The following is a 144,179-nucleotide window of genomic DNA, read 5'->3' as shown; positions in this document are numbered from 1 at the left end:
ACATAACGTCACATTGCATTGGGACTTTTTTATCAAGGTATTGCTAAAGTACTTGGTTACGGTAACGGTCAGAGGATAGAGCTAAGAACTAAAAATTATGTTTAGTTTAGACAAGGACAAATCTTTAACCAAACTTAAGGCTTTAGTCAAAACAATGGATTTGTTAAGGTTTTGTAGTGATCAAGCAGTGTTACGTTTTTCAAAATTGCTAAGCGAGAGGATAGAGTAATTGTGTAGTTATACGGTTTTGCCACCTTCTTATTAGACGAAGCAAGATCTGTTCTGACGGTCAATGGTTTGCACAAAAGTAAACAAATTCTTTTTATTTTCCAGTTTAAGTATTTGAGAAATAATAATAATAATTAAGTGACTATTAATTAACTTATAATTTGATTTTTTAATTAAACTTTAATAAAATTTTGCTATTTCAATTAATCTATTAATTAATTTAATTAAGCAAAATTATTGACGTTTAACGGAATTCACCAGTATTGAATTTCCACTAATATTGGCTTACTGCCCGCCAGGATCAACTCGTACATGCTGCTTTGCAGTGGCAGTCTTGGTCTGACTACAACCTACAGTAGGTGACTCAAACTTCCAACAGAAAATGAGAAACTGTTGATGCATGGAATAGGTTATTGACCAGCATCTTTAAATGGAAACATGAAACAAATCAAAAACTCATACCTATGATGAATCAAAATAAGAACAGAAACACTAAAGAAGTGAATGGTAGACATGACCCAGCTATGGATGCCTCGCCAGGCAGGTGTCCTGTGGAAAGTGCTGGCACAGACCAGACAGAGACAGATCGTCATCAAAATACTAGCCAGGACGCAGGATCAGCGAATCAGCAAATTGAATACACAAGGCAGGATAATATCCAGGTGATGGAATATTACTGCGCTAAATAGCCTAGGAGAAAAGGATACATGAAGTAAATAGGTCAACTGTGGGGAGGTAATTATAACAGATGATTATAACAGATGAGAAAGTGGCAGACCACGCAAGGGCTATCATCGAGCAACAATGGCTAACAGATATTGAATGACTGGAGCTTGAGGAGAGGGTAAAACAAAGAGAGTTAGACAAATGTAAAACTGGAGAGAGAGATACAGAAGAAAGAATGGAGACAGCCATATTTCAGAGGGGATCTTGAGTGAAGAACATCGTAAATCAAGCACCTTAGATGGATTGACAGAGGAGCAGAAGAAATTGGGGATGACAATTCGAGCTATGAAAAAGAAGCTTGCAGAGAAATAAGAAACGATAACACCACAGCAAAGTGTTCCCAAGAAGAAGTTGCAGGCAGAGATAGACAACACCAATAGCATCATTGAGTATTGAGAGACACATGCTATGTGAGTACACAGAAGTTTGTGACACAGAAGTTTGAGCAAAAGTGTGAAAATGGTCAAGAACTGGAATGACGAATCAGATTATCAAAGAGAGTGAAAAAGCTAAGGCGTGACTTGAGCGAATTGCAACAAGCGAGACAGAGAAATTTTAATGATGAATGCAGAAATGAAGTCGAATATAAACAACTACATAAAGAAAAAATGATACAATCTAGTTATGGAGAAAACAAAACAACAACTGCAAGTAACCATACCTAAGATCAGGAGATATGATGACAGAGTCAATAACATCAGCGCAACAGGTTATTTGAAAGCAATCAGAAGAAGTTTTATCAAGATATACAAGGATAACCCATAGATATAGTAAACCCTAGATATGCGAATAATCAAAGCAAGTGAGGCCTATAATTAGCATGACGCAACGTCGTGGTGATGTGCAAAGCGAATCAGCTGATTTATTAACTCCTATTGACTTAGCACTAAAGACTGCTCAATTTTTCCATTGTTTGTGCATCTGAGACTGCATATTTTATTGAAAATATGTAAAACTTATATACAGTAATACTTCAACTTGCGAGTGCCCTAACGTACGAGAAACTTGAGGTACGAGCCAGCTTTTAAGCAAGTTTTAGCACTAACATACGAGCCATGTTTGAGATACGAGCACATAAGTCAGTTGCCAAGTATGTCGGAGGTGTTTTATGAGAACAGCATCACTCTGTATTTTTCAACTGCTCAGATTATACTTTTGTAGCATGTTTTTGTGCTCGATTTTCAGTGTAGAATAATGTGAATTAAAAGTACCGTGCGTAGACCGAAAGTTTGCCAGTAAAAGGATATATAATGCAAAGAAAAAGGGAATGATAACAATTTATATTAAACGGAAAATTATTGAAAAATATGCAAAATATGTATGCGTGATTGAGCTAGCTCAGCAATATGACAGAAATACATCCACAATTATCAAACAGAAAGATTATATCCAGGGCATTTAGTTTGCAAAAGGACTAACCATAGTTTCTAAACGACGCAGCGATCTTCACGACCACTGATGGAGAGACTGCTCAGGCTTTGGATAAAAGACTAACAATTGGCCGGTGACTGCGTAACTGAAACGATGCTACGTAAAAAGGCCGGCGCTATCTATCAAGACTATGAAAAATAGCCATTTGGACAAGTTGGCTAGTGGTCGTGCATTAACCCTTGGTGACGACACCTGTGTTCGTCCTGATCGCAACATGTGGAAAGGGCGACAAAGGCAAACGTCATTAGATAGGTTTCTCTTAAAACGGCGGGCTGGTCGTGAGAGCGAAACAAAAGAAAAATTAGCTAACCAGCAAGAAACTTAAAACTATGAACGGCCGAAGAAATTTTAATTACGTTAATTTAAAGATTTAAAGTTTGCTTTTAGGTTTGCTTTTAAGTTTGTCTTTTAAGACTTGGATAAAATCCAAATTTATCAAAGTAAACTGTTGTAATGAAGGATAACTTATCTCTCCCTCTCTGGCAAATGCTAGCGTTAGCTGCTATTGTATGTATTTAATTTTACATTTTAATTAATCACATTTCCTTGCATTATTTTTTATTTGTTGCTTTTTGAAAACGTAGTAAGTTAGGACAATAACCAACATGTTCTTTCTGTTACAATATCTTGTTTTGAGTGTTTTGTTTGCATTTTTTTAGAGTATGAAAACCAATCAATATATATTTAATTGTTCAATATATAAATAAATTGCACCAACATGCAAGTAAATTGACATACGAGCTCAGTCTCTGAACACATTAAGCTCGTAAGTCGAAGTATGACTGTAATGACTTTGGATGAGAAAGGCAAGAATCTTACACACATGGTAATGGATAATACCAATAATTTAGAAGCTTCTATATCATTGATAATACAAAGAGTGACCAAATAGAAATTAAACTAATAACAAACTAATGAATCAAATGAGATTTAGAAGCAGTTACTCTGGACCACTGTATTAAACACCCATTAGACATGACTGAAAATAATTAGACGAGATAGTTTTTGTCCAAGGTTGGTTGAACTAGATTCCTGCTTTGAAGCGGCATAGTTTATTCTGATTTTAGTATAGCGATTTAGTATAGTTTTGAGTAGACTGTTGGCATGCACTGTACATGTAAAACCTTGATTGAGGTTATGTAATAAGACATATATGTTATTGTCTGTGATGTTACTTGTTTAAAAGCTCTCTGTGTAATACCATAGCTCTCCATGTGTCAGCGTAGGCACCTGTCTGCAGCAATACATATTCGGCCTATCAATCTGGTCACCAATCCTCCTCTGTTTTTAACTGAGATTAGGGTTATGTCATCACTACTGCTACTTCCCACTACTTCTACATCGGTCAAGAACTTGATACAGTCATCACATTTGAGTTAGAAAAAATTCCTCATCACCGAACTCCTCATCTTCACCTTCGTCAGCTTTTGTCTCTTCCTTCTTCTTTCTAGCCAGAGAATGTAGCATGAGTTGGCCACTTTTTTCAGCCCTGCTCACATCCAGATCAATACAGATAACATTGGGACTTGGTGTGATATCTGCTTTTATGAGCAGTGCTCGAAGTGCAGATCTAAAGCACTGCACATCCGGGTTATTGTTATAGCCACCCTTATATCGTATTGTGGATAACAGAATCTCAATGTGATCCTGGTTGATCTTAAAGGTTAGGAAGTTGTTGATGTAAGGGTAGTTGCTGAAAAGATATTGAGCAATGCCATGTACAGATTTGGCTGCTGACTCAAAACCAATGATGAAATGATGATGATTTTCCTATTATTTTCCACTAGCAGCTTTCAGCTTGGTGTCTTTAATCGGCATAGATAGCTTATGATATTGTTGAGAACTTCTTGTTTTGAGTTGAAGTTCTGTCTTGTTAAGGGCAATTCAGGATATACCTAGGGTGTTGTGGTCTCTTCTGATGACATATTTCACTAAGAATTCGGTCTTATTGTTACGTTTATGACTTAAAAACTAGCATGCCAAGCGTGCTTCCACTACTAAACTTATTGCTCAATTGAAGGCTTTGATGCTGTGATGCACATCACTACGACGTAACGTCGTGAAAACAACAGCCAATTATAGGCCTCACTTTTGCTCCATTGTAATGATAGCTATTCGCCAATCTAAGGTTTACTATATCTATGGGATAACCGAAACAAACTGAACACCTAACAGTGAAGAAGCTTAAGATTACTGGAAAGGAATTTAGGGGCAAGCCACAGCTCATAATAAGAAAGCCCCTAGGCTAGAAAAGAGGGGTGGAGCAAGAGGGGGGGAAAGAGCACAAGAAAGAAAAAGAGGGAAAGAAGCTTAAATAAAGAAAGAAAAAATATGTCTGCTACAGCATAATATAGTATAATGTAATAATATAATATAGTCATTGTATATAATACGATGGTAAACCATATGCAGTTGATGGAAAGAAGGTATAGGCTACACTAAAGAAGTGATACAAATATGAATTTCAGCAAACTCTATTGCTATAGCTTTTATGATTGATTGTAGCATATACTGAATGCTACTGAAACTAGCACTAAGCAGATTATCAAATATATTCATTCCTACCTTTTCCACGTTTTGATTGTTTTTTGCACTGATTTCCAAAAAAGGAATATTCTTTAGTGCAGCAAAATGGTTGGCCACAGAAGTTTTAACTTTTTTCTGTTGTATATCATCAACCTTGTTTCCCACTAAAATGAGAAAAGAGTAGTTTAGATTATTTTACCCCATTGTCATACCACTTCACTTCTACTGTGGTATACATTACACACTAAGTACACGAGTAACTACTACTACTACTAACTAATACTACTACTAGTAACAACAGGACTAACTAGTACCAATTATATAAATTAAAGTGCATTATTTTTTACATGATTGGGTATCTAACACTTGTTTTAGTTTAGCAAACTTTTATAACTACTGTCTAGGATTTTAGTTGGTCATATACTTTAGCGTTTCAATTGAGCATCAAATTTGTTACATAATGTTCAAGAAGTGCTATGACTCATATTTTGGAATTCTTAATATTTTTTTAATCTGTCGTATCAGCCGCATCAGCCGCATCAGCCGCATCAGTCGTATCAGCCGCATCAGCCGCATCAGCCGCATCAGTCGTATCAGCCGTATCAGCCGTATTAGCTGTATTAGCCATATCAGCCGTATCGAATGTATCGGCCGTATCAGCCGTATCAGTCGTATCAGCCGTACCGGCCGTATCAGCCGTATCGGTCGCATCACTGGTATCAGCTGTATCAGCCGTATCAGCCGTATCAGCCGTATCAGCCGTATCAGCCGTATCAGCCGTATCAGCCGTATCAGCCGTATCAGCCGTATCAGCCGTATCAGCCGTATCAGCCGTATCAGCCGTATCAGCCGTATCAGCCGTATCAGCCGTATCAGCCGTATCAGCCGTATCAGCCGTATCAGCCGTATCAGCCGTATCAGCCGTATCAGCCGTATCAGCCGTATCAGCCGTATCAGCCGTATCAGCCGTATCAGCCGTATCAGCCGTATCAGCCGTATCAGCCGTATCAGCCGTATCAGCCGTATCAGCCGTATCAGCCGTATCAGCCGTATCAGCCGTATCAGCCGTATCAGCCGTATCAGCCGTATCAGCCGTATCAGCCGTATCAGCCGTATCAGCCGTATCAGCCGTATCAGCCGTATCAGCCGTATCAGCCGTATCAGCCGTATCAGCCGTATCAGCCGTATCAGCCGTATCAGCCGTATCAGCCGTATCAGCCGTATCAGCCGTATCAGCCGTATCAGCCGTATCAGCCGTATCAGCCGTATCAGCCGTATCAGCCGTATCAGCCGTATCAGCCGTATCAGCCGTATCAGCCGTATCAGCCGTATCAGCCGTATCAGCCGTATCAGCCGTATCAGCCGTATCAGCCGTATCAGCCGTATCAGCCGTATCAGCCGTATCAGCCGTATCAGCCGTATCAGCCGTATCAGCCGTATCAGCCGTATCAGCCGTATCAGCCGTATCAGCCGTATCAGCCGTATCAGCCGTATCAGCCGTATCAGCCGTATCAGCCGTATCAGCCGTATCAGCCGTATCAGCCGTATCAGCCGTATCAGCCGTATCAGCCGTATCAGCCGTATCAGCCGTATCAGCCGTATCAGCCGTATCAGCCGTATCAGCCGTATCAGCCGTATCAGCCGTATCAGCCGTATCAGCCGTATCAGCCGTATCAGCCGTATCAGCCGTATCAGCCGTATCAGCCGTATCAGCCGTATCAGCCGTATCAGCCGTATCAGCCGTATCAGCCGTATCAGCCGTATCAGCCGTATCAGCCGTATCAGCCGTATCAGCCGTATCAGCCGTATCAGCCGTATCAGCCGTATCAGCCGTATCAGCCGTATCAGCCGTATCAGCCGTATCAGCCGTATCAGCCGTATCAGCCGTATCAGCCGTATCAGCCGTATCAGCCGTATCAGCCGTATCAGCCGTATCAGCCGTATCAGCCGTATCAGCCGTATCAGCCGTATCAGCCGTATCAGCCGTATCAGCCGTATCAGCCGTATCAGCCGTATCAGCCGTATCAGCCGTATCAGCCGTATCAGCCGTATCAGCCGTATCAGCCGTATCAGCCGTATCAGCCGTATCAGCCGTATCAGCCGTATCAGCCGTATCAGCCGTATCAGCCGTATCAGCCGTATCAGCCGTATCAGCCGTATCAGCCGTATCAGCCGTATCAGCCGTATCAGCCGTATCAGCCGTATCAGCCGTATCAGCCGTATCAGCCGTATCAGCCGTATCAGCCGTATCAGCCGTATCAGCCGTATCAGCCGTATCAGTCGTATCAGCCGTATCAGCCGTATCAGCCGTATCAGCCGCATCAGTCGTATCAGTCGTATCCGCTGTATCAGTCGTATCAGTTGTATCAGTCGTATCAGCCGTATCAGTCGTATCAGTCGCATCAGTCGTATCAGCCGTATCAGCCGTATCAGCCGTATCAGCCGTATCAGTCGTATCAGCCGTATCAGTCGTATCAGCCGTATCAGCCGTATCAGCCGTATCAGCTGCATCAGTCGTATCAGTCGTATCCGCTGTATCAGTCGTATCAGTTGTATCAGTCGTATCAGCCGTATCAGTCGTATCAGTCGCATCAGTCGTATCAGCCGTATCAGACGTATCAGCTGTATCAGCCGTGTCAGCCATATCAGTCATATCAGTCAAATCAGCTGTATCAGCCGCATCAGTCGTATCAGTCGTATCAGCCGTATCAGATGTATCGGCCGTATCGGCCGCATCACTCGTATCAGCCTTATCAGCCGTATCAGCCGTATCAGCCGTATCAGCCGTATCAGCCGTATCAGCCGTATCAGCCGTATCATTCGTGTCAGCCGTATCAGTCGTATCATTCGTGTCAGCCGCATCAGTCATATCAGTCGTATCAGTCGTATCAGCCGTATCAGACGTATCAGCTGTATCAGCCGTGTCAGCGGTATCAGTCATATCAGCTGTATCAGTCGTATCAGTCGTATCAGCCGTATTAGCCGTATCAGTCGTATCAGTCGTGTCAGATATATCAGTCGTATCATTTGTGTCAGCCGCATCAGTCGTATCAGTCGTATCAGTCGTATCAGCCGTATTAGACGTATCAGCTGTATCAGCCGTGTCAGCCGTATCAGTCATATCAGCCGTATCAGTTGTATCAGCCGTATCAGCCGTATTAGCCGTATCAGTCGTATCAGTCGTGCAGAGTGCAGCGTATGAAAAACTGAGCAGCACCTGGCCATAACATGATCCAAGCCTTCTGGTTGAGGAAATTGACATCACTTCACACTAGAATGGCTAAGCAGATGGAATGCCTAATAGAAGAAGACGGCCATCCAGAATGGCTGACCAAAGGACGAACTGTACTTCTGATAAAAGATCCAAAACAGGGGCCGATTCCCAAGAACTATCGACCAATAACGTGCTTGCCCACCACCTGGAAACTGCGCTCAAGAATAGTTAGAGACAAACTGGAAGAGCACATGAGTCACTATATGATCAGTGCTCAGAAAGGAATTGGGCGCAACACCCAAGGAGCCAAACATCAGTTACTGGTAGATCAGACGGTCTGTCAAGACAGCAGGAGAAGGCATACCAATCTTGCCATGGCTTGGATTGACTACAAAAAGGCCTATGACTCAATTCCCCATAATTGGATAATTGAGTGCCTCAGTATATACAATGTTCACCCTGCTCTTGTGGCATTAATCAAGATGTCAATGACCAAATGGAAGACGGAACTGGAGGCTAATGGCAAAAAGCTGGCGAGTGTAAAAATTAAGCGAGGCATCTATCAAGGTGACTCCTTATCACCGCTGCTCTTCTGCATATGCTTAAACCCTCTAAGCAATATGCTGGTGAAAACTCACTATGGGTACCAGTTTAAGAGTGGCACCAAAATAAACCACCTCTTCTACATGGATGACATCAAGATGTACGTTAACAAAGAAAGGGACATTGATTCGCTAATACACCTCACTCAGGTATACAGCAAGGACATTGGAATGACCTTCGGTATTGAGAAATGTGGAAGGCTAATTTTTAAGAAAAACCATTCTATGCTCACAGATGGCCTAAGAATGCCAAATGGTACCATCAGAGATATAGAAGAAGGGTACAAGTACTTAGGAATTATGCAAAGCAACATCAACCACGAAGCTGAGGTATGTCACAAAGCCATTACTGAATACAAGAAACGCCTTCGGCAGGTTCTACGGAGCCAGCTCAATGCCAAGAACCAAGTCATGGCAATAAATGCCTATGCACTGCCAGTAATAAGATAACCAGCAGGCATAATAAAGCGGACTGAGGAAGCCATCAAGGAAACAGATATAGCAACTCGTAAACTGCTGACCATGCATGGAGCACTCCATCCAAAATCTGATACTACTAGATTGTATCTCGATAGGAAAGATGGCAGTAGGGGACTCAAAAGTGTACAGCAGACAGTGAAGGAGGAAGAGCAAAGCATCAAAGCCTATGCAGCCTCCATGGCCACTTCAGATAAGTTGCTAGCTGAATTTCGATCGGCTGCTCTTACAATGGACATTCGCCCTGATGATGAGGAAATTGACTGGCACACGAAACCTCTTCATGGTGCTTTCCACCGACAAATATCTAAGGTTGGCGATCTTCACCAGTAATATATGTGGCTGAACAAAGGAAATCTAACGGCCAATACAGAGTCGCTAATCATGGCAGCACAGGAGAAAGTGCGCCCAACAAGGCAACTTCAAACAAAAATCTATCACAATAGAGACGATTCTAGATGCAGACTGTGCAAAGATGCACCTGAGACCATCCAACACATCATCAGTGGTTGCAAGCAGCTAGCAAGAAATGCATACATTGAGCGGCATAATCATGTCGCAGGTGTTGTGTATAGAAGTCTATGTGACGAGTATGGCCTTAATAAACCACAACACTGGTGGGAAACTCCTGGTAAGGTCAATGAAAATGACCGCGCTAAGATCCTCTGGGACTTCTACATCCGGACTGACAAGCATGTCTTAGCAAACCAACCAGATATAGTGGTGGTGGACAAGGAGAACTAGAGGGCTACTATAATAGATATAGCAGTACCCAATGACTACAATTATATAGACAGCAAAGAAAAAGAAAAGGTAGAGAAGTATCTCCCTCTTGGAGAAGAGATTGAAAAATGCTGAGATGTAAGAACAACTGTAATCCCAGTAGTCATTGGGGCACTGGGCTCAATAACACCGGCGCATAAAATGTGGCTTGTCCAAATACCAACAGCAATCAACTCAGGTGAGTTGCAGAAAAGTGCGCCACTGGGAACAGCTAAGATCTTGAGGCGAGTGCGCAAACTCCCAGGTCTCTGGTAGGAGACCCGAGTTAGAGCAGAAACTACCACCCATACGGGTTAACTGAGGTGAGGAAACAATTTATATATATATATATATATATATATATATATATATATATATATATATATATATATATACATAATTGAAGTATTTGTCAAATCTCCAGTTAATAGTGATTGGGTAAAATAAGCACGCTTGCAGTCTAGTGCCCTGTAAAGAATCATCATGTGTATTGATTATATGCACATGATTATAATTTATGTGCATATTCTGAGGCGTGGCAAAGTAGCTGCATGGTTTATGGTAAGGCACTTTGGTTTCACATCTGTGCATCCAAATGTATCAGTTTGATTCCTGCGCAGTGCAATTTCTTTCCCAATGATCTTAACTAGCTTTGGAGAGACACCGTTCTTATTATAGTAAAGATTGAAATATTAGCTTAAGTTATTAGCTTAAGTTACTCAAATTCATAGGGTAAAGAAACTTAGCCAATGGCAACTACATCACCCGCCACTGTTTATAAGCTGTTTTAAATCTTGAGCGAGTGTGTAGTATAAGAAGTAAGAAATGTTTTTTAACAATATGTTTTGGTTATACCTCAAGCTTTTGAATATTTGAATTATGCATTGACACACACAGAAATAAACAAATACTTTTATTTACAAGCTAGAATGGTAAACGTTGTATGTTTTTCATAAGAATTTTTTTTATATTTGTGTAACGCCAGGCATTCAGCTAGTATAAATATAACCATAGCTCCAGCACCCTTTTATTACAATATATTAAACTGAATGCTAAAACAACAAACTAACCTAATAGTATTGGTATGTTGCCACAACGTTGGTTGATTTCCTCAAGCCAGTTTTCGACGTTCGTAAAACTAGTCTGTTGACATGTGTCATACACTAATATCACTCCATGAGCTCCTCGAAATAGCCTGACAGCACAGAAATATGCATCAATCATTTGAAGAAAGGGATGACTTTTATTTTGGTCTCTGTTGCTTACTTTGACTTGCTGCATACTCAATTATTGTGAAGGAGTTCAGGTTGGTTGATACGCAATGTAAATAGCTGTACACAAGAACTTGTATTAATTTTTTTTGGCAGTGGTGTTTGCAAAATTTAATCAGCTTAGACATGTATATAAATTATATAAAAAAATTGTTTGTTTTTAATATTATACATATCTTACTGCTGAGAGTAATCTTGGTAAACTCAAATCAAATGATCCCAAAGGATGTCTTAAATAGGAATCAAGGAATATCAAGGAAAACCAAGGAATAACGAGGGAAGGTGATTTGTTGGGTGGCTTTGAAGGAGTTGGGTTAAAAGATGGGGTTGAGGATGTTAGTTTGAGGATGAGTTTGAGAGTTAGGAAAGGGTTTGATGGGTAGGATTAGAAGAGTTGGGAGTTTGAGGAGGTGGCTGAGGGAAGTTTTTTGAGGCTTAATGAGAAATAAACTTTTTCTGATGAAGCAATTGAATATTTTAACATTCGTCGGTACTAATCTGAGAGAATAACAACTTAATGAGGTAAATTTTCACTTTGTTACAAACTCTTTACAAGAAAGAGAAACTTGATTAGATGTATATGTATGTTCAATCAGGTGCATAATTATGGTATGCTGCAGTTTAATTTTTACACTAATTTGAGATGTTCAACTTTTGCTATTTGAATCTGAACAGCAAAATTTGCTTTGTAGCAATGATTTTTTGGAGCAAAATTTTCTACTTTAGTTTGACAATATTTTAGCTCTATTTAACTTGTTTCAAATGATTCAAGTTATGCCTATATGCATACGCAGTATGGTCAACCTTAGTTGTGCGAACTCTGCCGACTTTACTTATTTCACTAATAAATACATACATATCTGAGAGCGCTTTGTATCTCTCTGTCCCTGCTGTGTCCCAGATATGTAGTTCGCACTGTTCATCATCCACGGTTACTATTTTGCTTTGTAAGAAATTTCCAATGGTGGCCTTATGGGTATCTGCAACATTAAATTAGTCATAAATAAAACTTCTGTATATAGTTTTACAGGTTTTTGTACTTGATTGAAAAAAATTGTAGAGTTTGGGCTTCCATAATAATTATATGTTGTATGCTAATATACTAATATAATATACAGACGTACGTAAGTATGCACACATACGTACGTACTTTCGTGCATGTACTGTATGTATATATACACTGTATGTATGTGTAAGCTGTCACTTCTCAGCTGCTAGCAACATAGTAAAATCATTTGGTACGTGACAAAATGGTACTTACCCGGAACTTTGTCTTCTGTAAAGCGGTAGGCCAAGCTGGTTTTCCCAACAGCTACCAATATAAAAAAAAATTTCCATGTTCCATGAATCAGTTTGGCTATACCTGTGCGCTACGATTTTCATGTTATAGGAGAAGACAACTTTTTATATCAATCCTCCTATCAGTGACTAGCTGTGCACAAACAATATCAACAAAACTTCATATTTAAAACTAGCTATTTTTAAATATTGTGCATTTTCTGTAGTCTGCATATGTAGGCATACAAAAACCAGTTCTCTGACATGATCTAGAAAATTGAATACGGTTGACAAGCCCATAATCCAAACTGCTTCTCTTATTTCTCATTTCTCATCTTTCCTTTTTTGTTTCTTACATGTATCTCTTATCCTTCATCTGTCAACTCTCGTTTCTTGTCTCTTGTCTCACAACCAGTGTCTCTCATCTCACGCCCACTGTCTCTCGTCTCACACTCAGTGTCTCTCATCTCACACCCACTGTTTCTCATCTCACACTCAGGGTCTCTCATCTCACACCCACTGTCTCTCATCTTACACCCACTGTCTCTCGTCTCACACCCACTGTCTCTCATCTCACACCCATGCACTGTCTCTCGTCTCACACCCACTGTCTCTCATCTCACACCCACTGTCTCTCGTTTCACACCCACTGTCTCTCGTCTCAAACCCACTGTCTCTCATCTCACACCCACTGTCTCTTGTCTCACACCCACTGTCTCTCATCTCAAACCCACTGTCTCTCATCTCACACCCACTGTCTCTCATCTCACACCCACTGTCTCTCATCTCGCACCCACTGTCTCTCATCTCACACCCACTGTCTCTCGTCTCACACCCACTGTCTCTCATCTCACACCTACTGTCTCTCATCTCACACTCCCTGTTTCTCGTCTCACACCCACTGTCTCTCATCACATCGTTTTAAGCTCTCTTCTTGTATCTCACATCTCGATGCTGAAAATTGTTGAGTAAATGTGATTTCTTAAGCAACTTGGTGCCTTAGTACATTTATTACAACTGCCGCATTACCAAAATGTTTTTGACAGTGTAAATGTGCTTGTAAGCGACCATTTCAAAAAAATTGATCATCAACATTGCTGAATTCAGCAATATAAGGACTATACTTACCATGAAAACTAATCAGGTGATACAATGATACTTTTTGCACTACCGAACAGTTTACAAAGGCGCATCAGTGATTATCCCACGACCAAACACAAGCAAAGCGATTGTTTGGGAGATTTATGATAAATGCATATGTGCACACAACTCATGAAAATTATTCATCAACGGCCGTCGCAAACCCTTGTACCAAAATCTCATTAACAAATTTAACCATTTTTCAATGGAGTTGTTTAAGTATAATAACGATACAAAACACATATAAACCTATTTAAATATGTTACCAAGGCTTTATTATTTGTAGAAAATTTCCTAAACCTTACCCATCTGATCGGATTATACATAAATAGACAAATTAATTCGGTCGAAAATCGCTGCAAAACACTTGAAAAGCTTGTTTTAATCATAATTAAGACTGGCCTACGATACGCCAATAAATTTATAGTAAAATGATTTTGAAAACTTTTCAATCTAATGATAGTTTGACTACTTTCAGATTAGCATATAGAGTTCAACGATGAATGGCTGTTACCACATAGTCACATGAAGGTTAATATCTCTGTTTCCTTTCATGGAATTAAGCTTGATCAGTGATTTGAGAAAAGCGAGCAAACGCTAACATTTAAACTAGAAAAATAAATGTTGCAAAAATAGAGATGCCCTGATGGATTGATAGTGGTTTTCATGGTTTCAACCCCTGTAGCATCAGTAACAATTTGGATTACAGAGGATAAATCGCCAAGTATAGAAATATTTTAAATTAAAAAATTATCTATGTATCTTAGTTTGATTTCAAAATGAATTGTCTGGTTAGCTATAGTGAATTGGAGTTACTTCTTTTATCACTGTTTAAATCATTTGCAAAAATATGCCATTTTTCCTTGAAAAAGTTAAATCATTATTATTAAACAACAAGTAGCCATGATACAGCATAGCACCAAAAAGTAAAAAAATTTTGGCTACGGTCATACATGACAACATCAGCGCACTTACTGACTTACCAAACTTGAAACATTCGAAGCGTTATTATATGACAACAACTATCATTGTTATAACAATACCGGAGATTAATGCAATAAAATTTAACCCCAATTTTAATGATCTCATGCACACTTACTGATTTGGCACTCTAGAAATACTAACCACCGTCGCCAAGCAGCAGCAACTTGAAGGCGTGATCAGGTTTTCCTACAGTTGCCATAGCTGTTGTAGATCTTACTTGAGCCAAAATACTTCAGAGCAGTACAACCCACAACTAACTGATTCATAGATGGTTTATAACAGTTTACAGATGGAGCTGATAAGTTATCAAATAAAACAATTAAAAGGATCACAGTCTAAAGATGGGGCTGATAAGTTATCAAATAAAACAATTAAAAGGATCACAGTCTAAAGATGGGGCTGATAAGTTATCAAATAAAACAATTAAAAGGATCACAGTCTACAGATGGGGCTGATGAGTTATCAAATAAAACAATTGAAAGGTTGTGCAGATATAGAAATAGAAAGATAAAACTATAACAATAGCTAGCACCGGTTAGATAGGCTCAGGATGACAAATCTAAGAGCTCTAAAGGGGCCATTCATTCACTACGGTAAATCCAATATTTTAATTTGAAAGGATGCTGGTTTCTAGCCTTCTAGACGGAACCAGTAAGAAATTGAAAGCAGTATAGTAGCTGTATGTCAACCAGTTTTAATAAAAACTGTCTAACCAAGCAAGCCGCGAAAATCTGTGAAATCAAAGCAAGCTGTGAAATAAAAATAAAAAACTCGTATTTAGTCTGAAAGATGAAGTAGTACAATGCCAATCTCCTTAATTCGGTAAGATGTGACTACAATAGTTGAACCTTTGGGTTGAGCATTTTAATTGAGATGGCTTGAAATTTTATAATGCTGAGAATTAGTGTTAGAACTTTTAAAATTTGCTACTTTTGTGATAGATAAGTTGATTTTAACTTTATTTACATTGGTCATTACCATTTAGAGCAAAGTAGACCATAAGACAAAAGCAACAAAAAATAGTAAAGTGAAGTAAATTATGTGAATTGAAAGAAAAAGCTCTTTTTGTCTAATGCTGTTCTATAATGTAAATTGGCAAGATTTTGGTGTTTGGAACGGAGTATAGTATAGATTTTTTGAGAAGCAAGAAATATGATTCTACCAAAAATGATTTTTAAATGATTTTAACCGCAAAAAAATATGTTGACAAAAATTGAACTTAAAAGAATACAGGAGTTATATCTTTAAAAACACTTTGCTATTTATTCCTACAACTTCATAATATTCTTGTTTTATGAATTTTTACATTTGCAGTGAAGCCATTCTTATGCGAAATACTATTAAATTTGCAGATGAACTATAGGGAGCAGCTGAAGCAACCAAGCAAAGCTAAAGAAAGTAGTTAAAAGCAACTAGGTATAGCCTTAAAGAGTAGTTAGCAACAACCTGACATAGAGAGTAGTTATTAAAGGTTGACTTGCAACAAAATTCACATTACAGTTATTTGGTATCAAAAAATTCACCATGTCTTACTCTGTTGTGTTGTAGGTGCCAAATGTGTGGAAAAGTGATTACAAGCTCTTAAAAGCTCAAAAACGAAAAGCCGCCGTAGATTGGAATATCTTTATTTCTCTGACGTAGCCATGAAATTTATTTATTGTCTTGTCACGAATGTTCTCATGTGAATTGAAAGGCCAATAAAAAGCTCAATATAATTTTCCCGATGATATTATGCACTAGCCCTCTATTTTTATTGTGATGCTGAGGAGCACGACTGAGGCTAATTAATTTCAAGCATTGCATGATCTCGCGAGAATGCAATTTACATATAGTCCTAGGGTCACGCCACTGCAGGTCACAATTTGATCGGTGTGATTTCATTACCTTTATCAACAACAGTATATTTATTGAAGCATTGCATCTTGCAGCTCTTGCATTGTAAGCAGCTCGGGGTTGATTTCCTTTGCATTTCTGTATGAAAAAAAACAATGCCATCATATAAAACGATGTGATAATAATTACTATAAATTTTTACAATGAACGAAAGGATGAAAAAAGCAAACTCTAACAAACACCCAAAATTTATTAACCCAGAATATGTGTTTGTATTGGTCGGGCGTTAGCACGATACCCGGGCATTGTTGATTATCTAAAATGCTAGTTTTTTATTAGCACTCTTTGAGTTTAAGAGCACCGATTGTCATAGAAAAGCGCAGCCTCAATAGCCAGCGAAAGGGATCGATGACCTAAGGCTAAATGCTAATTATGACATCACATTGTGGGAACCACAACCAAGATTTTTTATTGCAAGACATACTTTTATTGAAATACATTGTAATGATAAATTATCAAAATTAAATTAAATTAGAAAAATCAATAAAATTATTATGCTACTATTATGCTACAGAAGCAAATGTCAAAGTAGCGGTGGTTGAAGATAACTAAAAGGTTGATCCTATGTGTAGATTGAAATGCTGTAGCTGACAGCAATGATAACAATAGTTATAATTATTGTAAATCGGAAATATCTAGTGCTAGCTCTAGAATAATTTCAAAATATAATTAACAATTTAGGCCAACATTGTGGAAACAGGCATTGCTGGTAAAGTGCAGAAGCACATTTCTCTAAGCTCTTGCAAGAAGCCTGCAATAACCTAGATATTGTACATGCCAAACTGAACAAAGTTGCCTGCGAAGGTAAAAATAGCATGGTTATTAATTGATTCTTCTTTGGTAGACCTAAGGGATAGTTCATATTCAGCTAACATATTCACTACTTAAAAAACTTGAGAAACTAGCTCAAAGTTTGAAAAACCTAAAAACCCTGCTATGAGAGTATGTAAGGAAGATACAGAATTAATCTAACTAGTACATATACTAATCTTTTTGGAGCATCAGGCATGAGATGTTTCACAATTACATGTGTAATAATTACATAATCACTGTTTAGCTGGTTACATGAAAGGTTAAAGGTGAACTAGGTGATGAACTAAATGATGAGCTTTATAGAAAAATGCTCACCGTATATGAAAGGTTCTTGATATGCTTTACTATATAAAGCGCTCAGTTTTGTTAGGAAAAGACAACTCATATATCCACATTTATTCGGCTCACACTTTTTGTAATTGGAGGTCCAATTACAAAAAGCGAAACAGAATTAGAAACAATTTAGAAACAGTATTCACATGTACCTAGAAGAACTACATCTTCATGGTCATTACACCTAGCAATTTTACACATACAAAGACATAACCGGTAACGGAATAAAAGCAGAGTAGATTGTCAGCTGGATTAAAAGTTCTAGATCCCGTTATGCCTCCTAGTGTCAAGGGTATATAGGAAGCTATGTAAAAGCAGCAACAGGATTTTTGGCAACAATTTGTGAACCAACTCGTAGCTCAGTCTAATTACAGTACAGTGCAGCAAGCGCAAATGGCGACTACCATATGATAGTTTGACCCATTTGACATAGAAAAAGAAAAATGGTAGCACTATACTTGCAGTTTCAATAAACTTTTCAATGTGTACAAAGCATCGGCCACCATGCCAAAGTCTGCTGGCTTTTGGTCATGGTTAGTCTTAGACTTCTAATTTGCTCTCAAACTTATTTAGATCAGAGGAGATAACCACTAAATCATTTGATGAGTTGACTGAGAACCTAACAACATGCTTTGCTGAGTCAAACATCTGACTATCTGACACATGATATCACTCTGATGCATCCAAGCAGCAAAGTATTAATTCTGTCAATGCGAAATGGAGCCTGGGCTGTCGTATGCAGACTGGACAGCACATCTTCATGGTCTGACTATAAACCTCAGCTTTGTGTGCAAAGAAAACTGGCAAACAGAGTTATGTTGATGATCTGATACATGACATCCATCATCACAGAAATGTTATCTCACACGCGAATCTGCATCATCAGTGTCCGCTGGATGCTAACTCTATACTTGATGTTATTCTTATAAAGATGATATTCTCACTTTCGAACAAACTATGGAGGCGGACAAAGTACCCAAAGGTAAAGCTTTGACGCAATCACAAGATGTCGAGACACCACCGACAAACGTACACAAAGAACCTAAATTTGAAACTAAACTTACCCATTCAACTACTGTACCAGGCAAGTACAAGTTTTTTCCTTATTGCTATTGTTCTATTGTTCTATTGCGCATGAAGGAAAAGATTGATCATGTAAAAACAAAATATGTCACAAATGCGACAAGCAAGGAGACATTTCAACAGTTTGCCAAACTAAAATACATAGCTAGAATAAGTCTTTCTACAACCAACAATCTGCAAAGGCAGTAGATGCATTAGTAAGCACTGTATTTTTCAAATTCGAGCCACGCAAGCCTGGAACCAAAAAATCTGTAGTTTTTAAAGTGTTTTACGGACAATTCCGGATACAAATTGAGATCAACTGCATCCAAACAAAAGTCTAACGGCGCACTGGCTCAACATGTTTTATGGTAGGACTCAATCAATAGTTACAAAAAACTTTGTTCATTTCCTGAGACACCTACACACTTACACCTCTCTTAAAATTGGGGACAGAAGAAATTACTAGTTAAAATAACTACTAGTACAGTCACTGTGAAAATTAGAGACCAATTAGATTCCAATCTGCAGCTCTTCAACTTCAACTCTACAAACAGTGCAAATCTAATTGAACTAGACGGGAGTGACACATTTGTACTATCATAGCATAGACTGAGAGCATTGTAATCGGGAGAGTGAAGAGTGGACGAGTGCCATGTCTAACAGTACCTGGATAATTTTGGCATCACAAACAAGCTACACTTACTCACTGATATTTAACCACATAAGTATCATCAAAAGCCAACATAACTAAAACAAGAATCAGGCATACACTCAGTACGAAATGTATGCCGAGCTTGTTGAGACATTACTGAAATGGCAGAGTTTTTTTCGTACCTAAGCCTATCACGCACTCCTATCAAATGTTTCTCTGTCTACCTAGTCTATTGATGTACATGTATGTCCTTTTAGTAAGTGTGGCCTTGCAGCAATGTTATGGGTGGTCCAGCTAGTGTCATTTTTATGACTCATCAGTACGAAGCAAGTAAGTGAGCTAGGCAGTCGCCTCACCTTATATTTATCAATACACTCATACAATAAATAACCTGGTGAAAACTCCACATTCTAACATGTATTTACATAATGGCTGGCTACATAACAGCCTAAAAGGGTGTTTTAGCAAATGTCAGAAGAAATCCTAGGCCTCTCACCCCTTCCTTCCCTTTAGATTATAAGACTACAATTTTATTTTGCGCTCACAAGCAGTGTTTCGGCTATGTACACGTAGAACTGGCAGACCTGAGACATACATGTAAGTACATCTAGGTGTGCATCAGATTCAAATCATATTAGTAATTGTCATTACACAATGGATCCAAGTGAGAGCAACTCCTGTAATAACTATGACAACTCAATGCTAAAATGGCACACTTTTAGCACTAACTATTGCTTAAAACGCATGTTTGACCATTTTTCTGAAAATTTTATAGTGTAAAAAGGCAGTTTTTAATTCGAAAAAGTCAAAAATTAGCTTTGTAGGTGAAAAAGTCAAAGTTCTTTCTCTTAACATTAGTGGTTCAGAATCAATAGGAAAAATATTTTGCTGCTTTTGAGTGATGCTGCAAAATATATGACTGCTGCCAAACCATCTTTGAAAGACCATCATGTTTCACAATACCTGCATCGGCCATCTATTGCATAAGGCAGCTGAAACTGTGAATGCAAACTGTCCTGGTGTTAATAAATCAATTTCGCCAGCGATGCCGGCAGCAGCCACAAATCATGAAGGCTGCATTTTGATACCAAAGTAACTGCTCTTGTACTAATCATTACTCTATGGGAATCGGAGACCAAAACTTCTCTATAGTGTGCTGAAAGTGTGTCTGTTGTCTGCCTGCTGTCAAGGCCATTTTTGAAGATATTGGAGATAACAAAGTAATTGTTTTAAATGTGAGGAATGTTTGAAGTCGATACAAAAGGTTGTCATCTCTAACAACTCAGATGGGAGGATAGATTTCATAATTCAACATGTTTTTGCAACAAAAAATGAAAACTTAGATTTTGGAAATTATGACTGCAAAGTACTTCAATACCTCCAGAACAGGATCCAGAAAAATAACATTCTTCTTAAAGAAATGAATAATGAGATTTTGAGTCCCGATGGACCTACACGCAGTTGATAAAATGCCTACCATCACCTGTATCAGTGTAAAGAAGTTTTTCGATGCTAAATGCAATGGTGACTAAAACAGGAATTGCTCAGATCAGAATGTTGATAAATATATTTGTGAGATATATAATGCCTCAATGTTACAAATTTTGATAGATATCTATTTGCTAGTGACTTTTTAGATATGGTCAAAATTAGCAATTTTCACGTCAAAACTTCAATTTTTTTAGCTTTAAATCAACAAGCTTTTAGGTCAAAATCTGAGTTGCCTTTATAATAACCATTTAATTTCGACTCACCCAATAAAAATTAACCTTTTTCAAACTTTTTCATACTTATACAACTACAGTACAACTTCTATTTAATATGGGTAACATTTAATACAGCTTACATTTGTATCGTAATAATATATCTCCTGCACAATTATGGCTGGCGATTTTGTAATGATTTTGCAATAATAATTATGTGTTCATTATCTTCGCATCTGATGACCTGTTGAACTCAAAAACTATTTGATTTCTCCACTGGTTTAGATTCAAACTTCAGTCAAGCATCCTGTTATTTTGCCCTGCTGAACTTTAACCTAAGGTGACCTAAAACATGTATAAGTTTCATTGTGGTACCTGCAGTAGCATTGCATAACCTTGAGTCTTCCTTAGTTCTAATAACAGCACCTTCCACTTACTTTTCTCAATCAGGTAGCTGACTGTTTAGTATCTCTAATAGAAATGTTCAAAAGGCCTAAATTTTCAGCAGAACATTTGAAATTGTGTTCACTTGTGCGAATAATGGTTTATAACAGCCATGACTTGTTTTGAGCAGTTTTGTACTTAGTGCTGAGTCAGTGAAACCTTCCCAGCTAAAACGTCATCTGCAAACTAACCATCCTTAACCTAGGAAAAATAACTTAGAATATTTTAAGCACCTTGAAGTAGGCCTCAAGAGTCCAAGATTTGATCATTCTGGAAGTTTGAAACAACAAAGCTTAGCAATCATGCAAGTTTCTTAAGTTTTTAGTTTTTGTAGAATTGTGTCTAAGTTTGAAATTTAGCAAAGTTCATATAAACAAGCTCAACCTAAAATTTCAAAAAAAAGACACAAATTATCCTAGAGATAAGCTACAAGCATTCACCGCCAAACTAGAAAACTGGAACAGAAGAGTACAAATTAAAAATGTTTCAATGTTTTAGAAGTTCTGTGATGTGTTTGAACCTGAATCAGAAGGCGCTGGAATGGCATTACAGGAAGAAATTGCCACAGACCTGACCACTTTAAAACAAGACTTTCAACGATACTTCCCAAGTTGACTAAAAAAAAGAAGCTGTAGCACGAAATCAATTTTCAAGTGCAGCAAATGTGTCTAGAATTCCAAATGAAATTCCAGAGAAATACTTGGAGCTAATAGCTGGCTGATCTGTTCATAATCATTTATTCAATGTGTCTTCAAACCAGTTACTGAGCTCCATTTAGAAATCATGACTAAGTGTGTTGATTCCACTTGCCTCTACTCACATGATTAAAACTAGATCTTTTGCCTTACTTCATCATGAATTTAAGGCACCGAATAGACTGGTAAGAAATAGACTGGTAACTGTCAAAAACAACGGTTAACAATTTTTACAAGACCACTAAGAATTCTTCACATAATAAAATAGCTGCAGCTATCATATTGACCATACTGAAGAACAATATTGTACTTACTATTCATTGCTGACTATGAACAAAAACTATTAATAATTTTTATTGAATAATGTTAGTAATTCAAAATAAAATTGAACAAGTAATTGTTCATAATGATTTATTGATTGTTACTGATAAGCAAAAAAGTTCACTTTACAAATTGAGTAAATGAGTTGGGTCTCAGGTGTATTTTAAACCCATAAGTAAAACTTTAAAACAACTGTTCAAAAACTTGTTTTTTATGTATGGTAGTCTCGTCAGAATTAAATTTTTAATAAAGGTAACAAGGTTTATGATGTGGCAGTATATAGGTTTTATTTTTTCTATTTTAAGCACAGATGGTTAGTTTGTTTTAAAAGTATTGAAAATAATAAATGTTCAAAATTTTATCCTACTCTCAACGTAGGCACCTTACATAAGTGGTAACAGCATGTCAGTGGATTTGTGCAGTAGCTCAATTAAAGTTATTGCAGTTCAGAGCTCACCTTACTACTATCTGAAAGTTAATAGCTCTGAAGAAGCTGTTCATTGAGAACAATTACTTGTCAACTTTCGGTGCATCAGTTGGAAGCTGTTAGAATAGACATGTCAAAATTAATTTACTAGTTTGGTTGTTTATATTTAGCAGAGTTAATTTGCTATTGTAGCTTCCACTTTCTATGCCTACAATTCTCTATTGAAAATCATAAGTCTTCTCAGACCATCTCATATTCTCATTTTCCTTTAGCAATGATGTTACTGAATCTTTACTTATCCCTTTTGTAACAGCAATGTTGGTGCTTGTTGCTTGTATAGATACTGTTCAGGTTTTCTATGTTTAACAGATATACCAAACTATTTGCTTTATCATGCTAAAAAGCTAAAATTAATCACAATTAATAGTCTGTTTGTACATATTTGATTCACATATTTTCTTCTAAGTTAAAGTGATAATGCTTCAAACAGCAAAATTTTCAAATTTTGATGACATTTAGTTTTCAGCTGTTTTCAACTTTTTTGTATCATTTTTTAGCATAGTAAAAAAAATCGGATTGGATTCTGGTAAATTACTCCTGTACTGAGAGAACAGTTTACCTGCGCAGACAATAAATCAGACTACAAGATCGATGTCGGGCTGAGTGAACTGATTCAACAGATATGTTCAGACTCATTTGATAGATCGCTCAGCAGCTCGCAGCAGCATGTTTGAAAGCTGTTCTACTACCATATAACATCAAAGAAATTAATATCCTGCTAAAAGGCGTCTTATGACTCTTAAATATAGCAACGAATTTCCTGCTATTGAAAAAAGGCCACTTGTATAAAATGGTCGCCATAGCACTATAACACTCTAAAATAAAATCTATATTTTAATCTATACTCCATCTGCCAATGATGCTGCAGAAAAAAGTGCTGCCACACTTTAACCAGAAAGCGCTAAAGAGCAGCACAAACATGAAGATTCACAGAAGTTTACTAGTAGCAATGCTATTGCTGCCTGTTGGTATATGTATGTATAGAAGTTATGTATTATTATAGCTTGCAGTTTATCTTCTAGTAAATCAGACGGAAATTTATTAAAAAAATATGGGTTAAAGCTAATTATTTGAAAGTAAGAATATTATACATACCTTTTGATTAAAATAGCATGAAGTGCTGAATAGTATGATAGAAAAGTAGCAGCAAAATATATAGCAATGTAACAGTTCAGCTATAACTTGAAAAGTTAAACGCTCAACAAACTTCTGGCAATGACATGGCGTACTCAGACTTGAAAAACTCAAACTTGTTGGTGTTTTACTGTCAACTGTAATATTTCTTCTGTTTTCAGTGCTGATGTCCAGCAATGCATATGGTCAGTACTATACTCTGTATAATCCTGAACCAGCAATTGAAAACTACTATGTGTCTGATATTCCACTCACCCTGCCTGCTCATGATGTAACAGTTTGCTTCTGGTGGAAGTCTATCAAGGAAAGAAAAGAGGTTCCTTGTTGGATGAGCATCACTACCATGGGTATACATAATTATATAATTATTTTGTAGCATTCAGAGTAACAGTAAAGAAATATGACTGTACTTACTGTATAAATGGAGTTGTGTGCTCACACTTGTGAGCTTAACTAGATAAGACTCTAGCACCACACATGTTTTGTTATCTATCAAGCACTTTCAAATTAAAGCACATGCTTCAAGGTCTTTTCTCTTTTCAGTGATTGTTGGTTTATGCTGATTACTGTTGAACAATCAGCAACTTTTACAAGTTGCTGTTGTTCTACAGCTATTAATTTATCTAGCGAATATGCAAATCCTATACTATTATTTACGCTTACATTTGTAAGTTTTTTTTTTGTTTTTTTAGTAAATTCTATGCATTGTGTTTTTCTCTTTTTGGCTGTATGTATAACAATAACCCTTTACCCAGTATCGTAAAATTTATTTGTAATAGTTGGATAAAAAACTTTTGTGTGACCGTTTCTACACTTTATAGTACAGTCATACCTTGACATACAAGCTTAATGTGTTCTGGGACTAAACTCGTATGTCAATTTATTCGTGTCTCAAGGCACTATTTTCTATATAAAATTAATCTGTTACCATCTTCTAAAAAGCCCACTTAAAAACAGGAAATTACATGTACAATGGAGAAAATGTGTTTTTATTGTTCTAATTCAATACCTATGCTAACAAAGTATGTCATATCTAGTGGTTATAGTCTACTTATCTAGTGGTTATAGTCTACTTATCTAGTGGTTATAGTCTACTTATCTAGTGGTTATAGTCTACTTATCTAGTGGTTATAGTCTACTTATCTAGTGGTTATAGTCTACTTATCTAGTGGTTATAGTCCACTTATCTAGTGGTTATAGTCTACATATCTAGTAGTTATAGTCTACTTATCTAGTGGTTATAGTCTACTTATCTAGTGGTTATAGTCTACTTATCTAGTGGTTATAGTCTACTTATCTAGTGGTTATAGTCTACTTATCTAGTGGTTATAGTCTACTTATCTAGTGGTTATAGTCTACTTATCTAGTGGTTATAGTCTACTTATCTAGTGGTTATAGTCTACTTATCTAGTGGTTATAGTCTACTTATCTAGTGGTTATAATCTACTTATCTAGTGGTTATAGTCTACTTATCTAGTGGTTATAGTCTACTTATCTAGTGGTTATAGTCTACTTATCTAGTGGTTATAGTCTACTTATCTAGTGGTTATAGTCTACTTATCTAGTGGTTATAGTCTACTTATCTAGTGGTTATAGTCTACTTATCTAGTGGTTATCGTCTACTTATCTGGTGGTTATAGTCTACTTATCTAGTAGTTATAGTCTACTTATCTAGTAGTTATAGTCTACTTATCTAGTGGTTATAGTCTACTTATTTAGTGGTTATAGTCTACAATAAAGTGTAACATTATTATGTACAGCCCTGTATGGAGTTCTTATTTTTGAAACAGGCGTAGCGGCTAACGATGGTGTGAGAGAGACTTGACTGTAACACGGTCGGTACACTAGGCTTTTGTGACGCTACGTAACAGAAACTTTCAACTTAACTGAAATTAATTTAGCTTACCAAACACACACTTGAAAATAAGTTTTAATCTTACACTAAATTAATTTAAATTTGTCATTGTTTTCATTTTTTTAAACTTTTTTCCAGTTTGGCACTTTTTGCCTCACTTTCACTATTACTTTTAACCGGCCTTTATAGAATGTTTTCAAACTTATCCAAACTTATTCAAATATATGTTTTTGTAAGCGGCTTCTTGCTTAGTTCGCCGCCTAACAGTCGCATCAAGAACCCTTTTGTACGCTAATATCTTAAATTTGCCTTGTATCTCAGGGCGAAATCTCGCTCGAAGTTTTGCTTGTATCTCGTTTCTCATATGTTGGGGCAGTCGTATGTCGAGGTATGTCTGTATTCCAAATACCATCTCAGTCAGATTATATGATGGTGGAAAAATGAAAGAAAGTCATGCAATGGATATAACATCAGTTGATGTTCATAAACTAGGTAAAAAAAATAAAGTTCATGACTAGCTAAAAGAAGAATTGTGACAAGCTAGAAGTCATATACTTTCATATTTACAATTAGTTGTTTTTGTTTTTCTATTTAAGCTTGAGCAGAAGTCAAGCTTAAAAACCTTTATGCAAATAATTTGGTACTCACTGATTTTTACATTAAAAATATTCTCATCAATTATTTATAATCTAACTTGTGAAAGTATCACGTTTTTTTATCTAAAAGTAATCTACATGTATATATATAAATCTTAATGTTTGTCTGTCTGTTTGTTTGTTTGTTTGTTTGTCACTCCATAGGTCCAGTTATAAAAATAAATTTTTAGAAATGAAATATTTGCTGCGTACTAGATGAGATCTCACAACCTACAGTTCTGAAAATAGGCATTTATTCAATATACTATGATGTCCAACAGGCTATACTATAGAATAAATTGAGCACACAGTTATGGCACATGCTAATCTCTCATGGCTTCACGCTCAACACTGCTGCTGGCATTATGCGTTAATCCTTTCCAGAAGGAAAATACATGTCAAGAAGAATGTTCAAACTCACATAGCCAACAAGACTACTGCAATCAATTTAGATCTGTAGAAGGCACTGCAGCTGGTACAGTATGAATTACACAAAAATAAACATGGTACACATAAATAAACGTAGTACATAAAAATGAACAAAACACCTTCATTTAAAAGTTAGAATGGTAAATGTTGTAGACCTACTGTATATATGTTAATTAGAAATAAATTATCTTTGTAAAAACTTTTTTATTACTCGTGCAACACCGGAAATTCAGTAGTATCGCTATATTGTTAAACCACATTCTGTAACATCATGGTTGCAGACTACTTGTAATAATGCATTAAAATATTTATAGTACACATAAGTAGTACATAACACACTTACATATTTCTTACAAAGAAGACTGGCAGAGTACCCCATTCTCTCTCACCATTGAATAAATATACTCTGCATGATCTTTAAGTAATTAGTACACTATAGTAGTTTATACTTCTTCTACTGTTTAATTATATTCTACTCTTGCGTATTTTGCTTACAACAGCTGAATGAACCATCAAAGTGAAATTAGATACTCCTAAGATTATCCTTTACTCTTGTAATATAATAATCATATTCATGTACTACTGTTGTAGAACAGAATAACTACTTCATCATGTGCGAAAAGAACAACAAATTAGTGATAAGGTTCCGGGGTGATCATAAACTGAGGTTTTACTACACGTTCAGCTTGAACTGGGAGTTTCATTGCTTTACAGCTGTACTTGGTAGCTCTGAGTTCCACTTGGAGGTGAGTGACACTTCTTGGGATTCACTGCCTTTTAATAACAGAGCAATTTTTATTTCATAGAATTTTAGAAACTTATAGATATTTTAGTCTGTTTTTGTGCGTGTCTACATGAATCCACAATACCGCTAAATTGTCTCAGTACTCATTGTACAGTGAAATGTGCAGTAAAGTTTTAGTTTACCAAAATAAGAATTTTATAAAGACGTGTCCTACAAGAGAAGTCCTAAATCGTAAATAATCCATTATAAAGATTTTGCGTTATACGAACAGTAAAATACATGTAAATTGCTTAACCCTTTCCAAGATCTTTCCTAACTCACCCCTTTGGTCATATAAAAAAAACTCGACTAAACCTGTTTAATTTGTAATCTGTACCATAACTGTGGCGGTATTATTGGTTTTGCATTGACAACTTTTCTCTTTTTTTCTGATTTCTTTTTTATAGATCATGGTTGATACAATTTTACAATAAGTTGATGGGTAGCGCATTTAAAATGATTAGTTTATTTTTTTCTAAACCGCAGAGTAAAACTCTGTTGTTATTAGTTTGTTTGTTATCAATTTTACTTTACAGTTTTCTTTGCAAAGCGAAACTAATAACAGATATCTTATATGTCCATAATGAAGCATAACAAAAAATAATTCTACTATGAAAAAGAGTGGTACTACTTGTTTGGCGTCTATTTGCATCTAGGGGTCAAGGTTAAGATAAAAGTTAACTTTCGACGATACTTCAGCTGTAACACCTACACCAATTGATCGCCTTCAAGCATTTATGAACAATTGTGCGGCTACCCTATTTTATGTTATTTCGACACATCTGAGGATCTATCGCGACAAACTGAAATGTCACGAAAGTTGCATACATATTATATGCAACGCTATACCCAAGTCGTTTTTTCTCTCGCAAGGGTAACGAGTTGGGTTACCATTCAAATCGAATTTGAGAACTCAACTTATTCATTACGTTATATGAAATTTTTTACGTAATAGGAGGCAAAAAACTTTTCATAAATTTTAATGTTATCTGGAATTTATGTTATAGAAAGTATACGTTATAGGAACATTTACTGTACTTTTCATTGTTTTGTTTCAGCTTCCCTGAGTGGGTCATATATTTGAGATAATATTGAGTACTACTTTGAGCTCAAATGGCTGCCCAAATAACAAAATACCTACTTTAATTTCAAGTTTTTTTAATTTAGTTAACAATTTTTTACATAAAGCATGTCTCTTGGCATTGCTGTAAAAGAATTCAGACTTAGCTTTTATACTATGACAGACCTTACCGTGGAATCTTGCAATCAGTAAAAACATTATAATGATAAGCAAAACCTTATAACTATGGCCTCAAATGTGTCCTCTAAGGCTATAGCTAGTCCATAAGCTAGACTTTTTCTAAGCTACATGTATGGAACTCTATTAATTGTTTATGACATTATCAGTTCATCATTCTATGTTCAGACTGTTTATAACAACAGTTGATATAATGTCAGGGTGAGGAAGATTATTTAGTCTATTCCTATTTGTATGCTTGCTTCCTGACACCATACATCTACAGTAAATGTGTATCACTAAACTTTGAACTGGAGTTTCGTATCAACAAGACATCTAGATAAGGCTGGGTGACAGATAAAAGTCCTCGGTAAGATTAGTGCTTTCTAATCTTTTAGAACAAACACAAAGATTTTTTTTAAAGAAAACTCTCCCCCTATTACAGCAAGTTTATGCCACGTGATATCACAGAGTCATTCTACATGCATGTATCTTACAAGTTCTCTGATGGAAGCATATTGAAAGATCTCAAGTGCTTGTTAGATCTTAAAATGATTTTCAAATTAGTTTTGCTACTACAAAAAAAAACAGTTAAATTGCTACCCTTTTGATGATCTGCTTGCAATTTACGATTGAACTTTTGTATGTATACATAGACAAACTTCAAAGCAGCTTTATTGACTGCAATCACTGCCTTCTTTCTTAGATGTGCTGATAGGAGATTGTTTTCACCTGTATAAAACAGAAAGTCGATCTTAAACCGGAGCTAATTTAAAAACTTTTCATTATGTAACATACTTGTCTGGGCACCGACATCCCAGACAATATATGCAATCAACTTGCGTTCAATGTAACCATCGCTGAGACTACTGAAAACTAAAGACTGTGTTTTTGGGTAGACTACTGTTCACACTTGCTAGTTTATTAGTAAATTTTAGCAGATGAAAAACTAAAAAAAGCGTTACCAATATTATTACTAAAAAGGCCTGACAGATCCACATTTAAAAGGCGGTATAAATATTATTGCAGTTTTAAGCCAGAAATCTTAGTAATTCTTTACAGAACGTAAGAAAACATTTTGCAAACATTTTAAAGGAGAGAATGAGTTTGTTTGATATCTATAGCTTTACTAGTTTACAGGGCTGAGACAGCCTCTATTTTAGCCTTAGCAAAATTAACAGCAAAGTTTTAGTCCTGCAGATTTAGCCTCAAAATAAAATGACCTAAAATCTCTCCAACTAATTAATAAGATAACATACGAGTAATGTTAAACTGATTCAATACAAAATGTAAATCAACAAGATTAGCTTTACTTTTATTAAAACAATGTCAAAATGTATTTTATACTAAATTACATTAGAAGGTTATATTTTTTAAATAATTGGAAATAGCCAAATCAAGGTTTTAAAAGATTTTTATGCTGAACTCGAAATAGCACTTAAATATCTTTTTAGAGTGAATCAGGGTCTTCTAAAGAATTTAGTGCTGGCATTGAGTTCCATGACATAAAACAAATAACTAGATGTCAAAGCTAAACTCATTATCTGTTAACTAACGTCTGGGGCAGAATATATAATTTAACAGTAAATACAAGTACGATTAAAACTATGGCCTAAAATCTACAATGGAAAGAGTTAGAAAATGATCAAGATGAAACTATAACATTTTTGGGTAATTTTCGCTGCCAAGTATTTCTAAAGCAAAACGAAATTTAATGTAACATGAGCATATTTTACATACCAAGGTCAAGGTCAGCAAATACAGTCAAACATGGATAACTCGTCCACGGGTAGCTCGAACACATGGTTAATTCGAACATTTCCTTTGGTCCGTTCCCACGTAATGATAAATTGCTATAGATAACTCGAACTCAACACTGTTAATTCGAACTGTTTTTTTGCCCAACAGCTACCGAAACGGTTGTTTTCGCTTTAGAAAATCACTTTATTCAAAGCCATAGAGGTAAGCTTCATCTTTTCGTAATTCATAAGCGTCGTTATTACCACCATCGGCAAAATATTTTTGTCAACGACTTTTCTAAAAGTTTGGTGAAATTTGATTTATACTGCGATACGATGAATAGCACGGGCTAGCCGGGTCACGCGCGCAAGAATTTTCGCCACGCACATACAAAACAAAAATCGCATGTTGTTTTGTATGTGCGTGGCGAAAATCCTTGAGTGCGTGACTCGGCTAGCCCGTGATGAATAGTTTTCCGACGTTGATTCCGTGTTGAATCAACGTCGGAATGTTGAATGTTTAAAACGTCTTAAAAAATGTTGTAATTAAACGTATACGTTGTCTGAGCTACAAAAAACTATTCATCTTTTGACCTAAACACAGAATACGTGTGTACATTCAATAAGTATCTATTAAAAAAGCGTGAGTGATATAGAATGTACCGTAAAACCTCATAAAACTTCTAATTGAACTGCCTCGGAGTGTTGCTCTTAACGAATCCCAGGTAAAGTAAGGTAATCTGCATAAACTTCAAGAAAAAACGGCAAAATTAATCGTAGGTAAAACCCCAAAAGAAAAAAATGTCTTTTCTTTTGAGCATTTCAACAACGATCAAGTTTTGCCAATGTCAATCTGAAAAACGTCCTGGCAATAACATCACCTCAAACAACAAACCAATCTCAAGTGATAGAAAAATCTCTATACTTTTTCATGAAAACGTTTTAAACTTTACATTAGAAGCATTTAATTTGAAACAAGCCATTTGTGCTTTTGATTTATATTATAGTTTGTATATGTACATGTATCTACTAATAAATAAGTAAATATATGGACTTGTGACAGTGCTCTGATAACTTGAACGCTCTGATAATTCGAACACTTTTGCTCGGTCCCTTGAAGTTCGAGTTATCCATGTTTGACTGTACCAAGTTTTACTTTATATATTCATCAGTTAACCATGTCTGTAATAGTTTTTTACAACGTTTAACATCCTTGTTTACCTATAATAATACCAACCAGAAAATGATTACCTGAAATCCTAAAATTCTAAATGCTAGTGAAGACCTGTGTATATCTGCAGATTTAGATTGTATATCTGCAGATTAATGCATACAGATCAACTACTAGTTATGTTCTTGGCAACTGTCGCCTCTACTTTCTATGCCAACAATTGTCTATTGCAAATCACAAGTTTTCTCAGATCATTTCTTACTCTTCCTTTTCTCTAGAAACAATATTACTGAATCTTCCCTTATTCATTTTATAACATAATAATGTTGGTGCTTTTTGATATAGATACTGTTCAGGTTTTCTATGTTTAATGGTTATACCAAAACTGTTGGCTTTATCAAACAATGAAGTTAAAAATAATCTCACATGATAGTCTTAGTGTACCGTAAGTCCTCATGCTCAAGTCGCGGGGCTTGTGCTCGCAAACAGATGACTCACGAAGGAAAAAATAATCCTCCAACAAGCCGCCTGTGGTATCTAACCGCCCTTACCAACCAGCCGCATATGCCCACAGACCGCGGCTAACGACTGAGGTTTTGTCATTCTTGACCCCTTTGGGAGTGAGAGTGTAGAGACAGGTTTCGCTATACCTCGTCCTCTTGTATAAAAAAACATGCTATATCAGTACGTGTGAAAAGAATTTTCACATGTTCCAAGTTCGAATTAAAATTCCTGAACCCTTGCATCAAAAACTTACTTGCCATGTCTCAGTTAGATTTTTATTGCGCTGTTAGAGGGCTTATAGGCTACACTGTAGGTTTTTTGTGAAGGTTTAGCACTAGTGGACATGGTTGTATCAAGTTAATGAGTTCAGTCCTGTTGCTAACAATGTGAAATATCTGAACGCCTGTGGCTTGCTGCAATTTGTTTGATGTGGTGAGTTTTGCACTCAGTCTGGTCCATAGTTTCTGCTTCGATGTCAGCAGGTATTAACACGCTCCCAACCACTTGTCTTTCACTCGTGTGTCACGAATTCATCTCGACTTGGAGCGATAAATTCTTCTTTAGTCTAAAGTATTCAATCAACATGACCTTGAAAATAAACCAGTAGGTCGCCAAAGCCTCGTAAATAAAAGTGTATCATGAATGCGATTCTATGGTTGTAGCAGAGACCGCATTTATCGAGAAGCCGCTCTGAGCCCCACGTAAGTTTTAAAAGTTTGGCCTTTAGCCGCTGTCTATGATCTTAAACAAGAAGCCGCACCCAATGACAAGCAGCGCAGCTTGAGCATGAGGACTTACGGTACATATTTGACCAACATTGTTTTTTCTTCAGATAGAAAAATTGACAATACTTTAAACTGCAAACCTTTCAAATGTCAGTGATTTAGTTTTCAGCTCATATCCACTTACCAACAGCACAGCTGTATCTAAACCGTCTACATACCAACTAATGATAATGCTACAGCTACTGTATAACTATTATGCTGTACTAAATGAATGTCCCGTGTTGCCCAAGTAATAAAAAAGAGTTTGCACAGAAAAACTTATTTTCATTTAACATATACAACAATTACCATTCTGACTTTTAAACATCATATCATGGAAAAAATGTTTTTTGTGCAATTCAAATAAATTAAGAGAAAAAATAAACAATGAGTACAAGGAAGTGTGTATAAAAAAGGTTACTGTTGTAGCAGTAGCTCGTTGTATTCACAGTTTTAATGGAAGATACTGAGACATCTCTATTCTGGTACAAACATAATAATAAGATATCGGACTTTCTTTGTCTGGTACTTTGTCTGATCGAACGGAGAGAGAATGTACAAACAATTCCTACTTGAGAATGTTCATTTGAACATTTTTTAATTTTACGATTTCTAGTAATTGCCCTTTGCAATAACCGGAAATTGAAGATTTAAATTGTGCTGTTACAGTAGCATCGTAATGGAACATTTGAAATGGAAACAACAGAATTAAAAATTACAAATAAAAAAGTGAATAACATGATTTTGAAATGGCTTTCTTTTAATTTCAAAAGAAGAACAAACACAAATAGTAATATTAATTCATATTGAAACGTACATATTTAGCTTTAATTGCAATAAAGATGTAGATGAGCTAAATCAGATAAGAACAGCTTAACCTTGTGATTAGTTGCGCGTGTTTGCTTATTTACAATTGCAATCGTCGCGAGTTCAATTCCGGTATGGTGGGAATTTCTCATTGGTAGATTTTAATAGCTATAACTACATGGAGGAGATACATCGATGACAAAAAGCAAAAGACAAAATTCGAGGCTGATACATATTACAGATTGTAATAATAACTTTTGCAAAGATTTAAAAGAAAGTAGCCGTAGATATCTGCACATCTGAGTATTTGAGATAATTATTATTTTATAAGTGAAAGCAGTTAAAACGAAAAAATTGTAATTCTAGTCATAAGTTTGGGTACTAGAGAAGTAAAATTATTTATAATCATTGACTACTGTCAGGTAATCTTCTTTCTTTTAGTTTATTTAATAAACATATTCAGAATCTTCCTGCCTAGTGACAACTATCGATATTTTAAAATATTTGTTTTCCTTTGGATTATAAAGATTAGCAAAGAGCGTTAAAAGATTTATTTTTGCTACAGACCAAAAAATTACAGCCAGCTAAAATTAATACCTGTATCAACCAGTCATCTTTTTTTCAATTTTAGCATTATTTTAAAGACCTGCTCTCAGCTACATGGACCGCCAGACACATTTCTAAAAATTACCCAGTTAACAAAACTGGCAGTAGGGAAGGCACACTTGTCATTTTTTCTGACAGAGCTGAAGATGAAGGTTAGTATGAGTTTAGTAAAACATGTGATGTATGAATCAGCGTGATGATTGAACCACTTCTAAACAACATAAAATCATTCTAAAACACTCATAGATGAGTTTTGGAAGATTTTCAGTTTGGTAAAAATATTTTTGTGACACTGCGTTAAAGCTAAAATCATGCCAGATCATCATAAAGTTGCTCCCAATGGCTTACCAGATGCATTTGAAGTAGTATCTCAACACACTAGAAAATGTGCGAGAGTCAAAATTGGTCAGAAATGTGTTAAAACTAGTTAAAAACACTTTAAAATCTATTAGAAATCGTCAGGAGTCATATTCAATTTCTACCTGTATAAGCTTGAAAACAATTTAAACTTAACTGGACCAATTTTGACCCTCACACATTTTCTAGTTTGTTGAGATATCACTTAAAATGAATCTGGTAAGCCATTGGGAGCAATTTTATGACGATCTGGCATGATTTTAGCTTTAACGCAGTGTCACAAAAATATTTTTACCAAACTGAAAATCTTCCAAAACTCATCTATGAGTGTTTTTGAAGGATTTTATGTTATTTAGAAGTATTTTTAATCATCACGCTGATTCGCGCAACATGCGTTTTACGAAACCCCAGGTTAGTAGGCATATCGCTTGGTTTAACCTTACCTTCAACAGTAAAGCAGGTTTGAGGAATAAGGTTAAAAGAACTGTTGTCAGGTTGTATGTTGATCATAAAAAACATTTGTATTTTTATTATAATAATATATTGTCATTGTTTGTGCTGAGAAATTGGAATGAGATTCAACGTTGTCTTTTAGCAATGTTCATGAGTATATGGCAAACAGCATTGAAGATAATGATGAACACAATAAAAGTGAAGAAGTGAATGAGTTTGGTTGATCTCTTAACAAAGTACATATTATATACGTATTGGAAGTTAAAAACACATACATTGTTTATAATATTGCCATATAAGATGGAAGACTTGACATAAAGAGCTGTGATTTTGAATTTTAAAAGAGGGTATTTTAACTCTTTTACCACTTTATGATGGTAGTTGAAAAAGTTTAAAATATAAAACATATCAAAGATGTTAACTGTATATATTTATATATTTCTTCAATCCTTGATGATAAATTTCAGGATTATTTAGAGATGCGGAACAAAGTGGTGGTTGGATGGCTTGCCTTAACATTTATAGCAGTAGCTTTACATCTGAGGAGTTGCTTCATCTTTCTTCATGCTTAGAACCAGGAGATATATTCTCTCTGCGAAGAGGAGCTGGACAGCTGCTAGGTTCAGTGTCACACATTAACAACATCGAATCACAACCTGGTAAGATGCAAATAGACAATAAAATGATGGATTTGAGTGAAACATAATTGTTTATTAAAACATGAGATTGGGGCCTTCATAATTCTTTATATTCCTTACTTTTAAAACTGTTCAGGCTGTCTATGGCCTTTGCTTTATTATTATTATCATCATAGTCTTGCTCATAGATAATGTCTAGAATCACTGTCATTTCTGTTATACTCTTTGTGTAACCTTCAATCCAGTAAACATATTTATTTATTTGTTTATGTATTTATTTATGTTTAACAGAGACAGTTGATACTTCAAGGCACTACTGCGTCTTCAAAGACCACACACTACCTTTTGTTACGCTGTTTAATCATACCGCTAACAGCCAGTTTCATTGTGTCGCTCTTTGTATGGAGACCACCCACTGTGTGTCAGTAAACTTTGCGACACAGAGTAAGGTTTGCGAACTTGGTTCAAGAGAGCAATCTTTTGCTTTAAAACCAAAAAATCTTTGGGTACACATTTCACGCAATATGTGTTACTTGAAATATCTACCATAGCCATCGAGTTTCTGAACAAAGATGCACCACCTAGAACAAAGTTACTTATAACTTTAGAGCTACACAAGCTATCTTCCTTTAGACATGACTGCTTAATCTTCACTGTGTTTTAATTGTCAAGAGCTCAACATATCTCATGTTTGTTCACTCTTCTTGTATGTTTAGTGCTGTTTTTAATCTGATTTCATTACCTTCCTTTTCACTGGTATTTAACTGTTGCTTTACTAGTTTTAGTTTTTGAGAGGTGAACTGTAACTGTAGATGTAGTTGTAATGTCTATTAAGTGCCTTACTTACTGTACCGTATATTAGATCGAATGCATCATCGCTTCATATTTCACTTACACTTCTATTATTATATAACAAAGATAATTTGGTGAGTTGCTGAAATACTTTGAAATGGAGAAAAAATATTGAAAACTATTTTTTGCATTCACAGAAGTTTTTTTTTTCTTTAGATATCATCCTGTTGTTATTTTTACTTCTACAGTAAAGAAGTAAAGTATTTACATGTTTATTATGTAGAATGTTAACCTTCAGTGCTTTGCATTTTTTAAAAGTTACATATTTTGTTATAGATTGTCAATGTTAGGTACCTTAAATATGATAATAATTTAAATATATTACATATTGCATTAGTTTAAATATATTACATACCATAATGATTTAAATATGTTACATGCTACTTTAGATTAAGTATATATTACATATGACAACGGTTGTCCTTCCACCAGCAATGGGTGTCGTATGATAGATAAATTTTGGTTTTTATGTGACATAAAGTATTTTATATAAATTCAGTAATTCTGTAAATTGTTGTATTACTTGATTGAGGTTTTAGCTAATTTTATTTAAATTTGTGCGCCTAAAGTTTGTCATGTTGTTTCTAAACAAATAAAACAAAAACGTCTTGTATCAGCCATTTATCATAACTCTAACAGTGTTAAATACAACAGGTACTTCAGTACTAACTACACCTTGAAATACATACAACCAGTTGGTCAGTTACTAAGTTATAGAACATGCTCAAAATGATTACACCATATTATCGTTATAGAAAGTACAAATTACAAACCATGAGCTTCAACCTAATGTTCATAAGGTGAACTCTTAGGACAAGATAGCCACAGCATATATAGTGCATGAGATACACAGCTAGTATAAATTCACTACCTACACTACCAACAAGCCATCAATTAGTGTAGCCTACAAGCATAACATTAACATCAGCACAAGTTGTAGGCAGTGTCTTTCAATGATGTTCCCATTTCTAGAAACATCTAGCTATTAAGGTGGCCAATAAGGTCTCTGCAACTAGATATTGGTGTACCAATATGTATCCTACTAATTAAAAACACTACCTAGATTCCTCCATAGATGCAGAGGTGTGTGAAAGAAATCTCTATGACTATGTCATCTACATGTATTCAACTCGTATACATAGAAAGAATTCAAACCAGAAAATACACTCGTCTACACTGAATGCTGTTATTAAATATTTGCTCATCATGTCATAACAATAAAAGTTTGTTTTGAAAGCTTTTAGGAATGTATTATATCCTTTTTTTGCATCTCAACAGTTCTACACAATAACAAATTAAATTAATTAGTATTTCAGTAGCCGCCATGATTATCCTGTTTTGTTTATTTCACGACTTCATACTCTTTGCCGTTGTCTGCCATGAGGCTGCCAGAAACTAATTAAAGTTGCTAAATAAAGAAACTAATTGAAGTAAAGGAAAAAATTGCACTATTATTTTTACTAAAAACCATAGTTCTTAAGAAGAAAAAACACATATTTCAATATAAATTGAATTATGTTTATTTTGTAATATATATAACTGGTTGTGGAGAACACACTAGTATCTGGTTTTTTCTACTTGCTAGAAAATAGGTTTAAATATAGGCAGCTGCACAAAAATAATTTGAATCTCAAAAATGGTTATATAATAACTTTTAAGATGTTAAGTTAAATGTGTAAAATTAATTTAACAACACTATTTTTGTGTGGTCATTAAAAATTACATTATAATGTGTCAGAGGAGCACCGAGATCAGGAGCCGGCTACTTAGCCGGCTCCTGGGCCGACGACCCGACTGAGCCAAGCCACGGTTCGCAGGAGGCACAGTCACCACTGAGGACTCGGTCGGTCGAGTGATAACAGCGGAGGCCAACCGAGGACTAAAATGATAACAAGATATTGATGGGCAAAGCCAGTAGGAAATGCTATTCATATATAAGGAGACCAGAAGAGACGAGAGGTCAGAGGTCGCTGGCTGTCTCTTGCAGGTTGTTCTGTTGTATTCGCACACACTGAACTACAAGCATTCATATATATTGCTCAAATATATATTTGCCTTAGTGCCTTGTACTCGGCAGTTTTGATTCTTGTGGAGCAGTAAAGGGGATCCGCAGTATTCTTTACATTATGCTCATTTGCAGTGAGCATCCTACATACTTGCCAATTGCATCCCATGATGCATGACCTACATATGCTAAACCAAGTCTATCAATTTACAAATGATATACGTATATTCTAAATACTGACACTTGTTGATAAATAAATAGATGCAGTTAGACAAAACCACTTAAAAAAGGTTTTAAGTGGCGGCATTTGCGTGAAGATATTTTTTACAAAAAATTATTTTATGATATGGAGCTGTAATTTTTAATAAATTCACTCAAAGCCAAGCGTTGTAATTGATATCACACCCCTTTCGGTAAACACTTAAACTTGAGTTAGCATGTGTGTAATTTAAATAGCAAGATGATTAGAACTAGACATCCACAAAAGGAATTAATAGCAGTTTAATATGCAATGCAAGTTAATAGCAGCTAAATGTTTTTATTCGTTGCCTTGACAACCACCTAGAATTTCTAAAAGACTGTTTAATGCTGTCTAATTAGGCTGTATAGAAAGCTACCCACAAGTACATTTTCGAAGACTAAGTGACTTTTAAAATTCATAATTTTAAACCGTTAAAACGCAGTAATTATGCAATAGATGAGCATTACAGCGTTCACGCTAAGCATGCAATTCTGGAGTTATCTGTTCTTACAAGATGACAGGTAACTCATAAAAACGCTTGAGTGACCGCTTCAATTAGCTTCAAAATACTTTTTCATTTGACAATGGTTTATGTTTTCAAGTCAAGTAATACAGCTAGAGTTGCGAGCAACAGCTGGTAAAAAACATTTAGTTTTATTTCTTCACAAACATCATGACAAACTTTAATCAGATAAAACTAAACAAAGTTTGCTAAACACCGCAATAAAGTAATACAACAGCTGGCAGAATTATTAAAATTACATCAAAAATGTTCTACTACATAAAAAGCTTTCAGTTTAACATTAACACAAAATAAAGTAGTTGATCTCAATTAAATGAGTGGCAATATTGCGGTTCAGCTAAACCGCTACTACCATTGCTGCTGGAAGGAAAACTATTGATTTATGTAATATATGTAAACCAATGCAATATGTAATATACATGTATTTGAATTATTATAGTAAGTCAGATGTTTTACTCATTGTAATATGTAATATATTTCACCTAATGCAATATATTTAAATTACAGTAATATGTAATATATTTAAACTGCTACTACAGTATATGTAAAATATTTAAGTTGTTGTAATATTTAAGTACCTAACACTAACAGAACCTATAACAAAATATGCAATTTTTAAAAAATGTAAAGCACTGAAGGTTAACATTCTACATAATAAAGATATACATATTTTTACTTGTTTTTCTAGAAGGAAAAATAACACCAGAATCAGATCTAAAGAAACAAAATTTTTGTGATTGCAACAAATATTTTTAAGTATTCTTTTTCCATTTTAAAATACTTCAGCAACTCACAAAGTTTTCTTTGTAATTTAATAATGAATGTTTTTAGACATAAGCCGTTAGTCATGCTTAAGTAGAAGAAAGTGTAAGTGAACTATGAATTGATGGTGCGCTAGGATCTAATATACTGGTACAGTAAGTAAGGCACTCAATAAACATTACATATACATGTAAGTTACAATTCACCTTCTCTCTATAACTGTAACTAATAAAGCAACAGTTAAATACCAGTAAAAAGGAAAATAATAAAATCAGATTAAAAGTAGCACATACATAATAGAAGGGTGAATGGGCATGAGATGTGTTGAGATCTTAACAATTAAAACATGGCTACAATTAGGTGGTCATGTCTAAAGGAATATAGCTTGTATACCTCTAAAGTTACCGGTAGCATTATTACAAGGTGGTGCATTTTTGTTTAGAAACTCAATGCTTATAGTAGATATCTCAAGTAACACATATTGCGTGAAATGTGTACCCAAAGATTTTTCGCTTTTAAAGCAAAAGATTGCTCTTTTGAACCAAGTTCGCAGACCTTACTCTGTGTCGCCAAATTCACTGACACACAGTGGGTGGTCTCCATACAAAGAGCAACACACTGAAACTGGCTGCTAGCGGTATGATTGTACAGTGTGACAAAGGGTAGTGTGTGGTCTTTGAAGATGCAGTAGTGCCTTGAAGTATCAGTTGTCTCTGTTAAACATAAATACATGCATAAGCAAATAAATAAATATTTTTACTGGATTGAAGGTTACACAAAGAGTATAACAGAAATTACAGTGATTCTAGACATTATCTATGAGCAAGACTATGATGATAATAATATTAAAGATAAGGCCATAGACAGCCTGAAAAGTTTTAAATACAAAAAATATACAAAATATGAAGGCCCCAATCTTAGGTTATAATAAACAATTATGTTTCACCCAGATCTATCATTTTATTCTCCATTTTCATCTTACCAGGTTGTGAGTCGATTTTGTTAATGTGTGACACTGAGCCTAGCATCTTTCCAGCTCCTCTTCAGCTCCTTTTCAGCTCCTCTTTGCAGAGAGAAGATATCTCCTGGTTCTAAGCATAAAGAAAGATGAAGCAACTCCTCAGATGTAAAGCTACTATTGTAAATGTTAAGGCAAGCCATCCAACCACCACTTTCTTTTGCGTCTTTATATAATCCTGAAATTTATCATCAAGAATTGAAGAAATATATATTTACAGTTAACCTTTTTTATGTGTTTTATATTAAGTAAAATAATGAATTAATAAGAAAGCTGGAAGGATATTTTTTGAAATTCAAAATCACATCTTTCCATTTTTAATAAGACCTCTCCATCTTATATGGAAAAGTTATGAGCAGTAGATGTCTTCTTTATTTACATTACCTAGATATTATACTTTTAATTGTTTAACAATTTCTTAAAAGTATAAATAATAAAACACAATCTGTATAAGTTGAACTAGATCTTGGTTGTTTGTGTCATATACACTGTACTCATAAAAAATTGTTAAAAGACAACCCTGAATCTCATTCCATTTCCTTAGCACAAGCAGTGACAGTACATAATTACACTTCCTCTCCCCTCTGCATAAATATGCAATGGTTTCTTTTTGGTTAGCGTACAACTAGACACGTAAGTTCTTTCAACCTTATTCCTCAAACCTGATTTACTGCTGAAGGTAAGGTTTACACTATATTTATAGTTTGGTTATATAGACTGAATGTCTTTGGACTAGCATGTAATATTACATGCAGTTTTTGCTAATCTTAAACCAAGCAATATACTAGCCTCAGTCTTTTGCCCTGTCAGAAAAAATGACAAGAGTGCCTTCCTTGCTGCTAGTTTGGTTAACTGGGTAATTTTGAGAAACGTTTTTAATGGTCCATCCAGCTGAGAGCAAGTCTTTAACATAATACTAAAAACTGAAAAAAGAACGCTGGTTGACAAGTATTAATTTTAGCTGGCTTCAAAGTTTCAGTCTGGAGAAAATATATGCTTTTTAACATTCATTGTTAATCTTTATAATCCGAAGTCAAACAAATATTTAAAATACCGATAGTTGTCGCTATGCAGAAAGATTCTTAATATGTTTATGAAATAAGTTAACTGAAATTATGTGACTGTAGTCAACAATTATAAATAATATATTTCTCTAGTACCCAAACCTATGGCTGAATTACAGTTTTTCTGTTTCGATTACTCCTAATTACAAAGCTATTTAAAGTGCTCAGATGTATAGATTTCCGCAGCTACTTTCTTTCCACTTCTTTGCAAAATATGATTATCGCAATACAGCATAATAGTTATAGCATTATTATTAGCTGGTATGTAGATAGTTTAAGTACTGTACATGACTGCTGGTGGCAAGTGTGTTGTAGAAATGAGCTGAAAGCTAAATCATTGGCATTTGAAAATTTTGCAGAGTTGGAAGTATTGTCAATTTTATCTGAGACGAAACTATGTTAGTCGAATATATACAATAAGGCAACTATGTTAACCATATTGGAAAAATCTTTTAAAAAATTTGTTTGGCTATTTCCAATTATTTAAAAAATATGACCTTCTAATGTAATTCTATATGAAACTCATTTTGACATTGTTTTAATAAAAGTAAAGCTAAGTTTGTTGATGTACATTTTGTATTGAATCAGTTTGAAATTCCTTGTATATTATCTTAATAATTAATTTGAGAGATTTTAGGTCATTTTATTTTGAGGCTAAACTTGCAGGACCAAAACTTTGCTTTAAATTTTGCTGACTAAAGATAAAATGAATTTTTCTTAACTCTGTAAGCTAGTAAGGCTATATATACCAAATAAAATCATGATTCACTCCTTTAAACATGTGTGCAAAAAAATTTTTAAGTTCTGTAAAGAATTATTAAGATTGTTGACTTATCGCTATAGTAATGATATCACATTTTAAATGTGAATTTTTCTGGTCTTATCTCTTTTCATTGTTAATAATAATAGTATTAATAATAAAACCTTTTGATAATAACATTAGTAGGGGTTTTTTAAAGTTTTCATTTGCTCAAATTTACTAATAAATTGGTGTGAGCAGTATTATACTGAAAAATACAGAGTTTTTGTTTTTCAGCGACCTAAGTAATATATTACTTGATGGTTATTCTGAATGCAAGTTGATTGTTCATTGTCTGCAATGTCTGGTGTCTAGACAAGTATGTTATAAAAGGAACAAGTCTTGCATTAGCTCTGGTTTACGATTGACTTTCTGTTTTATACAGGTGAAAACAATCTCCTATCAGCACATCTAAGAAAGAAGCCAGTGATTGCAATCAATAAAGCTGCTTTGAAGTTTGTTGATTAATACATACAAAAGTTCAATCGTAAATTGGCAGCGGGTAATAGTCGTCAAGAGGGTAATAGTTTGTCTGCTTTGTTTTATATTGAATGAATTGATTTGAAAGTAATTTTAAGATCTGGCAAACGTTTGAGATCTTTTCAGAGTGCTTCAATCAGAGAGTTTGTAAGATATGTAAAATGACTATGTGATGTCACATAGAGTAAACTCACTGTAATAGGGATAGTAGTTTTTTTTAAAAGCACCTTTGTGTTTGCTCAAAAAGATTAGAAATCACTCATTTTTAGCTGGAAAATTTATGCATCTTCTAGCCATGTCTAGAGGTCTTCATGTTATTAAACTCTAGTTCAAAGTTGAATAACATACATTTAGGAATATGGTGTCAAGAGGCTAGCATACAATTGGCAATAGGCTAAACAATACTTGCTCACTCTGAAATTATATCAACTGCCATAGTATAAAGACTTAGTCTGAATTCTCTCCCAGCACCAATAGACATGCTTTATGTAAAGAATTGTTAACTAAATTAAAAAACTTGTAATTAATTTTTTATTTTGCCATCAGAGCAGCCATCTTAACTCAAAGTATCGCTCAATATTATGTCAAATATGTGACCCACTTAGGGAAGTTGACAAAAAATGCATAAACACCTCTTTATAGGATTCTTGTATTGTTAAATTAAAACTTCATCGCACATTTGACAGTACAGTGAGTGTTGAGACAATTAAGCGGTAATGTGACTTCACGTAAAAGAGCACAAAACAGATTAAAATATATATAAGTTAATAAAATTCTAGGAAATAAAACCTGCTCTGTTATTAAAAGGCAGTGAAGCCCAGAAAGTGTCACTCACCTCCAAGTGAAACTCAGAGCTACCAAGTACAGCTGTAAAGCAATGAAACTCCCATCTCAAGCTGAACGTGTAGTCAAACTTTAGGCTATGATCACTCAAGAATCGAATCCCTAATCTGTTGCTTTTTTCACATATGATGATGTAGTTATTCTTTTCTACAACAATAGGTAACTACGCTACAAAAAAGACTGGCCATTTCAACATAGGGTAGTTTATTTAGATTAAACTTTTTGTGCGAGTCAAATAACTCTATTTTCCCTTTTTCTCCCTTATAAACAATGGGTTGTCTTATTATGTAATCAGCCCTTGAAGATCATGTATGTCTGCTTAGTTTACTGCAAGCAGAAGCTGTGCACATTTAAAGAGCATTATTGCTCTGTATATGTGCACAAACTTTATTATTTCTCTTTCAATTACCAAACTGTTGCGCAAACAACAGTTTGGTAATCTTGGCTGGAGCCAGTGGCAAGGCTGCCTCAATAACTAGAGACGTATCCAGTAGTGGAGAGAAATTTAAGGTTAGATATCATTCTTGTCACCACAAGTAGCCTTTCTTAAAAATTGAACCTTTAAGCTGTTGCTTGCAAGTCACTCATTCTAGTCTACTAGGCCACTATACTGCTCTCTGTTAACTCAGTCAGATAGATGGGTGGTGCTATATCGATTGCATGACTTTTTTTCCTTTTTTTACCTCTACATACTCTGACTGAGTTCATATCCAGATCATTGTAAATGTGTTGAGATAATCATAAGAAGTCCTTTATCAGACTATTAAATGTTAAAAAATAATTATCTTTAAAAATCAAGCACATGTCAAGGAATTGGAAATGAATGGAAATGGAAAAAAATGGAAAGGAATGGAAGGAATGGAAAGGAATGGAAAGGATCGGAAAGGAATAGAAAAAGGGTTGCTATCATACACATAGGTCAAGTAATATCATACACAACTAGGTCAAGTAATAGCTGTGGAACAGTTCTAACTTGCACAGATATCAACATCACTCATCGTAAGCTGATAGGCACTGAAAACAGATACGACATTGAAGAAGAATAGCATAGACAACAGAACTTGTGTGGTGCTAGAGTCTTAAGTAGTTGGGCTCACAAGTGTGAGCCCACAACTCCATTTATACAGTATGTACATTCATATTTCTTTACTGCTACTCTGAATGCAACAAAATAATAAATAATTATGTATACCCATGGTAGTGATGCTCATCCAACAAGGAATCTCTTTTCTTTCTTTGATAGACTTCCACCAGAAGCAAATTGTTACATCCATGCGCTCTCTGATTAAAGTGTGGCAGCAGTCTTTCCTGCAGCATCATTGGCAGATGGAGTATAGATTAAAATATAGATTTTATTTTAGAGTGTTATAGTGCTTTGGTGACCATTTTACACAAGTGGCCTTCTTTCAATAGCAGGAAATTCGTTGCTATATTTAGGAGTCATAGAACGCCTTTTAACAGGATATCAATTTCTTTGATGTTATATGGTAGTAGAACAGCTTTCAAACATGCTGCTGCGAGCTGCTGAGCGATCTATCAAATGAGTCTGAACATATCTGTTGAATCAGTTCACTCAACCCGACATCAATCTTGTAGTTTAATTTATTGTCTGGCCAGGTAAACCGCTCTCATTCTATCACTACCCGAGCAGTTTGTGGCAAGTTTTTAGACAATATGCTATAACACGGTGCAAACAAAATATAAATAACCCTGCTACTACATTAATTGTCACGTGTCTCTTCTAGCAAGTTACTACCATAACTCATGTGCCAAAAGTTGATACTAATTCTTCCTAATGATCAGCTATCTCTCGGTTAATATATCTCTTAGCTAGTAGATGATACTTAATCGTCAACTCTGGACGACAATAAGACTCATTGAGTTACTGTACAAAATCTACCAAAATTCTGCTGCCACTTATGCAAGGTGCCTACCTTATAAGAAGGATGAAAAATTTGACCATTTATAAGGTTGAATGCTTATAAAATCAACTTACTATTTGTTACTGCATGTCAACTACCTAAATGCTAAACACAGACAAGCCTGAAGTGAACCGCGCCTAAAAACTGCCACAGAAAGCTTTTCACCAATTTTTAAATTTTATTTCTGATTCCTAGATTAGCATACATAAAAAACAAATTTTTGAACATTTTTTTAAAGTTTTACTTACTAGTTTAAAGTACACCTCTGGGACTCCCCTCTTTTAGTCAATTTAAAAAAGTTTTTTAACTAATTTAAGCATTTAATTGTGAGATTTCATTTTGAGCCACTAACATTACTCAAAAAACAAAACAATAGTTTTTGTTAATAGTCAATTAATAATGAGCAGTAAGTACAATATTGTTCTTCAACACTATTAATGTGATGGCTAAAGCTGTTGCAATAAGGCCAGAGTTCTTAGTGGTATTGTTAAATTTCTATTCACACATCAGTTTTGAGAGATATCAGTCTTGGTCTTGTTTATAAGTTTAGTTTGGACAGAACTAGTTCAGAGACACATTAAATAAACGATTATGAACATATCAGCCAGCTGTTAGCTCCAAGTAATACTTTTGAATTTCATCCGGAATTGCAGACATATTTGCTGCACTTGAAGACTGATTGCGTATTACAGCTGATTTTTCTTTAGTCAACTCAGGAAAGTATTGTTGGAACTCTTGTTTTAAAGTGGTCAGGTCTGTGACAATCTCTTCCTGTAATGCCATTCTAGCACCTTCTGATTCAGGTTAAGAATGTCACAAAGATTCTTAGATATAGAAATACTTTTTTTAATTTCTAATTTCTTTTTCAGTCAGCGCAAGAATATGTCATGCCAACTCTTGTTTTTGAGTGATAAGTTTTCTGATAGTCTCTTCTTGTAATGCACTTCTAGCTCCTTCTGATTTAGATGCAAGCACTTCACAGAATTTGTCAAATTTATAAATACTTCAACTTTGTTCTTTTCTGTTCTAGTTTTTTAGTTTGTAGGTGAATGTTTGTAGCTGATCTCTAGTAAAAGTAATGTGTGTTTCTTTCCCTATATTTTTAGATTGAGCTTGTTCAGATGAACTCTGTTAAATTTCAAACCTAAATTCCTAATCAAATTTTTAAAACTAAATCAAATTTTTTACTAAAAAAAGCTGCTGTATAAACAAGGCACTTCTAACCACAGCACATTTGATATATAGTACATTTTTTTCAACAGCATTGTACTGCTGAAATTGGCAGCGTTAGACAAGTAAGAAGCAAAACATCATTTCAGAATATTTAACAAATACTTTTTTTCAGAATGGATGCACAATTGATCAGATTATAGTACAATAGTCACTTGCAGCTTGTGTAGAATCTAATATGTAGAATATATCATATAAAATATATTACAGAGAAACTGAAAAGTATATCACACAGAATATATCACTTAGAATATATCATGTAGAACATATCATGTAAAATATATCACATTGAATATATCATACAGAATATGTCGCGTAGAATATATTTAATAAAACATAGCATCTAGAATACGCTATGTACAATACGTTTTGTAGAATATATCATGTAAAGTAATAAATGTTCTCAAACATTCATTTTATTTTCCTGTGAATCAATGTGTGAACTCAGTTGCATTTAGACAATAGGCATTGTCAGGAGAGGAGGTCTCTTTATTTCTAGCTTCCTTTTTTATAGACAGTCGTTGTTTTATAGACCATTTGTGATCTGTCTTTGGCAACCTTAAGGTAGTTTAACTTTTACATCATGCTTTATTGTTAAAGCTCATTATCTCTTAGCTATTAGTCTTAGATACAGAGGATTGCTCTTACATGGATGGAATTTGTATTGGGTTAAAATCTCTCGCAATTAAACAAAATCAATCGATTTATATATATATATATACATATGGTGTATATATAGAATATACCATAAAACCTCTTATTGAACGCTGTGGCACTCTATTTTTCAACCCTTCTTTTATAGTGGCGGTCAATTGGAAGTGGTGTTCCAATAGAGCGGTGTTGTATTTTTTAAATGTATTTTTCAGAATTTTGGGAAGATAAATTTTGCTCTTTTACAAGTGAAGCGAATGTTGCCTATATTTTGCCCTCTTCTTCCGGTGGAGTGTTTTTAAACTTTTTTGATGCAATAAAAATCTGCTAACTCACCAACTTGTCAAAGGTCTCTTAATAAATATGCATTGGGAATCGAGAAATATCTCTGCCACTTGATATCTATTACTTGCAATTAACCTGCGATGATATTATAATCTGTGTCCAGCTTTGCAATTTGTTTGAGCTTTCAATTTTTATTTCATTCTAAATTTGAAATCACATTTTTATTTTATATCTGTATTTAACGATGTTGCATAGCAGCCCATTGCACTTATTGATATGTTTGCTACAGTTTGCAGCCAAAACTAGCTTTTTATGTGTAATAGAGGAGGCGCTACAAGCGTCGATCAATTGTATGATCAGATTACCGCAATGATGCTATCAAATAGAATGCTATAAATCTGTAAATTTATAAGTTATATAATGCTAATCTATCAAATCCTACAAATATATATTCGTTAGCAAGTGACATAAACGAACCATACTGATAATATGTGAAGAAACCTAAACTAATGTTTTTAAAACAAAAATATTTGCATCGATCACACGGATAGCTGCAGTCTGATTGTTCTGGTGGTCCAATATCTTCCACAATGTCTTCTGACTTCAACGTTTTTTTTGCACTGCTGCACTAGTTTATATTAGCGTCCAAAAGTATTTTTGGCAAAGCTTTTAGTATCAAGACCGCGTTAAACAAGGAACTACTATTATCCTGAGACAGTTATTAATTATTTCTATGGTGTTGCTTTCAAAGTTTTAATAAAAAAAGCGAAAAGCGTTGGACATCAAGAAAATTAATTGTTGTTGATGTAAACAATTCATTATTAATACAATTTCATGGACCCTTTTCTACTGATCCCTTGATATTATTAGTTTGTAAAGATCAAAGATTGTTGTAGTGGCGATCCAACTGAGGTGGCGTTCAATTAGAGGTTTTACAGTATATATGTAAAATATATACAGAATATATATAATATATATATAATATATAGAATATATAGAATATATATTCTGTAATCTATATTTTGTATATGTATGTGCCATTTACATCACGGGTATCGCATGGTAGTTCTGTATCCAGTATTTAACCTTTCATTCCATTGCGCCTGGCTCTTTTCTTTTAAAAACAGTTGGTATATATACAGTGCCCATATGCTATGTTTGTACTGCAAGTATGTTATGTGTAAGCTGTATAAATGCTGTATAAATGCCATATATGCTATGCTATATAAGTAATACTTGTGTGCTGCAATTATGTTTGACGCGCACCACTATTTGGCAACATGTTATGTATAAGCTCTTAGCATGCTATTATTGTAATGAACATTAACCAACTCATACCGAACCAGAATGACATGGACTAAATCAGACCGGACCAGACCGGACCAGCTCGTTTTAGTCCATGCATAAGGAGGCGGGAATTACAATAGTACTAGTCTATATTATGAATCAGTGCGACTAAATAAATGAGAGAGAAAGAGCTTATTTGCGCTTTCTTGTATGCTTATGTTCTTACATTGCACAAAAGAAGCGGATATATTTTCTGAGCTAGAACCATACTGTGTTGTTTCTTAACAACACAGTATGTTATAAGGTCAAAAACATAATTTTCATTTCGGCATGGAGTAAGAGAGGCGCGGCCGAATCTTTTACAGCATTATGCTGAATTTATTCTACATTTGACTAGGTTAAGCTCAAATATAAGTTGTACGCTTGCTACACTTGTGCTACAAACTTGGTACATGTCTACATACATGCTATGAGTATACTGCGCTACAGTTATGCTACATGTATACTATGCTACAGATATACTACGTATATACGACGCTAAAGTTATGCTACGTGTATACTATGGATAGGTTCCTAGTCCAAACTACAGCATTGCATCACTTCCTTATCAGCGCATGATAGTGTGTCATACCCCTTGTTTGACTGCCAGTTGATAGAGAAGCCAGTAAACTGTAAATCACCAGTTACTTAGCAGATCATTTAGCTATCTAGTTGTTGTCTCTAGGAGATTACTAAAAGCCCCTAACAAGATGCATTCAGGAATGCTCATTTTCCTCATGGCGCTGCTCACTGTTTCTGCCTCAGGTAAGCTAACTGGACTCACCGCTATGACCCCTGTAAGGTTTTATTAGCTTGGAGAGAAAAAACAGTCTTTAAAAGCATATTTTATGTTGGAAAGCAAAGTGTTTCTTGCCAAGGTTTTCACAGGAAGGTGAAGCTTTTTAATATTTTCCAAAGTCACATCGGAAGCTTTACTTCTGCCTATGAAGTTTCAAGCTGTAAGCTTTCCATGCTGTTCCCTGATTGAATAACCTTATCTCATAATAGCAGGGAATGCCATTGAAGCTGTCGCAACGCAAGACAGCTGCTGATGAAATCACCAACACTGTTGCACTCTCTAGAACCCCTGCATTAACCTCTAACTATTGAAGACAAGTGTATAAATTTGAGGTTTAGAAGCCGTACAGGCAGTGATTGCTGTAACACTGTGCTTCATTTATTCCAGCGAGATCCCTGGATGTTCAGGAGAGTTTGCCTCCCTCTATGAGTAACGAAAAGGTAAAGTAATAAAGCATACATATATAGATATATATACTTTTATTGGGCAGTTTGGAATCACTTGAATACAAAAAATGTTTTAGATGTATGTAGTGCCACCAAAACAAACCATTAAATAAAAAATATATTGCCATGGGGTTTCATAAACGTAAAAAATAAATTTATACAATGATTATGTGAAACTACAATGTTCAGGTATACATCTTAACTCTTTTGACAAAAGGTTAAAAGATTTAGCAATACAATGAGTGAGTGCATCTTTAGGAAAATACAAAATAAAATTAGTACGCTATGAATACCTGGTACTTGAGAATTGAAGTATATCAGTGATGTATGAGGTAGCTAAACTATTCGGTATTTTGATTCCTTATCTTTTCTACTGCTTTGAATCCCTGAGTAGTTTGTTAATTCTGAGAGCTTGTTAATGTTAGAACTAGTTAATTAATTCACTTTGTCATATTCATACATAATCATATGTAACAGATCAGTTTCCTGGCACTTTTCATAGTTAGCCAGTATTTGTCAATTACTACTTACCAGTACTAGCCAAGTTACTCCAGGCATGTTTATGACTCATATATGAGTAACTTCAATCACATGCTCTGTTATGCATGACAGGCTTTTGCAACTTCTGTTTAGCTTGGACTGCATTGCTAACATCTCAAGTGTTGAGGCTAGTCTCTAAATTGAGCATTTCAATGAGGACAGCTAGCTAATACTAATATTTAAATATCACAGTGCTTGATCAAAAATATAACTAAAATCAAAAAATCCTGAAGAGTGAGAACTAAACTAGTTGAATGAAACATTTATTAGCTTTCATCAAATTGTCTTGCATTAATGGCATGAGCTTACAGCATTAACACACAGGGTGTTATGAGTCGGTGTAGGAGGGGTAGGGAGGGAGGAAAGAGTCATGTGACCAGCTAAAGGTCCTTCTGATAAACAATTACGTTATGCTGACCAATCAATAGACATCTTGTTGTTTGATCACAACGCATCAAGTAAATTATTATCACTGGTTGGGCTGTTAGACACAATCTGACAGACAAATGGCCTAAAATTCATCGACAGTTCTATTTTATTGCTTTAGATGTTTAGAAAATGACATTTGGATTAGTTCTTCATGGTTCGATATTGGGCTTTCAATCCATTGTGATTGACCTATCTGCGTGTTGAGTGGCCAACCGAGTAGGCTCTTCTTGTAAAATTATAAAAAGGTGGATAGTTAAAAATTAAAAACTGCTGAGTGGATTACTGTAAACTATCTGTAGAAAGGTAATTTTGTGTTTTGTGTATAGCAATTGCTTATTGTTATGTATACAAATCACCTGACAGATAGTTGTATGTATAGAATCTAATATTACGATTTTGTAATAACAGCCTCCTGTCTTTGTCAAAGTATTTCTTTAAGGAGATTTGGTTGCTTCTAAAGATAAAGAATTCAGTCGAGGCCAATGAACAGTCGGCTAGTTAAAGAGACAGCTACACAAGCATTAATAAAGGTGTCAATTTGCCCCCAATGCTCTTTTACGACTTGCTTTTCGTTGGCTATGAATCATAGTAGAGAGTAGAGTACAACTTAAAAACTTGAAAAGGTTTCGGAGAATCATAAGCTTCCAATACAATATTCTGTGAAAAAAACTAATATCAGTCCTCATTTCGTTCACTTTATCACGATAGATTTAGAAATTTCATAAAATTTGTACATCATTTTTTTGTGATTACACCACTCATTAAAATAGTTTAAACTGTGAAGCTTACATAACTCTCAGCAGGTGATAGTAACATCCACTCAGGCTTCTTGTTATACTCCAGTTATGCTAACTTCTCACGACCATTGAAGATGTGTATCACTTATGTTTTTTTTGTCACAAATTCTTCCTTTGTTGTGAGTATTAGTGATATCTAAACAGCAAACAAAGTTTGCTAGTGTTAAGTTTTTCATATTACTATAATGCTGAGATCAGATATAAAATTTTGACTTTTTGCAGAAGTCGAGCCTGTGATTGACGATTGACCGCAAAAACCTGAGGTCCTAATGCTGTTCCTTTTCTCACTTGTTCTTTGGTGTCACAACCTTTAACTCTTTTTGTGTTATAGGATGAGCACGATGTGCCGTTGGAGTGTGTTCTCTGCCAAACTGAGATGCATGCTGCTCAAAAGTATCTCTTTCCACAGTTCAAGTCAAAGACCCAGATAGCCCTATATATTACAACATTCTGTGACTTGCTTAACCTGACAACAGGTGATAAGGTAGAGTAACCAAGGGGTCACCAAGAAGGGTTGCCAAACTTTACGGACCTTTTTGTCGTGCTGCAAACATTAAAAACATTGAAGGACATTTTGTTCATATTTTTTTAATTGGAAAATTTAGAATCACTGATATTTTAACTATGTAGCTTGCATGCAAATAAGCAATAGACTGTAACCCTTTTCATAAGCACATGGTCTATGCCTTTCGCAAAGAATTACTTTACAATTTCAACTGTTTTTGCGTAATATGTACGTACATACGTACGTACAGTGGAACCTTGGTTCTTGAACGCTTTGGTTCTTGATCAACTCGGTTTTCGAACAAAAAATTTGAGATTGGTTCATTTCGGATCTCAAACATAAACTTGGTTTTTGACCAAACCCGGAGCATACGCATTGAAATTAAATGTTCGGAACAGCTCCGGAAACAGCATGAAAACATTCGACGTCGTTATGAGCAACTTTCAGAAGGTTCTCAACAAAGGGAGAAGCAAGTTATGCTTCATAAGTTCTTTACAAAAAGGAAGGAACCATCTGGGACGACGTCTCCTCTACCGAAGAGATTTGCTGAGGAGACAACTCCTCCCGTCGAGTTACCCTAAATTGTTTTGGAGGAGTATCCTCCTTCAAAGATGTGAAGTAAACATGCCATTGCTGTTTATATTTTTTTTTTCACCCAATTTTTGATGTAACTGATCTTTTGCATTTTTAGCTGTTTCATTATCAATTTCTGCAATTTTTGGTACTGTATCTTAACCTTTAATGTTTTTGATGTTTTAAGAGCAAAACATACGAAGTGTTTACTTTTTGTTTTCTTTTTCCATTATGATAAATAAACTATCTTTTTTTAAAATTAATCACGATCTATATCTACCCATTTTTATTTATACTATGCAGTATACAGTAGGCCTACAGTTTATGGTGTAAAATGTTAGAAAAATACTTTACCGAAGTTGTTTTCTCGATTTGGAACAGATTAAAATTTACATACATTAATTTTAATGGCAAAAGTTGTTCCGGATCTCGAACAACTCAGTTTTTGAACAACCTTCTTGAATGGACTATGTTTGAGAACCGAGGTTCCACTGTAGGCCTGTATGAAATTTACATTGATATATATTTTATGTATAATAAGTCCATAGTCCTCATTAAATTTGAAACCAAATTAAATTTTTTCATGTTGAAATCCCACAACTGAGCAGTGGTTAAGAAAATTCCAAGCAAAGGTCATTGGAATGCAAAGTGCAATTCTAACACACTGTCCATTATCTTCACAACTATGAATGCCTCTAGTTAGCTGTTATAGTCATGCTAGCAGTAAAGAACACAAGTTAAGGCAAGTAGATTTAGTTAAAAGTAAATAGCCTACATATCCTATATGCCACATAGCAATGTGAATTAGAATCATTTGACCAGAGTGTCAGTACAAGCATCCATAGACACTATAGCATAAAACAATTTTCAAGTCATTAAAGTGTTATTACAGACAATTACAATCTAATCTTGACAGAAAAGAATCCCAAGCTTAAAAAGTTTTCAAGTTGGATAAGGTCTACTCTACCGACAGACAATGTTCATACATATAGTCAGAGGGAGCTGCATACAGAGCGTTTACACACGCTCTTTAAATAAATGGTTTTTTTATTCTTAACTCAAAGGGTGAAGCTTATAATGGTGCATTTTTATGTTTACTGAAACCCTAGTAGTCCGGTGTGCTCTGAGAGATTTTCATGTTTTCCGGTAATGCATAGATAAAAATTATCTACATAACCATTCATAAATGTGTGTAGTTGATTATGGTCAATTGGAGCAGGTGGTAGTGTGCCCGGTTGTTGACCCAAATGTCGTGAGCGCAAATTTTGTACGATGCAGTAGTTTTTCCAACCTCCAACTGTGGCTTGTGACAAATGGATGAACAGACACAGTTCTTGTTATAGTAAAAACATAAATACTGAACAGCTACTGAGTAACATCATTTGTATAAACTAAAATATTGTTATGGACTTGCAAGTGTAATCCATAAAAGTATTGTTATGGATTTGCAAGTGTAATCCATAGAAGTATTGTTATGGATTTGCAAGTGTAATCCATAGCAGTATTGTTATGGATTTGCAAGTGTAATCCATAGAAGTATTGTTATGGACTTGCAAGTGTAATCCATAAAAGTATTGTTATGGACTTGCAAGTGTAATCCATAAAAGTATTGTTATGGACTTGCAAGTGTAATCCGTAGAAGTATTGTTATGGATTTGCAAGTGTAATCCATAGCAGTATTGTTATGGATTTGCAAGTGTAATCCATAGAAGTATTGTTATGGACTTGCAAGTGTAATCCATAAAAGTATTGTTATGGACTTGCAAGTGTAATCCATAGAAGTATTGTTATGGACTTGCAAGTGTAATCCATAGCAGTATTGTTATGGATTTGCAAATGTAATCTATAGAAGTATTGTTATGGATTTGCAAGTGTAATCCATAGAAGTATTGTTATGGACTTGCAAGTGTAATCCATGGAAGTATTGTTATGGACTTGCAAGTGTAATCCATAGAAGTATTGTTATGGACTTGCAAGTGTAATCCATAAAAGTATTGTTATGGACTTGCAAGTGTAATCCATAAAAGTATTGTTATGGACTTGCAAGTGTAATCCGTAGAAGTATTGTTATGGATTTGCAAGTGTAATCCATAGCAGTATTGTTATGGATTTGCAAGTGTAATCCATAGAAGTATTGTTATGGACTTGCAAGTGTAATCCATAAAAGTATTGTTATGGACTTGCAAGTGTAATCCATAGAAGTATTGTTATGGATTTGCAAGTGTAATCCATAGCAGTATTGTTATGGATTTGCAAGTTTAATCTATAGAAGTATTGTTATGGATTTGCAAGTGTAATCCATAGAAGTATTGTTATGGACTTGCAAGTGTAATCCATGGAAGTATTGTTATGGACTTGCAAGTGTAATCCATAGAAGTATTGTTATGGATTTGCAAGTGTAATCCATAGAAGTATTGTTATGGATTTGCAAGTGTAATCTATAGAAGTATTGTTATGGATTTGCAAGTGTAATCCATAGAAGTATTGTTATGGATTTGCAAGTGTAATCCATAGCAGTATTGTTATGGATTTGAGAGTGTAATCCATAGAAGTATTGTTATGGACTTGCAAGTGTAATCCATAGAAGTATTGTTATGGACTTGCAAGTGTAATCCATAGATGTATTGTTATTGATTTGCAAGTGTAATCCATAGCAGTATTGTTATGGATTTGCAAGTGTAATCCATAGAAGTATTGTTATGGACTTGCAAGTGTAATCCATAGAAGTATTGTTATGGACTTGCAAGTGTAATCCATAGAAGTATTGTTATGGATTTGCAAGTGTAATCCATAGAAGTATTGTTATGGATTTGCAAGTGTAATCCATAGCAGTATTGTTATGGACTTGCAAGTGTAATCCATAGAAGTATTGTTATGGCTTTGCAAGTGTAATCCATAGAAGTATTGTTATGGACTTGCAAGTGTAATCCATAGAAGTATTGTCATGGATTTGCAAGTGTAATCCATAGCAGTATTGTTATGGATTTGCAAGTGTAATCCATAGAAGTATTGTTATGGATTTGCAAGTGTAATCCATAAAAGTATTGTTATGGACTTGCAAGTGTAATCCATAGCAGTATTGTTATGGATTTGCAAGTGTAATCCATAGAAGTATTGTTATGGACATGCAAGTGTAATCCATAGAAGTATTGTTATGGACATGCAAGTGTAATCCATAGAAGTATTGTTATGGACATGCAAGTGTAATCCATAGAATTATTGTTATAGACATGCAAGTGTAATCCATAGATGTATTGTTATGGACTTGCAAGTGTAATCCATAGAAGTATTGTTATAGACTTGCAAGTGTAATCCATAGAAGTATTGTTATGGACATGCAAGTGTAATCCATAGAAGTATTGTTATGGACATGCAAGTGTAATCCATAGAAGTATTGCTATGGATTTGCAAGTGTAATCCATAGAAGTATTGTTATGGACTTGCAAGTGTAATCCATAGAAGTATTGTTATGGACATGCAAGTGTAATCCATAGAAGTATTGTTATGGATTTGCAAGTGTAATCCATAGAAGTATTGTTATGGACTTGCAAGTGTAATCCATAGAAGTATTGTTATGGACTTGCAAGTGTAATCCATAGAAGTATTGTTATGGACTTGCAAGTGTAATCCATAGATGTATTGTTATGGATTTGCAAGTGTAATCCATAGATGTATTGTTATGGACTTGCAAGTGTAATCCATAGAAGTATTGTTATGGACTTGCAAGTGTAATCCATAGCAGTATTGTTATGGATTTGCAAGTGTAATCCATAGCAGTATTGTTATGGATTTGCAAGTGTAATCCATAGCAGTATTGTTATGGACTTGCAAGTGTAATCCATTGATGTATTGTTATGGATTTGCAAGTGTAATCCATAGATGTATTGTTATGGACTTGCAAGTGTAATCCATAGAAGTATTGTTATGGACTTGCAAGTGTAATCCATAGATGTATTGTTATGGATTTGCAAGTGTAATCCATAGCAGTATTGTTGTGGATTTGCAAGTGTCATCCATAGCAGTATTGTTATGGGCTTGCAAGTGTAATCCATAGATGTATTGTTATGGATTTGCAAGTGTAATCCATAGATGTATTGTTATGGACTTGCAAGTGTAATCCATAGAAGTATTGTTATGGACTTGCAAGTGTAATCCATAGATGTATTGTTATGGATTTGCAAGTGTAATCCATAGCAGTATTGTTATGGATTTGCAAGTGTAATCCATAGAAGTATTGTTATGGATTTGCAAGTGTAATCCATAGCAGTAAAGTAAAAGTATTAAGATTAAAAGATTAAAAAAGTAAAGGCCATAATAATGTTTGTATAAGTTTTAAGTATGTTGTGCTTTTCAAAAAAAAGAACTCAGTCCACATTGTTTAAAAAAATTTTAGAATTATGTATTCTAGTTAAGATTTAAAAAAAGAAATATTCTTATATCAAAATACTTGCTTCACTTTTAGATTTTATAAGTGAATATCAACAATGTCAAAGAAACTGTACACCTAAAATTTGTAATTTCATATCTTTCTTGCATTGCAAATTTGTGTTTTTGCATTTATGACACTATATGGCAGTACTTTTATATTTTTTGTAACTTTCATTGACGCCATATGTAGAACGTTTTTTTGTATTACAAACTGACCAATAAAAGCATGTATAATGTAGCTAACCTCTTCCCAGTACAACTTCATATTGGTACATTGTGATACATTTGCATATGATTTGCAATGTTATGTTAAAAGAGATTGTTTTAGCGATTTATCGGAAAATTAATTGCCATCAGTTACTAAGGGTCTGTTTCACATTTCCTTAGAGTTTTTAACTAGAGTACACTTTCTCTAAAAGACAAACCATGAGTTACATATGGTATTTGCATTGTTTTAGTGTATCAGTATGGGAGAGAAAATCGGTGATGAGCTGTGGAACTTGAAAGACGCTACTCCCAAAAAAATCTGTCAAGAGCTGGGTGCCTGCCCGGCATCACAAGGCTTCATTTATAGTTAGTAAACTATATAGACTAGTGCAACAGAATTGAAGCTCAAAACATATCTGTGGTCTTCAATCTACATGTAGTATCTATATAAGAACAATATGTGTAAACGACACTTGAAATATTTTTTATGACATGTACTTGGAAGATATTTATATTGGTATCTCATTGTGAGTAATAACAACAAAGTTTTAGGGACTAGTAATATTTGTTGAACACAAAGCAACTGCAAAATAGTCTTTCAAAATTTTCTAATTTTAGTATTGCTCTACAATAATGTATTTAGTTTAATTTGCATAAAGGTTGTTTTTGGTGCTGAAGAATATGTATGTAGAGACCAACGAAATGTGCAAAGTTTAAATTATCTTTGGAAAGACTCGACTAAAGATGACCTAACTGACAGGGTTTGCTATAAAGGTAGCTTTTTAGTTCAAACATGCGTGCTAGCAGGTGGTAAAGCAAGTAATATTCATATCTGTGTAAGAATTGTTCCTAGAGTAGTCCTATTCCTCGATCTGTAAGCTAACTTTGAGTAAAATATTATTAACCCTCTGAGTCTCTGGTGCTTACAATGCCTCTTGACACTAACATTTTAGAGGAATAGTATAGCGTAAAGTTATGGGTGTGATTCTCCCAAGGCCAGCACCCTGATGGTAATTTTATGGGATGCTTGATTTAGTCATTTATAATGATGTTTCTTTGTATGTGGAATGCTGACAAAACGTCGTTGTATGTTCACAGTTGTTTTTAAACTGTCCGCAACTACACACAGTTTGCTAAACCCATGCTTTCATGATTTCTTTGTGTCGGTGAAATATTATTTGTTAAAAAGGATTAATGCTAGGTAAGAACGGTATATCACAGATTACAAGGTTTATTCATACTGCTATATGTTGCATATCTTTTGTTGTTCTAATTTTATTAATTTGCTTTAAATTATTTTTCAAAAATCATTGCGGTTAGTTTGCTGTGACTTGCAGTAAAAGGGTTTGTTAGACACAAATATACCTTCCCCAGGCTTGATGCACGCAACTATAGGGCAGTTTATTGTTGCAGGAATGGACTTGTTGACTGCTATCGGCCTTGGTAAGAACAGCTCAATAGAATGTACACTCTGTAGAGATCTTGTTGACGGTATTAAAGATCTAGCTTTGAGTGAAGAGGTAAGGGTGACCAAGCTTCAAAATGATGAACTAGGTTTCGCTATAGAAAACATACCATCTTCACCTGATCCAGTTTGAGCTCCCCGCTGACAAAAGTACCTGCGCTGGTGAAGGAGATGTTTGCAGATCTAGATGTGTTTGCTATTTGCCAATTCAGTGATTAAACTCTAATTTAAGGAATACAACAAATCAGTAGTAAGGTCAATTAGCAGATCGTAAGTATTGTTAGAAAAAGGCACAAATAGATAAACATTGACTTTTGTTGTTGGCTAATCCACAGATAATACATTTCAGGCAAATGTACCGGTGAAAAACAAGCTTCTCTTTGTGGTAAACCTATGCTCTCAAACAAGCTTATAGTGACAACAGGAAAATGTTATGATAGTACAAAAACTGGCGGCCTATAGGAATCCTATATAGGAACATCCTATTGGAATAGTTTCAACATTTATTTCACTGCATTAAGCCAGTATATGGGCTACTGGTAATACAGCCTACTAACTACTTATATTTCTACTAGTTGTACAGGCTACTGACTACTTATGTCTCTACTAATTGTGCGGCCTACTGACTACTTATGTCTCTACTAGTTGTACAACCTAACTACTTATGTCTCTACTAGTTGTACAACCTAACTACTTATGTCTCTACTAGTTGTACAACTTTCTAAATTATTTTGTTTTCTTACTGTCCAATCTACCCCATAAAATGCCTCGCGCACCCGTTAGTTGCCTCGCTTGCTACCTGCTTCTGCGCCCTCTAGTTGTTTAGTTCACAAACTCTCATCCACTTTCTAGGCGTTCATCAGCAGCTTCAATAAGTAGTAGAACACTGTTGAATTCTCTCCAGTGATACCTTTTACTTTGCAATGTGTTTTATTAATTTTACTATCTTGTATTCTCTTTAGCTCTATGATCTTTTTTTCTAACCGGAACAAAATCATTCATTACTTAATTTCGCAAAACACTCTCCAACTTATTGCCAGTGAATAGCATGACTAAAAATGGCTATTTTAGGTGATGGTAGGTATCCTTTTTCATACTAATCTTTACCATAATAGGAGCTGCATCTTTCTGAAGCCAGCTAAGAGTATTACGAAAAAAATTACACCACACAGGAATTGAACCCAGATATTCAGTCTCTCAGCAATTCCTACTACCATATGCACCACTTGACCGCCCCGCTGCACTGCAGTACAGTTGTGCGCATAGTTATTACATATGATGATCTCTCACAGAGCACAAGACTGCCACCGTTCTAGTAAACTTATTTCCTGCTTTTCTTTCCATTCTGTTAAACCCGTAGAAGGGAGCTTGTAGAAAGGTTTTTGTGGGCATGTGTGAAACTACGTGTAAATCAATTTTACAGGTTGACCCAAATAGCCTAAAGGCTGCCAGCAACTGGTTAGACAATGAATAACATGTTGCTTTTTTCTCTTGTAAGGGTTTATTGCCTTTTACAAAGTCAACCAAGTTTATTGGTCGCTTTTGTTAAGCTGAAGCATTGACTTGTTGGTTGTGACATCATAAACAGTTTTAGAGAGAAGAAACAAATGGAATCTCAAGTGAAGCAACGCAGAAAAGTAAATAAATAAATTTAGATATTGATTTTGCAGCCATGGATAGCAAAGGAGATTGATAGTTTATTCTGTGACGGCCTGCCCAAGGAGACTGCAGATACGGTAATCTATCTTTTATTTACTACATTTCCATTTCGGCTTTCAGCTTTTATATTTACTATATGAAGCAGGTATAGCTTCCACTTTCAAGACAACTGTCTTGCTGAACCTGCAAAACTATGTCTACATATTTTGTGATTAACTGCACATGACAGCTTATCAAAATTCATATACTAGTGAAACTATAAATAGGAAGGATTTAGTACAGCAGTGACTGCACGATGTTTTGTGTTAGATTTTATGTAGCCAATACACAATACACAGGTGTTTCAATAGCAAGTATTCATACAAGATAGGCACAACCTTTTTTCTAAATCTTAAGCCAGGTCAAGGGCATAGTAATATAGGTAGTGCATTTTGATTTTTGAATACGGTAAAATTTAAACTTGTGACAGAACTTCACCATTCACTTTACATACCATTTTTTATATTTCTTTTTTTTTGATGCAAAGAACATGCGACAGATTCATAGCCAAGTTTGATAGAGATAAACGTATACATGAGTTGCACACATCATTTCTCTTCAGAAAAATTTTAGGGAATGGTTTTATTTTGAATTTTGATTGTTTGAGGAATAGCAAGGCTTAGAGCATGCTTTGACCATACGTAATCGTACCAACCTTTTTACTATAGCAAAGCTTGGAGCATGCTTTGACCATACATAATCTTACCAACCTTTTTACTATAGCAAGGCTTGGAGCATGCTTTGACCATACATAATCTTACCAACCTTTTTACTATAGCAAGGCTTGGAGCATGCTTTGACCATACGTAATCGTACCAACCTTTTTACTATAGCAAAGCTTGGAGCATGCTTTGACCATACATAATCTTACCAACCTTTTTACTATAGCAAGGCTTGGAGCATGCTTTGACCATACGTAATCTTACCAACCTTTTTACTATAGTAAGGCTTGGAGCATGCTTTGACCATATGTAATCTTACCAACCTTTTTACTATAGCAAGGCTTAGCGCATGCTTTGACAATGCGTAATCGTACCAACCTTTTTACTATTTCAAGTGTTCAAATCAAAGCCGTATAATAATAGCATTTTGCTATTTGTCTCTAAAAAGTATTAGCATTTTCTACTATTTCATTTATTTGAAGTGGCCAATTTAAACTCAAAGAATTTCAGTAGACTTGAGCTAACTTCCATAGCAACTGTATTGCTTGACTGTCAAACACTTTTCATGTTTTAGTGCAAGAAAGCGATTGATCAAGACCTACCAGCTATCTTAGAAAAGTACATTGTGCCTCTACAGATATGTGGCTATGCTAAGATGTGCTAACATGTGTTAAGATGCGCTAACATGTGATTGAACACATGTATGTTTTTTTATTATCCCAGTTGAGTTGAGCTACTGGAAAATGTACTGTACAAATTTACAGAACAAATATGATTATGCATTTCTTTTTATTTGGCATATAAATAATACTTTATTCAATACATCAACCCAGTTCTATGGTAAAATTTGTTGCAAGGTAATAATTGTGTTGAGTGCTGCATATTTTGTGCTAAAATAGTAAATAAAAATTAAGAAAAAATAGCAAGTCTGAACAAGGCCCTTGAATGCAGAGCATGTATGTTCACCATTGAGCCAAAGAAATGTAAGTTATAAAAGAAACACTCGCATGTCTCCGAAAGATCTTAGACAATACTCATAGTGAAAAATGATTATCTACATGGTCAATACGCTTGTAGAGCATGAGCACAAAAACATGCATTCCCTTGCCTACCATATCATATCTGAAGACTTTGCACATGTTTTGGCTGACTATATGACTAGACAGCAACTAGTCCATCATATAGGTCTTATGTAATATTCTTGTTCTACTGTATCCACTAGCAGCAGCCCTTTTTGCCTTTTTTAGAGGACTTGTCCAATTTAATTCCCCCGGCTGCCGTGTCTTTCAAGAGAACTTGTCTATTCTTTTTGTCCTTGAGTACCAGTCGTGAAATGGCCACAAACATCTGAAATGTAGAACGGATATGAGTTTGACATCAAATATTACTGCATGAGCACTGACACTATGTGTATTTACAAGTAGCTAAACCAACAAAAGTGTTCAATATACAACTTATATCAAGTTATATAGAGTTAACACAACGAATTTAAACTAAAATATGTATTGCAAGTTGTTTTTGCATTAGAATTCAACGCTCTCAAAAAAATGATGACACAAGAAACGTATTGCAGTATGGATTCAATTCAATTTGGCAGCATAATTTACATATATGACCTTTAAAAATGTATCTTTGTTTATGATGGATTGAAAAACAAAAATCAATTAAAAGTGACACGGTGACCTTAGAGCAAGCTTCCCAATTAGGGTGGTCGACAGGTCACCACCCCTAAAGGGCTGTTGTTCCCGGAGGGTGCAAGAATTAATCGTGAAGATGAAGACACCGTATTTTTTGTCACGGCAACTCACCTATGTGAATCCAGATTTTTATCTCTTCTATATATCAAAAATAAATATCATAAGGCCATCAATCCTGACAATGATCTGCATATTTCATCCCCACAAGGAACCAAGTTCATCAGATAATAGAATAGAGGGGACAGAGAAAAGTCAAAGATCATAAGTGAGTTGGTTTTTTTTCAAATGTTGCTGCTGCGTGAAAACATTAGACTCCTAAAAAGACTTTCCAGTGACATATTGTTTTCATACACTCCGAATACATCTTTGTCATTATGTTTTGAGCTTTATTGTTTCATCAAACAAAAGGGGGTGTGAGATATCCTCCGTCAATCATAATAGATCCGGTCATGAAGACGAACAGGGAAGAGCCGCCTTACAGTAAACGCTATGTGATTAACTAGTCAGGATTATGCGCCATCTTCTTTAAAAATAGAGTTGAAACTACTAAAACTAAGTTGCAGTAGATGTTATTTAATGCATACTATGGCAGCACGTATGACTATGGCAGCATGTATGACTATGGCAGCACGTATGACTATGGCAGCATGTATGACTGAATGGTGATACCAAGGTTATTACATGACCTGAGAAATAGTGTCACATGAAACAGCCAGAAAGTATGAAAACAGTCACAACGATCTGACTATCTACTTGCAGTGGAACGTTAAAAGCATCAAATAAAAGTACAGCTACACCTTCATTTTAGAATCTGACAGACACTAACGGTTGAAGTATAACAGTTGCTGATTGAGATTGTGTCAGCCATGGCGTGATGCAGCTTACTGCAAACAAGGAAGGATGGCTCACATCCAGAAGTAATCAAAAACACATGGATGTCAAAGTTCATGACAGAAAGCATAGATGTAACAGTTCAAAACAAAAGAAATGCCTAAGCGTAGCGCTTTACTTTGTAACATCAATGCTCAGGTGCGATAGAGCCTGACACTGTGATACAGGTAGATACAGGTGTGATAGCCCTGGACAAGAAACTGCTACTGTAATAGTTCATGACATAAAGCAGAAGGCAATTAATTAAAAAAGGAAATGGCTGTAATGGTTATTGACAACCAGTACACGGTTTAATAGTTCATAACAGCAAGACGCTTGTTTGTGAAAAATTCATGACAGCTTGGAACAAAATGTCAGAGATGTGATGGTTAATACAATAAGAATAAAGGTGCTGTAGTTCTTCATAGACACACCAGTCAATAGAAATCCTGTTGGCAGAAGGCAACAGCGTGATGTGACAGAGAGATATAGGTGTGTAGACTCATGACACAGAGGCAGATATGAAAGTTGATAATAAAAGAAGGCTTATGACAGTAAGTCGAAGGTGTGACAGTTCATGACAGAGAGATACAGGTGTGTAGACTCATGACACAGAGGCAGATATGAAAGTTGATGATAAAAGAAGGCTTATGACAGTAAGTCAAAGGTGTGACAGTTCATGACAGAGAGATACAGGTGTGTAGACTCATGACACAGAGGCAGATATGAAAGTTGATGATAAAAGAAGGCTTATGACAGTAAGTCAAAGGTGCGACAGTTCATGACAGAGAGATACAGGTGTGTAGACTCATGACACAGAGGCAGATATAAAAATTGGTGATAAAAGAAGGCTTATGACAGTAAGTCAAAGGTGTGATTGTTTTTGATAGGAAAATAGATGCAGGCTGCTAGAAGTGATGCATTCCAAAAGCCTATATAAGAATGACAGTTTAATGACACGATGTAACAGGTGCTGGAGACCAAAACATCTCGAATATAACATACTATCACTGTTTCAATGATGAGGTTAAACAGCAAGTTTGGGTCATTCGCAGGATAAAAATGGCAACAATTCGCAAGACAAGTGAGTTTTGTTACTTGTAAATTTTTATTGAATGTTTCATGCTGGCGTAAGATGGGAACAGCACTTGCTAATAATACGCTAGAAAATGCTGTGCAAGCTATTCCATTTCAAACATTTTCCACATTTCAGTCATTCCTACATCAACTTGATTAGTTCCGAATTCGCGGTTATAACCTCTGCCATAGAATTCCTTCTCTTTTTTAATAGAGCATCCTCATTAATCCTGAATCATTAATCATGAAATGCTTATCAAATGGTAACTCGACATGCGCACAATTCTAAAATTTGCATCATCTGCGCAATGGAAACATGGTGTATGACAAGATGGCGGAATCGATGAACTGGTAACCTCACCTGATTTTAAACAATTACATATAATAGCCCTTTCGCTTACCTCCTCTACATTTTTGTTCTCCTTTGCACTTGTTTCGAAAAATGGAATATTGATTTGTTGAGAAAATTTCTGAGCATCACTAGTTGGTACTATTTTCTTCTCTGGATCATCATCTTTATTTCCGACTAAAATGAGACAAGACACTTGAATATTGCGATAGTTACAACAAACCAGTGCTTAAAAAATGCTCAATATTACAAAAACAACGAAGCAATAACAAATTAAATTTGGTGACTCGAAGAGAGAGCAAGATACCTTATGACGTGAACTACACTCAATAATATTATATATTGCATCATATGCTGGATACACCTGAAGACAAGAATATAGCCTGTGCACGCAAGCTAGGTCAAATATTCAATAGAGTGGCTGGCAGTTAGCTTACTACTATAACAAGGGTAGGCCCCTATTGGTTACATGATATAATCAACATACAATGATTTGAGACTGAATTTTTGAATGGCACAACCATTTTAACTGTTTAAAACAGTTTGGACAGTTAGATTCTAGACTGTCCTAAGCAGAGACACAATTCACTAGAAGGTCTCCGAAAGTAGTCACTGTAGTACGATCTTCAACAGAATACCCCAAAAGATGGCACAATCTTCCTCAAAATGGCCAACAAAATAGAGAAACTTGGCCTGAATGTCCCAAGTAGAGACAGAATCTTCACTAGCCTGTCTCAAAGGGCAGGACAGCTTGTACCTGAATGCTAAGATTGTACAACCTTCACCAGAATGCTGAAAAATGATGAAAGAATCTTCACCAAAATTTTCCAAGTAGTAGCAAAAGATTTACGAAAAAATCTTGGATAAGGCCAAAAAACCTCACCAACTTGCCAGAGCACAAGGCACAGCTTTCACCAGTATTCACTAGAAGACGACAGGACCTTCAACAGAATGCACCAAGAGTTACTGCAATACCAAGCAGAATTCTTGATGAAGTGCCAGAGCCTCCTTGAGAAAGTCCCAGAAAATAGCAAGATCTTTCCAAAAATAGTTGAGAAAATGGGAGATAGTAGACTTTATCAAAATACTTTAGAAGGGAGCACAACTCCTACTATGGCAAGCAATCAGTTTCATACATGGAAACAGCATCTCTACTCAGGCTTTCCCCATCACTATCAAACACAGAATCTAATTTAACTATGAACAACTATTTACAGTAAAATACATTAGGAATAAAATGATTTCCAGAGTCTAGAGGATTAAATGAACAAACTACATGTATCTCAAACAATATATTGTTATATACCTGGTATATATTTGTATTGGGCAGTTATTCATTTTTTTGTAAAAAAAAAATTTTTAAATAAATAACGTAAATAGTTTAGCCATAAAATTTCATTAAAGTTTAATTAATGAGTGCAATAAATTAACCAAAAAATAAATAGATAAATAAAAGAAGAGAATAAATAAAACAATGTTTCAAGCTCAAACAGTCTGGCTCGGTGTTAAAACTGAGCCTAGCAAAGGCTCCAGCGAATATGAAATCCAGCAAATATGAATGATGATAAAAGTGAAACTATCAAAATATTTGATGACAGTTGAAAGGATTTTTCAGCGCACAAACCACATTGCAAACTTGATTTATTGGAGCAGTGAAGTTGCAGCTTTGAACTCCTTGATAAAATCCTTATTAATAAATGACAAAACCTAACAACTCTCGGAATAAATGCTTAAAATGGTAACATTAATAATACACTAAACAATAAAATGTTGTGTAAAATAATATTTTCATAAAATGCTTACGAAAAAATAACTTCCTGTTTAATCGACAGATGCAGTGAAATGTTCAATATTGATTGGTAAAGAGAAAAATGCTTGGAACACGTCTGAACAATCATCCATGTGATAAAATTCATCATGTTCTAATTCATATTGTAATGGCTATAAATGAGGATTATTGAAAGGACAATTCTTCTTTTCAGTGGTAAACATAAGTGATTGGTTAACTAAGCTCAAACGCATCTAGTAATTACACTTCAATCATAAGCATTTGTTATAATTTAACGTTAAACATATTAAATACATAACTGTAATTTAGTGACAGTGAACACCTAATGGCCTGGTGGCAGTGGGCACCTATGGCCTAGTGGCAGTAGGCACCCGTGACCAAGTGACAGTGGACACCTATGGCCTAGTGGCAGTAGGCACCCATGACCAAGTGATAGTGGGCACCTGTGACATAGTGACAGTGGGCACATGTGACCTAGTGACAGTGTGCACCTGTGACTTATTGACACTGGACACCTGTGACTTAGTGACAGTGGGCGCCTATGGCTTAGTGATAGTCTGCACCTGTAACCTAATAATAGTGGGCACCTATTATAGCCTAGTGATCGTCGGCACCTATGACCTAGTGGCAGTGACTTATTGACAGTGGGCATGCGTGACCATGTGGCAGTAGGTGGATATTTAACAAATAGTTTAATCGTGATAATTATCAGCGTTTGAAGGCTGGAAACACACAAAGAAAAGATTTAAAAATGTTCTACATTTTATGTTAAACAACTGGAAATTTGAATCAAATATACTGATTAGAACATAGGATACTATCCTAGTTAATTATGTTCAACAACCATGTAAATGCTACACTCGGGTTCACACTGAACTCTGCTCGTATGGTGTACTAGCAGGAAATAGATGGAGACTTGTGTAGGGCATTAGTGGAAACATGCTATAGTCCAACACAAATGGGAATGTTCGACTTGGTCAAACCTTCCCACCTCACATGACCAATGTGAACACTGTCTGATGCTAGGAAAACATCAGCGTCTGCAAATGTTAGTAAAATTACAAACTACTGATATTTTAACGATTCCATTTATATTATATTTCACAGGCTAAAATTACTCAACTGATTAAACAAACAGTTTAAAATAAAATACTATTCATAAAGAAGTTTACCGGATAATTGAATGTTAAAAACAATGAAAAACTCTCTGGGCCATTACGGCTCATACTCCCTAATAGACCTGCCCTGTTGTTAGTGCGTATCAGTACTCAATACATCAATAGAGGTTTATTAGTAAACAATATAACTGATAAGTTGATTAAGAAAATAAGCTAATGTTATATCATGGTAGAATAGGCACTTCTGATAGCGGTATGGCTCATTTCTTCTGTTGTAACTGTTTTTAGTTTAAAATAAACCATATGCAATACTCTCTTTTGAACACCAGAGATGGTTAAATTCTCTGACATTTGCGACTAAAAACACCAAAAAACTGCAGATCATGCAACTAACATGAACGAAAAGCAATTATATGAATAACCAAGAATAATGTCATTTCATTATTAAGTTACTGAACAGGAAAATAGCACAGTCCAGAACAGGCATATGTTCTCTACTATAAGTGTGATTATGTTGCACTTATCTAAAATACTGTTAAAATTCATATTAAAATTAATTTCAGTCCGCTAGAATTAACATTCTGCAGTGTCGTCTAAATGTTTAGCCTGTATTTATGATAAAACAGCGAGCCGTAAAATAGAGATGTATTTATGGCAGCACCAAACTAGATTTTTGCCTGAGTAAGCTCACCCTTTGGCTTGAATTGTTTTTTACGTCAGCTAATATGCGAGTATACATGGTAATTCTGGAATTGAGTCGATGTGATGACCTTAACCGACACAGATTTTACGATAGACGTAGTTATAGGCGGAGTCTGGATTAGCGCTAAGACTGGGCAGTCTTAAAATAAAACCTGTATTCATGTAAGAGAACATAACTTCTCAACTACATAGATAATAACAGTTTTAATGCGGTTCAAATGGTGTTTAAGGCGAATGAGGCATGAACTAGATTTCACACCTATGAGTGTTCCACCTTTCAACACTTTGGCGCTCACACAAGGGTCTAGAAATAAATATTCCACGTAAGGATCACTCTCAAAAAGTACTGTATTTAGAGATGCTTTGAGGTCATGAATTCATCTAAGAACGCTAAAATACAGTCAAACCTCAGAAGCCAACTTCCTCTTTAGTTGATCAAATCAGACGGGCCAAAATTTTGAGTTTAACTGCTTCTAAAATCGACTAGAAATTCCTCTCAACTATGTGGCAATAAATTAGGTAGCTTGGTAATGAAAAATAACAGGCTTCACATTCTCATCGTTTGGGAATTTCCCATACAATTTAAATAGCATGTTTCCACGCTGAGTTTTGTCAGAGTAGAAACATCAGCGGAAGGAGGCTCTGCGCCAAGCAGTAACTTTCCTCTTCCTTCCTCTATACATTACTGTACCCCATCGCACGGCTCTCCCAAAGATATACAGTAATACTTCAACTTACGAGTGCTCCAACGTACGAGAAACTTGAGATACAAGCCAGCTTTTAAGCAAGTTTTAGCACTAACATACGAGCCATGTTTGAGATACGAGCACTTGAGTCAGTTGCCAAGTATGCCGGAGGTGTTTTATGAGAACAGCATCACTCTGTATTTTTCAACTGCTCAGGTTATACTGTTGTACCGTGTTTTTTGTGCACGATTTTCTGTGCAGAATTATGTGAATTTAACATACTGTGCGTAGACCGAAAGTTTGCCAGTAAAATGAAAGATAATACAAAGAAAAAGCAAATGATAACAATTGATATTAAACGGAAAAATAATGAAAAATATGCGAAATGTGTATGCGTGATTGAGCTAGCTCGGCAATATGACAGAAATACATTCATAATTATCAAACAGAAGGATTATATTCAGGGCATTTAGTTCGCAAAAGGACTAACCATAGTTTCTAAGCGGTGCAGCGATCTTCACGACCGCTGGTGGCATTGGACAAACAATTGGCCGGTGACAGCGTAACTGAAACGATGCTATGTGAAAAGGCCGGCGCTATCTATCCAAACTGTTTAATAGACATTCGGACAAGCTGGCTAGTGGTCGTGCATTAACCATTTGTGACGACACCTGTGTTCGTCCTAATCGCAACATGTTGCAAGGGCGACAAAGGCAAACGTCCTTAGATAGGTTTATCTTAAAACGGCCGGCTAGTCGTGAAAGCGAAAAAAAAGAAAAAATTTCTCGCTAACCAGCGAGAAACTTCAAACTATGGACGCCGAAGAAATTTTTATTACGTTTAGTTGAACATGAAAGTTTGATTTTAGGTTTGCTTCTAAGTTTGTCTTTTAACACTTTGATAAAATCCAAATTGATCAAAGTCAAATGTTGTAACGAAGGATAACTTATATCTCCCTCCCTGGCAAATGCGAGTGTTAACTGCTATTGTATGTATTTAATTTTACATTTTAATTAATCACATTTCCTTGCATTATTTTTTATTTGTTGTTTTTTGAAAGCATGTAGTACGTAAGAACAATAACCAACATGTTCTTTCTGTTGCAATATCTTGTTTTGAGTGTTTTATATGCTTTTTTCAGAGTATGGAAACTAATCAATATATATTTAATTGTTCTATACATAAATAAATTGCACCAACATGCAAGTAAATTGACATACGAGCTCAGTCTCGGAACGCATTAAGCTCGTAAGTTGAAGTATGACTGTATGATATAAAATGATACACAGGTAGTTATATTTATTCTTTATTACGTATGTTCTTTCTTATATACACAGTTACTTGTTCAATGTAACTTAGATACAATTTGGATTTAATATTTTAGGTGCCTTTGCCTCTAAAAATAATTACAATTATTGCCAATATTTTTTATGGGAAAGTTTCAAGCTGTCAAAAAGTTTTGAGTCAATCACCAGGTTTTACAGGGTTATGGTCAACTTCCAAATCCTGAGCAGCAAAACCATCATGGATTGTATTGATTATATATGATTATATTGATTAGATATGATTATATTGATTATATGTGTGGAGTAATGGTGCGTTTACACTGGCCGATTTTGTCACCGATTTTGTCGTGCACAGACAAAGTTGATGAGTCTGTGTCGGTGTCGGTAGGTGTGAACAGAAAGATCGGTGTCGGCAACGATCTGAAAGTCGGCGTCGGAGAAACCCAGCAGTGCCCGGTTGCACCGACAAATCGGACGCTTATCAGCCAATCAGAAGCTAGGAGCCTCTGATCAAATGAGCCTAAGGCTTTAATGGCAGTGCTAAGTTTATGAAACGAAAGGGCTAGGTTTAATGAGAGGCTAGGAGACTGTCATTAAACTTTCCCTCGTGCTCTTTCTGATAGTGAACCAGCATGGCTAGCAACGATGTGAACGCAAGAGTACCAAAAAATCAAGTTAGTTCTTTAATTTAAATTAATTAAAAGTGATTAGCCAGTTATATGACTACTACTAGTACTACTACTACCAGTTCTACTACTTGTACTACTGTAAAGGAATTTGCCGGCCCTTACTTGGCACGATCTAGATTATTTCATGCAGAAATAAATTGCGTGTGATTTCATTCAATGTTTTATTAGCGAAGAAAATTCACTAGCCGAGGAGCGTACGGCCATTTGCTCTGTCTACTAAGTGAGCGTTGCTCTCTTATATACAATAAAATTTCCCATTCCGGCTAACGGGACCGAGTAGGAACACCGGCTAACAATGTTTAAATGGCCAATAATTAGGCCTGCTAGTGCGTTGATATGACAACATAAACGACAACAATTGATAGCATAACGAGTAACAACGCCAACAATAAAAAGGGAATAAAAAGAGAATAAAAAGGACAACACATATAATAAAATATTTACAGACATATAAAATATATACAAACATATAATTATAAGAAGTGTAAAGTGTTGGCCCGGCGTCCACCACACTACTACTACCACTAATATACATTCACCATTGAATATTCTTCATTATTCATTTTATTTATTATAATTACTCGGACGAAAGAACTGTACGTACAGTTCTTTGCTCGGACTTTCATTGCCTCATCATTCATTCATTGCTCGGCATTCAGTAGTTGCTTCTAGCGGTAGTAGTAGGAGCAGTAGTAGTAGTGTAGTACTAGTATATAATTTTCTACATCAAGCGCGTTGACTTTTATGTGTACTCGTCTTCGCGTGGTCGGGTGAAGGTCAGAACGGCGAAGCGCTGTGATTGGCTGTTGGAACTGACAAAAATCGTTCGATCGTTGCAATGTAAAGGGGAGTCGGTGTCGGCACCCATACGTGATATGTCTGAGGTTCCTGTCTGAGTCGGGGTATTGGCACCTAATCGGAGTCGGTGTCGGCCAGTGTAAACGCACCATAAGAAATCTTCAAGTTGAATTCATGTGCAGTTTGTTTAATACCCACAGATTTAGATGTTAGAAGTCTCCTAGCCCACTTATTGATGATGTATTTTATATACATACAAAATACACACTTACATATATTAGTGGTAATTTGCCGAATTGTAAGAAAAATTAAGGCAATCTCTCAAATTACCACCAATCTATAAAAAGATTCTTAATATAACAAAAGCTCAACTCTGTGGACTCATTCTAGAGCAATTCATTATCAGTTGAACAGCATGGTAGTAATTGTTAACAGCAAACTAATTTGAAAGTATACAAACAAAACTACAATCTATTTCCAAACTATGAAAGTTTTAAGAGAATATCTGTCTATGATAATAACCATGGCCAAAATGAACCAATGACTCCAAATTCATGTTATAGTTATGTGTTTACTAGCCAAATGCTTGGTGTTGCGCAGATAACAGAATAATTGCCTAATGAATTCGAGTAACTTACCTAGAAAGCTAGATCTTTACTAAAATCTTTACTAAAACAACACCACCAGCTTAACCAACATTACGCGTACCAGTCAACAGCGCTCGTTATTAACCTCAAGCAAGTATTTTAAGCATGGGTATCTTAACCAATATAATGACGATTTGCCCAGTAGATACTTTGTGTTCTGTGTAGCTTAGTAGTTAAGTTGGCTGCCTCTAAGAGGTCCTGAGATCAAATCCAGTGGTGTGGGATCTATCCTTCCTAGATTTTAATTGCAATAACTGAAGACAGGGTTAACAAGACAACCACTGCAATATATATATATATTTTTTATATATTATATATATATTATATATATTATATATATATTATATATATATATATATAACATCAAAAGTCTAAGGTGTGCTTAAAAGATTATAAAACTTTTCTCAATAAAATTCATAGCAGCAAAGACAGATAATTATAACTACAACATCACTGAATGAATTAAAAGGGATTTATAGTATGTAACTTCTTATACTTTTTTTTCGGCTTTTCCCATTTAGGGGTCATCACTGCAAATAGTATTTTCTGGGACAGAATATACTGTTAACATTTGCTCATGGTATTTGCGACAGCAGCAATAGTGGCTGGATGCTCTTCCTAACATCACCAATGGTCCTTCTGTGATTTGAACCACTGACCTACTGATTATATGCCAGCACACTAGCCACTAAACCACGAGCAGCTCCCTTATGTGACTTCTTACACTAACAATGTCTAGTAAAAGTAACCGTTTGAAAACAGGACTAGGAAATGGTTCTATATAATGTCAAAAAAATTTGTATCCCCTCAAAGGCTATTTGCAGTAATTTTAGCTGAATTAAACTTGAGCGGACACCAACTCTTGCGGGGTAGACCATATAAGAGGCCAGCAATAGTATACATGTAGTAACATATTCTATGTTCATTCTACCAATACTGAGCTACTATAATATCTTTGTGAAACTTTGGGTTGTCAAAACTTGCGGTCATTGAATACAGAGACAGCATAAACAAATGACCAATTGATTATTTACAAATGGTAGAATAGCAAACCAAGAGGAAACACAAATGGTTCAAGGATGAGTCATAAATGACCCACAAATAATCTTTCGATAATCAACAAATGACCCAGAGGCGAGACAGACCAAAATGGTAGTTAACCATAGACAACACAAACTGAGGCTGAGAACAACTCTAAGTAGATCTGCCGATAGATACAGAATGCAAACAGGAAATGACCTACCAATGAGTCATTACCCTGAGAAAAGCTATAGACTACCCACAGACATTCTTGTGTCACCGACCACCATTTCCCATGACCACTTCAGCTGTCTAAAAACTAACCTAATATTCTTGAGACATTGTCGCAGTTGTTGTCTATCTCGTGTATCCACCGTCGGACATTGGCAAACGTCTCCCCGCTGCACACGTCATACACGACTATCACTCCATGTGTACCTCGGTAATATCTACAAGTACATATCATCTTTAAACTTTACATGCATTCTGCTTCTACAATGAGTCCGCCATGTTAAATTTTATCTCGCCATTGATTGACGAATTCTCCGATATTAGTATACAGTCAAACAATTCAGAAAACAATATTGTTTTATTTTTTTAACTTTCCCGCTTACTAGTAGAAATTATTCAAACAAATTCATTCAACTGGATATTAACAGTGCGTCCTTAAAGCTCATTTACATATCATAACAATCTGGGTCAAGGTTAACTATGATAATACTTAGTAGCCTAATGCTAACCATGATAATAGTAACAATATGTATCTGCACTGACAGAAATGATGAAACATACCAAAACATACATGTATACGCAGCTACTTGACCCTTTCGCTGGCTGCCGTAAGCGAGTTTATGCAAATTCAATGATCAACTGCTGTAGACACATTTTTGCGAAATTTTACTGTGGTTGCATAGTAATTGAATATTAATGATCCGTGACAACATAACCGACGATCATTAGTATTTCTAAGATGTTAAGAGTATTGTCTGACTAGTTCTCTGAAAAATGAGGTCTATATTCGTGAAGCAAGTTATAATCTTTGATCAGGAAATTCCAAGATAAAAACGAATATTTGTTTTCTGACAATCAAACTTTTCAGTTGTAATATGGCTTCTGCAAGCAACTCCTGTGTTAAACAGAATAGCTTTTGTTCATGAAATTCAGATTCAGAATTAATTAAATACTCAGACATTAAAAGTGACAGCGCTGACTCTGATGATGGTGAAAATAATAGTTTTGTAAGAGTAAGGAATATCGTAGAGGATCGCTATAGCTTCATAGCGATAATAGCTTCACATAGCTTTAGCAACGCGCATAGTATAGATACATTGAACATAAAATATACAAAAACATAAATCACATAACAGTAATGTTCTAGATAGGGTTTGAAATTGAAAAAATTGTATACATATCATGCAGCCAAATTAGTTATTTTCAGTAAAATGGCTGGCATTAAGCCAAAAGTTAAATTTGTACATGGATGGCAGTGAAAGGGTTAATTCATGTATGTATTCTTGGGCCATTCAGGAGAAGTCAACTGCTATGTACAGATTACTCTTGAGCAGGAAGGGAAGGAGCAACTAATGAAGCATTACTTCTTGAGAAAGTTGAGTTGGTTTAGGAATGATGGCAGGTGTTTACTGAGTGCAGTCTCCTCTCCAGATATGAGAGGCACCACATTTTCTCATTATGGGCTCACGAAGAAATTGGTTCAAATCTGATCATGGGAAAACTGTTTTTTTTATCAATTTTAAAACAATTAACAAAATAATATTGTACCAAAAGTTATTAAAAATGAAAGATAATTTTAAAACAATTCTCCTAATGTCCACGCATTGATTAATAAAATAGATAAAACATTGGTGGAGTAGAAATAAATTGGACCCAAAGTCACTTTCTAAGCCAATAATATCGCATGTAATTATACACAGACCTTCAGGCACTCAAAGATAAATCCACACTATTGACACAACCCTGAAGACTTATCACTTACTACAACAAGCCTCATAAACGAGCAGCGTACTTGAACAATTAGAGCAAATCAAAACGGAAGTTTTTCTAAGCAAACACTACACATAAAAAAACGGCAGACTACACTAGACTATTTTTAGAAATACCTAACGTAGGGCAGTCAATATGATCTTCGCCAGCCTTACCCATTAGCCAACAGCTGACGGCGCGCAGATAGTAAAGATGTTCTACGTTGACGGACTCACATAACTTATGCGCGAGTTATCAATTATCTGTAATAGTCGTGTGTGCTTGAGTGGGACTAGAAATGCTGTCTTAGTGACACACACACAGTCAAGGTCAGATAAGATCATAGATAAAGCGCTATTAGGCCTATTTTACTAGCAGCATAAGATGTTCACACTGTAGACTCTCCCTAAACAGCTCAACACTCTAAGTGGTAACAGCTGAAGATTAGTACAAAGGCTACAAGAAGTTCTGTATTAAATATGTGTTCCTGTATTAGATTGTGTTCCTGTATTAGATTGTGTTCCTGTATTAGATTGTGTTCCTGTATTAGATTGTGTTCCTGTATTAGATTGTGTTCCTGTATTTAATGTGTGTTCCTGTATTTAATGTGTGTTGCAGTATTTAATGTGTGTTCCTGTATTTAATGTGTGTTACTGTATTTAATGTGTGTTACTGTATTTAATGTGTGTTCCTGTATTTAATGTGTGTTCCTGTATTTAATGTGTGTTCCTGTATTTAATGTGTGTTCCTGTATTTAATGTGTGTTCCTGTATTTAATGTGTGTTACTGTATTTAATGTGTGTTACTGTATTTAATGTGTGTTACTGTATTTAATGTGTGTTACTGTATTTAATGTGTGTTACTGTATTAAATGTGTGTTTCTGTATTAAATGAGTGTTCCTGTATTAAATATGTGTTCCTGCCTTAGATGTGTGTTCCTGTATTAAATGTGTGTTCTTGTATTAGATTGTGTTCCTGCCTTAGATGTGTGTTCCTGCCTTAGATATGTGTTCCTGTATTAGATGTGTGTTTCTATTGCGACAAAAAAAGACTTTACTGCTAGTAACATAAAACTATGGACACTCTCAGACTGCTTTTTAGGAGGAAGCTGATTTCAGTATACACGAGGCATTCATAATTCAATAGCGGATTCTTCACATTATAGAATTATTGTAGTTTTTGGCTTGATGGAGGTTCATGAAGAGATCAATACATGAGTGAGAGTCTATGCGATGCATCACTGTAAGCTGTGACCAAAAACCTTTATAAACATTTTAATGTATTTAGATTACTTCAACTGTGTGCTTGGCTTTTAAAATTAGACGTTTGACACATTTTAAAAATGTTTTAATGGAATTATTCGCGGCTCACTGATACAGGAATCGTTATTGACCAGATATCGCTGAAAAAGGCCAGTCGAGAAAAGTTCAAAATTTATGGAAACGACCAGGACTACGAGCATATTCCTGAATAATAATGAGTGCATGATGTAACAATAGTGAGTGTATTATGTAACATTAGTGGATGCATTATGTAATCATGTGGGTATAGCTGAACATTAGTGGGTGTATTGCGTAATCTATTTGGGTATTGCTGAACATTGGTGGGTGTATTATGTAATCAATGTGGGTATTGCTGAACATTAGTGGGTGTATTATGTAATCAATGTGGGTAATGCTGAACATTAGTGAGTGTATTATGTAATCAACATGAGTAATGCTGAACATTAGTGGGTGTATTATGTAATCAATATGGGTATTGCTGAACATTAGTGGGTGTATTATGTAATCAATGTGGGTAATGCTGAACATTAGTGGGTGTATTATGTTATCAATATGGGTAATGCTGAACATTAGTGGGAGTATTATGTAATCAACATGAGTAATGCTGAACATTAGTAGGTGTATTATGTAATCAATATAGTTAATGCTGAGCATTAGCGGGTGTATTATGTAATAAATATGGGTAATGCTGAACATTAGTGGGTGTATTATGTAATCGATATGGGTAATTCTTAACATTAGTGGGTGTACTACATAATCCATATGGGTATTGCTGAACATTAGTCGGTTTATTATATAATCAATGTGGGCATTGTTGAACAGTAGAGAGCTCATACAAATCAGTCTGAGAAGACATAGTCATGATTAACCAACCCAGCAAATATTTCTAGCCTCGGTGCATTTTGGCATGATAAAACAAAACCATTGGCCTTTCTAATTATGTTTCATGAGAAGTAACACCGTTTTTTTTAATTTACCTTCATTATTTTCAATGCAAATTTATCCACATTATTTTCCGTAGAAATTCAACTATGTTATTATATTTCAGTGCAACTATGTTATTTGCGTCAGTGCATATTTACACATGTTTCTTCCAGTATAAATTTATGTATGTCATTTTCAGTGTAGTCATCTTTGTTATTTTCAGTAGAATAAAACTTTACGTGAAAAAATTCGTGTCAAGCTACATACGTGGCCGTTATTGTCCTAAATCGCTCCTGCCCAGCTGTGTCCCAGATCTGTAGTTTGCACTTCTCACCGTCCACGTCTATTGTTCTGATTTTAAAGTCAACTCCAATTGTTGTGATATACGTGCCTGAAATATTAAACATTTAAACTTCCAACTACATTTTCAAAAAAGCCTTGACACGACATCTAATGTGGGACTCATGGATTCACAGAGGCTATGTATCATTTGTTCGTATGACATAAAAGCAAAACAAGGGAAGCAATTTTAAAATTTATTGATATTGCTAGTGATCATGAACCTGGTATTGACACACAAGTACAGTCAAACCTCTACATATGAAGTTGATTCGTTCCAATATCTAAAATTTAAGATCATTGTATGTTGAAGCAAATATCTTCATAAGAATGTATTGCTATTAGTTTAATTCATTCTCAGCCCAAATGCATATGATAACTTCGTAACAAATACTGCAAATAATTACACTTACTATTAACATTAAAACAAATGCATTATATAAACTATGTAGAAACTCAAGTACAAAAGTTAGAGTAGGAAAGCAAAAATAAAGAGATTTTTGTAATTTAAAAACACCTGAAGAGAAGCGTAGGCCCAGCATTAGGCAGTAAGGTACATGATAGATAGTTTAAACTTAGTCTATTCATTTCTGTTGTTTCTAGATTTTGTTGTTTCATTTCAACCTTTTATTAGATTCTTTCTTTTCACTTATGAAAATGGAAAACTCGTAAAAATTTTGAGCATCAAATGCAGGAAATTATTTAAAGAGGGTGAAATATTTACTCTCTAATTCCACATTATGTGTTAACATCATAAGAATTGTTTTGAAAACACAATTGCTGCCTTCTCTAACAATTTTCCAATTAATATCAGTTTTTTAACAGAGTAAGTGCTTCAAACGCTATATGTCAAACCAACTATTTAATCTTTCGTTTCTCGAAACTCCTTTCTTTTTGTTTTGTGATCCTTGTAAGGCATAATTTGAAAAAAAACATGTTTAACATGAAACTATTGGTAATGAAGTAAAAAAATATAAGTAAATGTTTTACTATTGACTTATTATGGGTCTACAGAATAATTTTCTGTTCTGGGAGATTTAAGCGAGAAATTTAATACGATGAAATCGATTCCCTTAGCCATCGACTGTAAGAAACTGAGCATAGGTGACGATATACAAAGGAAGTTATGCGAAACACACTTTGACGCTGTTTTCTAGTGATGTGTAAAAATCTTAGTGCTAGCAGTTACGTGACGAGACGAACAACTACTTGCTATTGCAAATTATTGTAAAGAACAATGTGCATGAGAATGTCGATATTATCTCGCATCAACACCAATTGTGATTTGTAGATAAGCACTGCCTTTCTCTACTAGATTATATTTTACCTTGCTGCGATGTATGCTATGCAGAGCAATGTATGTTACTAATTGTTTATAAGCCTACAGGCCTGTCTGTCTAAAAATGCTGGCTACATAGATTTGAAATAAGGATTGATATACAGAAGGTAGATACCAACTTTACTTTCACTGATCAAAGTCTGCAAGGTCAGACAGGACAAGGGCAAAGCAATTAAAAGTGTTGAAAAAAAAACTGTTTTGACGTGGAGATTTAATTTGGATGTTCTAGTGGCATGTGTCTTGTTTTGTCCGTCTTTTGGATGGAAAAACATGCTGCTCAAATGGATGATTTCTGTTTGAGCTATTTTGGAGGTATAGTTTAGTTAGCAAATGTCAAGATACACAGATAATTCTTCCCAAACAAAAATAGAGTCTTTGATAGCATTTATCACAGCTTGGGAAATCACTCTAAGACAGAGTTTCTGTAGCCTCCCTAGCCTCGGTATATTGTTATTCGATAAGAAGGGGAAATATTGATCGATAGATATGTCAGCTAGATCTTGCATTTTATAAATATCACTCTTTTGCGGCTTCGACTTTTGTACAATATGTAGTCTTAGAACTAGTGACACAACATGTTTAAATTTTTGCTAGTACTCATAGAGATCAAGTCACCTGCATACAAGTGATATGGGAGAAAACACCGAATTATGGACATTTATAAGAATACAGCCAAATCGCAACTTATGAACGTTTTAACATGCAAATTTTTCAACATAATTTGAACAAATATCTGTCCTGGCATAAAAGGCACTGTCTATTGTACGATGCTCAATGTTACTTGTAGAATTCACGTTTTTAAAGCATTGCATACATACCCCGTGTATATCACATAATTCACTTTTATGATGTTCAAATAATACTAAACGGTTTTTCATACCTTCCCTTTCTTGGTTTCAAAAAAGTAGTACGAGTGACGTTAGTCATATGAAGAAAGCAAAGTTTCCTTCGAAGTTAATTTATAAAGTTATAGAAAAAGGTGCGCAGTATTTACAAATGACTCATATAAAATTGTCTAGTAGTTACTGCAGGGATGAAAGTAAAAGCAATGCAAGAAAAGAGGGCTGAAAAAAAGAAGATAAAAGGGCAAATTAAAAGAGAAAGTATAGAAATTATTAAATATATAAAATATGTTTAAAATATAAAACATAATTAAAATATAAATATACTAATATAGTATATTACCTTATAGTTCATAGTTTATTAAATTAGACCAGCTGTTTATCTCTCTTATCTCATGCAATGTCAAGGTCACCCCTCAAAGGTGACGCTACAATAAAACCCTCTTTCTATTAACTACTTGATGTCTCAAGTTTCTTGCATATAATTTAATTTGTTACATACTTTTATATGACTTTACGGTATGTAAACTTTACAGTAAGTTATCGTTCAGCGTTTGAGCTGTGGGGAAAATTAATCAAAATACAAAACATTATTATAGAACTAGAAATTCCCCTGTCATACACCCCAAGACCTGATAATGGAATAAGTGATAATGGAAAAAAGAAAGGGTAGTGCTGGTTGTTGAAAAAGTAGTTGTCAGCAGGAATTGACAGAATATAGTGTAAATGAGAGTTGTTCGAGATGATATAAATTAAATTTGAGGGAACACGACATCAAAAAGGAAATTTTAGTAATCTAGGAATTTGACGGGGAACTTGTTGGCACGTATGACATAATTGTATTTGAGCATTGTATGTAATGAAATGAGCTGTGATATGTTGGAGTCAAGTCTGCCTAGAAAGTTGTTACGCAGTTCTTGGAAATCAGGATAATCTATAAAGATTGAAAATGAGGAATGTGATGAAGGGGGCAGCATTGGGAATTAGCAATATTGTTTTGTGCAATATTCTCATGGTCAATGATGTCCATAAAATCATGATCATCATCTGGAAACAAAGGGACTGCCAAGTCCATGTCATTTACATCGCCTACAACATCTACTAAAGAATTCTCTGAATCAGATGAGTTGTTGTTATTAATTTGAGTAGCGTGTTGTTGAACATTAGCATTTTATGTTGATGGTTGCTGTGAGGACCTTCTATTTATCCTCCTATTGAGCTGTAATAATTGAGAGACACGTGGAGGACAATTTCCCAGAACACCACATTGAGGCCACTGCGTCGGCCGCAATCTGGTGGTCTGGGAAATTGTATGTCCATGGTAGTTGTCAAGTTGTTTTGAAATTAAATTCGAAAAGTCAATTATGCAAAACAAAAGGTTGTATAAAAATTCACATCTAATCTACTACTATCTCAAACCTATGTTTTACAACAATAAAATGAATAATAATTAAAGCTGTAGGCCTAACCTACTGTAATGTATGTAATTTAACAACAGCAATAAGGAAATATGTTTATTATATCTCTGAAATGCAACATTAGAAGTAAAATGGCAAGCTGCTGTGTAATACACACAGTTTGAAAGTTGGTTGTGTTGAATGTAGAATGGTTTTGATAGCGATCTAGCAGAAAGCAAGTACGGTATGAGCGTTCACACGTCTGGAAGTTTTCTGCAAACTGGAGCAAAATAAAAAAATGTTTTTGTCATAAAGGGGCGTTGTAGTTCGGCCCTAACTTGTTCATAAGATGTATTGAATTTTGGCTAACGTTTTAATTTAATGAAACCTTTGGTAATTGGGAAAAACATAGGCTGATAGACTGTGTACCACAATTTCGTACCTGTAAATCAGTCTACGGATCAAACGATCTACGTTTATTACAGAAACCTTCGGACAAATAAATTCGAATAATTATTCTTATGATAGTTTTATAAAATCAAATAATTATCCTTATAATTAAATATTTTTGCAAGATATTAAAAACAGAAAATTTTTAGAAACCTTCGGCAATTAGACAATGCTATAGACTGGAGAAATGAGCATGTTTTTCTCGTGAAATGCGCCCTTCTTATTAGTTCTACTATCTGTCGCGCGGCTTTATTGGCATATCGTTGGCCGGTCTTAATTTTCATTAAAAAAGCTTGTCAATTTTTTTGTTGCGAAATTCGGCCAAATTAATCTGTCTATTTGTGTATAATCCGATCAGATGGGTAGGCCTAAGTTTTAGGATATTGTCGACAATTTTCAAAGACTTGGTAACACTTAAATAGGTTTATATGTGTTTCATATCATTATTGTACTTAAACGGCTCCATTGAAAAATGGTTAAATTTGTTGATGAGATTTCGATACAAGGGTTTGCGACGGTGTTGATGAATAATTTTCATGAGTTGTGTGCACATGCATTTATCATAAATCTCTCAAACAATCGCTCCGCTCGTGTTTGGAGTGGGAATATCAGCTCAAATATACAGTGGTTGTGACATCATGGGAAGCGAATATCGGAGCAAATCAACTTTTTATGTCAAGGTGTTACCGTATAAAGTACGAGTTGTCATAATGAAATTGATTAAATAAAGTATGTATATATAATATAGCCTACATTTATTTACATCATTCAATCTATAGACAGCCGGTTCATCCTGAGCATCAGATCAGGACTTTAGCATTGAATATTAATAATAGAGAATAAAACCCACCATGATGTCAAATATCTTGCACTACAGTGCTATAAGCATTCATCTAGTGCCATTTAAGGGTGCACAAGCCGCCATGTTTGCCTAATGCCGTGGAAACAGTGCAAACTATGAGTGTTTTCAACCAAAGCAAGTATCACTACCAATGTATGGCCCGTACATCTTTCAACAAAAACCACTCCAGTGTACGGCCCGCACACGGGCCGTACACTGGAGAGATGCTTGCTTTGGATTTATACCCATACAGAATGTGTATAATTGATACAACTATAAGGGCATCTGAAATATGTTACGTTTGACCAAGGCAAGTAAATGATGAAACTTTATGCAGATGAAAAAGAGTGAAAATTAGTTTGGAATAAAACACTTCTGAGACTTTACTAATACACATTTGCTTACGCAGAGGATGTTGCTAGGCAGCGCAAATTCACTCTTTATATAACGATATTCACAAGGTTATTACCTTGCTGGCCGCCTTAGCAACTGTGTTAAATGGCGTTGTTTCACTGCCAGCCATTATTAAAAGGCAAGCAAATACTCGCTACTGCAAATTGTAAACTTCTGCCATAAACATGCCAAACCAACATCTACCAGGTGTTTAAAAAATCGACATGCAAGAGTTTAGTTCAATACCAGTTTAAGAATACTTGAGAATTATCATGAGTTTTAGGAAATGCTCTTAGCAAGCATTAGTAGTAAAATTACTGTGTAAAATAGGCCGATTACCATAATGCAAGCATTTTGTTTTACTATATATCAATAATTAATACCTCTTTTAAATAACTTCTTTTGAAAATAGAGATATTTTCCATGATAAAAATTCAAAATTTTATTCCAACAAATTAGTCCCAAGTAGGTGTCCAATACCATGTAACATTTGTTCTGGAACTTTATTTTAAAAAATTTAAAAAAATTTGCTTTGGTTTCGCTTCCGAGTAACAACTAACGATCCCAAAAAAGGCACGACGACGTCAGGATTTGAACCCACGTCGTTTACACTCAAATGGTATAATTGTATCCCACATGATACTAACTCAACATCACACAGCTGTAGGAAGATTCTAGCAATAAAACTAGCTGAGGGCAGAAGATAATAACTATCAGAGAGTTATGTCTCTCCCACTCCCTATTGTTAACTTTGTTACTACTGATATGAATAGGGGAACATCTCTACTGGACAGTGATAAACCTACAGCAGCTTGCTACAGACCCAGTGGCAATCACACTGATGTACATGTAGAGTGTTTGCATTCACTATTTAGTCATTGAACCAATTGTCGAGGAGTTGTTGTACTTCTATTCATTAATATACCAAATCTTCATTATACTAACAGTTCATGAAAATATGGCGATAGAAATGAATTTATTCGTATCCAGCATATATAGTATACATATATAAAATTTTTGCCTTCACAAACACACCAGTAGTGCAGTGCTATACATATCTTTAAACTCATATACAGTACAGATAATTGTGGTGTACAAACAGAAAGGGCATGTTGCACATGTACAAAGAGCATGTATAAAATACCCATCAGTCATATGGGTTTCCATAAAGAGTTGTTACATAGTCATGCCATATTAGCAGGAGTCATACAAGAAGACTTTCATTTTCGCCTGATTCACGTTACTATCTGGTTCGTACCAAAAGTGGGCACTCACTAGGGGATCAAATTATGTGAAAAAAGAAAACCTTTTAATTAATAAGGAATATTTATCAATTATCGTGTGCTGCTGTTGTTCATATTAACAATAAAAAACTGAGTTGCTAGTAGCATAGCCTATGCTATGTCATGACTACAAAAAACTAAGCTAAGGGTTATTAGCTCGCAACACCTAACATGGGCAATCAGAATAGGTCTATGTTCTTTACACGACTCACTGAAATTAGATAAGTGGCCTGAATCTCGTAAGATCTTTTAACTGCAGGCTCAGACAGAAATCTGCTAGCTAAAACTACTAGAGAGAGTGGTTATACAGATACTATTTGAGATATCTTCGCTGTCTGTTTTGTTTAGTTCAGCAGTAATTCAACATAGCATTACATTATCAGTATCTGGATCATTCTTAGCTAGTCTTAGAACCATCCTTAGCTAGTCTTAGAACCATCCTTAGCTAGTCTTAGAACCATCCTTAGCTAGTCTTAGAACCATCCTTAGCTAGTCTTAGAACCATCCTTAGCTAGTCTTAGAACCATCCTTAGCTAGTCTTAGAACCATCCTTAGCTAGTCTTAGAACCATCCTTAGCTAGTCTTAGGACCATCCTTAGCTAGTCTTAGGACCATCCTTAGCTAGTCTTAAGACCATCCTTAGCTAGTCTTAGAGCCATCCTAGGCTAGTCTTAGGACCATCGTTAGCTAGTCTTAGAACCATCGTTAGCTAGTCTTAGAACCATCCTTAGCTAGTCTTAGAACCATCCTTAGCTAGTCTTAGAACCATCCTTAGCTAGTCTTAGAACCATCCTTAGCTAGTCTTAGGACCATCCTTAGCTAGTCTTAGGACCATCCTTAGCTAGTCTTAGGACCATCCTTAGCTAGTCTTAGGACCATCCTTAGCTAGTCTTAGGACCATCCTTAGCTAGTCTTAAGCCTGGTTTCTATATGACAGCGCAAGGCGCGCAACAAGGCGCACGACATCGTGCGTAGGCCAGTTGTGATATGGAAACGTCAACGCACGACGGTCGCGCGACTTGCGTACGCTGATCGCAAGTATCCAACAGAATGGATCCTTGCGATGGGTGCGTGCGATTATGTATCCCACAATACACCGCTAGACCTTTTCAACCTATCCAACAATTCCAGCGAAGGGCTTTGTTCCGAAGAAATCGGTCTCCCGTACGAAAGAGTAAGCCTGATTTTTATATGACAGAGTAATTTCGCAACGGAGGTCTGTTTTTCCGAAGAAATATGTCTCTCCTACGAAAAAGTAAGGAAAATATCCACCCTGTCCAACGCAAGCATAGAGCTTACGGGAAATATGGAAACACTGCCTCGCGGCCCAAGAAATTCATTGCGCACGATCACTGGTCCGCGCGCGATCATTGCGCTGTCATATGGAAACCAGGCTTTAGAGCCATCTTTAGCTAGTATTAAAGCCACCCTTAGCTAGTCTTAGGGCCATCCTTAGCTAGTCTTAGGACCATCCTTAGCTAGTCTTAGGACCACCCTTAGTTAGTCTTAGGGCCATTCTTAGTTAGTCTTAGGACCATCCTTAGCTAGTCTTAGGACCATCCTTAGCTAGTCTTAGGACCATCTTTAGCTAGTCTTAGGACCATCCTTAGCTAGTCTTAGGACCATCCTTAGCTAGTCTTAGAACCATATTAGCTAGTCTTAGGACCAACCTTACATATTCTTAGACAATTAAAAGATAAGAAAGTACTTACCGCTAAACGTGTTGTCTGCAAATCGTAGCAGCAAACTGCTTTTTCCCACTCCTACAAAACACATGCTCTTCTCATATATAGCCTAACCTAATCTGTTTACATTTATATGATGAAACAAGGTCAACATTTTCAACTTATACAGCAGAGGAACATGATTAAGAGAAATCGGATCACAAACAAATATAGATGAAAAGTTGAAGTCTTAACTTACGGCTTGCTAGAGATCAATTAGCGGCGGTGTTGATATCACTTAGTTCACTATATTTAATGCATGCGTCTTGAACTTAACATTAGACAAATCTCTAAAGGGCATGAATACATACAGTCAAACATGGATAACCCGCCCACGGATAGCTCGAACACATGGCTAACTTGAACGGTTCCTTTGGTCTGTTCCCACAAAATGATAAATTGCTATAGATAACTCGACCTCAACTCTGTTAACTCGAACTGTTTTTTGCCCAACGGCTACCAAGACGGTTGTTATCACTTTAGAAAATCACTTTATTTCAAGTCATAGAGGTAAACCTCAACTTTTCGTAAATCATAGGCGTAGTTATTACCACCGTCAGCAAAATATTTTTGTCAACGACTTTTCTAAAGGTTTGGTGAATTTTGATTTTTACCAAACACCCGCTTAGCGATCGCCTTTCGGAAGCATGGAAAAGTGAGGTGACCTTCGCATAAACTTCAAGAAAAATCGGCAATATTGATCTCAGTTAAAATGCTCAAAAGAAAAATATGTCTTTTCTTCTGAGCATTTCAACAACGATCAAGTTTTGCCAATTTTAATCTAAAAAACGTCCTGGCAATAAAATCACCTCAAACAACAAAACAATCTCAAGTGATAGAAAAATCTCCTATACTTTTTGATAAAAAGGTTTGAAACTTTACATTAGAAGCATTCACTTTGAAACAAGCCATTTATGCTTTTTATTTCTATTATAGTTTGTATATGTGCATGTATCTACTAATAAATAAATAAATATATGGACTTGTGACAGTGCTCTGATAACTTGAACGCTCTAATAACTCGAACACTTTCGCTCGGTCCCGTGAAGTTCGAGATATCCATGTTTGACTGTACTATATATCACCTACTCTAGTTGTTAATAGAACGTTTACCAATTTATTAAGATCGCATCACTATCCAAGAATGAGCTATCTTCCTATTGACTTACAACTAATTAAAGAACAGCGATAAGTCATCAAAAGTGGCAGCACTTGATGCTTTTAGAGTAAAATGATCAACTTAATAGAATCAGAAAACTGAGAACCTGACAGAAACTGGTAATAGAAAGAATTACTGTGAACAAGCGCTGATGAGGATGGATGCCAATTTCAACTGGAGTGAATATTGATATATTTGAGAATGAACATTAAGATGGTTGGAGTTCATGGAGTCTCACTATGAAATTTATTTACCAATACATTGATGTTTAATCTAGAATCGATATCAAAACTCTGCAGACGTCACTGAATGATTCTAACATTTGCTCTAAGATTACCAATGATGTAAGAGCAATATTTGTCACATCTTTCTCATCTACATAGTACACTGCGTCTTTTTAGGAAAGTGGTTTTCCACAACTTCAGCAACCAAAGACCATTTTCATGACAAAGTTTGTTCACTCCCAATTGTGAATAATTTTTTTCGATGAGGAGTCAAAGAATGCTATTGATAGTATAGGCCTACAATAAAGTAAATCGTAGTACAATCGTAGTACAATAGTAAATCAATATTACAATTTTACCATTAGGCCTAATGGTCATCTCTGAAAATGAGTAAACCTATATAATTAAATCATAATTAATGGATTAGCAAATGGTTTTTTGTTTTGCAACCAACCACTAAAAACCTTAAACTCCTAGATAATGCACAGCAGAATGCAACTCTAGCAGTATTACTAACAACAATTGTTTGTTGTAATAAAAAGCTTCTAGAGTGAACTTAGAGCAAATGGAGAAAATTTTGAGGATGAAAATACAAGTTACAAGTTAGAATGCAATGATTCTGACCACTATTACGATGTTTACTCCAATCACTATGATATTTCTTTTGCCACAATTTTGGCATGGCTCTTGATTGCTATGGAATTTACTCTAATCAATGTAGCAGTTATTCTAGTCATAGTCTTCATTCTAACTATTATGACTTTTTTCCAAAGCTCCAATGCTAATATTGGCAAAATTGAGCAATCGCTCTTTTAAACATTTACAATGGGGCAAAACAGCTGCTAAACTTGTCTAAAAATGTTGGGCATGCTTCAACACAAATGTTTCGGAAGATTAGTCAAGTCCATTAGCATAAAAAACACTATGGTCAGGTTTTGTTCTACTCAGTTGTTATATAATTCGAACAACTGACTACAGGAAACTAGTTCAAGAAACTATGCTTGAACAACATAATACTGATCCTAGTAAGCTAGACAAACTATAGCTCATATTGACGTTTGATTGCTATTCCCTTCTAAGTATTTGGGCTTTTGACCAAAGTCCAAACTTTATTGTTAACCAACTGAGACTATAAAGTAATCTAAGACACTTTTACCATGAAATTAAAGTGCGTATCTAAAAAAAACATGGAAATGACAGCAGTCTTAAATTATGAAGGTTTAATAGTGATAACACTAACCGCTATCGCCGATTATCAACAACTTAAACAGGTGGTCATATTCTTTGGCAGCTGCCATAACGACAACAAATGCTCTATATAGACGGCTCGTACCACGACGGGTGTTAGTTACTTATTAAACCGAGTACAACTAAACGGGTAACAACTAAGCTGTGAAAGCGGAAGTGGAAGGTGTGTTCGGTCAAGGATAAATTAATGCTACCAAATCTTTGGCGCCCGAGGTAAAACTGCGCGGTTGCCCAGCTAAAATCAAAACAGTTACCTATGTACTATTAGAAAGCACACTCATACATGACTCAATCAATTATTATTCAAGTTGGACAATGCGGAAACCAAATTGGTTGTCGATTCTGGGACTTGGCTCTTCGAGAGTTTGCGGCTAATAATAAAGCAGGAATTTTTGATGAAGCCCTCAGCTCTTTTTTCAGAAATGTTGAGCCAAAATCTGGTCGAAACATTTCTGTCGGAACAGGTAATGAGAAAATCAAAAGTTTGCGAGCAAGATCAATTCTGGTGGATATGGAAGAAGGCGTGGTAAATGATATACTTTCTGGTCCATTGAAAGAACTGTTTGATGTTCGGCAACTCGTCACAGATGTTTCAGGTTTGAACACTATATATATATATATATATATATATATATATATATATATATATATATATATATATATATATATATAAACATTGCGTATGTTTTTAATTGAAACATAACTGTTAGTCAAATAAGAACATGAAGTTGTCCATCAAGTTTGTAATAAATATTTGGATAGTTGTATTAATATATGGAAAATTTTCTTAATGATATTTGCCTTCTTACAAAACTTGAACTCGTTCAATGTACCTATATGTTACAGTCAATGCGTAAACACAGTAAATGTGTCAATAAGTTAGTCGATTTGTAAAATGCCATATTGTGCATTTCAGAAATTGACTGTAACAATCTACAGTCAGTCAATTTGCCATCAGTTTTCATTCAACTTACAAATTGCTTGATTCACTCAGTCATTTTACAAAATGACTAAAGTTTTCAGGCTTCCTACAAATTAATTAAAAAATCAGTCCATTTATTTGACAACTTGCTTGAAATATTGATATTAAATAAGACAAGCCATTTACTTCGATTAGAGCATCAACGATCACATTTATGTATTCTTACCTATTGTAAAGAAAACTGCCGGTTCTCTTTATTCTCCACAAGACAGTCAAACAACAACACCGAGTGTTAAGTGACAATGAAATAAATATTTACTAAATCTATACATGTATATATATTTCTCGAAGTTTGTGTATATGTGTTTGTGTTTTTCCAGCTATAACTTTTAATATCTTGGAATAAAGAATTCGTATTGCAGAAGATTTAATCTCCGACCCTCCAGTTCATCAGTCTCATGCCTTACCAATTCAGCCACACGAGTTTGATGGATTCGTTAGGCGATATCTGTCGCTATATGGGAGCAAATACGCTACCGCTCTCTGTCATGATGCAACATGATGGTGTAACGTCGTGAGAAGTGGTAGCTTTTATTAGTAAGCTTACTCAAATTATCCATTGGCAATGTGCCAGGCTAATAGCAAGTGACAGGCAACTCTCATTACCTCTCATTGTTTATAAGCTGATTTTTAACACTCGGGCAACACCAAGAATTCAGCTAGTAAATGTATATAATGATACATGCATGACAGACACCAAGGACATAAATGTGGAGAGTGTGTGCACAGTACAATTCTCCTTCAGCGATCGATTCTTCCTCCTTTTATATTTTTATTTATGCTCTTGGCTCTGACCCGTTTTTTGTTCTTTACACGATTTGCTTTTCGGTAGTCCAAGTTCCTACCGGAGGCCAGACCTCTCTCGGTACCTCGGAAGTTCAGTCCTATGCCCATGGTGGTTTGGAGGTCTATCGTTATGGTCCTGATCATAGTGCTCTGCCGTTACACTTCCTCCTAGTGGAGGCCCTGGGGCTGTCCACTCAAAACTAGGAGGAAAGAGTTGCTGGGACCAGAGCCACTGCTGCCAGGCACTGAACTCCAGCATGGCCGCCTCGATCTCTGCAAACATCCAGGCTGCCCTCTTTAGGCGTCGGGCCCTGATGGGCTGGCTCGTCTGCAGTGCCATGCATTTCCATTGTCTGCTGTCCTATAACAGCTGCCAGGCCCTCTTTTCCTGGCGCTCATGCAGTTTCTCATCAGCCGGCGAAATGTTGAGCAGGCGGGTTAGTCGCTCTACTCGACCTTTGTGCTCCGTTGATGGGGTGGAGGCATTCCCTAGCAGCGCCGTCATTCTAGCCGCCCTTTTCTTAGGTGGAGAGTCATGGGCTCCTTGCCTCATCGGACTTGGGAGAGCCATGTTACTGCATGGCCTGCGGGGGCCCTCGGTCACTGCTCTCCTGTTTTTCTGTCGGTAGGACGCTGGGCCGTCGGCTCTTTTACTCTTTTACTCCGCAGGACAGCATCTCCAGGTTGACCGATCACCCTCTGGCGCACAGAGATGATCGCCAGTGAGCCTTGTCGACCAGGTATACTGGGCTGCTCCACTTGGCCGTTCAATGGTCTTTCCTTTGAACAATCAGCTGGTTTCTTAATGTATGCTGATAACGGCAAGGGTAGACGTACATGGCAAAATGCTGCATTACATGTTGCGTACTCCTGCATGCACTCATCATGATGCCACATATACCTCAAGTACCCGGTTCTCTCAACGCGTCTTCCACACGGTCCCAGGTACTGCTGCTGACATATCGCTCCCTTTGCACTGTCTCCTTTCTTTCTGGCGAGTTAGCTTGATGCAGAGCTTCTGTAGGGGTGCCTGCGTAGGGTTTGGCGACCACACAAGACCTGAACCAACTCGGTGGTCAATTCAGCCCTTTTCACTTCCATCCACTTGAGTCGCTCGTGAATCTGTAATGGTGTCTCGGCAGGTGGGTTTTCCGACATCTTCTTGAAGGGCACGATGCATGCCAGAATTCTCTGCTGTGTCATAGCTAGCGTGTCAACCAGGTGTGCCTCAATCTGAGCTTTTCTGTTGATAACAAATTGGCCTAAGGAGACAGCCTGGTCAGAGCACGTCCCCGAGCTGGCAGGGTGCTCCGCTGTACTTGTGGGAGTAGACAGGCCTATGCTCTGACACACAGATGCAGTCTCCTCCTTTGAGTTCAGCTGACTCGCCATCAGCTTCTCTTCTCTGGTAAAGTTTAGTGTCTTAAACATCTTGGTTAGAGAGTGGAAATCCTTTCCTGTGCTTGCCATGTTGAACTCACCAAAAAGCTTTAGTAGTTTTGTTTGCAAGAGCAAAGCTGTACTTCACTGGCTCCTCTGGCAGTGCAGAAACAGAAAGCATTATGTTCTCATACGTCTGTCTCATAGGTCATACGTCCTCGGCATACGTCCTCGGCATACGTCCTCGGCATACGTCCTCGGCATACGTCCTCGGCATACGTCCTCGGCATACGTCCTCGGCATACGTCCTCGGCATACGTCTTAATCACGTATTCATGAGAGGGCTGGACCTCTAGTGATGGAGGATTGAACTCTAGCTAATGGAACTCTAGCTTGAACTCCCTAATGGCTGGTAGGCATACTTTGCACCATTGCGGCTGTCCATGGAGAGGTCCGAGCCTTCAGCACCCCGCTGAATCATAGCCTGAAGAACAGACGAATTTTTGCAGCTGGCGGAGTTCCTGGCCTAGCTCCAGCTGTTCTTGAGTCAGCTATTCAGACCGCTCGACAGCGCAGTACCTGGTGGTCACCGGTTCTTGGCCCGTGACTCGCATCTGCTCCTTCTCGGTGGTCTCTCGCGTTTTCACCCATGCCAAGGCGCAGAGTCCTAGGGTGGCCTCAGTCAGTCCTGAGCTGCAGAGTTTCACGTTGATCTTGGGCCGGCTGTCATAGCTGCTAACAGGCCCATTCGACCTACCGCTTCACATGCGGTCCTTGCGAACTTCGGCGCGGTGAGCGGGTTTCCCTTGAGTCCTGCCGAGAGGCGCTGGCCTTCCAGAGCGAGTTCCTTGTTAGTTGGTCTTCTATCTCTCAGCTCGCAATGCCGGCAGTTTTTGCAGGTCTGTCGCAGGGCTGAATGTGCCCTGATAGCGTGCCAACTGCTCTGCCTGTCTCGGCTCTGTGCAGTTACGCTGGGCTGCCGCATAGAGGTCCGACAGGTCTGCATCCGGGGGTGTGAGCTTCGACTCCGAGAAGGCTGGTTCGTCTTCTACCTGGTGATCCTCTATTTTTGTGTATGTACCCACTGTACTACCGGCTCGGAGGTGAAGGGCAGGTCTGTTAGATTGAGAAACCGTGCTATGACGCTTCCCTTCTGCCCAGGCTGGTTAAAGCTCATGGCCCATCCAAACAACTCCTCAATCACTCCCATCGGCAGTAGGTCCAGGTCATCACTCTGCATGGAATGGCCACCTCAGTTCTGGCTGGCACCACCAGGTTGCGAACCATCTGTACTTTACTAATCAGCAACCATTGCCATATCTGTTCGTACAAGTCAACGGACAGCTGTTCATGGACACCACGGGTTGCTAAAACTCCATTGCACATTGGTGAGGAAGGAAGGGCATTTCTATGATAGTGTTTTCGCTAATCTGGCCAGGGTTGGTTTGATATATATCGTTTGATATATATCATCGATATATATCACCGACAGATATAATTTTTTTTAGTCATAAAAATCGATATTTTTGAAAAATATTCATTTTATCATTCCGTTTTCACCTTATAACTATGGCTAACAGTCTAAAAATGCTAAATAATACCTAAAATCATCAAATACTTGCATAGGTATCTATTAGGCTTACCCAACACAGAAAAAGACAGCCAGGCCAAGGAGGTGACATTGGCTAGACCAATTAATTAGTGTTCAAGTTGAGAAATGTTTTTCAGATCTAAATTGTATTCCTTCGTCTGGGTACTATCTCCCTAACCTGATTATCTTGTGTTAAACTGTTATATTTTATTGCCTTATTGAAAGACCAGCCTGCTGAAAACACTTTGAACTTCATAATCCATGATTTTGAATTGAACAATCTGACACCCAGAAACAGAATTGTAAGCACATTACACTGACTCACTGAGAACAGAGTAATTCATCTCATCGTTTTCTGTACAAATTTTTCAATGAATAGCTTCAAAGGATTCTGGCTCAGTATAATATCTATAAATATGATGATATAACTCTGACTGCTAGTGTTGAGTGTGTGTTTTCATCATGTGGACTGGTTCACAGCAAGTTGAGAAATTGTCTCGGTGTGGTGAAGGCTGGCAAGCTGGTGTTTGTTTACAAATACCTAAACTAGACATTAGAACATGCTTGGACTATCATAGTGTGTTTTTACTATTTGCACTATTTTGTTTGCATTTTGCATTCATGTCATGATTTCCAATCCAATGTTTGACGAACATTTTCATATTTATAAATATTATTATTATACTAGGCTTACAATAAATCAGGTTTTTCGGTATTAAACATTGCTGACTGGTCCCATACAACCTATAAAATACACCAATCACAATGTAAACACCATACAAGTTTAATCTAGCTTCGAATTTTTCTCCAAAATGTCATTTGTTTCAAAAATATCATAAATATCATATCAAAAATATCAATAAATATCATGATATATATCAGTGATAAATTGTTTAAAATATCCATATTTTTGCCAACCCTGAATCTGGCTCACCACAAAGACCTCCTCGGTTTCTATGTCCCGTAGTCGCATGGGTAGCCGTAGGACTCCGTAAAAGAACAGCCTGGTCTCATCCCCATGAGTACGTGGCTGTCACTTTCCTCCAACAAGTCCATCATGGCCCGGGAGAGCTTGTCGAACATGTGCTTGCTTAGCGGGTTTGTGGTACACTTGGTGTCATACAGAAACCTAACGGGTAGCCCCTCCAACTTTCCAGGGAGGAAGTAATTAGTGGAGTGGAGCCGGCTCAGCGTTTGTGCCCGAGTAGGCTCAATGTCGCTGTAGCTAAGCCAAGCAGGCCTATCCTTTTCAGGTACATCTGAGGCGTACCGTGAGTCAGTCCTACCGCCTTTAAGTTAAGCTTTTGATGGCATACCGGGCTGTCATCATTTTTATTGCCCTTGAGGCACGATTTGGGGCCACATTCTTGGAGCGAGCTTCTGAAGTGCCGCATCAGTGGAAGTAGACGACAGGAAACAAGTTCGTTCGTATAGGCGGTTGTCCGATACTGAACCGGTCGGTTCTTTTTTCACTGATCTTCTGGCACACTCCCTGTTGGGCAGCCATATGCAGCCTGTCTGGGGCATGTCTATGTGTTGAGCCGCCCTCACGGTTTTGGAGCTCTAGATCCTTCATGGTCTGGTAATAGTTTTGGACAGCCACGGCAGGAGTCCCTCTCACTGCCAGCCCGGCAGGAGAAACCTCTCCTTCATTGGATCCTGGTTTGGCTTCCTGGTGTACTGGCTTCTTAGGACAGTGTCGGCGCAGGTGTCCGGAAGTCCCACATCCCCAGCACTGTAGAAGCCTCGGTTCCTTCCTTTTTGGGATCCGGTTCCTTTCCTGCTTCAGCTGCTGCACTTGTATCAGTTGTTGCACGAGCCGGGTTGTTGCACTTGACCGACCGTCTAATCTTGCACTACGGCTGCTTGCTCCCCCAGATTCCTCCATGCCCTGGATGTCGGTCGACCCTATGTTTGCAAGCTTAATCTGCAGGAACTCAATTTTGGCATGCACGACTTTTAAGAATGGCCACGGACATAGCCAGCAGGTGTCGCTGCAAACTGGCATAGTTAATTGAGCTACAAAACAGCTCTTTGGCCATGTTAGTTTTTTAGGGACTTGGCAGGTTACTGTCAACCCGGACCAGCCTTTTTACCCGGCAGATGTGGTCCTAAAGAGAGGTGGCAGCGGCCTGCCTCAAGATGCCCAAATTTGTTGCGAGAATGCCTAGGCAAGAGGCCAAACCGAGCGCGAAGCACATCAAAGACGGCTTCTACACAGTCAGTCTGTCCACAGTCCTCGACCTTTTCTTTCCAAGCCTCCCGGAGGTACAGCAGGCCAGCTTCCTCGCACCATGAGTTTGCTCCGGCTACCTCCTGTATCTGGCTGATGAAGTTCTTCCTATCACCTGTCCTCGAGCACTGAGGCACTATTAAATTGATGGACTGGGGCCTAAGCGAGCCGCTCAATGACCTCCACTAGCCTGTCCACTCCTCGGTCCGCGCTCCTTGAGCATCAGTCATTCATATGTATTTATTCAGAAAAATTTGCCAAGCTCCTAGCGGCACTGCATGCAATTAAATAGTTTTCTTTATTCTCCAAGAGGTATTCAAACAACAACACCGAGTGTTAAGTGCCAATGAAATATATATTTACTAAATATATATATATAATAGTGCATGCATAACAGGCAACCAAGAACCTACATGCACAGAGCGTGTGCGCAGTACGACTCTTTTTCAGCGATCGATTCTCTCTCATTTTATATTTTTATTTACGGTCTAGGCTCTGCCCTTTTTTGTACTTTACACGGTTTCATGTCGATAGTCCAAGTTTATAAGTGTGGCCGGGCCTCCAACGGTACCTTGGAGGCTTGGTCCTACTACCGTAGTGGCTCGGAGGTCTATCATTACAGCCCTGATCACAGTTCTCTGCTGTTACACTATATTGTTTAACTTGTTTCTATTTAATATTTTAAAAATAATTATTTTAGTAAGTACAACATATGTGTAATATTTGGTTGAGGATATGAAGATTATCTACATTTAAAGAGATGTTAATATCAAATACCTGAACCAGGTGCTTGAACGCTTGGATGAGTTGAACAGGGTAGCTGTTTACCATAATTACTAGTGTGACGACTTAATGAGGCTACTTTGTGCAGCAATTAGAGTCAAACAGCAGTTTCTGGTAGGGTAAAGTACTCACATTGATAGAAGCAGCCATCGAAAAACCCAGTTCATGTTGGCAGAGATCAATGAAACAACACAATTTTAAAAAATAATTTGATTAATAAGTACAAACAATTGATCTGTAACAACCTGTAGTTAACTGTATCAACAAATGAAAGCTAATTGTCTGTAAAACAGCCATCACATTTGGCTCTACTCATGAATTTAAATTATATGTGCATTTGAAATGATTAAAACACCTTCTACCAAGACATAGCATCCAGTTGAATAACAATCATATGGTCATTCTTTATAATTAAATTACTAGTTTCAGTTTTTATTTGAAAGTGTCAAACTCCCATGACATCTACTGTTACATGCCTCTCTAGCCTTGAAATATTTACATTTGTTTGACTTTCACTTCTTGCCACTTTGTCCACAGTTACACATGGTATACCCTTGCCTGTCACGCTTGAGATTTTCTTGTACTGCCTGTCTCAAGCTTATTTCCTTGTGCAATTTGTTGATTTCCAGCTACATGTTCAAGTCGACTCCGTTCAGAAGTCGACTTGAACATCTAGCTGGATTACCTATAATACCTAAGCCAGCATCTGGTCTTTGATATAAACATCTGTTTAACCGTAGATAATCTTTATATCCTCAATCAAAGATTACACATCATATGTTGTACTTGTTAAAAAATTATTGTTTAAAATATTAAATAGTAGTAGGTTAAACAATATAAGAATGCATATATGTGATAGTCGATGCTCTACTTGACATAAATGACTTGTATTACTTCATATCAATGTTTCAGGCAATCTGTCTAATAAATGGACTGATTTTTTAGTCAATTTGTAAATTCACTGAAAATTTCAGTCTTTTTACAAATTGACTGATTTGACACATTGACTGTCATATAGAACTGTCAATTCCCAAATAGATCCTATTTATATGAGGCTCAGTAATATTGTTAGTGTTAATATTGTTGATGCAGATGCGCAGTTTGACTGTAAAACTTTTTTTTACAATACGACGACTCACACTAAGGTCATACTTACAGGTTTAGCTGTACTGCTTCCAAATAAACCTTGAGGGTTTCTAGCATTCGCTATAAATAATTGGTTTGGTACGGTCATTATTCACATATCCTGGGAGAGTACGACATTGCCAATAAATCAGTAACATGAAAAAGCATTTTTTAATAATAGTGCGGCCATGATCTTGCAGGAAGTGGTAACAATTGGGCGACAGGCCATAAAGAATATGGCAGCAAATACAGGGATGATCTTGTTGAGGTTATTCGCAGAGCAGCCGAGCAGTGTGATTGTCTGCAGTGTTTCTTCATAATACATTCTATGGGTGGTGGAACAGGAAGTGGACTCGGTACATTTGTACTTAAACTTCTCGCGGAAGAGTTTCCCGAAGTGTATCGGTAAGTCAGTTCACAGATGAATAGTATTGCTATTATTGCTGGTTTACGCTTGCTTTTGTGATTACTGCCAGCCCATTACTTTTCTCACATGTGCTGACTTGTTCTTCATTAACATAAACAGTTTGTAGAGCTGTGATTAAAGAAGGCTTTCGATCCCCTATTTGTGTGGTATATGCATGTTGGGTGCTTATATTGCATTTGGATTCTCATCCCATATCTCTCATGGTTGGAGAAAAATTATTTTTAGTGATCATTGGGTTAACCGAGTTGAATCATAACCAAGTCACGTTACATAGGTCATAAATGCCTCATCGACATTCAGTAAACATATATATGCTTCTCAATATGTCATTAAAATTGTGATCGTACAATTTTGGGATGACTTACTGATGATTTTATCAAGTCGTGTATTAAGCCTGGTTCCCATATCGAATGCGAGACCCCGGTGGTAATCTTGCGCAGCAAAACGCTTGAGAGGTTAGGCTCGGCGGCTCCTGTTCACATAAAGCTTCATCGCTAATAACTGCATGAAAATGTTTGCTCGTCATGCGGTTTCGATAATGGTGACCTTCACTTGTACAGTGAACTTCGGGAAGATTTTGTCTGCGGCTTTCCACAAAATTTGAACAGCGCTAAACTCTTGCATCGACCGCCGGCAATTACATTTCACCACATTAGCCTGCGGTGCTGTCGCCGGTGCATTGCGGCGAATATGGGAACCAGGCTTAAGTCATTGCGTGTATCAGGCTAATAAACGTGGAAATTATCATATTTTTGTAAACTGACACGGATTTGTAAAGAAAGTTGGCTATTGTACCTGCACTGCTCACAAAGTGTACAAAAGAACTTGCGCATTCTATCAAAGTAAGAATAATTTCACAGATAAATCACAATTGTGTACTATTAAAACAATAGCAACGGTATAGCCACCTAGCGATAGGTACCAGGCGACATTACCTATGGTCCTCACTCAACAGTGGTAATGTTGACACAGTTCTATAAATACCCTTCTTTTTATTCATAAATCATTAACCATTTAATCACTAACAGGTAATGTATTTATGCAGTAGTATAAACTAGTGTAATAATTAAAGAATGCAATTTTTGTTTTATATTTTAAAATATAGGTGTAAATTTATATAAATTTAAGTGAAAATTGAATATCCTTCTTAATTTTCACAGCTCAAGTACCTTGTGGTTAAAGAGTGAACACACAAGGTTTTTGCTTAGTGTGCTCAAACTATAGCTAGTTTTAATATACATGAATTTTAAGGAAGCAATATGCATGTCATTGCTATTTGGTGTATAGCGGGTCTCAGCAACACTGTTGCTTCTCCAAAGCTCCTACAAGTTTATACATTAAACCCACATAATATTCTCGTGATACGCTACGCCCTAAACTTTGCAGAGTTCATCCTCAACAGACTATAACAATGAAGTAATGTAAAGAACCTATGTTACGGCCAGTCTGTGACTCGGACTGGTTGAAGGTCTAGGCACTTAACTTATGGTCACCAACTCAATGTGCATTGGCAATAACAAACAGTCTTAGCTTACTGTGAGATATATTCGTATACCAATAATATCATGGCACAAACACAAGTGTAAAACATCAGCACAGCCACTCAGGGTTGGCATTTTTCCCGGGAAAAACGGGGAAAAGGGCAGCGGGAAAAACTGGTAAAAACCAGAAAAAACTGGTAAAAACCGGGAACAACTGGTAAAAACCGGGAACAACTGGTAAAAACCGGGAACAACTGGTAAAAACTGGGAAATATTATAACGTCAGAATTTTTTATCCAAATATTTTGCTAAAATTAAAATTAAATAAAAATGGAAAATTGGACTAAACAATTAGTTTTGTGACTCCATATTTATATCAATCAATAGCAATGGAAATAAAGTAGTGTTTAAAAGAGGGAAAAATTAGAAAAAATCATGACCCAAGATACGGGCCAACGTTAAATAACGATGAGCCTTTTACAGTCCAATAATAGAACTGTTTTGACGTGTTTTGTTTAGCACTTTTGCCTTAGAGCAGACCAAGCTGCGCAACAGGCTTGGAGTGGAGAAAGCTTCCAAACTGGTAGCTTGCTACCAAAACCTAAAAACAATTTCTTTAGGGTATGATTCGGCCGAATACAAGGATTAACTTTTCTTAGACAATCATTACTCATCAATCATCTCATTACTCTAATCCGTTTGTAATCCGTTTGTTCAGTTCACCGGTCTAGACCACTTGGCATTATCTTCATGTGTTTTCATTTTTCAATTATTTTCTAATCGCTGTATTATGCTTTATTATCATGTTTCACACATCACAGAAAGCATAATATTTCAAACATGTGAAAACATGAAAAGGATATTTCATGTTTTCACATGTTTCAGTTTTGCTTTTCATTCATTATTACTATTTAATATATTTAAATAAACGAATATTATCTTGTGGTCTGATCTTTTCATTCAATATTTAGTAAATAAACCAATTAGAAAGGTTATGCGCTTTTTTAGTCTGTGTACTGTTAAAAAGCCATAAAGAAGCTTTATGACAGCTAATGGTATAAGTGTATTGTTATTTTTTGCTTAGGCATTAGTCAACTTGTCAAAAAAGAGGTTTTTTAGTTTTTCCCGCTTTTTCCCATTTTTGGACCAAAATGAGTTTTTCCCGGGGCGGTATAAACCGGCGGTAATAACCGCCATGGGAAATACTATGTCAACCTTGCAGTCACTCTGTCTGTCTATCGTCCGTCGTCGTATATACAAATCTTCTCGTGTTAGATTCCTTCCTTTTCTTGCTCGGTTGGACGATGTCTGGCAGCGTAGTCGGGAAGCATGTTCTTTGTAGCTGGATGTCCTCGGTGGTGGCTCAGCTGCTTCCACCACAGTGTGAAAGCGGATTATAAATTGTGTAGATTTTTTGTTGGTTAGTAGGATTAGGTTTGTGACAAAGATTGCTTGAGTTCCTTTTTCCAGCTTATTGTATTTGCCCGTCTCCACAAAAAACAGCATATTTCATAGTTTACAGTCTATAGTTCATATAGTTCTCTATATGAACTATAAACTTTGCATGAAGCTCCATAGAGTTATTCATGTTTCACTGTTGCTCTCGGGGTTGAGCAATCACGCCATGCACCAATTTATCATCTAGGTTTGTGACCGCTCTCTACCCGTCCCATGAAGACGACGTGATAACTTCACCATATAACTGTGTGCTAGCTACGAGATGTCTCACAGAGCATGCTGATTGTGTGCTACCAGTGGAGAATCAAGCCCTTGTCGACATCGTAAATAAGACAGCGGGTAAAAGAAGTGTGGTGTGCATTTATACTCCTGCATTTATGGAAGCTTGCGTTTTATTATTTGGTGTTGTACTCATGTGATTTCTTACAAGAAATGTATCGCGCAATAGAGACACAAATTACGAAAGAAAATGATTTATTTAAACCATGGAGCCACTGGTTGGTAGCGGTTAGCTTTCAAGCAGCCAGGCTAGCTGTTCCTATAAGTTGAATACATCAGCCAAAGTTTTATTGGGTTTCTTTTAAGAATTGATTGTTCTCTATAGACATTCAGCAGTTGTATTTCAACACTGTACACAAGGCGAGGTGATGTTGGAATTATTTATAAAAGTTGTAACCATAAAGAAAGCTACTAATCAAGGAGTTACTAGTTTAAACTATATACTCTATAGAATATTATTTTCTGCACTCTATTTTATATTATTTGGATTTTAATGATACATCTGTATACAGCAATCCTTTGCTACTTGACGTTTCAACTTTCACAGCTTCAGCAATTCACAGACTAAAGAATATTCATTAAAAATTAAAGAAAATAAATAAAATAAAGAAAAAAACTAAAATACAAATCTCTCTCATACTCCGACTCAGTGAGGTCCCTCCACAAGCACCGTTGCGATAGCTGTTGTTGCAGAGTCCTAGTTTTCCTGTAGATTATATGAAGTGTAAAGGTTCAGTACCTGTGACACATTTCCCCTGACCCTCAAAATCATCTAATGAACCCAAGAAAGGAGGAAATATGATTAATAAAAAAGTGACTTCATTAGATATGAGGGTTAGTTTCTATTTTACAGATTTTCACTTCTTCGGGAAGCGGGGGCGGCCGGTCCCGAGTAACGATGTAAAATGAGTGATTGCTGTGTATCTAAATCCGCAGTTTAAGTCACTGGGATGACACTTGTTCTTGATGGTTTGGAATGACTTTAATCCCCTTTCAAACACCTAGATGAAATTTCCCATTCACCAAACAGTAGAATTAACAAGTTATTGCTTGTATTTAAGTTGGATCTGATCGCCTGTTACAGATTTATATTGTTAGAGAGGTCATTGGTGTGGCAATGATGTACAATCCAATGTGTACAAACCTTTGTGTACGAGGTATAAGGTAACAGTTTATCAAAAACATTTGGGCGACCCCCCTCCCTCCGACTCAAGAAAAAAACTGGATAATACAGCACAAAATTCTTAGCATCGTAGTCCCGAATCAAGTTGTGCTGATTTTTGTTTTCAGCTCAAGTAGCATCACAGATGTAATTAGCTGTAGTCACCATGTAATGTCATGTGTTTTATTGCAGAAAAGGCGGGACCCTCTAGGAGGACCGCCACCATCACCAATGATCAAGGCTGTGTGGGCACCGAGAAGGACCACAGTTCCTTTGACTCTATGAATAATATTGTAGCTAACTTGCTGCTGAACATGACAAGCTCTGCAAGGTTTGAAGGTGACAATGCTGCAGCCTATTCACTAGCTGTTCTCTACTTGGTAACCTCTCACAGTTTTGGGGGGTGTACTGAACCAGGAACTGTAACAGGAGTTTCAAATGTAGGCTCTAGCTATACTAGAATATGAACAATGATTCAGCAGTTTTGTTGGTGTCTGTCTGTTTCCTTTCTTATCAGCCCCTTATCATGTCTGAACTTCTGTCTCCTTTTTTTATACTGCCCTATCTGTTCTTACCCTGTGTGTACAACCCAGCATCTAAATAGTTTGTGTTATCAGAACCCAATTACAGTCAAACATGGATAACTCGCCCACGGATAGCTCGAACACATGGTTAATTCAAACGGTTTCTTTGGTCCGTTCCCACGTAATGATAAATTGCTATAGATAACTCGAACTCAACAATGTTAACTCGAACTGTTTTTGCCCAACGGCTACCGAAACGGTTGTTATCGCTTTAGAAAATCACTTTATTCCAAGCCATAGAGGTAAACCTCAACTTTTCGCAATTCATAAGCGTTATTACCACCATCGGCAAAATATTTTTGTCAACGACTTTTCTAAAGGTTTGGTGAAATTTGATTTATACCAAACATCCGCTTAGCGATCGCCTTTCGGAAGCAAGGTAAAGTGAGGTAATCTTTGCATAAACTTCAAGAAAAATCGGCAAAATTGATCGTGGGTAAAACGCTCAAAAAAAAAAGATGTCTTTTCTTTTAAGCATTTCAACAACGATCAAGTTTTGCCAATGTCAATCTAAAAAAACGTCCTGGCAATAACATCACCTCAAACAACAAACCAATCTCAAGTGATAGAAAAATCTCTATACTTTTTGATAAAAACGTTTTAAACTTTGCATTAGAAGCATTTAATTTGAAAGAAGCCATTTGTGCTCTTGATTTATATTATAGTTTGTATATGTACATGTATCTACTAATAAATAAGTAAATACATGGACTTGTGACAGTGCTCTGATAACTTGAACGCTCTGATAATTCGAACACTTTCGCTCGGTTCCGTGAAGTTCGAGTTATCCATGTTTGACTGTATTTGTTATTGCCTCCAATTCATTCTATTCCCCTGCATTATCTTACTAAGGTCAGCCTCTCTGTTACTCTGAATCTATAACGTACAGGTTGAAAAAACTTAGTTATACAAGACAAAAGAAACACTATGATTTTAAATCCAGTAAAGCGTTACAGAGTTTGGAACCTAAGCAAGTAAAGAATGAGGACTTTGTCACAAGGTACGTTAAAGGTTGATTTGCAACAAAATTCACATTACAGTTATTTGGTATCAAAAGGTTCACCATGTTTTACTCTGCTGTGTTGTATGTGCAAAATATGCGGAAATGTAATTACAAGCTTTTAAAAGCTCAAAAAACAAACAGTTAATAGCAGCCATCATGAAAACGCTGTAGGTTGGAATCCCTCTCAAAATGGCTCAAATGTGACCTAGTTGAACACGAGGCGCTTCTGTTTACACTTTCATGCAATCTCATTCATCGAAATATTTTCACAAATATACTTCACGCATTCAATAAAACCATGTCTATTGTCATTATTATTGTAAAGCTGTCAATTTGAGCACTGATATCTCAAAACCCAGCCTAAAACTTAGTTTAATTTTTTAACCTCAGCTCGACAGGTGCATATCATCCTCTGATAACCATGAGGAGCCTGTTGGTCACCTGTGATGGTCGAAAAATGCTGCAGAAATTGTTCACGCTATTTGGCCGGAAATATGAGTCGCATGATCAGATTACAACTAGATGATTAGACCAAGCTGAAATGATAGCGAGCATCTATATTTGATACGGGCTTTCCGGTAGAACCCGAAGTGTTTGTCATAAACTAGTACAAGGAGACGTTTTATATTGAGCCTCTAATTGGCCTTTCATTTCACTTGATAACATCATGTGTCAAAACAATAACCACATCGAGTTGAGTACGTCATCAAAATAAAGGGGTTTCAACTTATGGCCGTTTTTTTCAATTGTTCGTTTGGGAGCATTTAAAAGCTTGTAATCACATTTCCACATATTTTGCACATACAACACAGCCGAGTAAGACGTGGTGAACCTTTTGATACCAAATAACTGTAATGTAAATTTTGTTGCAAGTCAACCTTTAAGATACCTTGTGACAAAGTCCTCATTTTTTACTTGTTTAGGTTCCAAACTCTGTAACACTTTACTGGATTTAATATCACAGTGTTTCTTTTGTCTTGTATAACTAAGTTGTTTCTCAATCATTTAGGTTCCAACCTTTTGTAACATCGATGCGGTATCTACTTTTAGGCAGTCTCAATGTGGATCTCAATGAGATTGTGATGAATCTTGTACCATTTCCATCATTACACTATCTAGTGACTAGCCAGACACCACTCTATACCCTCGCAGACGTTAACATCCCTCCAAGACGTCTCGACCAGATGTTTACCGACGCTTTCTCTCCTGAACATCAACTTATTAAAGCTGACCCAAAGCGAAGTTTATATCTTGCTTGCGCTCTCATGGTTCGAGGGAATGTTCAGATATCAGACATTCGAAGGAATATTGAAAGGTGTGTTTCACTTTTAATGTTAGGAGCTGTCCGACTATCTCTACTGAAAACAGTTATGCACGTATTTATAAAATTTTATGTAAAGCTATCTAAATCATTTTCATACGTTGAGTTTGTGAGGAGATGGCACATTGAAGATTCGATTGGTCAATATATAGAATTGGCTCAGACCATCAAAAAACTAAGTTGAATCAGGCTCTAGTAGTTTTAACAAACTCTGGAGAGACGGAGGGAACTGAGAGATGGTTAAGTTCAGTAAATGAAATTAGTATATAGAAGCCAGCTGTATGTATTTAAAAAGAGGTATTCAAGATACAGTATGATCAAAGTGCAAAGCAAGCTGGCATGACATTCATGTTTGCTTACTTGAGCTCGTCAATGAAATTAAATCTTGACAAATAGTAATGGTGTTTGTACTCCACTTTTCATTTCCTTTTTGAAATCAATTATTAGAGAGTCTAAATATGCATTAACCTGGTTGTCATGCAGGGGCTCAGATTACAGAGCGACGTTTACTCACTGAAAAAAATGTCTCTACTATTGCTCAATTAAATGCGACTGACCACCCTAACCTACCATGGATAGATCGATGGATAGGTCTATGGATAGAATGATAAATAGCTGCATGGTTATAGTAATTCTTCATTTGCTGTTTCGTGTGACATTTTACTAGCTGGCAATTTAAGATTGTAAAGTTGCCTGCAATGTCACTTAGTATTAAGTGATTTTTAGCGTTGGTATTGCTAACATAATGTATTAAAAGATTGTAATTATTTTCGTTTAAAAAACCATTTTGAAAAACTATATAAAGTGATCGCTTTTCAATTTAAATAACCTTGACTAATAGCCTGAAAGCGTAATGATTTTTATAGCAAGATTAACTTCTGTAGGTTACGATCTCGACTGAAATTCATACACTGGAACCAGGAAGGATGGAAGACGGGGCTGTGCTCGGTGCCCCCTGTAGGCTATCCCCACTCGTTACTGACACTGGCCAACAATACATGCATTAGGTTAACATTTGGAGAGCTTATCACAAGATTCAGTCGGCTCTACAAGCGCAAGGCTCACCTTCACCACTACACGTCCATAGATGGAATGGAACTAAGTGACTTCAATGAAAGTTTAAATTCTTTGACAAATGTGGTGAAAGAGTATGAATCATTAGATCAGCAAATGGAACAGCCCCCACCTGTTCTCCCTAGACTAAGGCCACATCTAGTAGGCGATACATAACGGTGTTTGTCTATGTGGCATAATGTCATTTAGGCTTAGCTAAGTTTTTGTGATTATTAATTTATAGCGATTTGTTGTTGAAATAAAGTAGGTAGAACTATGTAATTCGATGTGTGCTATTGTTTGAAAGGGGGGGGGGGAGGATTCAATACTCCCATCCACTTTTTAGTTTGTGTGATTCCTTGGTGGGACTTATGATGAACATAGACATCAATAGAGCTGAGCAGTCCATTAAATCTCATCATGTGGACTCATTAAGAGAATGATCTAGAGTCTAGATTCAGCACCTGGCAGGGAATCTGGTTGAATTTACATAAATCCGTTTTTGGATACTGAAATGACATTTAACAACAAAAGGCATTGTGTCAGCTACAATTTCTTCACCTACATGTGACACGCTTGCTCCAATTTTTAAGCCGTAAATGTAAAAATTTAAGAAGTTCGTTATGACCTGTCATTGACAATTAATAATCATTAGTAGCCAATCACATTGTTTTTATTACTTTTTTGGTTAGTCATTGATGGCAAATGCCTCACGCCCCGAAACAAAAGTATTATTACCGGAATGTATTACTTGCGCTTAGAAGAGAGGAAGCCTAAATTCACTCAGAAAAGCTGGGCACATACACATAGTTGAGTCAGAAATTCTCAAAAAGGTGTGCTGTCTGTGTGTTTTACTAACCATGGGAAAGAAGTGAAGACTCACCACACCACCGATACACTTGGTACCATCATAGAGTTGAATGGTTGCTTTACAAATAATCTTTTTGTAGCTACAAATAAATCTCTCAGACAATTAAAGATCAACATAACGAAAATAGAATCGAATAACCTTATGCATGAGTGCAAGCTGTCAGCACCACGGACAATGCACAAGTGGCAGCTATGAGTAGAGACCAAGGCAAACCATCTCTCGTTGTTGATGACTGTTAAGACATTTTTCAATCTCATAACCAGAGATTTATTTAAATATCTAGTATAAAGAAATATGAAGCTGTTATCCTGTTTGATGCTAAAGAGTTGTGTCATAAAAATGTAAACAATGTATGTTTGTACAATATCTACAAGTGACAGATTAATATAAAAGAAATGGCAGTAAAAGTAGCCAAACCATATAATCATCGATAGTAAATTGTTATAAAATGTATATGGACAGATACTGCAAAATTAGCTCATAAAATCCTCAAAACTCACTCTTGCGGATAATTGTAAACCAAGGGCTTTGATTATTTGTGCAAGATTTAGTTTCATTCCTTGCCAAAGATTTGATCGTTAAATAAGATTTCACCAAATGTTTTATTGATGAGCGCATACTCATTGGAACAAGGCTATACTTAATGAATCTATAGAGGATATGTACAATAAAATAACAAAGCTTGTACTATATTACTAAAACACCAGCTAATATTCAAGTGATAATTCTCTATTTGGGTTTTACCAATACTTGATTAAAACTAATAGCACCTTGTAAGTTTCAGTTTTAAAGATAGTCAATGCATGCTATGTACAAAATTTAAAAAGCTTTTAAATGTGTAAGTAATGTAGGTAAATAGTTTAAACTTAGCTAAAGGTTGTTAACCTCACAACCTCATTAACTTCTGTACAATATGGAAGATTTTTACATGAAATAAGGGACAACTCTTGAGTTTCACAACCGTTCGCAACAATTTTTACACGAATAACTTGAGCCCTTGGATTACACAGGATCCCCGCTCTTTCAGCCACTTATTCCGATTTCAAAATGGGTCACAATTGCAACGGATAGGTACACTGGGAAAGTATACAGGCAAATGAGATAATTTAAAAACTACATGGCTAGAGAACATTCCAGAAGTAAAGCCATATGCAGGAAGAGGATACAAACACAAGCTAGTCTTCAGCTGTCATGACCTTAAGATACTGGAGAGCGTTGTGGGCGGCGCAAGTGCGTGCGTCCGTCATTGTAAGACCTGTGCCATAACAGACCGCAATTGGTTGAGTTGAGAGTTGAACCAGGCATTGATATTGACCTGCAAACAGTAAAAGCATACAATAGCATAAAACAAAAGATTTAAGGTGAAAACACACTAGGCGATATTTAGAGCAATATCGTGATGCGTGTGGTGCTAATCTGCGCTAGAACTTGCTCAGCGAGCTCATGCAGAACGATAACGCTAGAGTTCTCTACACAACTTTATCGCTAGCGGGAGGCATTTCGATTGGTTGGTTTTTACCAGAATGCAATTTTATGGCGGGTAATTATTTCTTATCGATGTTCACCAACGTACAGCAGCGACAATTTGCTATTTTGTTGCGATTGAAACATCTTCAGAACGAACACTGAATTGTTCATAGATTTAATAAAAGCACTCCCAGTCCTTTACACCATAACAAACAAAATTTTAAAAAATCCGAGTTGAAAACCAACATTTGGAGTCAATCGTTGCGCAAATTGACCATCTTGAGAGTGGTAAATATTTAATATATTAAACATAAAAAACTACTACGAAATAAAATATATATAAAAATCGTAAAATATTACAGTTAAAAATACAATAATCGTTTTTTCTTATGTCTTCTTGTAGTGTACAATCCGTGAAAGTGAGATAGGTTTAATAACAAAAGCAGAAGTTGTTTACATTGTTGCCTAGACGGCGCCATATTGACTTACCTAAATTTATTAATAACTCCGAAGAAACTAATGATACGGAATTTTATTGGCAGTTTGTGAACGTGCCCATTATATCGTTTGCTAATGAATCGCTCAAGTGTGTTTATGAACACGCCAGCGATATCTCCGCCCTCCTCATGTTGCTCGCGATAAAATCGCCTAGTGTGTTTGGACTTTTACAGCAATGTGAAGCCTGCTTTTCATAGACCCGATGATGTCAAATAGTAACATGTAATAACAAATTGATTATTGATACATGATTACATGATAATTTCCAAGTCAATTTTGTTTTTGCCAACAGCTCTGAATTGTGCCATGAATCATCAATGTAATTTATGGAGTACAGCTACTGCATATTGAATGATTTGTTTTTGTATGTCTATTCGTCAATCAACAGTCATTCACAACATCATACCACATAAAGTCATAAAAAATAGATGATCAAAAAGCTACATTTGCTGCCTTCCAAATAAACAACCTAATACTAATGGCCATGTATCGATGTCGTCTGATATATTTGCGATTTCTAGAAAGACTTGTAAAAGGTGAAAAAGACAGGCTTTAGTTAAACACCACGAGGAGATCTCAAGTACGTTACTAACAAAGGTAGCCAGGTTAGTTATCTTACAGTGCTAACATCCACAAGTAAGTGCGGCAACAAAGTAAGTGACAATACACCCAGCAAGTTAGTGCGGGGTGAGTACCTACAGGTGCCACAGGATTACCACAGGTTTTTGTTGCCAAGCAAATAAAAACTGTTTATAATGAGTTCCTTCTTTTCAATATAGAACAGAATCAATAAGCAACAACTCCTGTACTAATGATCTACTAAGGGAATCAACCATGAGTTTGGTCAGCGAAGCAGGTAAAAAATGTGGTTACGATAGATACACATGAGAGTTGATGAAAACTGTAGTTCTCAATTGACGTAATGCTAGCATCTCACAATTCACAAACATGACAAACGCATAATACTTGTAGGTTATATTACTATAAAGGTGTGTTTACACCAGGATGACTTATCGGATTTGCTGCCACGCTGACGACATCGGCGTGGTGTAAAATGAGAAATGGTTGTGAAAACAGCTTTGTACCAGTCATCGACACAAGATCGTACAATGCTGTATACTATGTTTCTCCGCAAGGGCTGTCATTAGCAGAGTACATGGATTTGACAAACCATATCATTTATCATAATTATAGTAGTTCGTTAAAATATGTATAATCATATCTTAACTAACTAATATAATTAGTGTACATGTTAATTTGTTATAATTGTTATAAATTGTTATAATTTGCTAATTAATATAATGTGTATATGCTATGTAGCAATGGAGTGACTCTCTTTTTCTTTACGCTAATAAGCGGTCAAAATGGAATGAATATCGATGTTGTATTTCATTGGCTAAAATCATGACAAGTTTTGTATCATCAGAATTTGAGTTGGTTTGGTGTAGTCTTTGCAAAAATGTACTTCAAATCGTAAACTGATCAAAAGCCTTTCCAACTCCAACTCTATCGGAGGGAACACAACTCCAGCAAATCATCCTGGTATAAACGAACTTTCATGATATATTGATCATTTTTAAACATTGTCAACATTACAAATATTTCAACAAATGCAACCGGCCTACTAGCCCATCCCTACTGATCCATCCCTACTGACCCATCCCTACTAGCCCATTCCTACTAGCCCATTCCTACTAGCACATACAGCTGATGAAAAGTGTATTAATGTTTCATTCACCAGAAAAGGTAAGAGTAAAACCTGTTTTGCTATGACTTGGTGTTCTATTATGTAATGTTATATTAGCTAGTAGAACATATTCTCACCTAATCATGAGAAGATAACACCCAATTTCACTATTTTAAGCTCACTTAATAAGGTCATAAAATGATACAAAGAGCTTAAATAAAATATATCAAGTCTGGTAGTCAGAGACCAAATCTACAGCAGCAAACTTTATGACACACCTGAATATGTTTTGGCACTCAGTTCCAGGTACCTCACGTCAAACTTCTTCCCCTTGGCCAAGTCAGCGAGGAGTTGAGCGCAGTCAGTAACACCAGAGTTCAAGTCCGTCTGGTGTAGCGCCTGCATTGCCAGGGGCCTCCCAGGTACTAAAAGATCATAAATAGAAGTGATCATAGGAAACAAAACTTGGCTGGAGTACCTTGAGCAAAGCACCATATTAGTTTTAAAAGCTTTGGCTAGGGCACCCTCAGCAAGGTATCATATTAGTTTAAAAAGCCTTGGCTAGGGCACCCTCAGCAAGGTATCATATTAGTTTAAAAAGCCTTGGCTAGGGCACCCTCAGCAAGGTGCCATATTAGTTTTAAAATGAATTATACTCGGCATATCGGCAATCCACACTGGAAGCCAAAAAAGCCGAATAGAATTGAAAGCTACAGAAGAACTAAAATCTCACCTAGGGAATTATCTCACTACTAAAAGCACTCAAGTGCCTTGAAACCAGTTCAATAATGCAGAAATACGTTAAAATTGTTTAAATTTTGTCAACATAAATTAAGAGCAGACACAGTAGATCAGAGTCAGTATACAAAAACAGTTCTCTAACCAGACGTCCTAAAACATCAAACAAACATTCTGTGATAACAAGAAAAAACTAAAGTTAAACTCTCCAATTCTGATATCTTCTGTTTTGGAATGACGCAAGTCAGCAAGAAGAGGTTAGCTTAACAATATATATTTTGTAACTAGTTATCCCAACAGCATCATTACTGGTTCGCCTCAACTAATCTATTTGGTTGAGTCAAACACCTGCTAGGAAAAAAAAGTTACAAGTAATCTCTATGCCTTTCTTCTAGCATTTGAAAGGAGGCTGAAACATCTAACCTGTGTGCAGAAATTTACCAGTCTCAAGTTATCACAGATATTTATCTTGAGCATTTGCAGGTTAGAGGACATCAAGATAAGCCAACTCTTAAACAGGAAATGGCGGTTATATGAAGTTATCTCCACCTTTACTTTTTAGCAGCTGCACACTCACATAGCTTAAAAGACAAAATTATGCAAACCCATGAGGCTATGAATAAGCTATGTATGACCTAACACACTACTGTACATGATAGAGGTACGGTAGTGTGTCAAGTGATCGTTTATGGATGCATATTGAGCCAAGACATAATTTGAAACAGCTGACAGTGCGATAAGTCTATAAGACAGTTGATAAGTCTGAGTGGACCGGTAACTAAGTTAATACGGTGTCTGTTTAGCGAGCCCTCAGAAATGTGCAACTCACATTTGTTGTTGAGTCTCAGTTTTTCATAGAATTCATTTGCAAGTTTTCCCCCTTCTGCTGAGAGAACCGGTATGTTCTTTCCTTTCAGCTCTGACTGCTGGGAGCTCATCGACTAGAACAAGCAATAAATACAATATGGATAGTGCTGCTTAGGAATATATATATATATAAATATATATATATGTATATATATATGTATACATATACATATGTATATGTATTTTTTTTTTTTAATGAAGGATTTAGATATTTAACATATACACATATTAAATATTTAGATTTTTAATATTAATATATGTTTTTCTAATGAAGGATTTAGACTAGCTGAAGTTTCTCAAATTCATTAGGTTAAGAAAATTAGCCAGTCAAAAATAAATTTTCTATGCAAAAACTTTTTTTTACCCGTTGAGGCCAGGCATTCAACTAGTAATTCACTATGGTTACATATATAAGTATAGTAATTATACTTCATAATTATTATTGTTTATAACACTATAATTGTAATATATATATATATAATTTTATGTGTTTTTGTGTAGTCAACCACAAAAAGAACACTCAATTTACTATAATTAGAGCCAAGTAAGAAGGTAGGTTGGTAATCCCACGAACAAACGAGCGGAGCGAATGTTTGAGTTTTTATGATAAATGCATGTGCACACAACTTACGAAAATTATTCATCAACCCTCGCAAACCCTTGTATCGAAATCTCATCAACAAATTTAACCATTTTTGTGTAGAGTCGTTAAAGTATAATAACGATACAAAACACATACAAGTCTATTTGAATATGTTACTAAGTCTTTGAAAATTGTTGACATATTCCTAAACCTTACCCATCTGATCGGATTATACACAAATAGACAGATTAATTTGGCCGAAAATCGTTATTAAAACTGGCCAAGCCTTACTTTTATCAAAATTAAGACCAGAAAACAAAACGCCGAGCGACAGAAAAGAGAACAATTAAGTCGTGCGCATTTCACGAAAAAATAACATGCACATTTCACCAGTCTATAGCATTGTCGAATTGGCGACGGTTTCTGTAATAACGTAGAAGTACAGAAATCGTTTCTTTTTTGCCGATTTCAAAGTAACTAACATTTTGGAAACTTTTGAGTACTTTGGTATTCTAACTGATGTCCAAAGCTGTGAAAGTAAAGGAAATGACGATGATATTTTTTCTAACGATTCTTATGAGATTATTACAATATTTAATTATAATTTAGTATATTCTTGTTGATACTTCTTGATATTGTTAGCTATGACGTTTTGAAATGTAAACAAAATTGTGCATCGGTTTTCTATTATTACTGTATTACTATTACTAAGTTTGGATATTCTTCTTGATATTGTTAGCTATGACGTTTTGAAATGTAAACAAAATTGTGCATTGGTTTTCTATTATTGCTGTATTACTATATTAATAATATTGGTTATTCTAATAATATCTGTGCATTTTACTTCTAATATTGCATTTCTCCTATTGCAGGGAGAGAGATATAAACATATAATCTTTTCATTTTATTATTGCTGTTTGTCATGACCAAACACTTTTTTAAATAGATTTTCTAAAAATCTATATAAATATCACAACTTTTTGATATTGTTAGCTATGACGTTTAGAAATGTAAACAAAAGTGTGCATTGGTTTTATATTATTACTATATTAATAATATTGGTTATTCTAATAATATCAGTGCATTTTACTTCTAATATTGGCCAATATTGCATTTCTCCTATTGCAGGGGGAGAGATATAAACATATAATCTTTTCCTTTCATTATTGCTGTTTGTTGTATATAACAACACCCACACCCAGTACATTACAGCTACCATTGCAGTTATCCTATTGCACTGCAGTGCCATTTGACTGCTAATATTGCATTTCTCAACCATCAGTACCCTTTCTTTTTCTCAATATCACTTTGGTCGTGGGCTGTATGACAGTGGAATTTCTAGTATATAAAATATATCAAACAGAATAAAGCCTTGTTTCAGAAAGCTGCACAATGCTCCTCTGACCACTCGATAATACGTAATAGCTGGTAACAAATGGTGCGAGATGACAACTCCATAGATCACACTAATTGACATTATTGAGTCGTTAAACTGTTTTTATTAAGCGCACAGAGCGGCGTGCACAGGATGCACTCCCACCCAAAACATACCAATGGCAACTCATCTTCTTCTTCATCCACTGCGACAGTCTTCACATCAGTTGGCCAGTGCTGCACTGATTGAAGCAATTTGGAAGCGGCTGCCCTTTTCGCGACCTTCTTCGACTTGCCCACCGCTACAAAATGCAAAAGTAAAGGATCATGAGTACATAAGTATCTATTTTAGAAAACCAACTTTAAGGTTAAATGTTTGACAACAAATACTTTGAAATACTGTTTGAAAGATATTAATTTTAAATTTCCACCAACCTTTGCAATTATATTTTTATATAAACCTGAAATTATTTTTATGATGCTCTAGTTTCAGATAAACAAATTGAGAAATTACACATAACTCTTTTGAAAAAATTATTACTTTCATGTGGCATAAATTGTTTTCAAAGTAATCAGAAGAATGGCAGAAAGAAATGCATACTGATAATTCATGTCAGCATACTGATAAGTCACGCCACACATGCAAACGTCAGCATTGGCTGACGTTTGCATGTGTGTTCAGAATGTAGCTTGTTGGCATCAGTGTCAGTATGTTTGTTAAAGCCTTGGAAATTGCCAACTTTTAAGTATCTAATTGGTCAATTGGGCTACAGCCGAAGACATCAAACACTTATTTTATAACCAGTAAAAATTATAATATCATTATAAATTCAGTTTTGAGGATATAAATTAAGCCTCTGCAGTTAGAGAGCCATTTTATGATTTTATTTGCCAATGTCAGCATCAGGTCAGTCTCAGGTAGGTAATAATCAACCAATTTAAGTTAATATGAGGCATCATTCTGTGAATTTACTGCCTCTTTTTCTTGACTAGAATAATGGTGCTCGACTGATGATTCAGCAAACCTTAGAAATCTATGAAAGGTTTTGAAGGTTTGCTAAAGACATTTCCTAAAGACATTCTAATTTATTTTATTTTATGGCAAGCAGCCAACTAATCACAATATCCTTGAAATTCTAAATGCTTCAAGCACTCTTGCCAAATGGCAATCTGCCAAGGTGGTATGTGAAGAGACGAAAGAAATTGAAGTACGAAACCTGTTTCCTGATATATTTTCTTGAAGATAACGAGCTTGACAGTGCAAACAAATTCCCGAGCGTGAGGAGGTCCTTGCTCACTAATGAACTCATACAGAGGAGGGCGAAGGAGATTCTTCTGCGTATACTCCTGCAGTTCTCCTATTGGATTGTTTTGTCCATCCCCTTTATAGACGCCTGAGCTCATCGGCGTTTCCCTATAAGGTAGACATGCAAGGGTAATGCAAATCTTCATCGACTAATCTGTTTTGCAGACATATTTGACAAATCTTGCTGTATTCATTAAAACGAAGCTAGACCAATTTTTACTACAGATATTTGCATAGATGTAAATATTTGCATAGACTTAAAAGTCATTATTCTTGTAAAAAGGTTTAACACACCTTACGCTTGCTTACAAACGAATGCTGACAGATTTCCTCAAATTTTAATATCACTGATTCGAACAGAACAATTTTCAAACAAAAAAGATCCCAGCAATAAAAAATACTTTCCAGACACGCAAGCTTTGATTTATTTAAGTTACTTTTAGGAATGATGAAAATCAGACAGTTTAAAAAAGGCTAGCACTGTACGCACTGTGAATGAGAGTGACCATTAGAAATCTCATTCGATTCGCTAGGGTCAGGATTGGCAGCAGAAGCAGGTGTTTCCTCTTCATTTTCATATTCGATACCATGCATGTTGCACAGCAGCTGGGAGGCAGCATTGTGCTTGGCCTTCTTTTTGCTAGAGCCCTTCCCCGTTCCTGCATCAGATAGATGATACATTCATAATAATAATCCGAACAGCAACTGCACACAGCAAGTGTTTATTAGTTAGAGCAGCATAATAAATAAACTATATATTAATAAATAAAAGTATAACAAACAACATGAACAGTATAATAAAAACCATAAAAGCTGTTAAAGAGTGAAAACTTAATATAAAAACCATTACAAAGGAAACAAAGAACAGATTATTTTGCAATAGAGATGTCATAGAGCTAACGTCTTCATAATAATCATATTTTTAGAAAGACTCTTTACAGAAATTACTGCGTAAACCTGGCCTAATCCTAAAAATATTAAAATAGATCAACTAAAAACTTTTATTATTTGAGATGCAATAATGATTGACCTTGAAACTCTCCTGCTTGCGCCCTCATCACAAATACTGGCTCATGAACTGGACCTTCATTGGCAAGAATAGAATAGGAAGCTGTGAGCTTTTTCTTTGAACAGATCTCTTGTAGAAGACTTACAGGTGTCTTTCCCTTGAGCAACTTTTGAAGGTCAGCCATGACAGTGGTTTCTGTAAATGTCCACATACACCATAAAATAGAGTGCAACATCGTGCTTGATAGATAGCTTTAATGTTAGGTAGGGAAGAGTGAGACAAAAGAACACGTTTTCCTGCGCACTAATACAAGATTGCGTTGAAATTTGGCTTTTGACAGGTTGACTAAACTCATTAAATATTTAAAGTCGGAGTTAATTTTTTGTTTAAATTTCAATAGTTGACATGGCCATATATATATAATCTTTGTTAACTTGAAAAGTAATTGGCATTTCTTCAAACTGAAGATTGCATCTTATTCAGCACAAAATTTCCTTTCTAATCTAATCTAAAATTTTCCCACTACACCCTTCTAGAAAAAAGGAAAGGCGTGGGAACTCTTTTATTACAAAAATTCTTTACTAAAAACCTCTCAGGTCTCGAGTTGTTCTCGGCCAAAAAGAATTAAAAAATGCATTTGTCCGGATTGTTGGCACAAACAGACCTGTTTTCTGTCGAGTGTTGTGGTGCTTGATAGTATTTTTAAAATCAGGGACCGTATAGTTCCTTTCCACTGCTTTTAAATAAAATGCACACCTAATATATAATGTTTATATGCACCTGTTTTCTAATGATATATAAAACAGCTATCTTGAATAAATTCTTCCATGCCACAAAAATGGGAAAAAATGGTTTGGTGAAATCATTTTTAAACTGCCCCTAAAATGCAGGAGATTATTGGCTATAGGAACAAAAAATACTGATACACATGTTTAGTGGCCTCTAATGTTAGTCATGTTCATCATAGTGATCACTGAAACTTTATCATCATAGTAGATTTATTTTTCACTATGAGCTTAAGTGAAATTACAAACATTTTAACTCCTACTGCCTCCAAAACAACAAATGTTGCCCATTTATAGTTCATTTATAGTTAGTCGCTAGCGTTTTAAAAATAAATTCTCACACGTAACAAATGTCGCACTATATTTTCTGCTTATTAGTTTTCATTAAAAAATTATAAGCTGCCCTTCGCGGAATTACATACACTTTGAATTGAATAAAACCTAAATCTCTAGTATTGTATCATAGCAAATAACGTAAATGCAACACAGCTCGCCTACTTTGACAACGTGCGATATCTCATTAAATTTTCCACAAAAAATTAATGAACACATCTTAAAATTTATTTAGTTTTAGAGCAATTTGTTATTCATTTTGTGAAATCTTGGACACGTGTATGAATACTGATGTGGTAAGCTAAATGACAATACTAACCGTAACGACAGACAAGCACGATGAACTTCAAGTAAGGGGCTGACTCATCAGCTTTTCATCGAATGCCAAAGTTGGCCGTTTAGACGGCTAGCTACCTTATCGTGTCAGGTTCTAGAATTTTGGTTTAGCACAGCCACGTACAATTATTTTTACAATTTGTGAAAGGAAATACTATCTAGTCATGTTATAGAAAGAAGAAAGGTGCGATAGCGACTAGTGTAAGTAGTCTAGGAAGTAAGTTAGATATGGGGGGCAAGTAATGATCATAAGATAGAATTAAGTCTATGAAAAAACAACAAAAATGTTCCGCGTACATGTACGTGTGTAGTAGCTTTTTGTAAGGCCATCATTTCATTCCCACGAGTTGTCTTTTCTTGTCAAGGCAAAGCACTTAGAAAATGGATGCGTCCATAAAACTATTACATTACAACACAAACAATTGGGAAGTAACTAGGGCTGAACCAGTTTCTAAAATATATAGAAAACTACTACCATAATTTTTTAAAGCTGCGATTCTAGTCATCTTATTATTCATAGTTCATTGCAGCTCAAAATTAAATGTTGGTGTTCAAAGAATTACATTGGTAACCAAAAGGATTCTTATGATTAGAACTGTATGTCAAGTTACTGTTGCCAAACAAGACTATTCTCGATCACCAATGTTTTTCTAAAATGCCTTATTCAAGCAGTCTAGTGTCATTTCACTGTGTGGTATGAATCGCTTTAGTGCAACCATGTAAACCTTGATAAAAAATATGGCTAACACAATACGAACAGAGTGGGTTGCATCGCCATTGATGAAATTATGTCAACATATATTGGTACTAATTGACAAGAGAATATGATAATTATACTCAATTAATGCTATTTAACATGCAGTAAATAAAAGGCATACTGGTAACATTAATTGTGAAATATTAGAAAGCACCAAGCTCTGACACTTGCTTGCAGCTGCAGAGTTGAGCTAACATTTAGGGTCTATTGCAAGTAAACTTTGAAGTTCAATTTTATCATCATCATATCCTTATTTTTCCTTATACTGAGTCGGATATCTGTATCGCCCACACTCACTCACATATCTAAGTATATCAGCTATAAATCTTGATACGAATTCGAATCAGCTACGAATTTCATCTACCACCAAATCTGTGTTTACCACCTACATGCACCTCTATTGTCTTATCAAAACACTGATTTGAACGCTGATCATTTGTCTAATCAAAACACTGATTTGAACAATGACCATGTGTTTTATCAAAACACTGCTTTGAAAACCATATTGAATGAATTTCCAAAATTTATTCTTCGTGATATTATAAAATGCATAATGTATATTCCTGATTCAAAAACAGCAAGCTTGGACAATATTTTTGTGAAGACATTAAAAGCAACACTTTCATTTATTGTCCCTGTGTTCACAGATATATATAAAAGAATATTGATCGGTGGTTGTCTTCTATTAACATGGAAACATGCACGAGCTACACTTTTGTTCAAAAGAGGGGATACATGTAGTCTTTCGATCTTTATTATATCTCTGTACAGAAGTGCATTCTCATAAAGATACAATTATGAATGCTTCATTGTTGTATAAAATATTTGGGGAAATGGACCTATCTGTTCAATTGCCAGATAATAAAAACAGAAAAAATTTCTGTAGTTCTGTAGCTCAGAACTAGTGAAGTTTTACCCATAACTTGTATTCATATAAGTTCATTGTCAAAACACTGACTTATGCACAGTGAGCTCAATTTTGGCAACTAATAGGCGAAAGCAAAGACAGTTTTTACAAAACAATAATGGATATGGAAACATTTATATTAATATTTGAATGCGGAGAGCAGCCAGAGCTTAGCGATTCTGACCTGTGAACAGCAGGTTGAGTCTCTAGTACCAGAACAGCCACCAGCTGAATATGTCAATACGACAGAGAATATGTCAAACCTTAAACTTTTTTCTGCCAAACCAACATAGCAGATCCGGCATTAGCCTAATGAAAGTTTGATGAGGATAAGAGTGAATCCAAGTGTCCCAAGATGCCGTGTTAGTGGAGCAGGGTGTGCATTTTACACAACATACAGGATATAGTCAATAGGTTTTGCTTCTTCACTAGCAGTGATTGCTAGATTGTTACTTCATATTGGCGCATATACATTGTAGATACAAACAAAAACATGTCAATATGCATTTGAATTGATGTCATTAATCTGCGTCAAAGTTCGTGTAGGCATAGAATGTAGTGAAACCTCTATGTATTTGTATAAATCAGTTTATTCACAAACATTATCTATATATGTATGTCATGCCACTAGCAAATGTTATATAAAATGCAATTATACACGATGTAAAACAGACTTCACTTTGAGACAGTCATAATTCTCTAGAAATCAAACAGTATAAAAAGGTAAAATGAAGCTCGTAAGGACTCTGGAGGAATCATATGCAGCAGATGTCAAGCAAACATAATCTGTTATAACATGTCGGGGACCCAATACCTGAGAATTACATAATAATTTATTTTACAATAGAATAAAACATCACGCTTATGTTCCCAAAAAAGTGATATTTATGCTACAGTAGAAATGTGTTCGGCATGCTATGTTCATAAATTATAATTAAATATCATTTTTTGAATAACATTTAGTCTATATATGACAATGTTTCTACATTGAAATACTAAAAATGAGTAATTGAAATATAAATATAAACAAAGGAGTGTCTAGTCAGGAGACTAGATAACTGGAATCATAACTTCCAACCAAGCAGATGCAGGTAGCCAGACAGATAAATATATAGCATGAGATTTGCATAACTCAGGTCGTGTCACCCATACCCATAGTGCGGGGGGTTACAGGGACAGACAGCCCTGCAGTCTCAGCGGATTGTGGGTTAGCTACGTCTGATGGTGTACAATCATAGCCTAGTTTTTTCATGTCTTTTGTTATAATGTTAAATGTGACGGTGACATAGCCCTGCGACCTCACTCTAGTAACTACAAACAGATGACGGTTACAAGTACGAAAAAAGGCAAAATATATTTATGCAATTTTATTTACCATGAGCCACTTTAAAAATTAGTTCATTTTGAATTGAAAAATTTGTTGAAATTTAATCCAAATCACATAACAAAGCAATAATCAATAACATAGCTTGAAGCAATCATTTTATTTTACCTACAGACATGAAGCATAAAAATCATAGACAACTAGGTGATTACAGAAACTCATTTTGCTTTAAGTCCCAACTCATTATACTGGAGTGCAGCAATAACAGCAAGTTATACAGATTTTACTCAACATGAATTCTCTTTTCCTTGTTCTTTGGTGAAAGAAGGTAAAAAAGAAGGTGACAAAGAGTCATGCTGTTACTGGAAATCTCCATAATGACCCCAAAAGTTAAATGCGCTATGCACATTTGAACAGTACTAAAAATATAATACTACACTAGGAAAAGTCCCGACTAGAACTTTGATCTCTTCAAATTTTGGCTTCCCATTAACCTGATCTCTACACTGCAGTCAAACGACTGCGGGTTTTAAACTGGCAATAACAAATAGCAGCATTTTTTATTTTAAGTGTACATTGTAGCTGCCTTTATGTAGAGGATGATAGTTTGGCCAGACTTCAGCAAAATTATTAGCAAGCACTCTAACCCAATAAAAATTATCATTGATTTTTCACTAAAACACTGGCTAAATAATGTATTAAAAAGCAATGTAACCACTATCAATCACCAAAAGCCTTAGCACCAGTGACTGGAAAAATCAGTGTTTGCTGGTCAGGCTAGAGATCTGTGCCCTTGATGACCTGCAGTTATGAACTTCCTGCACTATGGCTTACACAACAAGTAATGTTCAGCGAACACCGAGTCTGATGGTCCTTTACTAACTAAACCATTTTGAAGTTAAGGCTACGCTTGTTGAAAAACTGTTATCTGCTATTTAAAAGGAAATGTAATATTTTTAGCCTGAGAGTATTTATTGGTAGCTCTATGATTGTTGAATACAAAAGATGAATATGGCTGTTTACCTTCTCTTCCTTCCCCTTGGGCAATGACCTTCTGATCCACATATTCAGGACGTCGTCCAATTATCCAACCGATAAACTTTTGAAATTTGGAAGTCGACTCTGGTACAAACATGGGTATCCGGCGTGTGTGCCTGCAGATGTAGGTAAAAAAATAAGGAATGATGGAATATAATCACTTCAGAGAATTACTCAGTGCACTCATCCTACGCACGCTGCTCATAGAACCCAGAGCTGGTGCGACCAAGTTCATCACATTAGCTAAGTTTGCATACAGCGGTAGCACGGTGACACACCCATGATGGAAACAGCCGTGTCGCCATTTTTGCGCCATGCAAATAGCCTTCGCGATCAACAGCGTCGCACTTGTGTGCGCGCATAGGTAACCCTTTCCTGTTGGTTTATATGCAGAAGCTTTATGACATAAGGTTTCGCACAACCATCGCTCTACAATACCGACCTATGAAAACACAATCTTCTTGTCAGCCCAGTGTAGCAAGTCAGCAATGGCGCACCCAGGTGTTGCTACACTATCGTTGTATAATAACCTAGTGAATGTACAATTCAATACAGACCCTCAGGCATGTATACATAATGGTGGACCTTTAAGAAAATAACAAGTGAGCGGTTATACAGTTTAACAATGTTCGTATATAGTCAATGTATCAGATGTAGCGGTCCGGACACCCCACCCAAAAACTTGCGCACTGCTATACTTGGTTCATCCCCAGAATGCTTGTTTATACCAAGTCAGATATCTACATTGCCCACCCTCACTCACGCATTTGAGTACATAAGCTACGAATTTTGGCACCCTAAACATTCATCCACCGACAAATCTGTGTTTACCACGCACATGTGCCTATAGGTATACTACCCAATTATTATGATGCATCCCTACTTCCAATTGCACATCTACATGTACATTATCCATCCACACCTGTACACATCTGGCTAAATCAATCACATATCAGGGTATACTACTTGCACATCTGAGCACATCACCCGCACATCTGAGTATTACCACTCACATATTTGAGCCATCACTTACACATATGTGGCACATCTGTGTACACTACTCGCACATCTGTGTACACTACTCACACATCTGTGTACACTACTCACCCATCTGTGTACACTACTCACATTTTTGCGTACACTACTCAGACATCTGTGTACACTACCCACACATCTGTGTACACTACTCACACAGCTGTGTACACTACTCACACAGCTGCGTACACTACTCACACTTCTGCGTACACTACTCAGACATCTGTGTACATATGTGTACACTATTCACACATCTGTGTACACTACTCGCCTATCTGTGTACGCCTTTAAAAGGTCCTCCGGAGCTGTGTTCAGGGAAGAAAATCTGTTAACACAAGCAGAGTCTTTTGTGTAAAGTCGCCAAATTTCAGTTCATTTAAAGTGTCAGTTTTCTTGTAATTGTCTGAACTGTACATACATATTTGGCTGTTGAATATATTCAACCAGTCGTTTAGAACAGCTGAACAGTGAATTGAAAGCATTTAAACCTCACATATAGAACAATGGCGCTAAAACTGACACCTGTATTTTTCAGTTATTCTAATGATTAAAGCCGAACGTTATTGGTGTCTGGCCTATTGTAGCACTGAAATGCTCTATACATACTGCTAGCAAACTATCTGTACTCCAAAAATTATCATTATTGGTTGAAGCAATTGGGAACTTTAGACCAACATTTTTTGACAAGTTGAGGTTCGTAATTCTTTTAGCCATGATTAACTATTTATGTGCATTTTCACCAGTTAAAGAAAAACTGATGTTTTAAATTACCTTAAAGGTTGACTTACAACAAAATTCACATTACCATTATTTGATATGAAAAGATTCACCATGTCTTACTCTGCTGTGTTGTAGGTGCCAAATATGTGGGAATGTGATTACAAGGTCTTAAAAGCTCAAAAACGAACAGTTAATCGCAGCAACACAAGACCGCCGTAGTTTGGATTCGCTTTCCAAAACAGCTCAAATGTGACGTAGTTGTTACAAAATGGTTTCTGTTTACACTTTCATGCAACCTCATTCGTCGAAATATTTTCACAAATATACTTCACGCATTCAATAAAACCATGTCTATTGTTTTTACGTGTCTGTTTTATCGTCATTGTAATGCTGTCACTTTTAGCACTGATATCTTATAACTTACCGTAAAAATTCATTTAATTTTTTAGCCTTAGCTCGAAGGAGTACATATCATTGTCTGATAACCATGACGGGCCGGTCGGTCACCTGTGATAATCGAAAAGTGCTGCAAAAATTATTTTCGAAGTATTGGGTTACATGATCAGATTACGACTCGACGATTAGTTCAAGCCGAAACAAAACTGTAAAGTAACGAGCATCTATATTTGATACGGGGTCTTCGGTAAAACCCGAAGTGTTTGTCATAAACTAGTGCTACGATAAGATTAAATTGGGCTTTTTATTGGCCTTTCAATTCACGTAAGAACATCACGTGACAAGACAATAACCAAACTGTCATGGCTACGTCAGAGAAATAAACAGATTCCAATCTACGGCGGCTTTTCGTTTTTGAGCTTTTAAGAGCTTATAATCACATTTCCACATATTTTGCACCTACAACACAACAGAGTAAGACATGGTGAATATTTTGATACCAAATAGCTGTAATGTGAATTTTGTTACCAGTCAACCTTTAAATTTTGTGATTCTACATAAAAGCCTCTGCTGACCAACATAGTGGTAACAGGTTGTCTCATCTGAATATGATTCAACAGAACCTTTTTGACGCTACCTCACAGTGGTAATACTTGCAATGATGAATTACCTTCCTGGAGTGGTTGGTAGATGACAGACACCATATCCTCTAACCACTCCTTTTCCAAACAGATCTAACCCATAAACACTGAGCACCAGCTGAGGCCCTGTAAATACCGCGCAATACTGTAATACAGATCAATACTTTGGAGTTGCCTTTTAACGACTAGAAATGGGAAAAAAGCAAAGAATGAATCTTCTCACTTGAATCATCCAATGTTAATTTCAAGACGGTGTTAAGAACCTATTAAAATCTCAATGTTCGTCTGTTATTGCTCCTCTGTGCAGTTATAGTGATAAAGTTTCAAAAACAATCCCCTTCGCTCTAGATTTAAATTGGGAACCTCTAGGTCCACAAACTGGTAAGATAATCCACTACACTACGGTGCTCCTGCTATACTAATAATTAAAAGGGCACATACTTATTCATCGCTTGCGAAAACTGGCTTGCTTGTAATGACGTTAAGCGTAATGACGTTAAGCGTAATGACGTTACGCGTAATGACGTTACGCGTAATGACGTTACGCGTAATGACGTTACGCGTAATGACGTTACGCGTAACGTCATTACGTGTAGCGTCATTACGCTTAACGTCATTACGCGTAACGTCATTACGCGTAACGTCATTACGCGTAACGTCAAGCTGGCTTAATGGCTATTATTATAGTAAAGATTTATACTGCCTTACCAGGTAAGTAACTCAAATTCATTGGGTAATTATTTTATTACTTGTGCAACGCCAGGCATTCACCTAGTTTAAGTGAAAATTTAAATGTTTGTAAGCAAAGTCAAAACAGTACATAAACTATGAGCTAGTATAGGGGTCGGGGGTCGGGGGTCAGGGGTCGGCAACCCGCGGCTCCGAAGCCGCATGCGGCTCTTTCATCCCCTTGCTGCAGCTCCCTCTGACTTTGGATGTTTTTCCTTTTTTCACCATATGCTAAGTAATTCACAAAAATATAGAAGTGTTATCACTAGATTTTGTAATATAATTCAAAAAATTGTAATTATGGTGCTAAATCAAACATTGTTGCTTGTTATGCATCATTATTTATGTTATATTATTATTAGTACCTTATCACATGATCGTCGAGTAAAAACATATAAGTTAATATAAAAGTACAGAAAAACGTACTATCGGATTCACATAGAGGACCAGACCAATGCGAGATACCTTCTGATATTACGTCAACGAACTGGGTTAAACAATTAGAAATCTAGTAAGGCTGGCCAGCCACTTAGGTCCGCAATATCGTCAACAACACTACTGACAAACAACAACATTAATACAGGTAGTACGCCTTAGAACAATTTATGCACCAATAAAACCGCCAAAATTATTTTATTGTTCTTTGCAAAAGTGTAATTTTGTTTTCTCAGCAGTTAAATCATTATAGGCTTACATGCCAACACCACACTTTTTCATTTTATGGTGTAAACATGGTATAAAAGCATTGAAAGCTAAACAAAAACGTTACATATAGTAGTTATTTATTTTTTAATTTAAAATATCAAAGAGGGTTTGTGGCTCCCACTGCGTTCTTTCCTGCGGAAAACAGCTCCAAATGGCTCTTTGAGTGGAAAAGGTTGCCGACCCCTGAGCTAGTAAAACGTATTAGTGTTTGACAGGAAGTTGAGCAAAAGACAGGCTTTTCGTGGATAAAACTAAATGTCCTTCCTGTACAAGGTTATGAGTTTCAATCTGTACAATCTCAGTATACGTCTTTTTTCTTTACTTTTTTCTTTCAAAAAGCCTCCTTTAGTTTTTAACCTTGACATATCTATCATAGAGCCTTATGGCTGAAATACTCTGCGATTCGACTCCCATAACCTTGAAGCTTTATCACCACCTCTATGAGATCAGATTACAAGATAAGAATGAAGACTCACAGCCATATGGATTTGTGCTCTTGAATGTTACATCGAGGGGAAAATTCCAAACAAATGTTTGGTTATCGTAGGTGCTTCTTTTTGCTGCTTGAGTAAATCCTTCTTCAAGACCCTATAAATTACATGAATACAAATAATATTGGTAAAATTATTTTATAATAAAATTGCAGTTTTTATGACATTATTTTTAATACTTTTCAGTATAAATTCTATCTCAGGTAATTCAGTCCTACGTACTATGAAGGCATTCCCGAAAGCAAAATGCTTATTCTTCAGGTAATAAATTATTCTTCAGGTAATAATAAATAAATTTTCCCATGGATCAGTTAGCGGAAAAGATTACACTTTTACGTAAGTAGCGCTGCTCGCACAAATGCATAACTTGGCGCTGATGTCATCAGAAAGATGTTGATGACCATGTATGACATCAGCATCACTTTTGAAGCTGCACACGTGTACCTGTCAGTTCAGCAGTAGACCGCAGAGCTAGAATACTTCCTATTCGGAAAATCAGAACTTGAAAAAATACTAAAAATAAAAACTCTTAGATTCATTAATATTCATATGATAGTAAGGAGTCCAGTATTAACACATTACAAACAGAGGCTAGTCAAGGAATAAATTTTATACAGCTTATAATAACAGCTTAGAGCGTCATTTGCATAAACATGTAATCTAATAGGCTATATATAAAACTCAATGTTTGTCTTTTCACCTGTCTGCTTGTCCAATTATAGAGATAAAGTTTTAGAAATGGAAAATCTGCTGAACACTGGTTTAAACTCGGAACCTCAAGTCCTGCAGACAGGCATTTATCCAATACGCTGCACTGTCCAACTAGCTATACCATGGAATAAATAGGGCATATATACTTATTACGCTGGAATTTTACATTTCTCTGCAATATTTATATTATATATTTCCCATATCTTTCCAAGTAGTCTTTTTACAAGTTCCATGGTGCAAAATAAATGATATAATATGATATTGAATATATAAATTAAACCAGAGTATAAATTATATACAGTACTCGATAAGATTTGTGCGATATATAACATTTTGTACAATACATAAAGATTTTGTATTATGTCAATTACATATTGTACTTTATGAAGTATATAATATACAGGTATAGATAAGCTGTTATATAATGCTTGGCATATAATGCATCTCATAAAAATAAAATTATGTAATGCACACAATTTGGTTGAATTAGTAGAATAGCTAGTTGTAAATGTACTGAAATTAATAACAAAATTAAATAAAAGTTTTATAATATAATAGATAATACGAAACTTGCCAGACCATCAATATATAATCAATAACAACCATAACATGCAGTCACCAAGTATTGATGCATGTGAGGATAAACCATTAATGTTGTTTCATAACAAGAGAACTGGCCTAGTATAATGACTTTGCTTAAGCAGAGATGAGAATTTACCGTAGTGATCACCCAGTCTTGTCCATAGGTAAAGCAGTACTTGCAGTAAATATCATCAAATTCAGGAAACTAAAAGTAAAACGACAAAGATTGAACGAATAACCTAAATAGCCATGTGGAAAATGTAGCTATTGTCCAAATAGGTAGCAATCACAAATGGGTAACAAATGTGGGTGTCTTAAAATTTATTTAGAGGTTGGAAAATTTATTGCGTCTAAACAGGTCAGGTCTTGCAGGTTTCCTCAGTAATTATCATACTACTTCAAAAAACTACTAGTTCATAGACCTACTAGTTCATAGACCTACTAGTTCATAGATCTGCATAGGAATCTTTATGCAGATCAACTGTCGATAGCAAAATTGTTGATATTGTTAAACCTGAGCTAAAGCAATAATTATTTTTACAAAAAACAGCAAAAAGTGTGTTATGAAATGTTGTGATATGCAAAGATGTTAGAAGGCCCAATATAATATATCAAAGTACCAGCCACATTAGCGACTTGGGAGTTTTGTGACTTGTAGAAAAAAACATTTTGCTGGTTTTTTGCAATAAAATAATACAAATAGATATGTACCAAAGTTAAGTTGATCACTTACATTATACTAAGGCACTAGACGTCTGCGACATACAACAACTGAAGAATAGCAAATGCAATTGTAATAGCTTATACATCAACTCAAGAAACATAAGAAAGTATTCAGTGAACAGTCGGTCAAACTCCAAGCAGCTTCTGTATTCATTGGACTTACACGAAGCTATACTGAGAACTTTAGCTAAACCCAGTAAAAAAATATATGACGGAGTTTTGATACTAAAGAACAGTATCTAATTCTTTTGAATATCAATGATACTGATCAATGATACAAAGATTACAATCTATACTGTAAGAAAAGATAACCTTACTGATTTATATTTATCACACTGATACCACCATCCACTATCAAAGATCGTGAGAATTCTAGCATTTTCACTCGACCACCTACAAACTATGAGAATTCTAGCATTTTCACTCGACCACCTACAAACTATGAGAATTCTAGCATTTTCACCCGACCACCTACAAACTAGATTAGATGATTTAATGATCAAATATGTAAATACAAAGTTGATTCTTTTTGAGTTAAAATCATGATATCTTGGTGCAGTTATTCCTATAAAAATACACTGTAGTCATTCAACAGCCAAAAAAACCTGCAATAATTCTTTAATGAAATTTGCTCCAATAATTCACTATATAAAACTATGCAAAAAAAAATCATGCATAAAAGACAAAAGCTAAAGTATTAATCAATCGAAAAAGGGTATTTATTATCACTGTACATCAGAAACACCCAAGGAGAGGTGTAGTAGGTTCAGCAATGGCAGTGCGTAGGTTCATAAGTATGTAAAGATGGTAATAAAGATAAGAGACATAACTTACTATTAAATGTACATAAAGTATGATAATTGAACACTAAATTAGTTCAAGCATATTTTATATTTTTAAAACTTTTCAGTAAAATTATGTTATATTGCACTTTACTTTTACTTATAATGCTGCTTCAAAAACCTTTAAATATTGTAAGTAAGTAAAATAATTGGTCAAAATTTACATTGTTGGTCAAAAAACTCAATATTAAGGTGGTTTAAGAAGAAAATTGATTTCCAGAGTTACAGATCCAATAGCTATTATATTTTCATTTTGAAGTATATATCATGTTACAATGCTGATTTTTCATAAAGCATAGCAAAAATTTAAAAGGTTTTCGTCATGATTAAGTGATGCTTCAAACGTTATCATTCTGGTTGTTTCAAGTCATAACGTAGATGAGGAAAGTAACTGTTAAACAAACCACATTTTAGACTCAGTTTCAGACTGGTTATCAAGTTATTGTTCTATAAACTGCTTAGTGGTAATTTCATTAGCAAATTTCATCTCAAAGTTTGTTAGCTAATTTTAGATACAGTTAACTCCTAAAGTTAACAGTTAAAATTCGTTTGTGCATTAAAGTTGAACATTCAGCTACAATTTTAGCTAAAAACCTAAACAGTGGCTAGATCAAACAGCACCATAACTCTCATAGTTTCTTGTCAATGGTTGCTTTATAATGGCAAGTATTTTCGTTTCATTTTTGGAACTTTTAATGCAAGTTCAAAAACAGTTTCATGGGAACCTGGTCCTTAAAGCCCCAAAATACACTGTCACCTACTACATGAGCAGCAAGGCGCACTATAATTGTGCGCACAGGTATGTAGCTTTCAAAAAATGTAATGAAAAACGGGACCATAACCTCACACGTCTTGCACAACATTACAGTGAATTTGCTCAGTACACTAAAATGGGTGGTACGATCACTATTTAAGTGGTTGGAAGAGCAATAAAGGTATGTGAAGTAGAATTATTTGAGAAGTTCATAGTAAGTAAGTCGAACATTAGTTAATAAATAAAAATACATTACAATTTAGTTTGGTATCATTAAATAAAATGACTAAAATGTCAACTACGAATATCTACAACATTCTACAATCACGGTGCGAAATGGCCACGGCTGTCTTAAGGTGTTTGAATTATATTGGCATATTGATGATGATAATATGAAAATAGAACAAAAGCTATAATTACTAAACCTCTGCTGTTTCGATTTGCCCTCCGAGCATTACTAGGAAAACCGAGTTTGTGTTTCCCACGATAGCCATGTCCAAATAACTATTTCTTCCGAACGCTAAATGTGGAATGGCTTCCCTTGTTACCCCGCAATATCAGCCTAGCTACGCTAACTCTAAACACTATTGGCTCTCGCCTATTCGTAGATCATGATACAGGCTCACTTTGACATACTGCGGCCTTTGTTCCACACGAGAAGATTCCTCGAGTCGTTATGTGTATGTTGTTCTAAATCATCCCGAAATTAGTTCTATTAATTATGTCTAACGCATCAACGCTTAGGCTATCTTTAAATTAAAATAAAGAAGATTCCTCGAGTCCTTATGTGCATGTTATTCTAAATCATCCCGAAATTAGTTCTATTAATTATGTCTAACGCACCAACGGTTAGGCTATTATTAAATTGGAATACATGTAGCCGGTCTGCCGCTTGACAGTCACAGTTTTCACATCATAGCAATCATACAAAGTACTATACCCTAGTTGAACCTGTTTTATGATTAATGGTGTGTAAGTTTATTTGAAATTGACCGCCCCGTCAAAGAAGTTTGCCGAAAAGGCGCTTTTCTTGGCATTTTGAAAAAGCTTGTGCTAGATAAATTACCAACCATACGAAGCAATAGCTAGGGATCTCTATCCAATTTAAGTTAATTTCATGACTCTATTTTTGTTCTTAGTTTCGTAGTAAAGCAACAAACTAAAAAAAATAAACAGCGAACTCTACGAAATTTGTGGTGAGGGTTGTTGTATAAACAAGTGTATCTACTTGCATAGGATTGTAGCAAAAAAGGAGAAAGCCCCTTCTGTCTTTCCACATTCCTTTATACTACCCACACTGCCTAATATTACCTAATTCACTAGCTTTATCCGCTGACTTTATCCACTCACCCTAACTGGAGCGACCACCCACAACTGCTTTGACCACCAATTGATATATCCTGAGCCCCACAAACCCCATAATACAGCACAGTTTTTTTCGTGCCACACTATAACTACGAACAAGCACACATAATAACTTACCTTACTTGTGATGCTCATTACCTCACTCTTGTAGGGTCATCTCCATAGGTGATGCCTCCGGCTTCTCTGACCCTGTGCTACAGCGAAAAATACACCTCCCTTTAACGCCAACACCCTCACCTTACTCCAAACCCCAGACTCTTCTGCATCACCTTGACTACTTTCACCACCAATACTTCCACAGTGACCACCGTCACTACCTAAACTTATACCATAATCACCGTCACTACCAACACTTCCACTGACTAGCCCAGAGCCTGTTGGTAGGGTTAATAATGACTCCTTATCTTCTGCCTTAACCATGCTCTTTCCAATGGAGGCAGGCTTGACAGGCATTCTGTGGAGAAGCTCCACTTGGGTCGTAACCGACTGCGCAGAGGTTGGCACCACAGAGTTAGGTGTTATCATAGGCCCAGACCTATCAATCTCCGCCTGACCCTTCACTGGTGCAGGCCTACTACTATTAAACCTCTTCTAAACCTCAGCTACGTGCTATAAAGTCACCCTAAATGCCTCAGCATACTTCAACTCGGTGACTGCTGCTTCATGTTTGGTTTTCAGCGTAGCCACTTTTTCTCATACTTTTGTTCTGCCACTTCCTCTTAATCTCCGTTACCTTTCTCTCATAACCATCTCAGTCCAACATTCCATCGCTGGACACCTAAGCTAAAAAACAGCATACTTCTCCATTATGGAGACAGGTTTAATTACTTTCTTAGCACCTTCACCCACTTCAGCATGGCTGCTTTTCCTGACATGCCCCATAGACACAAACACCTCATCGGTGCATTAGACAGTCCTCTCATGCTTACAAATTTTTCCACCACTGTCCTTGTACTGGTTTCCAATATACATTTTTATTACCGCATACCCTCTACTCGTCACTCCCTTGGTTCTAAAGTCCACAAATTTTGACTTATGCAGCTTTTTTCAACATCGTTCTTCCTGTCAGACTTATTTGTCAGGTTTTTGTAACTTGACATCATCTGAACGAAGACAACTTAACCCAGCAGCAATGGCTTTTGATGAAAACAACTCAAGTGGTTTAATATCACTAAACTCCTCAGCCGGCTCAAACTTGCTCTATCTTAATGCCTTTACAACAGCCAGTAATTTCAGCTGCTTCTACACAGTTAAGCCCAAAAAGGTCGTTCTCAGTCCTTTCACTACATAAACCTCAGCATTCATCGTTCTGTGTTCACTTTCCAAATGTATTATTGCTATTCCTGCTATGTTCAACTCTCTACCATCAGCATTTTCTAAAGTTGTTGATGATTTCCTCAACCGTAGGTTTACCATATTGGCTATTACTATCGACACAGCCCCAGTATCACCGCTTTCCATTCTCAAGAACCTGTCTGAATTATTTGCCATAGCACGAGCCCTCGATGCCTCATTCAACATATCCCATGTCAAATCGACATTTTTCATCAAGTCTCTACTCATTTCTCTATCTCTCAACCCGTTAACTGACACTATTAGAGCAAAAGTTAGTCTATTAGCATTATAAGCTACCTTAGCATATCTCAAACAATCAACTCGTAAAAACTCTATCACTTGCACCAACTGCCTGTTTAGCTGTCAGGAACTTATGCCCCTTCACAGGCATACTCTCCTGTTTCCCATAATACCCCTGTAAAATCTCCACGGCCCTTTCATAAGTGAGATCTACACAATCTACCTAAAACCCTGCACCTTTCAACACTTCTCTACCACTATGCTCAATACCGCTCAATAACGGCACCCAAACCGCCTTCACCTTCATAACCTCTCTTCTCAACTGCACTCTCAATACTCATATTCATCTCTACAAATCTCTCCCACAAACCATCATCGTGTTCACCAAACACCAGCTTTGGATAACCGAACTCCATCATGTCACAACACAATCTATTCTACGCCGCCAACTTAATTCACTCCACACCTCCTTTTCTTTCATTTTTAATTCTCACCTTCATAAATAGTGAATTTGAATGACTCACCCATATATCTCCAACCATGACACATCAAAGCTCCAACACCTTACAGCTTTAACAAATCTTTGCCCCAACACTTCACCTACACCACACATCACCTTACCTGCATTCCCGTTGAAGAGTACCATCAATCATTAAACTTAACTCACCACCAGTACCAGCACTCTTTCGTTAATGGCCTCAAAGAAATTTTAAACTATATTTACTGCGCCATGTTATATAAACAAGTGTATATACTTAGACGGGATTGTAGCAAAGAAGGAGAAGGCTCCATTTTCCTTTTCACTACCTAATCCACTAGCTTTATCCACTCACCGTAGCTAGTGTGACTACCCGCAACTGTTTTGAACTCAGGCGCCGATATATCCTGAGCCCCATAATACAGTAGTGGGTCTCTAAAAGGCTGTGTGGTTTAGAACTTCGGTGAACTATTTGGGTTTGACGATGTGGGTTCAAAATATCAAGTTGTTAATCCTAGAACCGATCCTGAAAATTTCTTCAATGACCATCTCACATTTTGCAGGTTTATGCCCATAGAATTAAAATTTTATTCAAGTTTTATTCAGATTTTACTCAAAATGAAACATGTATCTGAAGAGAGCAGCACGGTGCAATGTAGATATACTTGTACATACCGCAATTACCTGTATTCCTCTGTCACATTCAGTCTATGGCAAATGTTATAAATAGCTATGCTGGACGGTGTACATTCATAGCGCAACCGAAGTACAAATGTGAATTCAAGGTCAAGTTGCTTACCAAGAAAATTGTCTTTCTATCTGAGTTAATTTTTTCTGTAGTAGACCTAAGTTTGTTTTTACTATTCCCATGTTTAGTCTGAGTGCATTGTATTTCCTTATTTGGTCTAAGAAAATAAAACTAAAAATTAGAGTAGTAAAGAAAAAAATACTTAACACTATTGGAAAAAAATATTACCTGACCTAGACACACCATTTTTATTGGTAAGCAATTTGACATCAGTTTGTGTGACATTCAGTCTGTTGTATGAATGTCACACCCTCCTGAATTACATACGCCACGAAATAAAATGGTAAAATATTTCTTACTTACATTCTGGATCATTTGACTCTGACTCAGAAGATCTCTCTGAGTAATCATGCTCAGCCTAGTCAACCTCAAAATCACTGCTGTCAGAATTTAAGTGACTTAAAAAGTTGTTTTCATCTATATTTAGAGTTATCGTTACACTCATCTTCTTCAAACTAATTTTTAATTATAAACTAGCAAATACCTGGATAGTCACAACAATTCCAACTCTAATCATAATTCCATTTTGTCTACTCCAATATTATTGAGTAGACTAATGCCTGTCAGCCAATCATAAAATTATAGCACGATATTCTAAGTACAAAATAAAATAGGATCACTCAAAATAAAATCAGTCCATAGGGCCGTTAATATTGGCAGCGTCAGTACTCGGGCCGAGAGGAAAGTTGATGGGCAGGATCTTTGAGCTGCCTTCAGCTTCGACTTTTACTGCTCTTAGTGTATGTAATCATTGCTGACATATCTTCTATTGCAACTCTCATCATACTACTTATTTCTGCAATATCAGAATACAACGCTTCGCTTTTCACAGGAAGACAACTATAAATACCAGAGCCATATCATTGTCACTGTGTTTCTACTAAAGTATTGCTTCTCACTTTTTTTTCACTCTAGTTACCTCACTCTAAATCTCCCTTCTCTTTTAGTTGCATCTTCATTAGGCACTTTTTACTATTAAAATTTTACCTGAATGAGTTGCTATTTCCCAGACCCTCAAATAACATGTGTCAATGTGATTTTGTCTTTGAAACAGGTTGGCGTGAAGTGGAGTACTGATGAAAATGAACTCCTAATCTAATTAGAACAATTGTCAATACTTTAGAGAATAAATTTTACAATGGTTCATGCAAATTCCTACTGATATAATATTTGGATATCGTCTTTCTGAACCTTGATAATCCATCTAGTTTCAACATACAAGATGAATAGGCAATCATTCCTAAATACTTTTTTATAATAACTTTAAATGGGCTTTTGATGGACAGCAGTATTACGTATTCAAAAAAGTTATTTTTCGATGATGCCTTATCAAATATTTTAAAACCATAGCAGTACATCTAAGCTTGCTCAACAAATACCTATAAAATCATAACAGTAGGTCAATGCTTGCTCAATAGCTACTAAAAACTATTTTGTCTAGGCGTCTGATTTAGTATGTGGAAATTATCTGACATTTTTGAATAGTTAACAAACCTATGTATGGATAGTCATTTTCACTCAGGGAAAGGCATGTTTCTTCATGACTCATACACTAGTACTTTTTAAATGACTTTGTTATTAATTGAGCATCAGATTATCATGTTAATTTGATGCAGAAGGATGTATTTAGGATTGAGACCCTATGTAGTTTTTGCTTGATGTCATTGATGTTCTAATACTGTGGTTGTTGCTAGACGATTTGATGAACAATTTTATATTATCCAAAATGTAAAAATATTTTATATGGAAACATCGTTTGAGTCACAACAGCTGAAATGAATTAATCACAAATAAGCTTTCTTTCCTGTCAAACGACCACTAGATTATTGGTCATCAGTGATTCTACAAGTGTACTATTAGTAGGCCTTCTGTTTGTTTGATCGGTTTCCATATTGGTTTCTATTGGCTGACATCGATAGTAATTTAAAGCTAGCAGCACAAACTCCTTGTGTATTGGATACAATTTTGCGCAATTTTCTCAAATTATTTTTATAAGCAAACTTAATTAGTTTCTACCTAATATTTACCTATGACATTCAGTATGCTAAAATGCCTCCAAATCCTAGATGATATTTTTTATTATGATTTGTAAAGGTCAATGGGAAGACTCGCACTGTTATACGGACATAATTGCGATGGGAAAGAGGAAAGTAAGATGGAATGCTGAACGATGTTCATTCTGCAATTACATATGCAAAACTCGTCGGCGTCACCTGGAGCACGTTAGAAATCATTTTATACAATATTACTGTTTCTGCGGTTACCACCATGTCAAGAAAAAGATGGTTTATGCTCACAAGAAGGCCAAAGATGATGATCTAGCACATAGGGAGAACACTACAGTGTATCAAGTGGACAAGGATTCATATGATGATTGGTCTGCTAGTGTTGGTTTAAAAGCTCCTAATCCATTTAAAAGTAGCAAAAGATTTAGTCAGAAAAAAAGATTGGATATACATCCCGATGGAGTCGATTGGAGGCATCCTGGTCGTTTGCGTTCAAGTGACTCAAATAAGGAAGAGAAACTCTTGCTGGAAATGGAGAGCCTAAAGAGACAGATGGCCCAGTATCGTATCGAAACTGATAGGTTGAACGAAGAAGTGAACAGACTATTAGCCACTTTTCGGGAATATGCTTATGACTTTTGAAACTTTTTTATCACTTGGAAAGATAAATGAATGACAGTTTTATGGTCAATTGTCCAGTATTTCAATCCAGTTTTCTGTCTGGCTTTTTTTCAGTGTCGTGCAATAATTGTCTCTTCATAGAGTCTAAAAAGTAATTCAATAATAGCTCACAGCAGTAGCATATGTTGATGTCACCTAGTAGGAAAAGAGCGTTGATCAAAAGATTACAAAATTGGAGCTCCTACCATTCATTTCTTTAGATCTGGGATTATTAAAGTACGTAATTAGGTTCTTTGAGTGCTTCATAGTGACTTTACATTACTATTGCTTGGCTAAACTTTATCAGTATTGCAGTGGTTTTAATTTATAGTTTGTAGTTAACAGCTTTCAATATTAATTATATAATATATATATATATTAATTAAATATATATATATATTAATTATTCAATATAATTAACATTTAGAATATTACTTTTATGAGTTTTAAAGTAAGACTCACAATGAGCTGTTATCAATTACTGATTGGGTTGGTCATTCATAATCACCAGCATATCCTGTTCCGTTACAATGTACGTCAGTTTTTTCAAGTAGAGACAACTCCTACTTTGCTTTTAGAGTGTTTATTCTGGCCTCCTACGCTACTTACTTTAGTGCTTCATTCCTGTCAGAAAATTGCCCTAATACCATGGCAACTGTAGCAAGTGGCAAGTATATCACCAAGATTCTTATCACATTTTGGTCAAAAAATCGATATACTGTTAAGTGTGAAAAACTCAACTTCTGCAACAATAAATGCTCATGTAGAATTTTACAAGATGGCAAATTTGTTAGTCACGAGTTTTAGTAAAAGTGAAGAGACATCCTGAAACGCTGTAGAAATGGTGAAAACCAGCTAATTCCAATTTCTGAGCTTTTAAACAAAAATTGCCTATTCAAAGCAATTTTAGCAAAAAACATTTTAGCATGTATCACAACGTTGTTGCGGGATTGAATGTATCGCAGTAAAGACAAATTCTCTGAAGATTACTTGAACTGGGGAAACAGTTGTATTTCTACTTGTATGACTTGAGTGTTAGGTATGTGACTACATAACCTCTGATCTCTGTTCTTCAACCTGTAATTTAAATAACTTTTTCTTAATCTCTTTATTGGATTTAATACATTCACTAGCTTGCATTGATTTTTGTACATATGATTATCTGTTTGTTAAATTTTATCTATCTTTCAAATTGATTCTAGTCTGCAGCAATTCTAAAAAAATATTCATCTTTTGAAGATGAGGTTTAAATTTTATATAGTGTTTTTGTTGTAATCCAATTAATTAATATTGACAGCTTCATGTTGAAAATATATTCATACGAAAAGTCATTAGAAAAACAGATTTGTTACGTAAAAATGATAAACTGTATAGTAACCTGCTCAATGGGTAATATTATACTACACAAAATCTATAAAATAGCTTTTGTACTCCACTTATAGCAAAAAGCTTCTTACTTTGATCATAGTCAATCCACTTCAGAATGTGTTGGCTAGCCATTACAATGAAGTAACATTTGGGCCAGCGCTATGCTCCTTGTAGATGACAGTAGTTATCAAAACTTTCCTAAAGAGGAAGCAACTCTCATCTTTGCACTCTGCTGATTATTAGTTGTCTGTACAACTGCAAGCCATAGTGTTTTACTAACATACAAATATGTACCATTGTTGGTGAGAATGGGAGTAGGTAATGGATAGCGAGATTTGTGTCTGTGATGTATATTATTCTATCTGAAACAACATTTTAATTCAACGAACAATTCAAGATTTCAAGATTTTCCATGGTTTGTGTCTTCATTTTTACATGACAACTACAGGTTCTCAACTCATTTCAACTTACATGATATGAACAAATTGCATACAACCAAAAGCAGTTATTTTGGAAATTCCATTGCCAGCTGCTTTAACAATCTTCCACCTAATAATCATTCTCTTAGCAGAGAAAGGCATTTTAGACACTATTTGTCAGACTATTTATTCGATTTTAGTGGCTAACTAGTGCCCTTTTTTTCTCTGTTTTTGTTTTACTATTGTTGTATGGCATAATTTAAAAAGCATTTCTGAAGTTAAATTATTGCCAATAAAGTACTATATCTATATCTATTTTACAAAATTCTCGGACGCAAGGAGACAATGTAATTTGTAATTTAGCCAAGTTGATTGTCAGCTATTTAAATATATATATATATTTTATAATTTATTTATTTATAATTTTATATTTTTATAATATATATATATTTAAATATAGCAAGTTAAATGTTGGTTGTCATTGGTCTTTGCTACTGCCAACCTACAAGCATGCAAAATAATTATAAATGGATAGAAAATTATAAAATGATTATAAGGATGTACTGCATGTTCTGATAAAAACATATGTGCTAAGCTGCAGGGGTCAGGAACTTTTTTGATTGAAAGAGCCACAAAACGCGCTGGTTTCTAGGAGAGTCATATGTATATTTGAAATCTCGAAAATGAAAAAGGAAGACTAACAAATTTAGTATGCTTGAGCAATTTTAGAGTATAAAAAACTGGATTTATTTTGAACAACAATGTTATAACAAATATATTTTGAAAAGTAGGCCTACTTCTTACTATAATTAATGCGACTTCTAGTGCTGCATGCTTTTGCTGATAGCTTTGTAGTCCAGTTGATATGTGGTGAGGTTCAGCTTCATGCAGGCATTTACGCTTTCATCTGTTAAACATTACCGCGGGTTCGTTTTAAAATTCTTCGTGGGAGAATGACTGCTCGCATGCATAGATAGAGCCAACCATGGTCAAAATGTACAGCGAGTACAGGAAGCATTAGAAACTCTTTGCTGCACGTGCCACATCAAACAATTATAAATTAAAATATACATGTATTTTTATTGAATAGACGTTTTTCTTTCTTTATTGGAATTGTAATTTCAGTATTATTCTTATTATTATATTAATTAAATTAACAGCAAATTTATGAATTATTTTTTCCACTGATTTATCAGAGAGCCAGATAAAATTATCAAAAGAGCCACATATGGCTCAAGAGTCATAGGCTCCCTACCCCTGTCAGCTAAGGTATAAATCCATGAAAAATTGGTGAGCTCATAAATAATATTATTTAATTTCGTTACCCAAAAGACATGAAGTTTACTGCCAGGTAAACTGGTTTATCAATTGGTGGAGACGCAGCATAGATTGTTGATTTATAATGAATCAATATACTCCAAGTTATACAGACTGACTGCTGCTGTCAAGTTAGAGTTATTTTCAATTGTTTTATAATTAACTACTATTATTTTTATTATTAACTATTATTATTATTGTTATTATTGTCATGGAAGGTTTTTATCTCCACTTTGAAAATTAGTTTTAGTTGTAAGTGAACCTAGGCAAGAGGGTTGATACTGTCTTCTACTGGAAACTTTTCACTGCCTTTCTCAAGATCTGTGCTGTCTTTAAAATCGGTGTATTTAAAGTTTTTGTATTGTTTTGATAGACATGCCTGCTCCTACTTCTGCCAGATATTAGATCATTCTGCAATTTATCGTTTTAAAAGCTCCAATGGCAATATGTAGACTCGTTAGAGGGGGACAACGTCGGACTTGCATCCCACAATCGTTTGAGTTCTCTGTACTTTTCCATCACTACTTCTTTTCTCCACATTCATGTGTCACTTGCCATCGCTATATCAATAATCTGACAGTCCTTCCTTTCCTTATCGACCAAGATCAAGTCTGCCCTTTATGCTTTGATCACTTTACCCGTTTGCATATTGAAGTCCCAGAGTAGCTTGACCTTTAGCTTGACCTTTTCGTTCTCCCTCACTGTCAGCACGGTAGTTGTAATAGTGTGATAAAATAAAAATGATAGTAATATCATGATATTGTGACACTAGACAATAATAATAAGTCTGATCACCAGTAATGAATTGTGGTAATAGCATTTACTCACCGGTAACAGAGGCCCAAGATTATAATATTAATAGTAGCAGATACTGTTATTTACAAGATACAGCTATAAAATACTGTAAGATCTTGCAGAGAAAATATAAGATCTTGTATACAAATACTAGGTGCACAAGGTAGGCCCTATAATAGACCCATTGTGTCAAATTTGAAACACTAACCTTGACCCTTTGTAAATACAATCAATAATATGAACAGTTTCATTAGTAATTATTATATATTCTGTTGTGTTATATTTGACCCCAATTGGAGACAGTGATTGGCTAACAAAGGATAGTCATTTTCTGCATGCCTCAATCTGGCCTGTTGAAAAATTCATTTCAGTGAACTGTCTGGGAATTCGTCTCTAATCTCACCAGCTTCAAAGTAAGTTTGACAATAATTTTGTTCCATTATTCCAAAATTAGTCTTGTGCTTTTAATTTAGTATAATTTTAACTAGAAAAGCATTTTAGTACAGTTTACAATAAAGGAAATAGCCATGCACCATAAATGACACAGTAGGCAATACAGTTTTCTCATTGTTGCCTATACTCTCACTTATGACTAATTCACGTGCATGCAGCTATCTTTATATTCAATAGATTGGCTTTGATGGTATAATGATAGAATGAATATAAATG

The 144,179-nt window shown here is 35.8% G+C and overlaps 5 protein-coding genes and 1 long non-coding RNA gene across 6 annotated transcripts; 2 read left to right on the top strand and 4 right to left on the bottom strand.

Annotated features, from left to right (window-relative positions):
- Positions 1 to 38,620: 38,620 nt before the first annotated feature.
- On the bottom strand, positions 38,621 to 41,664 carry LOC137385661 (uncharacterized). The gene is made up of 3 exons (XR_010977791.1): positions 41,524 to 41,664; positions 41,097 to 41,254; positions 38,621 to 38,889 (listed from the first exon to the last, which is right to left on the bottom strand). It is a non-coding gene; the product is annotated as an uncharacterized lncRNA (long non-coding RNA).
- A 9,090-nt stretch (positions 41,665 to 50,754) lies between these two features.
- LOC137385569 (uncharacterized) lies at positions 50,755 to 63,530 on the top strand. The gene is made up of 7 exons (XM_068072054.1): positions 50,755 to 50,924; positions 51,346 to 51,398; positions 53,502 to 53,654; positions 59,135 to 59,249; positions 60,297 to 60,403; positions 62,019 to 62,084; positions 63,283 to 63,530. Exons 1-7 carry the CDS (start codon positions 50,870 to 50,872, stop codon positions 63,370 to 63,372), a joined length of 639 nt encoding a protein of 212 aa, XP_067928155.1. The 5' UTR covers positions 50,755 to 50,869; the 3' UTR covers positions 63,373 to 63,530.
- LOC137385570 (ras-related protein Rab-35-like) lies at positions 63,479 to 91,003 on the bottom strand. The gene is made up of 6 exons (XM_068072055.1): positions 90,855 to 91,003; positions 88,220 to 88,270; positions 79,891 to 80,014; positions 75,761 to 75,885; positions 66,754 to 66,878; positions 63,479 to 64,055 (listed from the first exon to the last, which is right to left on the bottom strand). The coding sequence occupies exons 1-6, from the start codon at positions 90,910 to 90,912 to the stop codon at positions 63,927 to 63,929; spliced, it is 612 nt and encodes a 203-aa protein (XP_067928156.1). The 5' UTR covers positions 90,913 to 91,003; the 3' UTR covers positions 63,479 to 63,926.
- An 84-nt stretch (positions 91,004 to 91,087) lies between these two features.
- On the top strand, positions 91,088 to 108,792 carry LOC137396928 (tubulin epsilon chain-like). Its single transcript, XM_068083223.1, has 6 exons — positions 91,088 to 91,458; positions 99,943 to 100,147; positions 103,296 to 103,447; positions 104,742 to 104,888; positions 107,187 to 107,451; positions 108,342 to 108,792. Exons 1-6 carry the CDS (start codon positions 91,146 to 91,148, stop codon positions 108,685 to 108,687), a joined length of 1,428 nt encoding a protein of 475 aa, XP_067939324.1. The 5' UTR covers positions 91,088 to 91,145; the 3' UTR covers positions 108,688 to 108,792.
- An 840-nt stretch (positions 108,793 to 109,632) lies between these two features.
- LOC137403395 (protein Loquacious-like) lies at positions 109,633 to 120,523 on the bottom strand. Its single transcript, XM_068089430.1, has 8 exons — positions 120,348 to 120,523; positions 118,932 to 119,105; positions 118,392 to 118,560; positions 117,813 to 118,009; positions 116,773 to 116,897; positions 114,601 to 114,712; positions 113,312 to 113,458; positions 109,633 to 110,696 (listed from the first exon to the last, which is right to left on the bottom strand). Exons 2-8 carry the CDS (start codon positions 119,092 to 119,094, stop codon positions 110,557 to 110,559), a joined length of 1,053 nt encoding a protein of 350 aa, XP_067945531.1. The 5' UTR covers positions 119,095 to 119,105; positions 120,348 to 120,523; the 3' UTR covers positions 109,633 to 110,556.
- A 2,129-nt stretch (positions 120,524 to 122,652) lies between these two features.
- On the bottom strand, positions 122,653 to 133,226 carry LOC137399979 (B9 domain-containing protein 1-like). The gene is made up of 6 exons (XM_068086269.1): positions 133,145 to 133,226; positions 130,537 to 130,605; positions 129,093 to 129,204; positions 127,212 to 127,308; positions 124,376 to 124,506; positions 122,653 to 123,339 (listed from the first exon to the last, which is right to left on the bottom strand). Exons 1-6 carry the CDS (start codon positions 133,211 to 133,213, stop codon positions 123,161 to 123,163), a joined length of 657 nt encoding a protein of 218 aa, XP_067942370.1. The 5' UTR covers positions 133,214 to 133,226; the 3' UTR covers positions 122,653 to 123,160.
- Positions 133,227 to 144,179: the final 10,953 nt, after the last annotated feature.

This window comes from Watersipora subatra, chromosome 1, assembly GCF_963576615.1.
Source record: "Watersipora subatra chromosome 1, tzWatSuba1.1, whole genome shotgun sequence".
In the NCBI taxonomy this organism is placed as follows: Eukaryota; Metazoa; Bryozoa; class Gymnolaemata; order Cheilostomatida; family Watersiporidae; genus Watersipora; species Watersipora subatra.
The sequence above is the reverse complement of the archived record's forward strand: the minus strand, read 5'-3'. Positions and strand labels throughout refer to the sequence as shown.

Excerpts from the sequence above, each read along its gene's own strand:
- LOC137385570 (XM_068072055.1), bottom strand. The coding sequence starts at position 90,912 with ATGGCAGCTGCCAAAGAATATGACCACCTGTTTAAGTTGTTGATAATC. Across the intron at positions 75,886-79,890 it reads TTTAGGACAATAACGGCCAC|ATATTACCGAGGTACACATG; the intron begins GTATGTAGCTTG and ends ATGTACTTGTAG. Across the intron at positions 66,879-75,760 it reads CAATGTCTCAAGAATATTAG|TCGGAAATAAAGATGATGAT; the intron begins GTTAGTTTTTAG and ends GTCTCATTTTAG.
- LOC137385569 (XM_068072054.1), top strand. The coding sequence starts at position 50,870 with ATGCATTCAGGAATGCTCATTTTCCTCATGGCGCTGCTCACTGTTTCT. Across the intron at positions 50,925-51,345 it reads GCTCACTGTTTCTGCCTCAG|CGAGATCCCTGGATGTTCAG; the intron begins GTAAGCTAACTG and ends CATTTATTCCAG. Across the intron at positions 60,404-62,018 it reads ATCTAGCTTTGAGTGAAGAG|CCATGGATAGCAAAGGAGAT; the intron begins GTAAGGGTGACC and ends TTGATTTTGCAG.
- LOC137399979 (XM_068086269.1), bottom strand. The coding sequence starts at position 133,213 with ATGGCTATCGTGGGAAACACAAACTCGGTTTTCCTAGTAATGCTCGGA. Across the intron at positions 130,606-133,144 it reads GGCAAATCGAAACAGCAGAG|TTTCCTGAATTTGATGATAT; the intron begins GTTTAGTAATTA and ends TTTTACTTTTAG. Across the intron at positions 124,507-127,211 it reads CTACCAACCACTCCAGGAAG|GCACACACGCCGGATACCCA; the intron begins GTAATTCATCAT and ends CTACATCTGCAG.
- LOC137403395 (XM_068089430.1), bottom strand. The coding sequence starts at position 119,094 with ATGGCTGACCTTCAAAAGTTGCTCAAGGGAAAGACACCTGTAAGTCTT. Across the intron at positions 116,898-117,812 it reads GAAAATATATCAGGAAACAG|CGGTGGGCAAGTCGAAGAAG; the intron begins GTTTCGTACTTC and ends TGCATTTTGTAG. Across the intron at positions 110,697-113,311 it reads GAGTGCCAAAACATATTCAG|GTCAATATCAATGCCTGGTT; the intron begins GTGTGTCATAAA and ends TACTGTTTGCAG.
- LOC137396928 (XM_068083223.1), top strand. The coding sequence starts at position 91,146 with ATGACTCAATCAATTATTATTCAAGTTGGACAATGCGGAAACCAAATT. Across the intron at positions 91,459-99,942 it reads ACTCGTCACAGATGTTTCAG|GAAGTGGTAACAATTGGGCG; the intron begins GTTTGAACACTA and ends ATGATCTTGCAG. Across the intron at positions 107,452-108,341 it reads ATTCGAAGGAATATTGAAAG|GTTACGATCTCGACTGAAAT; the intron begins GTGTGTTTCACT and ends TAACTTCTGTAG.